We start from the raw sequence: 144,179 nt of genomic DNA on the forward strand, positions 1-144,179 counted from the left end.
CAGTGAGGACAGTGAGTCTACAATCTCAGGTCCAATGTGGTCTACAGGGTCTGTAAGGTCCACCTCTGCATGAACACTGAGTGGACCTGCTTTGTTTGGTACCATGAAGTAATGGTACTAATGTAAGGAATGATGTTCAAAGGGAGAATGTAGATGTGGACAGGGGTCTGGATCAGCACTGATGTTGGTCTAATGTTCTAAAAGTGAAGTTCTAATGTTCTAAAATACATGTTCCCTTCACCTTACATGTGTTTTTCTTGTATTTTTTAAATACACTTATTGGATTTTTTTTTTTTCTGTTATATTTTTGCCACTTATGGGTAAGGAACCAAATATGGTAATTTCATTCACTTTGAATTTCTACATAACAACAAAATAATAATAATTACAACATGATAATAACATTTTCACCATTACCTGTAATGCTAATGCAATCTGTGGATTAGAATCCACAGATTCGGACATTTTTGTTGGTGTTTTTTTTTTTCCATTTTGAAAAAGGACAAAAAATGACAAAGATATGGTCAGAAATATAATGCCCACCCACCTCATTTTCATACTTTTATTCATGTTTGGTTGCTCTGGTTTTAAAACATTATATCTCCAGTTTTTTTTTTGCTCTATCAACATCAAATGAAAAGTGGGAGAGTGTTTCAAGTCCCTTTTGAACACAATTGTCCCCAGTGGTCTACATGACCGACTTCCGACGCTACAATGTGTAGAAAATGTCATGTGATTCAGTCATGGGGCTGTGACCGTGGACCCCTAAGGGTTAAATAGAGGAAATTAGAGATAAAAACCTGACTCTTATCCAAACCTCATTCAAATAAAAGCCTACTACCATTTGCAGCCCAAAAAAATAAAGGTCTTAGACGCTGAAAGAGACGGCCACAGGATATCATCTTAAAATTTACTGGTGCTTCATTATAAAGCCAAAACTTTTAGCATAATTAAGCTATGTGAGCTAATGTCAGTATTAATTTGTAAAGGATTATATGGTCTATTAGCTAATCTAGTACCAATTACTGTTTTTGTACATTATGCAAAGTTTGCTGTTATCAAACACAACAAGATGTGTGAACATTTATCACACGGTTCAAATTATTTGGCGGTGTTCAACATGACACTGTAACTCATCGCGGTCAGTGTTTTCCGTAAGATGTTGTGGTGTGGTTGATGTTTTTCCAGTAAGTTCTCCAGCCCTCTTAACCACATATGGTCACTTGTGTTCCCAAAGAACAAAGACGGAGAAGGCCAAAATGTCAGAGACGGTTCAAGCTTCACAAATGTCAGTCCACAGACCAACGGGTGACGTAACAGAGGCTCCGGCTACTCTTTATACACAACAGATAGTTTATACACTGCAAAAAATGCCCGGCTTGAAATAAACCTTATATTCCTTAATCTGGTCAAATGGGCTTACGTATATTGAGCAATGGGGTAAGAAAAACGAAAATATAGACTAGAATTCTTATTTCTTATTTATTTATTTAACCCTTTCATGCATGAATTATGAGAACCTTAATCTAGATTTTTTTTCCCTTCGTGTTTTTATTCCTCTTTAGGCATGAAAATAAAACAATGTGATTGAAATTTTTTTATGAACTTATTTTTCATGGAGTTACAAAAAAGTCCACTCAGCTGGACACCATGTATTTTATTTTTATTTTTTTCAATTTAACCTTTATTTAACCAGGTAAGTTAGCTGAGAACTGATTTTTATTTACAATAATAACCTGGCCAAGACACAGCACACAAACAGAACGAGTAGCAGCACAGGCTGCATGTACAAACAAAAGAACAGATTAAAAAGGACATTTTTGAAGCAAAAAAACATGCATTTACTGATATACTGTGAGAAAACTATGAATTAAAAACATTTTGAATGCTGCTAATCTGATGTTTTCTCACATTTTAACATACTATAATACTAGTTATTACTCACGCAAAAAAAAAAAAAAAAAACCTTTTGGTTTAGCAAAAAAACTGTTAATTACAGTCTAATAACAATTAGCAATTGGTTTACACTCAAATATGTCACTGCAGATCTGGTTCATCAAGAACAGGGACGTTACAGTAATGGTATGAATTGCAGTGTATGGGATGATGCATAAACGTCCACTGTGTCGGTTGATATGCAAATGAAACAACAAAACCATGAATATACAAGAGAACACCTGTAGAATAGCTGTCCACTGTAGTGACCGCTATGCATGAAAGGGTTCATATTTATTCGTCTCAAACTTTGAAAGAAAAAAGAACTAAACAAAACAATAAAATCAAGAAGTTAGTAACATATGCACCCATCAATGGTCATTAATCACAGAAAAAGTAACGAAATACAATAAATTTAACGTAAGTGTGTATATGAATCAACTCATAAACACAGTTTGAGAAGGGAAATTCATAACCAAATATATTTCCTTCATTGGCTATTTATTGCATTAAATTGGAGAACAAGGAATAATTAGTCATAGCACCTTTATATTGGTTGTATCACCATTGTGCAACCATTCTGCCAGAAATCAACATAAACAAATAGAGACTAAACTATACAGGGTATAATATTTAATCCCCAAACTACATATAAACCCATCAATAATATCTCCCATTTCACATACCAAAACATGCAACCGGACTGATTACTCAATGCATTTGCATGAGTCGATTATCTTTTGTTTGTATTGTCTTGCTGAAAATGACCACTTCAGCCGGGAATTTTAGTCATTTTTCCAATTAGTCAAGGGTCATGTTAAACTGTGGTATCATTTCTGTCATGTTTTAAGCCTGTAAATAACAATAACTGGTTAAAAAAAAAAGTTAGTTGCTGTCTTTTCTGAAAATTCTTACATTTAGAAGTTGTGCAAGTGGTTTCAGTTTTAAGATAAGAAAAACAATCAGGATACTTTGCTGAGATAATTTTCTTTGTTCTAGTAAAATCTAACTTGACATTAGCTGGAAAATCTTATTAAGAAAAAGTCTGATATATGTTTTTAAAATAAGAATATTTTTCTCATGTAAAAATGTCTTGGTAAGCTTTTTTTTCTAGTTTTCTTTGAAAAATAAGACAAATGTTCTAGAAATAAGGCTTTTTTCACTTTCTTAGAAATCATTTTTTGCAGTGTAGATAGGGAGCCAAGAGCTGTCAGCTTTTTTTTTTTTTACCCACCCTTGTTTTATAGCTGGCTTTTGTTAAATTACTGTAAAAGGTGTGTACTCATAAATTAAGTGTGTTTAATCTAACCCACTACCAGACCAGGTGGTGTTCCAGCTTCGTGATAAGTTCGGATTTGAGGTGTTAGCTGATGTTGTGTGAGGTCTGATGCATGTTCTGCTCTTGATAGGAACATGGTAGCAATTAGACCAAAACCAGACCCGTGTTAAAACAACTGCATGGGTTTTTAGTGGGGGTGTATATGGCTTCATGTACCAGTGAGATGATGAAATACCATGTAGGAAGTCCATTTTGTGGCGTAGGTTCATGAAGCCAAGCTGAGGCGGTAACAGGTGCCAAAACACTCCATGGTATTTTACAAAGCCTTCGTTTTCAAGGGGCATGAATTTATCTTATATGACAACGAGGCATGGGATTCAGAATTCATTGGAATCACATGACTCTGATCAGTTCCACCTCATTAACCCACAAAGACCCAAATAAACGCCAGTGACCAAAAACATCTATGCTCTAAGAAATAAAATGTTGGAATTTGTTGGATTTAATGAAAAATGTTATGTAACTTGTTCAACGAAATATGGTTATTTAAATGTAAAAAGATGTTGCCGTTAATAGCAAAAATAACCTACTAATAAATCCAAAGTAATTGTGTCAATAAATCTAAAATAAGGTGTTGCTTTAATGCTACAACTTAAGAATTACATTTTCTGATCAACAGTTCTGGTTTGGATTTACACACATTTTATTGTAAATTTAGTGGTGGGAAGTCCGATTCTTTTTACTAAGTCAGTTCTTTCTTCTTTTGCCAATCGATTCCAAAACGATGCAGGATGTTTTTTTTAAATTAATGAATCAATTTGGGATTGATTCACAAGAAAGAATCGAGTTAGTTCAAAGAATTGGACTTCCCAGAAATGAACTGTTTCAGAGACTTCCACACAGGCTAAAAAACACCTGGAAATAAGAAAAAATATGAAGCCATAATATGGATATTGAATGTTCAAGACCAAAAAGCATGTTTGAGCAGATATAAAATAGTTAAAAGTTTATTTCTGCAATCTCAAAAAGTTTCATTATGGATATTTATAGTTGTTTCTCATAATAAATATGCTAAAAACTTCAAGTCCGTTTTCTTTTTTTCTACTAAAACACACTGTTTTAAACATTTATTAGTCATAATAATGATAATTAATGGCCAAATATTGAAAGTTAAGTTCTTCCTGAAAACAAAGATGGAAAAGAATGGTCAAAAAACACATTTTCTGACACTTTTATCGCACAGAAAACATGAGCACATCCAGGCGGCCTGTTATTATGGCAGTTTTAAAAGGGTTAATAAAACTACTGACAGAATTTGCCACTAGTATATTGATAAAATATCACAAGAGGATAGATTTATGTATCAATACTTTCTCACGCCTCCACTGCTGGAAATTTGCACCAAGTAACAGTTATGGTTGAGATGAAGAAACAGTCTAAAGTGTAGCTTCATTTCACAAGAAAAGATGACAGCAGTGCTGCATGTAATGTCTGTAAAAATGATCATTTCAAGTGGGAGCAGCACCAATGTGCACAAACATCCTTCTACTCTGCCTGTGCTTCAGTTCTGGGAATGCCATGTAACTGACACTTTACACTGGAGTACCACTACTTCCCCATCGAGCAACATGTCCGTTACAGAGTCGATATCCCACGTTATGATCTCCTACTCTTCTTTACACTTACTAAAACTTTTTTATCCCATTGAAACTGATCAGGCGTAAGTGAATAATCTAGTGCTGGGCAACAATTGAAATTCTTAATCGCAATTAATCGCGTGGATTTCTGTGATTAATCATGATTAATCGCATAGTTATATGCGGGGGGGGGTGCTGGCATCAACCGTGTGTATTGCCTTTAAGTGATATTTCAAACTTGAAGTACTCCGGTGATAAAAAAAAAAAAAAAAAAAAAATTCCACATTGCAGTGCCTGTGAGTATTTTATGTTCAGTTGTTGTAAGAATGAATAGTATAAAACAGTGGTTCTCAAATGGGGGTACACGTACGTGAGATTTTAAAACATATTTAAAAAGTAGCATCCATGCAAAAATCCTTTAAAAATAATTATTAAATTAATTAAATATTTCAGGAAAATATATAAGTTCATAAAAGGAATTTTATATTCAGTAGGCTACTCAATTTCATCATCCTAAAAACCCAGTCTCCCCCATACCAGAATGGTTCGACCCAATCTGTCATATGCCACCTAGCATCACCTGTCAATCACTTGAAAACTCAAACAATGTAGTCGGGGTTGAAGTGTAATTCTTTTTGAGAACAGATCTTTACTATGATCCCAGAGGAGGACACTTTATGTTGATAATTATTTTTATGTGCACAAATCTTTATTTATAATTAAGTTAATTCTTTCTTTCTTTTTTTAGTTAAATCTCTTTATTTCCAAATAGTTCAAGAGAGACCACTGCAAATGGAGTTCCAAAGTTTAATAAATCAGACACTGATGGCACAGCACTCTGTTTTAAGTCATTTTTTTCCAACCAAAAATGCTTTGCGCTGGTTAGGGGGTACTTGGCTGAAAAAATATTTCACAGGGGTACGCAACTGAAAAAAGGTTGAGAACCACTGGTTTAAAATATCTCTGATGTGAACCTTTGTTGCTGGATAAAAAAACATTGTAAATCTTAATTTAATCTGTAAATGCTAATCGTTAGCGTGTCTATGGATTGTCTCATTCAAGTTAGCGTCGAGCTTGCGATCTTTTTCCCATTCCATTAAATGTATAATGCCATGTAAATGTACTAAGGCAATGAACATAACTGAGACATATTTTGTATGTATGTTGTAGTTTTACAGTGAGTCTCAAGTAAAAGATTTGGAGAGAAGTTTGAAGTCCGACTTTTCTTGGGAAACCTGTTGTCTATGTGCCGAGCTAATCGCTACACGCACACAAGCAGGGGCAGAATAATATGAGTTATAATAAAACGGCATTAACGTGAGATTTAAAAAAATTGTCGGCGTTATTTAAAGAATGCGTTAACGCGGTAATAACACATTAACTTGCCCAGCCCTAGAATAATCATAATAACCATAATCTTCCATGACATTTGTGTTGATAAAATGGGATCTTTTATGTCCATCCATATCCCTAACTGTTGATACCATCATGGTGTCATCGTCAGCCTTGAAAAACTGCCAAAGTACACAAATAAGTACCGGCATATCCACAAAAAACGTTAGTTTTTTTGTTCTTTGTATGGTTCATCCCAAGCAGAGGTGCCAAAAGTACTCATTATTCAGGTAGAAGTATAGATACTAGGGTTTAAAAAGACTTCTGTAAAAGTACTGATTTCAAAACTACTTAACCCATAAAGACCCAATGGTAATTTTGCAGCACTTCCCGAATGATCCTTTTTCTCTAGACTTAACCTTTCTTAAATGATTTATCATCATTTATTACAATATTATCCCCTGTATTTTGCATTTTTTCAGTGAAAATCATGTATTTTCCTGTATTTAATTCACTGATCATGTAGATGTTCATTAAAGCACAAGAGTAAAATTGAGGGTTATTATATCAAAAACAGAAAAAACTGCAGAAAAGGTAACTTTTTCAGTATAATCTATCATTCCATCATTGTTTCCATCCACTGCCGTTGATTCAACTCCATGGGTTTTACTGGTGAATGAATGTTGTAGAAGGTGACGGTGTTTCCTTGTTCATTATGGAGCATCTGAACGTCCAAAAGGGTCGTATCTAAAAGAGGACTAACTGCATTTTACACCAATTATTTACATGGACTGATACAATTACTGGATCAACAGGTATTAAACGTTTTACTTCAGTAAGTGATTTTGGTCGCAGGTGGCTGTTTGGGTCTTTATGGGTTGACATATAAAAGTAAATGTAAGGGGAAAAAATGCCATTAGGACAAAAGCTTAGGCGGCACCACAGGGGCCTATAGTGCACTACCCCACCTCCCAAAGAAACATTTTTCTAAAGGTGATAATGACTATAATGTTATATTAAAGTGTTCATATTGAAACATTTGGGAAGCACTAGTCTACCTGTTTCAGCTGCATATATGCCCATTGGAAATTAACACATTTGAGTACAATGCAAATGTATTAAAGAACCATATATGTGCGCTACTGAGTATTAACATGTGTTTCATGGAGCAGATGATATGATGACTAGTTGAATATAAGTATTGGAACGGTGCAAACAGTCCAGTGTGATGGATCACGTACAAACCAATAGGGCAGTGATTCCCAACCTGTTTTGGCTCATGACCCCATTTTAACATCACAAATTTCTGGAGACCCCAGACATTCAAAACAGAGACTTTTGCTTTTTTTTTTTTTTTTTTTTTTTGATCATGTAATATTTTTCTATACTATGTTGCAAGTAAACGTTAATTTTACATGACATTTAGTCTATTTAAAGTATATTTTTATGGACGGAGGCAGAAAAGCCAGGCATACATTACTGCACAAAGTGAGGATTTTATTTTCCTTGGTCAGGATATGTGCAGTCAGTCCAGCTTGGATTTACAAGGCTGACAATTAATACTGAACAAACAAGAACTCAAACTATGAATTATGAAAGAGCTGCAGCATCTGAAACTGACCACAATGAACATTTGAAAGATAAACAGAACCCCAGTGCTTCAGTTTCAGCTTCAGTTTGTCATGTCTTTTATGGATTGGAATTGTCTCTCACAACTTGCCATATATTTTATATTAGTATGTTTTTTTTGTTTGTTTGTTTTTTATCAATTACTAGAAATTTCCAATGACCCTACTTGCATTCCAGGTGACCCCACATGGGGTCCCGACCCCAAGGTTGGAAAACACTGCAATAGGGTGTGGGAATGGTATATGTTTATACTTCTGATCCAACCACAATCAAATTCACTCTACACAGATGGAGCGATTTATCTGGATAGAAATAGGAGTAATGAGGCTATTTTTAAAATGTAAGGAGTAGAAGTAAAAAGACGGCTGAAAAATAATTACTCCAGTAAAGTATAGATAATCAAAATTTCTGCTTAAAGGTAGGGTAGGAGATCCTGGAAAAAACATTTGACCAAGCTACATTTTGAAAATACACAATTCAAAAGTCCAAACCCCTTTCTTCAGACTTCCCCCTGATGCCACACCTCCAGCGTACTGGATTGTACTCACAGAGGTGGGAGGGACAAATGGCAGTTGAGTTTGATAGACATATCCCCTTTCAATCATTTCAATGGGCCGGTTGAAATGATTGGATGGTGTTTTTTCAGTCCAGTGCGTTCCACAGGTGACTAAAAAATTTTTTATTTTTGTGTTAGAGCATTTAATTAATTGTTGGAATCAGGGTGTGAAGGGGATTTTAACCCTTTCATGCATGAATTATGAGAACCTTAGTCAAGATTTTTATCCTAAGTGTTTTTATTCCTTTTTAGGCATGAAAAAAACAATGTGATTGATTTTTTTTTTTAATGAATCTATTTTTCATAGAGTTACAAAAATGTCCACTCAGCTGGACACCATGCATTTAATTTTCGAAGCAAAGAAACACGCATTTACTGACATACTGTGTGAAAACTATGAAATAAAAGCATTTTTGACCTCCTGAGATCCAGCAATGCATTTTTGTCCTCTGTAGGGGACAAAAGTTTGACAGTTTTACTTTTTAAAAAATGCTGTCCATTGTAAAGGACATTGCATTTAAAATAAATAAATAAATAAAAATAATTTTAAAAAATGTCTTGGAAAAACAAACAAACAAACAAAAAAACTGTTGCATTATGCAGTTGCCAACTGTTTAATGGAAAAAAGCTAAAAATTTCACTTTCCTGGGTCTCAGGAGGTTAATGCTGGTAATCTGATGTTTTCTCACATTTTAACATACTATAATACTAGTTATTACTCACTCAGATAATATGCAAAAAAAAACCCTCTGTTAATTATAGTCTAATAACAATTAGCAATTGATTTAGATAAAAGAATAGGAAAGTTACAGTAATGGTATGAATGTCAGTGTATGGGATGATGCATAAGCGTCCACTGTGTTGGCTGATATGGAACTAAAACAAAAAAAAAAAAAAAAACATGAATATACAAGAGAACAGCTGGAGAATAACTGTCCACTGTCGTGACCAGTATGCATGAAAGGGTTAAGCAATATAGTTAAAAATGCTCCAGGAAAACATCTCCTACCCTACCTTTAAGTGAGGTAACAAAGTATTTGTACGTTGTTACTCGACACCTCTGATCCCAAGACTAGTTCGCAACCAAAGAGCCACCTCCGCTACTTCTGAGTCACTGGTTCATTTCTGAGGGTTACCACACCAGAAGACTTTTACTTTGACTAAGAAAATGTAAATGAAATCGACAGCTGTAAAAATATTGTCTCATTTCACCCATGTCATATGATGACAAACTGTTGCTTCAGCTAACTCTGTTCCTCTTTTTCCCCCTTTTTTTCCCCTACTTTTAGACTAAATGCAGCCTCAGATACAATGACATTGAATGTAGCTCTCGTCACGTCAGATACGGATCGGTTCCTTTACAACTGGCATTTATTTTGCTCTCATCTCGTCTTCCATGCCGTGAGAACTGATAGACGTACATACAGCAACAGAAACACATATGCTTAAATTAATAACTATACGTGACATAGTTGAGAGTATAAACGTGGAAATATAAACAAATTCAGGTGCAAATAAAAGAAAAAATACCTCGTTGGCCGCTTGTCATGAGCGAGAGTTCCTCCATACCTCTTAGCTATGCTTTTCAATGTAGCTGTTGCATTCAATTCTGCTGTAGCAGCGCAACGTAACAAACATTGGTTCCGGGCCGGGCACAGCACCGATATATTAACGATATAAACAGGATTATTGTGTTTCAATATAAACACATGAAATTACCTTTTAACATTTGTGTAAATTATTTAACAACATGGAATTATTAATTATGATTAAACAAATACAACAACATTTACATTGAAAATCTGAGAAACTGAATCAATATCAGCACCAGTATCAATAAAATCACATCAGTTCCCATCACTAATACAGTTAAAGTGCAGAAATATTGCATTCAGGTTCTGCAGAAATGTATGGAAATGCATGTTTTGCCACTGCAGCTTTTTATATAATGCATAAAAAAATGAGCCAGGTTAAACTTTGTTTGTGTAGCAGCAGTCCCATTGAGGAAAAAAACAAACAAAAAAAAAAAAACAAGTTAGCTGCAGTTTTTCACTCACTTTCCTGTTGCCTGTTAAGTGTTTTGTGACACATTATAGTTTACCTTTAAAATGTAACCGCTCCAGCTCTGCAGAGAGAGGGAAAAAAAAAACAAAAAAAACAGAGGAAGACAAGGGGAGTTTAGTGGGAAATATACTGCATAGTCAAGTGAGGAAAAACTCAGAGTGGTGAAGAAAAAAAGGGGGAAAAGCAAAAGAGTGGAGGAGAAGAGGGAGAGGGAAGGGTCAAATAAAGAGGTAGAGAAAGAGAGAGAGAGGGGGAAAAAAGAGATGTAAGTGGGCTCTGCGGAGGCCCCGGTCGGTGGCAGTCTGTCTCTGATTTCCATTCATTGTTAAGATGGATGAGATCCCAGCCGGACCGAGAGCAGACCGCCGCATTTCTTCTTCTTCTACTCTTTCTTTCTTTTTTTTTTTTTTTTTTTTTTTTCGGATAGGGGGGCATTATTCAAAACAGAGCTTATTTTTGGTGGCCATTATGCATGCACACCTGATCAGCATGTCAGCCTGGCCTCCCCGCATCGCATGATGGAACGGCCCAATTTACCTCTTTCACCTGCCTTGCATAAAGGCACACTGAGCATACCGGCAGGCACTCGCTGTACTGTACAACACACACACACACACACATATACATCTATATACACACTGGAGTGGAAGTGGGAGGATGGAGTCGAGCGTACGTGTGCGTGATCATACACTGACGCAGACACACAAACATTCATGCACACACACACTGCTGTTTATTTGCAAAGTGTGTATGAAAGTGTGTACTTATACTCTATACAGCTATTGGAAGTGTTGAATGCGACACACACACACACATATACACACATACATACACACACAGGTCTCCCACACAGTCTCCTAACTGTGTCAGTTGTTACCGAGTCAAAACTGAATTCATTAGCGAGTCAGGACACTCTCTCTCCCTCTCTCTCTCTCTGTATCTCTCTCTCTCTCTCTCTCTCTCTCTCTCTCTCTCTCTCTCTCTCTCTCTCTCTCTCTCTCTCTGTATCTCTTTCCTTCTCTCTTGCTTTCTTGCTCTGTATCTGTTGTCAGAGCAGATAGGGTCAGTCCGAACACATCTGCAACAACAAATGCAGAAAAATCACGCAACATTAAATCAATCATCATCTGCAAAATCCACCTTTTCAGGCTCGTTTTCATTTTTTGTGTTCCATGCCAAGGTTATTATCATAAATGAAAACTAACGAAATGACTAAAACTAAAATTGAAAAAAACATTTTCATTAACTGAAATAAATAAAAACTATAATTAAAAGAAAAAAACATACAACTAACTGAAACTGTATTGTGTGTTTACAAAACTAACTAAAACGTATAAAAATTATGGATAAAATTCCCTTTGTTTTCGTCTTTGTCAATGTCGGATTGATACAAAATCAGTTTATTTCACTCAAGCAATTTTTGCTAGCGGCACCGTACGGCACGTCACTGTCCGTCACTTGTGGCTTCCAGTCGTTTTCTGGTCCCCACTCTACCTGGAAACATGGAGACTAAAGTTGGGAGAAAGCAGCAGAGTCCTGTCTGGGATTTAATTGAATACAATGAAGAAGAAGATAAAAGATATGAAAAAAAAAACTAAAATTAATACTAAAACTAAACTAAAACTAAGCATTTAGAAAAAAAAGGAAAACTAATGAAAACTAGCAAACCTGCTCAAAAAATGAATTAAAACTAACTGAATTAGAGAAAAAAAGTCAAAACTAAATAAAACTAAACTATGATGAAAAATCCAAAACTGTTATAACCTTGTTCCATGTTTATAAGCAGGAGTGGAGGAGATCCTCCATGTACTGTAACATTTGAGCATTTACACTAAAAAGTGAATAATTGTTTACAGATTTACAAACAAAGAGCAGAAAAGTAGAGAAAACTCTAAACCCCACAGCTTCTACCAAACAACTAGAAAAGCTGAACTATTTGCTGAAGTTTTGACTTTTTTGTGGGAAAGGGAGGTTCGCACAGCTGCCTGACAGCAGCAGCGCCAGTACAACCATATGATATTATATGGATGGAACAAACACGACGCGGAAACGGCTGAAACGCAGAAACGGCTGAAGGAATATGCACAGAGGGAAGGGAGCTCCTGCCGTTTCTGCATCATGTCTGTAGCAGCTGCTGCTGTCAGGCGGCTGCACGGGCCTTCGCTTCTCACAGTGCACGTCGTAATAAAATTCCGAAGATGCCCAAGGTACCTCCCAGCTCTATTTGTAAACACATGGTTTGTTTATGGTGGATGGCACTTCGAAATTGTTCGCTGTAATGCAAGAGATTCAGGTGAGTAATCACAGAAAGGCATACAGACTCACGATACTGAGGATATGACTGAGGTTTGACAGATTTGATGAAAAATTGGCCATGAAAATCTCCCGCACCTTTAACCCTTTCATGCATGAATTTTGAGAACCTTAGTCAAGATTTTTTTCCTGAGTGTTTTTATTCCTCTTTAGGCATAAGAAAAACAAACTATGCAATTGAATTTTTTTATGAGGCTACCCAGATAACAAAGAGATACTGTGACGGATATGGAGCAGAATCGCACCCCGACTCGGCCCGAAACCGTTTGGCAGATCCGTCCCAGTGTCCAAACGCACATCGGGCCAAAACAGGTACTGCTCCACGAAACGGATCTTCTACAGAAACGGTCCAACTCTGGCCCAGCTCCATTCAATCACATCTAGAATATACACAAAAATCATGTTGGCCCAGATTTGTATTACGACTCTGGTCCAGATTCATATTACGATTCTGGTCCAGATCAGCATTACAACTTTGAAAGTCAGTCTTGGTTGTGTGATAGGAGATTGTTCTGGGCAGAATCTGTAAGCCAGCACAACTCCGGAACTGCTAGAGAGAGCTGAAAGACGGCTCAGATGCAGATTTGGTCCAAAATCAGAAAACGGATGTAAGCTATAAACAGATGTAAAGGCTTTAATGCAGATTTGGCCCAAAGGTAATTGCTATCTGGGTGTTTTTCATGAAGTTACAAAAATGTCCACTCACCTGGACACCATGCGTTTAATATTTGAAGCAAAGATTAAAACCAATCATCAAAAAGTGATACTATGAAATAAAACCATTTTTCATGCAGCTCACATTTTATCATACTCTAATATTAGTTATTACTCACTTCATGGAGATAATATGCAAAAAAAGCCCAACTTTTTGATTAGGAAAGTAGTTAATTACAGTCTTAACAACAATTAGCAATTGATTTACATTAAAACATGTTAGTGCAGATCAGGTTTATCAAGAACAGCAAAGTTACAGTAATGGTATGAATTCCAGTGTACGGGATGGTACATAAGTATCCACTGTGTTGGCTGATATGCAACTAAAACAACATAAAAAATGGATACACCAGAGAACAGCTGTAGAATAGCTGTACTCTGTGGTGACCAGTACACAAAAAAGGGTTAAAATTAGAGTAAAAAAGCAGCGAAACGTTTGCATCTTAGTTCTTTCTGGTGAGTTAATTCTGTAGTTAAACTTTCTCTGTGATTTTTGTAGACATCTGCACATCATTTAATCAAACAAAACAAAACAAAAAAAAGTATTAGGTTGGTTTTTTCTCTTGGAACCAAATCCATTTTCATGACGAGAAAATCAGCCTTGTCAGGTGAAACGTATCAGGCTGCAATTTTAAGCTGAAGCTGTCATTTTAAGAAAATCTTAGCAATGACATTTTATTATTGTATTAATCATTCAACATGAACTAACACTTGGAAAGGCTGACATTCATCAGTTATTTCCAAGTTAGCCAAAAATGACAGTGAAACTCCGGGTAAACTTTTCACATTTGGTGTTTTTTATTTTTAAAGTGGCTTTTTCCAGGAAAACTGTGGTCGGGGGCCGTTTGATTGGAAATGTCTGTTCCTGGTCAACATAAAGTAGACTCGTTCACTGTTATGGAATGATGGGCAATTAAAGATAGTATTAAAAAAAAAAAAAAAAGTGATTTATTTAGGTAAAAACAAGTGTTGATGTCTAGTTCTACATCTGCCAGTGTCCATGTGATGAGTAAGAACATAAATACAGGCTCAGAGCTTCAGTAAAGCTGGAGCTAATTTGGCCAAACCACACTGTGACCAAATTAAAAAGAAAAGTCATCGTGGGAAGGAATAACAAATCCCAGACTAATACTTAGGGGTGAAACTAAGGACGTGTTGCCAAAATCCACATTCCATCATATGCACTGGAAACGCCCTCCAAATACACACAAGCACATAATAAGTGTCCTGCTTTAAAGCATTTCTTGTGGTCAGTAAAGGAATGTATCTAAGTACTTATAACCGAGATACTTTACATTTTGTACAGCTTTATTCTTTTACTCAAATATCGTCTTCTTTACATTACTCTGACCACTTCAGATTACATTTTTCATCTCCTTCCTGCCCGATAAAAAACGATAAATTACATTCCTTTATGGGTTTAAAGCCCTCATCTTCTATAAGATAAATAAACTTGAATTAGATGGAAAATGTAAAACCATGAAGCTGAAACAGTCCTGTTTTTGTCAGTATCATGAAAAGTGGAGATATGTGGTTCTAACGCAGTGTTTTTCAACCTTGGGGTCGGGACCCCACGTGGGGTCGCCTGGAATTCAAACGGGGTCACCTGAAATTTCTAGGAATTCATTTAAAAAAACAAAATACGTAATAATAAAAAAATATATGGTGAGTTGAGAGAGACAATTCCAATCCATAAAAGACATGACAAACTGAAGCTGAAACTGAAGCACTGGGGTTCTGTTTATCTTTCAAATGTTCATTGTGGTCAGTTTCAGATGCTGCAGCTCTTTCATAATTCATAGTTTGAGTTCTTGTTTGTTCAGTATTAATTGTCAGCCTTGTAAATCCAAGCTGGACTGACTGCACATTTCCTGACCAAGGAAAATCAAATTCTCACTTTGTGCAGTAATCTACACCTGGCTTTTCTGCCTCCGTACATAATATTATATATTATATCGACTAAATGTCATCTAAAATTAAAGTTTATTTGCAACATAGTATGACAAACTATGACATGATCAAAAACAAATTAATTTTAGCCAAAAAAAAAAAAAGTCTCTGTTTTGAATGTCTGAGGTAGCTAGAAACTTGTGACGTTAAAATGGGGTCATGAGTCTAAAAAGGTTGGAAACCACTGTTCTACTGAGACAGGAAGGCTACAAACATATGGTGCATTAGATTAAACTACCTGGCATTATATGAAGTACTGGTTCATGTACTTAACTTTAAACATCTACAACAGTGAAATGCATTATACGCATGAACACAGAGGTAAAATGAATCATATATAATAGTAAAATCACTCTTACTTAAACAGTCATTACACAATGACTACTTCAGTTTTTAATAATTTTTGCTGATTACACTTAAATATACGAATATTTTAAAGGAGTGATATTTTGCTTTTTTTAAAATAGAATTGTGCATTTTAAACATTTCCCTGCGGTCTACATAGTGAAGAGAGGTGATCGACACACACATCCAAAAAATGAAAGGTGTGCAGGATCCCAAAAAAATTGATGAAAAAATAAAGGAAGGTCCGCACAACCTGTAAGCTCCCAAAAGGTTTATTAAACAAAGTAGTGATGTTTCGGGCTGAGGCCCTTCATCAGACTAAGGACAGATGGAAATGCACAGGTGTTTTATACAGAGGCTAATCACAGTATCACGTGACATGTGAATATACGTCATCTTAGATACAGCATGTAAATAAAAAATTTGAGCTTGTTGAACATGCAGTTAATCATAAAAAGTCGACAGTTAAATATTCACAAATACAGTAATCCAGCTACAAATATGAACAGATATTAATCAAGTTTCTTCACATTCATATAAGTCCATGTAACTATACTGTCCATCTGATTGTGGTGATAGAACCACAGCATGTGTGTACAGTTTTCTTATTTACAAATACACTAAAACAAATGTACAAAAACAGAAATACAAAAACAGAAATTGTGTTTAAGGCAACGTTCAAATAGATATCTAAACTACAGAGTTAGAGTGAAGATATATGTGAGAAGAGTGATATGAAGACAAATGAAGAGATGTGAAGAGTCTATAAAAAAGATCTGAGATCAAATTCTTCATTGAGGCCTTCAGGGCTAAGTGCATCTAGGGTATAAATCCAAAAAGCCATTAATTCAACTCCACAGGTCCATCTTCAACCCTATTTCTGAGTAATGACACCAGAAAGGTCGTTTTGAGCGCTGGCCCTTTAAATGCAAATTACCCCACCCCCTCCAGGTTGTTGACTGTCCTGTTCAGCCACTTGTGTTCATTAATTCAACCAACAACGGAGCATTTTAGGTAATCAGCTCGAAGTTTGGGCATATTTTCAGTTTTTACTACAGCTGCTGCTGCTGATAAACAATTATGGCGTACCTTAGAAATGTTCGTCGGAAGTCTTGACCTTATATGTGCAAATGTTATGATGTAACTAATTATAAAATGTAACAAATTAAGAAGGAATTAAAACAGGTTGTAGAAATCCAAAATGCCAAAATGAATATAAAGATAGCTTTGCAGCACCTGGAGGGTTCAAATTCAAGCTTTTGGAACAATTAGGGTCCAAATACACAAATAAATGAACCAAAGACTAATAAAAGTGGGTTTAGCAAAATATGACCCCTTTAAAATTTATACACAAATGCACTGAGAATAGTACATCATGAAATCCTTAGAACAACACACTTTCTATACAGTAAGAACACTGTCATGTTTGTGCTGTGGAAAATACTGTTGGGGCATTTATTGCAGAATTGTATATTTCTAAAGAGCACAAGGAAAGAATAATGGGAAAGTTGATTTCAACCCAGTTCAACACAACACAGTCTTTCCTGTCAAAGTAGACTGAGAGGAAAGAAGATGGTCTTTTGCTGATGACTCCCATCTTCCTCTACCATTTCTCCCGTCTTATGATTTGGCCTGGTTTTAAAACAGCAGCAGCATTAGCGGGGGAAAAAGCATAGGTAGAAAAGTTCCTCGTACTCGGCTGAAAACACAAAAACACATTTGCGAAGCATTTGCGAAACCTAAGTGCTCACCTAAAACACCTCAGTCCTGACCCTCCAGTTGAGCATCAAATGTTTTAAAAGTCCTACTCTGATTGGTCTGCGGTAGCCTTAGTAACCCCTGTAACCCAACATATAGTGGTTAGTCTTGAAATAATAAAAGTACATGCAAACAAAATATGAGTGCGGCGTATAACTCACTAGCTGTGAATCTTGGAGTTCTTCTGTACCCTTTGTATCAGTAAACAAAGGGTCTGGAATCCAACTTTTCTGTTTGCGGTCTTTACTTAAAACTTAGATACAAACAAAAGATGAATTTCTAAATTAACCCTTTCATGCATGAATTATGAGAACCTTAGTCAGTATTTTTTGTGGAGTGTTTGTATTCCTCTTTAGGCATTAAAAAAAACAATGCAATTGAATTTTGTTTTTATGAACCTATTTTTCGTGGTGTTACAAAAATGTCCACTCAACTGGACACCATGCGTTTAATTTTTGAAGCAAAGAAACATGTATTTAAAACTCATCATCAGAAAGTGATATACTGTGTGAAAACTATGAAATAAAACCATTTTTAATGCAGCTAATATGATGTTTTCTCACATTTTATCCAACGCAAATACTAGTTATTACTCATTTCATGGAGATAATATCCTCTGAGACCCAGGAAATTGACAATTTCAGCTTTTTTACATTAAAAAATTGTCTTGATTGGAAACCGCATAATGCAACACTTTTTTCAGATACATTTTTAAAATAATTTTTATTTATTGATTGATTTTTTTAATGGAATGTCCTTCGCAATGGACAGCATTTTAGTTAAACTGTCAAACTTTTGTCCCCTATAGAGGACACAATGCATTGCTGGGTCCCAGGATGATATGCAAAAACAAAACAAAAAAAAATTGTGTCAGAAAACTGTTAATTATAGTCTCATAACAATTAGCAATTGATTTCCACTGAAACATGTCACTGCAGATCAGGTTTATCAAGAACAGCAAAGTCACAGTAATCGTATGAATTGCAGTGTATGGGATGATGCATAAGCGTCCACTGTGTTGGCTGATATGGAACGAAAACAACAAAACCCATGAATATACAAGAGAACAGCTGTAGAATAGTTGTCCACTGTAGTGACCACTATACATGAAAGGGTTAAATGACATGACGGTCAAAAGACTGTGATGCTCCTGGGCTCCAGGCTGCCAGTGCCGCTTTTCTTTCTTTATGTTTTATAATCTTAGCAGCAAATAGGATTGCGTCACACAATGATGTCAAGGCCTATGGTATTATTACTTGATATTCATATAATATGCACAAATTATTAATAAGAAATCAAATATAAATATAAACATGAATTTTTAAGTGAAGCACAAAAAATGGCTCTAACACCTATGCCTATGTTCATTGGATTAGAGAGGTGATGTTGGGATTGGACCTGGAAAAAATTAGGTATACAGTCTGCGGGTTGGAGGATAAATATGATAGAACCTGGTCACAGTTTATAATTCATATCAAGAACTTGCTTTTTCCTGGTTCCTTGTTTTTACTTAATATATTTTTCTTTCTTCGTCACTCTTTTACTGCCATCTTAGTCTTCTCAGTGCCCACAGTCTGACTGCTGGGACTTTTTTTTTTTTTTTTACTAATGCAAGAGGTCCAGAATGTTGGCGATATGACCAAAATGATCAACATAAATTGGTTTGATTTTTTTTTTTTTTTTTTTTTTTCTGGTGTTCTGTTTGTCTGTGTGTCTATATGGATGTATTTGTGGGGATGCCACCTGGATGGGGGGGGGGGGGGGGGGGCAAGTTTAAGAACTGCATAAGATATGCCTTAAAGATGTAATTGTAATGGAAAAATGATAAATAAAATTGTTAAAAAAAAAAAAAAGGCTCTAACACAAAACATGCGAATGAATAATGGACTGCACCCCCATGTACATTATCCCCCCACCCCCCCGGTCCGATAGTCAGTGTCTGTAGGGTCCACAACGGGGACCACGATTGGTAACGGCGCCCCTGATTGTACTGTACTATATACTTGGTAATATATGACAAATAACTTTAGGAGTTTCAGATATTTTTGACAGTGTGCAAAGCGCGGAATCACTGCTTTTTTTTATTTATTTTTTTTTATTTCAAATTATACATTTACATAAACATGTACTTATACATAAGGAACCACACAGACACAAGAAACCTATTAAACCCAAAAAAAGAAGGAAAAAACCCAAAAACAAACAAAACAACACAACAACAAACAAACAAAAAACAACAAGATAAGTAATGTTATCAACTCTTTACAATATTCAGGGCTAATTAAGGGTTAATATAATGTATATTAACAACACATTTCTCTGTCAAAAGGACATAGGAGACAGTAGGACACTGTTGTTGACAGTAGAGAAAAAAGGATTCCATTATTGATAAAACAAATTCATATGTCCACGAATGGAAAACTTAATCTTTTCCAACTTTAAAAAAATAAATAAATCATGCACCCACTGCACAAAGGTGGGTGGCAGAGGTTCCTTCCACTTAAAGAGAATCATACAACCAAAGATCCAAAAAGCTTCACTATCATTACCACAGCCCTGTTGGAGGTTGTGCAGTGAACAGGATGTGGGTCATGTGCATGTTTTTTGGCAGTGCACAAAATTATCCCAATATTGGAATAATATCAGCAAAGAACTTGGAAAAATATTGGGATACAATATTATATTTGTTGTATTTGGGTCATGTAACAGGAAAAGACATACCAAGTAAGGATGTATATTTGATTAAAATTCTCTTGGCATCGTCTAAAAAAGCCATCACATGAAAAGGGTGCAAAGAGGACCCCCCACCCACCCTAAATAATTGGAGAGACATTGTGGAAGAAATTCACAACATGGAGAGACTTACGTATATCATAAGACTACAGCAAGCAACTTATGAAGATTGATGGAAAAAATAGACAATATAAAGGACGACAACTGACACTATGTTCTAATTGTTCGTGTTGTAAAATTTCTCAAATGTAACAATAACATATAAGTAAAAAAAAAAAAAAAGAGAATCAAACGACGGGCCAATAGTGTACAAAATGCTATTGAGCCACTTTGGGCTTTGGACAATCTTTGGAATCGCTGCTTTTAAAAGTCTCCCTTGTTTGTCAAAAGTAAAACATAATCTGATTTTGTCACTGAATAAATAACACTCCTCTTAAGCGTCTTGAAATTTGTTTTTACAATTTTAGCGCAAAGGAGAAGCTGATGTTCAGAGCAAACACACAGTTTCAGCTTAAATTTTCACTCTTGACTTGTTTTATAGCTGTTTGACACAAACTATCATTTCAATTTTCAGTTTATCGACCACTTTCTGGCGCCGTCAATAGATCTAGTTTCATCCAAATAGTCTGATTGTTATATTGTTTTTTTAAGAAAATGGTTTTTAAAAAAGGATGAAAAATAGCATGAGTAACTTTTTTCTTTTTTTTTTTAATGTGTCGAAGTGGCACACCAAATTGATCGGCATGTAAATAGTACACAGTATTCCATTTGGTGGCTCTAACGTTAGCCAGCAGCACACTTAAATTTGCATTTCTGTTTGAAGTTCATTCACTTCAGATGAGATCTGTTACTTCTGAATTATTCAGCTGCAGACGCATTGTGCTGCAGGTGCTGTTATTGTGTTTGCTTATGTGTTGATAATGCAAACGTGTTTAATATTTAGCCCCGCTTTTCAGATTTCTGAGCAGCAGTTAATAATAAGATTTGTACTTGGTGAGGGTTTTTGTGTTGGGAAACATTTCATTGTATATTTATCAGTGTCATGTCATTATAGCTGAGGATGGAAGAAAAGAGGGAAAGGGAGAGAGACAAAAAAAAAGAGGTGAAGGAGAAAATAAGAGGAGGAAGTGAGGACAATAGAGGAGAACGCATGAGTAAAAACAAAGGGATGAGATGAGAAAGAGGTCAGATGGAGGGATGAGGAGATAGGAGGTGACACAGCGGAGGTGGGCAGGAGGGGAGACGACAGAGGGAGGGAGGTGAGACGAGAAAAGGGGAGAGGGCAGGGATGGAGGGAGGGATGAGAGAGGTGGAGTAAAGCCCAGCGGAGCCTCCTCCAGATATTTACGGCATCTGACTCCATCTCAGCCCGGCCAGCTGGGGAGAGCAGGTGGACCAAACAGGTCAGCTCATTAACACACACACACACACACACACACACACACACACAGTCACCATTGTCCTGTTTTAGCTAATGTTTGAGTGTGACATTACTGTGGCCGCGAGGTTACTGCCGTCCTCCCAGGTGCCAAAAAAAAAAAAAAAACACCTTGGCAGTTACGCATGGGCCAGTCCAGGTGTGTGTCTGTGTGTGTCTGTGTATGTGTGTGTGTTAGCGTGTGTCATTGCATTACAGGGGTTAAAAAGACGTGACCTAAGTACGGGCAAGAGCGAAGCGATGATGGTGTATGTTTGTGTGTGTGCGCCCATTCATCATAGCTGTGCTCCAGGCCGAGCCCTCTGTCCCACCTTATCACACAGTGGACCACACTCACCTCTATATGAACAACACACACACACACACACACACACACATACACACAATAGTTACCACAGACCATCCTACCAAGGGAAGAAACACGTTAGCGTCACAGAAATAAGCTTTATCCGACTCATGAACACAGAAGTAAAAACACAAATGTTATCAGCTGAAGATGTAGATCTAGGTCAGGGGTGTTAAACTCATGTTAGTTCAAGGCCACATTCAGCTACATTTGATCTGAAATGGGCCGAACCAGTAAAATAATAACATAATAATATATAAATAATGTGAACTCCAAACTTTTCTCTATGTTTAGAGCAGAAAAAAAAAGTACATTTATATTATGAACAGGTTTACATCTACAAACTATCCTTTCAAACAATGTGAATAACACGAACAAACTAAAAAAAAAAAAAAAAAAGTGTAATTTTAACAAAATGATGCCTCAGTTTATCATTTACACATGTACAGGGTGGGGAAGCAAAATTTACAATGAACATTTAGTTGTTTTTTCTCAGCAGGCACTACGTCAGTTGTTTTGAAACCAAACATATATTGATGTCATAATCATACCTAACACTATTATCCATACCTTTTCAGAAACTTTTGCCCATATGAGTAATCAGGAAAGCAAATGTCAAAGAGTGTGTGATTTGCTGAATGCACTCGTCACACCAAAGGAGATTTCAAAAATAGTCGGAGTGTCCATAAAGACTGTTTATAATGGAAAGAAGAGAATGACTATGAGCAAAACTATTACGAGAAAGTCTGGAAGATACTATTAAAGAAGAATGGGAGAAGTTGTCACCTGAATATTTGAGGAACACTTGCGCAAGTTTCAGGAAGCGTGTGAAGGCAGTTATTGAGAAAGGAAGACACGTAGAATAAAAATATTTTCTATGATGTAAATTTTCTTGTGGCAAATAAATTCTCATGACTTTCAATAAACTAATTGGTCATACACTGTCTTTCAATCCCTGCCTCAAAATATTGTAAATTTTGCTTCCCCACCCTGTACATTATAACTTCCAGATTACAATGGATCTACAAATACACAAAACATTTAATAACAGGCAGAATCTTGTCAAAATTGCACTTTCTTCTCTTAAGACATTTCAGGTTGTTCATATTTGCTCAGGTTATTCACGTTTTTTTTGTGAAATTATACTTTGTTTTAGTGTAAATACATAAAAATATTTACAAAGACAAAAATTGGGAGTTGTCATTATTTATAGGTTATTATGATTGTATTTTACTGGTCCTGCCCACTTGAGATTGAATTGATCTGAATGTGGAATCTGAACTTAAAGGATTGTTAGTATCTTAGTGTAAGTTTTGTATTTCACAAATTCATCCCAGGGGCCGGACTGGACCCTTTGGCGGGCCGGATTTGGCCCCTGGGCCGCATGTTTGACACCTGTGATCTACGTTGTTACACACAAGGAGTAAAATGGGATGAATAAACGACACAGAAGTGCAAAATATTCACCTACAAATGTCTCACATCAATACTATTCATATGACCAGTGGAGCAACTTTGTGGTTGTTGCAACCCTCGTTCAATAAAAGATTTGGATGCATTTGCACCAGGTCATTTATCAGAAATACTTTGAGTGTCATTTTCTGCCTGTATGTCTCATCCAGTGTCCTCTAGGACTATGTCCAATGTCCAGGTACAGAAACACATGATGCAAACTGTATTTGGTTCATGTTCATGTTTCAAAAGTCCTACTCTGATTGGTCGAATTGAATGTGCAATAATCTGTTCTCCCTCCCACTACTTTTATTTATTTATTTATTTTTTCTGATACAATACTCTATTTCACAAGTGTGCATTTGTGTCTGTCTGTGCAGTAACTGTTTTTATATGTTTTAGCTGTTTGTTTCTGTTTTTGTTCATGTCTTTTTTTGGATTCCAAGACTCAAGGAAATGCACAAGAATTCCAATGTACCTATACTGCGATGTATCTGTGCAAAAAGCAAATAAAGTCTATTCTATTCTAATTCTAATTCTGTGGCAGGGCTGGACTGGACATATGGAGCACCGGTCGTTTTCTCGGTGGGTCGATCAATACTGGGGCTGAATGGACAGCCTTTTTTCTTTTTTTTTTTTCAATGATGTGAGCAGTGTTTTAATAGTTTTGGATTTTTCATTATAGTTTAGTTTTATTTAGTTTTGACTTTTTTTTGTCTAATTCAATTAGTTTTAATTAGTTTTTAGAGCAGGTTTGCTGGTTTTTATTCATTTTTGTTATTTTCTAAATGCTTAGTGTTAGTTTAGTGTTCTCATATCTTTTATCTTTTTCGCCGTCGTATTCACGTAAATCCCAGACAGGACTCTGCTGCTTTAACCCAACTTTAGTCTCCATGTTTTCAGGTAGAGTGGGGATGAGAAGACGACTCTAAACCACAAGTGACAAGAAGTGACCGTTAAGTGTCGTATGGTGCCACTAGCTAAAATTGCTCGAGGGAAATAAATCGATTTCATATCAATCCTACACTGACAAAGACGAAAACTAAGGGAATTTTATCCATGATTTTTATAAGTTTTTGTTAGTTTTGTAAGCACACAATACAGTTTCAGTTAGTTATCGTGTTTTCTTTTACTTATAGTTTTTATTTATTTCAGTCAACAAAAATGTTTTTACAATTCTAGTTTTCGTCATTTCGTTAGTTTTCGTTAACGATAATAACCTTGGTCCCAGTTCAGCCCTAGTCTGTGGTAGCCTTTGTGAGCAGTAACCCCTGTAACCCACCACACACTGGTTAGTTCGTAAATAATGAAACCTACACACAGCAAAACTACACATACAATATGCATGAATATGATGCATACTGTATTTGGTTCATGTCCACGTTACTCCTCACTATCTTGATAATGTTGTTGATGCAGATCCACACGTTTGCCTTCACTTCATTATCTTTTCATAGAGCGTGGCTAGAAGTTAACAAGTCTGGGTCCATCGTTGTTGTTGTCATTCATTGACATTCATTTCACACGTATGTTTGATCGGCTTGATGCTTTTATTCACACTGTGAAAACTCAGAAGCATCAACCTCATATGGACAAAATGGAATGCATCTTATCCATGATGAAATACTCCTGGACCTGTCTGAAGCTCAAGATATAAACATTGGTTCAGAAAAATATAATGACATACAAATTAATTACCCATTTAAAAAACTGTAGGGCTGTAGCCACACCAGCCCTGAGATGAACTGGCAACACATATGGTTGGTTGGTTGGTTGGTTGGTTGGTTGGTTGGTTGGTTGGTTGGTTGGTTGGTTGGTTGGTTGGTTGGTTGGATGGATGGATGGATGGATGGATGGAGGGTTGGTTGGATGGATGGATGGATGGATGGATGGATGGATGGATGGATGGATGGATGGATGGTTGGTTGGTTGGTTGTTTGGTTGGTTGGTTGGTTGGTTGGTTGGTTGGTTGGATGGATGGATGGATGGTTGGTTGGTTGGTTGGTTGGTTGGACGGACGCTTGGATGGCTGGCTGGCTGGATGGATGGCTGGATGGATGGATACTTTTGAGTGCTGCTTTCTCTTTTGGTTGTGTTGTAAAGCAAATGCACAAAAAGAGACTTTCGGAAACAATGACTCAGACACCAGTTGCTTTCTGATTCAATATTGTTCTTCAACTTATTAACCCTTTATCGGGCAAGTGACTATTTTTGGTAATTTCCACATACATTACAAGACAGTGACAGCCACAGTTACAGTGAGGACAGTGAGTCAACAATCTCAGGTCCAATGTGGTCTACAGGGTCTGTAAGGTCCACCTCTGCATGAACAGTGAGTGGACCTGCTTTGTTAGGTACCATGAAGTAATGGTACTAATGTAAGGAATGATGTTCAGAGGGAGAATGTGGATGTGGACAGGGGTCTGGATCAGCACTTGTTTTTGTAGTATTCTAAAAGTGATGTTCTTTTCACCTTACATGTGTTTTTCTTATATTTATTTTATATATACTTGGATTTGTTTATTTATTTTTGGCCATTTATGGGTAAGGAACCAAATATGCTAACTTCACTAATCTTGATTTTCTACATAGTAACTAAAAAAAAAAAAAAAAATCAAACGTTTCACAAAAGTAATAAAGTCCTATGTCCTCCAATAACGCACTAAGGTTGAAAATTTAAATTTCAGAGTATTTCTATGAATGAAATACAAATTCATTTGGGAATAAAGTAAGCTATAAGCAACAACAAGCTACTATTAAAGTCATTAGCGTTTTGTCATTCTACTACTTTCCACAGCAGGCAAGTTATAACATCAGGATTTTGTGACATTTTTCAGTTTGAGGTGTGTTACAACGGATAGAGATTGATTCTGAAACTTTACTAAAATGACCATGTGAACAGAGTTAGTTTTACTTGCATTCCTCTTAACACATTAGCGTGGATGTAGACTAATTCTTCCACACCCTCAATGCTACAGCGTTCACCTCTCCTGCCTCATCATAGCAGCTCTATTCTGTCTAAAACCAACACCACTAGTCAATACCAACCATTAACCTCATATAACGCCAATCCTTGTATCCTCTCACTGACCCCTCAAACAGCAAAGAAATAATTTCATGTCGACCGTTCATACATTCCTAAATTTTTCCATTTTTACCAACTTGATTTGTACCTTCTCTTACAAAAAATGTTATTTTAATTACTGGTAAAAGTAGGTTAGTCTCAGTTCTGATCAAATATGGTTCAAAACATGTTTCTCCACTGCATGGTCCTTTATACTGGCAGGAAATTAAATGAAACCTTTTTAAGATTACAAAATTTCCAAAATATCTGGTTCTTTGACAAAAGCATGTGCATAATACCTCAAGGTAAATGTTAACTAAGACTCACAGGGTGCATTTCAGAAAGAAACATCCAATTTCTGTGAGCTGTGAGTTATTCTCTGGATTGGTTTGGCCATGTTCAGTAAGATTCAGTAAATCATGTTCAATTTTAATGTCCTACATGACAGAAGCCTAATGGGCCTGAGGTTAAATCATTAGTTATTTTTCCACTGACCCTACAATTGTGTGAATATAATTTGCGCATAAAAATTTACCTAATGGAAAAATGTCAATTTTGCCAAAACTCTGATTTTTTCATTAAAAGCTTTTGCGCTGGCAAGAGGTGGTTTTTCGGGCGTATCACAATTGGTATATCATGCAAAACTGCAATGGAAAGACCTTTTTCCACAACTAGAGTCAGGTGAATTTAAAAAAAATGGATGTTGACGGACGTTACAACAAGCGAAGAAGAAGAATTTTAAAAGAAACATAAGACGGTATGTGTGGACACACCAGGAAACTGTGTGTGTTTTAATTTAGTACAGGATAGAGGGGTAATATGTAATAATAATGAATATATCTGTAAATCAACACCATATTTACATTCATCATCATGTTTATGGGATGACTTCTTGTGTCATTTTGCGATAATATATAAACAAAACATCGCATTTGTGATTTAATGGAAAAACTGACATAACGCACTTCTGTTTTTTAGTAAATATTGGTGAAGTTTTGCGCATATGTCCAACGGAAAAGCGACTAATGTTGCATTAACACATACAGCACTGTGAAAAAGTCCAACATTAGGTGTGTTGATTTAGTGAGGTTCACACATGTGCATTTCTCAGTCTCTATATTAAGATCCCATCTGGATATATGTGAAGTATGTATAGCAGTAAAAACTAAAGTTTCAGGGAAAAAACAGCTTCTATAAACCAAAGTGGTTGTATCTAGAATGAAATTCCTTTGCACTTTAACCCTTTTGTTCAAAGATGAGATTTATTGCATTAAAAATTCTGCTGTTTTATACCAGGTTTCATTCAACACTTGCCAGATGTTTCTAACTGTTTGTGCTGCTTCTTGTCATGGGGTCAGGGGTCACGGTACATAGTGACTTTAACCTTTACAACCAATTTAGTTCAGCTTTTGTATATTTTTTTAAGGCTGTGCACATAGTCTCTGTATTTCCTTGTTTGTTAAGAAAAGAGAATGAGAAATAAATATGTATGCTCATTTCAACACCGCAAAAACACCAAACCTAGAAGTGGACTAGGACTTATGCATAGTACCATATAGTGCATGGAAGGAGTGGATTAAGCTACAATGATGCTAACAGATGAGCTAACCGTAGTTTAGTGACATAAAACAGTAAAGTTATGGAATATTTGCAAATATCATCATTAAATCTGACTCTATTTTTAGTGTAACTTATTTACCATAAGTCAGTGGTTCCCAGCCTTGTTTTGGCTCTTGACCTCATTTTAACATCACAAATTTCTGGCGACCCCAGACATTCAAAACAGAGACTTTTTTTTTTTTTGCTAAAATTAATTTGTTTTTGATCATGTAATAGTTTACTGTACTATGTTGCAAATAAACATTAATTTTAGACAACATTTAGGCTATATAATGTATATAATGCACCTTTTTGGTGTCTGCTTCTCAGTTTCTCTTGGTGATGTCTTAGCGGGGCCAGGCAGGCGAAGAAATCTTTCCATTTTCTGTTCGGTTCGGTTTTCTGTATGTGACTGTGTCCGGGCAGGTTGAAGCGTAGTAACGCACACGGTCACATGATCAGGTCAATCAAGATATGCCCTCTCAGATATTATATCCTGCATTGTATTTGAACTTGATTTTTAGTTGGAAAAGTGTGTGGTGTTTTAATTATAATGAAATATATATTGACTCATTAAAAATATGTTTTATTAGTCTTTTGTTTTTCTTATCAGTTACTAGAAATTTCAGGCTTCCCCATTTGAATTTGTGACCCCAAGGTTGAAAAACACTGCCATGTGTAGTTGAAGTTGAAGGTTTACAAAAAAAATATTCAAATCAAACATTCCTACTAGGGATGGGAATCAATAAGAATTTAACGATTCCGATTCCATTATTGATTTTGCTTCTTGATCCGATTCCTTATTGAGTCTCTAACTGATTCTCATTGGGTGAGGGAATAAAAGAGTACAAGCGGGTGTGTTTGTATTAACTGTCTTTTATATTTCCATCTCTGCACAGAAAATACACCATATACAGTATGTACAAATAATAATAACAGATGACGCTGGGCCCAGTTCGGGGATTTGGGGGGGGGGTGCAGTGAAGCCATATGTCCACTATGTGGAACCAGTTCGACTCGGCTCGGCTCAGCTCATCTCCGTTGTCGTGCACCTCATTTCCTTTCTCTTACCTTTGGAAACTTGTATTCGAGGGGGTACGATGTTTGTTGCCTGCACCGGAAGCGGTACTGGGCCTAGCGTTCACTCTGCCGCTACATTCACAAGTGTCGCTAAGTAACGTATCAAATACGTGACATTCTTGTAAATGAATCACATGCTGTGGACAAATGTTTGAGCACATTCCACCCTTTTGAACACATGAGTGCTTTGCAAGTGTTACAAGTGGCCCTGGTGTCATCTTTTTAGACCATTTTTGCCCCAACGCCATGTTGGCTACAGTCTGACCAAAACAATGCAGCATACGCGTGATGTCATCGCGCATGTGCAACGAAGGCGAAATTGAAAAGCAGAATCGTTAAGCAGGCAGGCAAATGATTCCAAGGAATCGAGCTACTGGGATCCGGTTCTCAAAAAGAACCGGTTCTCGATTCCCATCCCTAATTACTACAATAAGAAAAATACTTGCAATTCATTACTTTCATCTCGATAAATTACACATGCTAACACTAACTCTGTTTCCCACCGGTCCATGAGGAATGAATTCATTCATCTGTCAAAATATGCCTCTAGAGCTATGTAACTGCACTCAGTACTGTCCAGTAAAACCCCCGTCTGTGTAATGTGTGTTTTTCATACCCTGCTTGTGTATTTGTTCACAGGTGAGGCTGTGACAGTGTGGCCAAAGGTGTGAATCTGCCCCTCCGCCTCCGCCCCACACCCACCGACTCCACCGCCCCCAAGGGGTGCCAGCCCAGGTGTCAAAGCCTGGTAATTGGTGCCAGTGTAAGGTGTAAACAGGGTGATGGTAGCGGGGCTATAATCGCCCTGCTGGTGGTGTGAGCGGAAGACAGGAAGGGGAGGAAGGAGGAGAGGATGAAGAGCTGCTATGACAGGGTGTGAGGCCGTCAAAATCACCTGCCTGAATTAGTCTGTAAGGAAACACACACATGCAAAACACAATTAGAAAAACATACAACCCTTTACTGCTTACATTTGTTTACAATTACAGAAAAAAAATAAAATAAAATAAAAATATATATATATATATATACATATATATATATATATATATATATATATATATATATATATATATACACAGGGTGGGGAAGCAAAATTTACAATATTTTGAGGCAGGGATTGAAAGACAGTGTATGACCAATTAGTTTATTGAAAGTCGTGAGAATTTATTTGCCACAAGAGAATTTACATAATAGAAAATATTTGTATTCTATGTGTCCTCCTTCTTTCTCAATAACTGCCTTCACACGCGTCCTGAAACTCCTGAAACGTCCTCAAATATTCGGGTGACAACTTCTCCCATTCTTCTTTAATAGTATCTTCCAGACTTTCTCGTAATAGTTTTGCTCATAGTCATTCTTGTATATGCAATATGCTATATCAGTGTTTTTCAACCTTGGGGTCGGGACTCCACGTGGGGTCGCCTGCAATTCAAATGGGGTCACCTGAAATTTCTTGTAAATGATAAAAAATTAAAACTTACTGATAAAAATTTACATTATATAGCCTAAATGTTGCCTAAAATTTTTTTTTTTTTTTTTTGCAACGTACTATAGCAACTATTACATGATCAAAAACAAATTAATTTTAGCACCAAAAAAAGTCTGTTTTGAATGTTGCCTGAAATTTCTAACGATTCATAAAAAAAAAAATTTAAATTAAAACTTACTAATAAAAATTTACATTATATAGCCTAAATGTCCAAAATTAATGTTTATTTGCAACATACTATAGCAACTATTACATGATCAAAAACAAATAAATTTTAGCAAAAAAAAAAAGTCTGTTTTGAATGTCTGGGGTCGCCTGAAATTTCTAATAATTTCTAAAAAAAAAAAAATTAAAACTTACTAATAAAAATTTACATTATATTCCCTAAATGTTGCCTAAAATTAATGTTTATTGGCAACATACTATAGAAAACTATTAAATGATCAAAAACAAATTAATTTTAGCAAAAAAAAAAAAAAAAGTCTCTGTTTTGAATGTCTGGGGTCGTCACACATTTGTGATGTTAAAATGGGGTCAGGAGCCAAAAAAGGTTGGAAACCACTATGCTATATAAATAAACCTGCCTTGCCTAGTGTTGCTAAATGACTCCTCAATAAATGTTGGAATGGCAATCAATTAAAGTTCACTCCGTAACGGGACATCACTGTGTTTTGACCCTTACATAAAAAAAATTAAAATAAATAAAATTGAAACTGATCTATGAATGTCATGGATCATAAATAACCAGGTAACATATATACATTCACACGAAGAGTGTCGGCACCTCATTACAAAAACAGTGGAACATCGAAGCTAATTCGCAACAATAGTCTACAAAGGGATACCACCTTGTAAATACAGGCAAACAGAAATTAACCGTGAACGCACCCACCTGAGATTACACACAAAAGCTGTCAAACACAAATACACCACGGTACGCACTAGAAGACACACTTTGTAATGTCAGTGTGCGGCTAATACATGACTAGCTCGAGCACACTCATCATGGAGAAAGCACTTGAGAGTGTGACGTACAACAGAGAATAACAGAGCTCCCACGAACCATCTTCTTCCATTTAGATAACAGTGAGAAAAAAAAAAAAAAAGTGTGTATGTGTGCATGTGAGCGGGAAAGAGGGATTTTTCTCACCCAGAGCATAGATCCTCGGCCCTGCATTAGTGCCAAACCAAATTACCCTTCTGCCTGTCTGGTGCCCTCAGTCCAAACCACATGCACACACATATGCACACACACACACACACACACACACACACACACACACACACACACACACACACACCACACTGCTGCAAGTTACATTTTATGTTGGCCAGTCTCTAATACACACCCACACACACACATACACACAGTTACATTGACTCTGACACAGTATGACAGGCAGCAGTAGCCTAGCCTGGCCTCCGTCCCCTCCAACGCTTCTCCTCCTTTTCCTATCTGCTGTAATTTTCTTCTTCGTCTCTTAACACGTTTAAGATCTCTCTTTGATTCGCTTTTCTCCTTCTCTACACCTAAAGTGACTTCAGATGTTCCGTTGTTGTTTCTTTTACCCGCGACTGTTTCGTAACAATGCGTTTATCGCTGTTTCCGTGGAGTTAAAGCTGAATGAAGTGCTGGTTTTAACCCAAATCATGATGGTACTTTGTGAGTCTACACTTACCCGAACTTTATTTTTACTTAGTTAGCAGCCGGCCTGGGAACCAGACGAATCTGGGAGCTCATGTTTTATTTGCTCTGGCAGATGTGTTCGGTCCTGCTCGTGTTCAAGTAGATTTCCAGTTCGTAGGATCGCAATTATGTAGCCTATCTGAGAACAGGGTTTATGTGTTGCTACATTTTTATTATTGTGTTGCCTTTAACCCTTGTGTGGTGTTCATATTTGTGTTATTCAGCCAGTGTTTGTGGGTCTGGTGGAACTGCTGCATTTGTGTTTTTTTTTTTTATTCAACATAATCAAACAATTTTGTGTTAAAATACTCAACAGATGTTTACTTCATCTCAATTACAAGCAACATGAAAAGCATATATGTTTCTGGGACTGCCCCAAGATGCACCAGTATTGGAGGGATATTCATGGGACTTTAATATTGGTCTTCAAGATTCATGTTCCTTATAACTTTGTAAATTTATATCTTGGTGATGTCTCAGTACTAGAACGGTGGGAGGATACAAAATTATTACAGGCGCTTTTAGCAGCCAGCAAGAAATGGATTACAAGAAAGTGGCTAAAGCCAACTCCACCAACATTAGAAGACTGGTACGAGACCATCTTGCAAATTTTCAAAATGGAAAAATTGACTTACTCTATCAGAATCCAGAGGGATAAATTTTACCATATTAGGGACAAATGGGTTAAATTTGTTACCTCTAGCCGCCCAGAATTTGTATCACTCCTCTAAGAATTTCTTGTTTACAATCTCCCTGTATTTACTCTTTGCGAATGTTTTACTTTTGCATAAAAGTGTAATGTTTAAAGAACCCAGAGGTATTGAAAACGGTGATTGTCTTTTTTTTTTTAGTGAGAAGTACCAAAACTGTAAGCACCCAGTTCAGTTTTTTTTTTTTTTTTTGATACTGTTGAGTGTATAAAATAAGAAAAACAAAAAGGACTCTAATAGATATCATATGTTTGAATGTTGATGCAAAGATATCTTGCTCCTTGTCCAATAAAAACAAAATTAAAAAAAAAAGAAAAGCATATGTGTTTAACCCTTTCATGCATGAATTATGAGAACCTTAATCAAGATTTTTCTCCTGAGTGTTTTCATTCCTCTGTAAGCATGAAAAAAACAATGCGATTGAATATTTTCTGATGAAAAATAAATAAATAATTTTTTTAAAAAGTAAAAACATAAAAAAAAAAAAATACTACAAATAATAAAAAAAAAATTCTTATGAACCTATTTTTCATGAAGTTGCAAAAATGTCCACTCAGCTGGACACCATGCGTTTAATTTTTGAAGCAAAGATAAAATAAATTGCGTGAAAACTATAACTATTACGCTCAGGGGAGATCTACACAATGTAACCAATTCATGTCAGAAAACATATATAATGTGTTAAAACTTTAATAAAGATATGTGCAAATAAACAAAACAACAAAATCCATGAATATACAAGAGAAGAGCTGTAGAATAGCTGTCCACTGTAGTGACCGGTATGCATGAAAGGGTTAATATTTGCTTTTTGCATTTGCTAGATCACATTCATGAATTAAAGTGCTACCCATTTTTAGTTCGTTTTTTTTTTTTTTTTTTTTTTTAAAGCAAATGTAATATAATAAAGATACGAGAGGAAAAAATTCATTAAAAAAAAAAAAAATAATAATCTCATTTTTCTTTTAATTAAAATTAAAATAGGTCCCACAGACCCAAACATCATACAGGGGTTAAGGCAATTTGTCTAATAAATAAGTTCATGGGAATAAATAATAACATTAAAATGTTTTCTACAGTGCTAAAAGTCAGTGTAAGTTGTTTAGACAAATAATTTATGTTTTTTTTTAAAGGTTTTGTTAAGAAAATATTACTGCTAAATTGTACTTCCGGTTTCGGACGTAGTATTTCCGGTTTCCGGTCTCGGAACTTTAACAGAGTTTATCACGGCTAAAGGTGAACATGGTATCGCAATCTGTCGCCATCCAGGGTGAATGAACAGGCAGGGAATGCCGTAAGTTCATTAATATTACTCTAAATGTGTTTAAGATAAGGTATCAATTATATTAAGCCAAAAATATTTTGTTTGTGTAAACCGTTTGCAGTTTGTTTTCTATGTCAAATGGCTCAAGGTATTGAAAGTGCTAGTATTGTGTTAGTTTTCACCATCGTTCTTGGAGAGAATTAAAGCAGTAAAACTCATCCAGGCTCTTCATTGATGGTTTAGCTCGGTGTTACAACACTTTTGATGAAAACACTACACAATTATAGTATGTTATGTGACTGAGGAGCACTGTTGAACAACTTTACTACACAGCTAAGATGGCTTCTACTGATGTGGAATTGACCCACCTATCCTAGTTACTGTGGAGGAGCTACCGTTACATGAAAGTGGCAGTTTGATCAATAAACCTATATGGTAAAATGCTAGTTAGCTTTAGCTTGATTAGCACGCAGTTGTTAGCGAATAGAAATGGTTGAAAATTCTAAGTTAGCTATGTTAACTTTAAAGTGGGTGGTTATATACTGTATATGATTTGAGGCTGTCAAAAATATTGTACATCCCATAAAAACACAACACAAGCACAGCTAAAACTGGTTTTAAATTTGATTTTCATTGGCCGTTTCTCAGTATGTGTACTTTTCTGTTCTTCCGTTCGCGTGAAATGTCATCAGTCACGGCCCAAGTACTGTTCCAATTGCAAGTTCGCATAAACTGAGAAAGCATGGAATATCCGGATTTTGTTCTTGTCAGCTAGCTTAAACCAAGGATGCACTGGTTGGTGACTCATGTAGACTACGTTGGGAAATAATTCCCAAGATGCAGTTCCTGCTGGTCTGACCAGTACCTCGGCGGCTGTACCTGGTTGAACCAACATGTATTACAGTTCTGACAAATATACTAAATGTACAAATGACATGTATATACTAGTATAAATGTATTGAAATCAAATCAAGTGACATTGTGGTGATTTGAGGGAAATACGTTAGAGAGCTAATGACAGAAATACAGCAGACACAGAGAGGAAAGTTCACAAGTACTCAGCCATTCCAATTACAGAGAGACTTGCACTCTTAGGAAGTATGTTCTCTGAGACTGCTCTTCTAACCAAGACCGTACTCGTTGAGTTTGCAAGACCGTTCTCTGCATTCTTGGTATTGAGAAATTGCAATTGTTTGCTAGCAATTGTGCTAAGCTAGCTAACATTAGCACATTTTTACAAATATTCATTAAGGCTAGGTTATGAAAGCAGTTCTCTAATACATATTTCTGCCCTTTGTGTGTCTCTCTGATAGTAGCTGTTGAAGAAAGATGTTGACGTCCACCATATCGGCTTTGGCTGACAGGTAAAAATGGAAGCTCACTCAGAAACTTCATGTTGTTTCTCAATGACTGATGCTGTCTCTGCACCTTTTTCCATATTTTGCTCTCTTTCCACCTTGAGGTCTGTAATCTGCTATATCTGCTTCAGCTCATTCCAGTTCCTGCTGAAGAGCTTTGGTTTTCCATATTTCAGCCTGAACTTCAGCTTCAACAGCTGTTAGTCTCTTCTTCACATCTCCACCAGATCGCTGTTGAGATTATGTTTCTATCCCATTTCTTTTTCCCACAAGTCATTTTAGTTGTGATAAATAGTCCTCCATCATATTTCCTGTAGATGTGAACAGTTTCAGGTAAACTGTTTCACTTTCTACAAGTGGTTGTGTCAAATTCCTCTTGAATTCAGTTCTGTGTCTCAAGTTAGTTTATAGTACATAAGACTGCGTGTGCTTAGCTCCGGAATGGAAACCTGGAATACAATTGTTCTGGAATTTAAATGTCTATATCACTGTTATAATATCTGTATGTTTCCAAATGTTGGGTTAGAATGCAAAATCTCAAAGTTTGTTTCTAAAAATACTTATGAAAATAAAAAGCAATGTTTACAAAGTGAAAATTACACAAAAGAAATGCCATAATAAATGTTCTTTAGATGTTTAAACAGTGGAAATGTCAATAAAAACTGTAGATCGATTCATAAATTTGAGGAGACAACAAGTTTTTCTATTGCATCTTGAGCGGCAAAATTTATTAGACCACCCTTTTTTCTTCAATTTCTTGTTCATTTTAATGCCTGGTACAAATAAAGGTCCATTTGTTTGGACAAATATAATGATAACAACAAAAATAGCTCATAAGAGTTTAATTTCAGAGCTGATATCAAGCCATTTTCCATGGTTTTCTTGCTAATAACCAAAATCACTTCAGTTCTTACATCAGTAGCTATGGCATTGTACTGACAAAAACAGTGCTTTTAGGCATTCCTTGTTTTCTTTTCTGTCTGTTTTAGTCACATGATACACACAGGAGTTAGGACTTGATTGAATAAGCATTGTTTTTGATGACTTTGGATGGTCTACTAATTTTTTCCGCAACTGTATGCAGTATATTGTAATGTAATGATGTATGATGTAATTCTGATCAATGTATTTTCCTTTTTGTGGTTCTGACATTTCTTTCATTTCATTAATTTTTCATTTATTTGTTTATTGCAGGGGTGGCCAGCCCTGGTCCTGGAGAGCCGCAGTCCTGCATGTATCCCTGTCGATGTATCCCTCTTCCAACACACCTGATTCACATGAGAAGCCTATCATTAAGCTCTGCAGAAGCCTGATAATGACTGTCAGGTGTGCTGGAAGAGGGAAACGTCTAAAACATGCAGGGTTTTGGCTCTCCAGGACCAGGGTTGGCCACCCCTGGTTTACTGTATCGTGGACAATCCTGATTAATTAACTGTATCAATAACAGTAAATGGGGGCAGCTTTAGCCCACATGGCTAGTATCCTGCTGTCGTCCCCGGCCTGATGACAATAGGCACCCTAAAACACATTTTAGTTAGTCTTAGTGTGGTTCTGATTGTGCTGCACACAGATCTACAGTATATAATTCTATTTTTATTCCAAGTGCATTGCCTCCAATGATGTAAACCGATTCTTCTCATGAGACTTAAATCCACTTCACTTTTAATTTATTGTCTCAAATGCTAACAAGCCTGGCATCCTTCTCTCCTTTCAGCATCCTTTTATCCTCTCCTCTCCTGTTTCTTTTCCCTCTTCCTCCCAACTCGTCGTCTTCTCTCCCTGCCCTCTTCTTTTTCCTTCTCACTTTCCCCTCTTTTCTTCCATTTCCTTCCTTGCTTATTAAATTTCTCTCCCAATTTCTGCTATTTCTCTAATTTCCCAGCTCTGCTCCTCTTTCTTCTCACTTTCCTCTCCCCTTTTCCTTCTCACATATATTTCTGGTTTATTTCCCTCTCTCTTCTTCCTGCCCCTCTTTGCTTCTATTCTTTCCTCTCACCCTCCCTCCCTCCCTCCTCCTTCCCTCTGTATTTCGTGTCAGGCCAGTGCTCGTGAACTCTTTGTGTCTTGTCCTGTCCTTGCAGAACGCCACGGTGCTCCTCGCTGGGACTGTACAGGGTGACTCTACAGCTAACCCAGATGGACTATCCCTGTTCTGCCAGAGACTAAAATAAAACACAAGCATGTAAGCATCATGGGAAGGAGCGTCATGTGCCCCCCCCCCCCCATAACATCATCTGCTGTATAATTCAACACATTGAGCCCTCCCTCTGTGTAACACCAGTCCCTGACCTTTTCATATGAGTCTCTTACAACCGAGTTAAGCCCTGTGATCCACATTAGAGAGACAGAGAGCTGGATTTATTCAAGTTTTCAAGAAATTATGCTCCTCGGCCGTGCCATTTTAGCGTTATTGGATGGTCAGTCAGTATCTTTACAGAACATTGAAGCATCTCAGTAGCATTTTGGATGGATTCCCTTATATTTTCTGCAGATATTGTGGTCTCCAGAGGTTTAAGGTTGTACATTTTGGCGATCCAGCACTGACGGACAGCGTTGTGCAATTACTTCCAAACTGTAATACATTACAGATTACTTATTACTGTTATTTAAAAGTAATTCCTTACCTTACAATATTAGATTGGAGGTTAGTCAAGATGTTTTGCATGAATTTTACACGGCTTTTGCTACAGGGCTAACGCGAATATCACTTAGATAAATAGAGCATATTGTTAACCCTAAGGGGTAATTAAAGCAGCGGCTAATTTACATAAAGGAAACAGAAAATGAGACATTAAAAAACAATATGGAAAAACTTTTAACATGTTAACCTAATGAAGTAATTGTAAACATAAACATGAAGACAAATATGATAAATATAACACCACAAATTGCTGCTGATTTTATGTTAGCCATTTAGTTTACGTTAATATGGAAATAAGACATTCAAGATTAAAGAATTTTAATTTGTTGTGTCCATTTAACTAAAATGACCTCCATGGGAAACGAACATGACAATGCATCGAAAACATTGTCCAGTATCAGGCAGATCAATAAGGTTTTATTGATTCCTGATTGATTAACTTGGTATGAAGTCAGTCTAATTAAAGAAAAATTGAAAATTCCCAAATTATCTTGAAATGTATCAAACTACTCACACGATGTTTGTGTAGCTTTGTTTGCTTTATTGTTTCTTAAAGATGCACAAGCTAAAATTAGGGGAAAACCCATCAGAATCTGAAAATACACGCCTTCTTCTGCAGCTCTCTCCTTTTAGTCTGAATCAGAAGACTAAATATAAAGATAGATGAAAAGATGCAGTTTTATGCTTCTGCAGAAAAGACGCAATTTTGACAAATTCCATTGAAAAGCTGCATCTGAGGAAATCACAACAGCGATCAGTAACTACATCTGTCCAGTGCAACAAATTTAACCCCCCTATGTGTGTAGAAACAGTCTCTTTTCTTCTCAGATCACTCAAGTTATAATATACTGACAATTATATATATATTTTTTTAGTCATTGACATCAAAACACTATCAACCTCTGCAGCTTTAAGTGCAGTGGAATCTGTTTTAATGCACAGTCACTAGTCTCTTTTCCATCGATCCTCAAATTGTGGGAATATAAATTGCGCATAAAAATTGACCTAATGGTAAAAATAACAATTTCGCCAAAGCTCTCGTGTTTTGTGCTGGCAAAAGGTGTTTTTTTTTTTGGGGGGGGGGGGGGGGGGGGGGGGGGGGTAACGCAAATGGTATATCACACAAAACTGCAATGGAAAGACATTTTTCCACAACTAGATGTTCATAAAAAAAAAAACAAACGCATGTTGAGGGACGTTACAAGCAAAGAAGAAGAGTTTTAAAAGAAACATGAAGCGGTATGTGTTGACACACCAGGAAACCGAATCATTTTTCAATTTAGTACGGGATAGAGTTGTAATATATAATAATAATAATGAATATATCTGTAAATTAACACCATATTTACATTCATCGCCATGTTTATGGAATGACCTCTTCTGTCATCTCGTGATAATAAATAAACAAATCATCCCATTTGTGATTTAAGGGAAAAACCGACATTACGCACTTCTGTTTTTGTGACATTTAGTAAATATTGGTAAAGTTTTGTGCATATGTCCAATGGAAAAGCCACTAGTGACAGTGTTAAAGTGTGCAAGTGCAGCGGTGAGTTTCAGCAGGAAACACCTAATTAATGCGACAAATCCTAAAACTATTTAAAAATCTTACTGAAAAACACCTCAATGCTATGCATCTTTTCTATGGAAACCAGTCCCAAATAGCTGCAAATAAAGCATATAAGTAAATATGGTTGTAGGCATAAGAACGATAATCATGTTAACACAATGTTGACATCGACATTTAGGAAATATCGGTAAAGTTTTGCGCAGATGTCCCATGACAAAGCGACTATTGAGAACTGGCTGAACTTGCGGAAAAGTTTCCCCGACACTGTCCTTTACACATCTTTCATCATTAAACAGAAAAACATTACTGACAAGTGATTTCTGCAAAGTAATCACCTGCATTAAAGCCAACCCCACAGATTATTATTCAAGATATGAACACAAACCATGAGCAGAAAAAATGTAGTTAGAAAGAGTGAGTTGCATAGAAAACAAGAGAGCTGCATAGATAAATGAGTGGCCCCCGGCCTGTATGAAGTTGTCCCTGACACCCAGAGGCCTCATCATCCACCATGATCCAGACTCTGATGCATCGACTCCAGCCTGGGCCTCGCGTCAATAAATCTATCCTTCCTCCTCCGACTCCAGTTCATTCTTCTTTTTTCTCTCACTCTCCTGTGACCGGGGAGGTGAGAGGTGTCCTGAAAAAGAGGAATGAATACAGCGACAGTCTATCACGGCAAGGTCGAACCATGTCCAAAACTCTGGGATGCATGGGCCGAGGGGGTGTGAAGGATGTGGACTGGAAGAAGGAGATGTGAAGAAAGAAATAAAGACAAAGAGGCTGAGACTCTGACAGACTAGATAGATAGATAGATAGATAGATAGATGGATCATAAAGAAACTAGCAGTGACACTTTTTCATCTTTGCATTTATCTCAAGATCCACATTTAGATTACATTACATTTTGGAGGTCTAATGGAGTTGTGCTACAATATCTACACTTAAATAATTTTTGCTTTTTTTTTTTTTTTTAACCCTTTCATGCATAGTGGTGACTACAGTGGACAGTTTTTCTACAGGTGTTCTCTTATTGTATTTTCAAGGATTTTATTGTTTTAGTTCCATATCAGCCAACACAGTGGATGTTTATGCATCATCCCATACACTGCAATTCATACCATTACTGTAACTTTGCTCTTCTTGCTAAATCTGATCTGCAGTAACATGTTTGAGTGTAAATCAGGTGTTTGTTATTGTTGTTAGACTGTCATTAACATAAAATTTTTATGTTTTGTTTTGTTTTTGTGCATATAATCTCCATAAAGTAAATAAGAACTAATATTAGAGTTTGTTAAAATGTGACAAAACATCAAATTAACAACATTTTCAAAATTATTTCATAGTTTTCACACAGTGTATCAGTAAATACATGTTGCTTTGCTTAAAAAAATTAAACACATGGTGTCCAGCTGAGTAGACATTTTTGCAACTCAATGAAAAATAGGTTCATAAAAAACAATTTAAATTTCTTTTTTTTTCATGCCTAAAGAGGAATAAAAACTCAGGAAAAAAAAAATCAATTAAGGTTCTCATAATTCATGCATGAAAGGGTTAAATGGAATTATGTATTTTAAAACATTTCCCTGTGGTCTACATAAACTGCAAAATCTATGCTTGGGTCTGAATTCTTCATTAATTCAACTCCACAGGTCCATCTTCAACCCTATTTCTGAGTAATGACACCAGAAAGGTCGTTTTGAGCTCTGGCCCTTTAAATGCACATGACCCCATCCCCTTCCAGGTTGTTGACTGTGCGCTCTGTCCCGTTCAGCCACTTGTGTTCGTTAATACAATGAACAACTGAACATTTTGGGTAATCGGCTCAAAGTTTGGACATATTTTCAGTTTGTACTACAACCGCTGCTGTTGACAAACAATTATGTCGTACTCGGAGAAATGTTCGTCGGAAGTCTTGACCTTATATGTGCAAATGTTGTGACATAAGTAGTTATAAAACATAACAAATTAACACTTTCAGTGCCATGGGCCGATTAAATCGGCTTTACGAAAACAACCTGTAAAGTGCCACGGGCCGATCAGATCGGCTTTGGAGAACACGCCACATTTGTGTACAAACAAACCATCCACCCCCATTTCTTTCTCACATTTCAATGACGTTCTTTCTGTGTCCCCCTTTTGAGACCAAGCAGACGGGAATTTGAGGTCACGCGACCGAATAATATTTTTATATCTTTTTAATGTTTCTTATTCTCCGGCGTTTCATCAGAGGGAGCCCTCCATGCCGGGGGGCGGCTGTGGACTCCGGGGGCTGTGGCACCTTCTCTCACTGGCGTCCGCTCCTTTCTGGTGGGTGGGGGTCCCAGTTGGCCCTCTCCCACTAGTTGGGATGCGGGGCTGTGTTGCTGGTGCCTGGTCGCCGGGGTCGGCGGCTGCCTCCTGGTGCGGATGGCTCCCTGAGACAGTGCCTCCTAAATTGATGTTTTACTTTTACTTGTACATTTTTGTTCTGGTCTACCCGTGCTCAGTCAGTCTTCTTAAGTATGTGTGAGCTTGTGGGTTTACATGTATATGTGGGTTTGCATGTATATGTGTGTGTGTGTGTGGGTGGGGGGCGGTACTGATTTTTAAACTGATATGTAAAGCACTTTGTGCTACAGTTTTTAATGTACGAAAAGTGCTATATAAATAAAGATTATTATTATTATTATTATTATTATTATTATAAATTATGCAAATTATGATCAATAATGAATCGGCTATGTCCGGTGTGTTTTGGATCTAATCAGCAATCGGTCGGATGTTACCGAGCGGTTTCCTGCAGGATTCTTCAAATATTATAAAAACGACGCGAAATACTGAAAAACGGCCAAATTCTGTGGCACTTTTAAGGCGTATTAGCCCCTTAACTGTCTGGCACTTAAAGAGTTAAGAAGGAATTGAAACCAGTTTTTGCCAGAATGAATATAAAGATAGCTTTGCAGCACCTGGACGGTTCAAATTTGAACTTTTTGAACCATTAGGGTCCAAATACACAAAGAAATGAACCAAAGACTAATGAAAGTGGGTTTAGCAAAAATATGACCCCTTCACAATAACTAAACTAAAACATGGACATGGGGTCAACATAAACAGTTAATGGCCTGTCCCCATAGACAGACAGCATTTTTAATACTTGTATGTATTTCTGTGATGACGAAATCAAACTGGTGGCTTTCATTTCTTTCATTTTCATCTAATTTGACTGTTTTTGCACATAGCTGCAAGTGTTAATAGAATAACTAGAGCGTTGACCTGTGGGGAACCACGGGCCGTAGGTGTGGTAGTTTTTATGCTGGGGACAGCTGACTTTTGGGAAAAGATGTTAGTCTATATTTTGTAAGTACTGACATAAAAATTGTTTGGTAAATCATTCCTTAAAATGTAGAAATTACAATTAAGATTTTAATGCAATATATGTAGGGACTGAAGTTAGTAAATGCATCGTTTCTGTTTTTAACTTCATTTCCCATCATGCAGCGTGGTACTACGCTTCCTGTCAACCATCATGGGCATGGCAACGTGATTGTAAGGCTATTGTATTCCAAAATTACTAATATCTCCCAAAATATTGGTCATATCAACAGCTGTTTTTGCTAGACATCCAGATCCCCCAGCATGGATATTTGTTGTGTATTCATGCATGATGTACTGCATTAGTCCAGCAGTCAACACCCAAGCATTCAGGTGATTCTGGACATAGCAACGTGTTTGTAAGGCTTTTGTATTCCAAAATTAATAATATCTCCCAAAATACTGGTCCTATCAATTTGCCATTTTTACTAGTCTCTTCCTTGACCAAAAATACATAAGTATACTAAACTGCAGCTGTCAGCTCTTTCCAGATTTTGTTTGATGCCCAAGACACACACACAAACAGAGTCCATTTCCCTTTTACAACATAGATAGAATTCTATGTTTCTTTTAACTTAGACACATATGTTAAAACTACACTTTATAGCTAAAATATAAGTATTATTGATGTTAAGTGTGCAGTGATACTGTCCGTATCAGTATTTTACTATTATACGTGATTTATGCAACATTTCAACAACTTTGTGAGTGACTCTCTCTAGTACAGAGTTGTCACTTTAAAGTTATACAAAAGTCATGAATTTTGATCTTGGTGTTCAGACTGAGGTCACACTGACAAAAATCAGATCTCATTCAAAACCACATGTGAGACTGGTTTGGATCTGAATAGAAGAGATCAGATTCCATGTGATTTGTGCTGTTCACACTGTTGTGAAAAAACAGATGAGTCACATATGAGTAAAAAGGTCAGATTTGTATTTGAATGTACATGACAAGCCTGCCTTAGATAAAGGCTGGGGGGTCGAACACTGGCTCCATGGACAAGCAGTGGTAGAAAACTATAGCTTCCTTTTCGTCAGTCAGTGTATGATTAACCCTGAAATCCCATCTGAATTCACAGACAACCCCAGCACAAAAAAATTAAAGCAAGTAATTAACTTTGTTTGGTCTGCATGTTTTGTGACAATGCATTAAAGTATGCAACTTCGCAAAACAAGTACAGAATTGGGGATTATTAGGCAGCCTGAGAGCTTTCACTCAGGGCATACATGGCACCATGAGCTCATAGCGGCCCATGAAGCTGTTAATGTGAGGACAATGTAATACTTTTTGTCAACTCGACACATTTTCTTATCTGGATTATGATGGCTGGGCAGCAAGAGTTGCCTACTCAGCATGATTTTAGTCATTTACCCAAAATCTAAATGTATGAAAGAAGGGGCACAGTGGACTTTACTTCCTAGAAGGAATTCCACGCTTGGCCTTGCACTGATTCTCCAGGGAATCCATGAATCCTTGAGGCAGTTTGAGGGATCCTTGAGGGTTCTAAAGGATTTTCGCCAAAATGAATAATAGTTTATTTTCACATTTAATTCACAGGAATGATCCCAGTCACAGTGTGTTTTAAAAAAGACGGTTTCTAATCACAGGCTTCGCTGGTGTCTCCACAAAATATGACATCAAAAATGTCTGGAGAGAAAGAAATCAAATGGTGTATCTGCTGCCTGACTTGTGTTGTGGCTCACTTATTTTTGGGTTTTACTGGAAAACATCGACAAAACCGCACAATGTAGTTCATTATCTCCCACGTAAACGGCAGCGTTCAAACCAAGAACCACACCTCAGAGATAAGAAAAGAGAAATAGTGTCTTGCAAAAATACACACATGCATTCTCTAAACACACACACTGGGCATAAGGATGGGGGCTTAGCCAACTTCTGCGAATCGTCCTGACTTAACTTGAGCTCCAGACCGGGTCTTAATATTCCAGCAGAGTGGCAGAGCCGTTCTTCTGCACGACCAATCCCATCGTCAAGTCAAATTTGCATTAGCAAATGGGAAAGCAGCGACGGCCTATTTGTTAATCTGATCTTTGTTTACCCAACACTCTTGTAATCCACTTTTAATTAAATAGCCGCCCAAATATGTGCGAGCAGCAGTTTGACTTTGTCTGTGCCCACATAGGCAGACTGAAGCAGACAGAAAAGAAAAAAGAAAAGAAAGGAGGAAAGACTGGGCTGTTTCACTCCCCGCTGAGCTTGCTTGAAAGATGCAGCCTTGCACACAGCACATGTCTTCTTTTTCATGCAAAGAAACTTAAATTACACAAATGCCGTATTTTCCAAAAGCACTTCCATCATACCACGTGCACGCTGTACCTCTACACAATCTATACGTACACCCAGGGTTTACGCGGGTCACTTCTGGAGATGCAGCTTATCCCATTGTCTGGTCAAATATCTAATTCTAACCTCACAATAGATTTGTATATCCTATCTGTCATAAACCATAGGCTACGTGGAATAAATCAACACACGCACATGCACATCCACACACACATCCACAGTGAGTCAGAAACACTCGCTGGCCCTATCACCCACCCACCAGCCCACATCCCTCCCACACATACACACACAGCACACAATATGGCTGCATAATGTCCTTTATCTATTTAAAGTTAATGCCATCCAAGGCCTGATAATGCAAGCAGATACCTGGTAGGCAATTACATCTTCCAGATTCCCTCTGCAATAAAAATGCACTGGTAATAGAAAAAAAGGGGTAAATAACACAGCAGCGTGAATGAAGCTGGCCCGGCCTGCACTATACATCCCCAATAAGTCAGCCAGCTCTGACACAAGCCGCATTGTCATTCATATGTGCCTCCTCTGCTGTTTTTACATGTAAAGGAAGGCACTGGCAGGGACATTGTGCCTCTATCTGAGTATTAGAGGTGACATCACATTATCCTCATCCCTAACACATATCTAAATAACTTACTTCTTGGATAGTTGTGTGCGTTTCTCCATGGGTTTGTGTTCATTTATATGTACGTATGAGTGTTAAAAAAAAAAAGGGAGTGTGACGCAGATTGTGTGTGAATGCGTGCACGCGTGTTTTGTGCTGTAATTCAATGCTAAAGAATTGTTAACATCGGACAAAAGGCAGTCCGCTGTCGCTGCAAGGTGCATGTGTGAATGATGGAGGGACAAATCCATTAACCGGAGTTTGTGTGTTTGTATGAGTTACATTCACCGAGTGTGAACAATGGACTGTGTTCGTGTGGTGCATGGTAGAAACACGTCAATGGAAGTGACATCCTTGGTTTCAACCAAAGGATCAGAAAAGGTTATTTGTGACTTTCAGCTAATATTTGAAACTTTTTGAGGCTGTAATGTTCGTTGTGTATGACTGTGGCTTCATTATTTGAATTTCAAATGAAACCAATGAAATCTTCATAGCGTGCACTATAGCTATAGACATTTGTCATTTGAAAACTTTTTAACACCATGGTTAAGTAAGTATAATAACTAGCAAGTGAAGAAGTTACAATTGTTATCTACATATACTGTAATATATAAGGCTACGTTCAGACTACAGGCAAATGTGGCCCAAATACGATTTCTTTGCCCATATGTGACCTGTATCCGATTTGTTAAAGACAGTTTGAACAGCACAAATCCAATTTTTTAAAATCCGACCCAGGCCACTTTCATATGTGGTCCTAAATCCAATACGCATCTGATATTTTGCAACACGACTTCATTTGGAACGGCCAGGTCGCATTTATCTGACCTTTATGTCATTGAAATGTGACAAACGTCACAATTCTGCATCCCTCCATATTTACTTCCGTAAACACAGTGCATGCCTGGGTGGTCACGTGTTATTCAGGACCTCTTTTGCGCATGCAGGTCGGATTTAGTTCATACTCAAAACTAATAGAAGTCACATTAAATGTTTAATAGGAACAAACACACAAAAAATCTGATTTCACAAAAAAAGTCCGTTTTTTTTTTTTTAATTAGTTTGCTTGAAATGCTTGAAATTTGCTTGAATTAATTAAGCAAAAAATCTTGAACTAAGCAAAAAAAAAAACTTCAATTAAAAAAAAGAAAAGTGAAGCCAAAATATCATGATCTTGGGAGCTACCGAGTTGCTTCTGTTACAAGTCATGAAGCCATAGAGTTTGTTTTTTTTTTTAACCTTTATTTAACCAGGAAAAAAAACCCATTGTGATTAAAGACCTCTTTTTCCTGTGTCCTGAGTGCTGGGGCACTGCTAGCAATTGTGGACCCCACGAAAGCTAAATGTGGGGGGGGGGGGGGGGGGGGGCAGCAGATATATACGTGGGGGTGTGGTCTGTAACTAACTTAACTAATGCTGGGGTGAAGCCAAAGTGAAATTTAACATGCTTTCAACGTCTAGTCATCTATTACACAGCGGACCTTACACGAAATTTTCACAACTTCTAACCTGTATCCACTGGACCCCCTCCACTGCTCTATGGGCCCCCCAGAGATGCTGGGCCCCATGAATTTGTCATGTTTACCCCCCTTTATCGGCACCCCAGTGTATATATATCAGGTGGAAAAGATTATTTCTTTTTTATGTGTTTCTGTATGATCTCTGAGGAGTCTGCATTTTCAGAATATGGTCTCGAATCTGTATGATAGGTACAGTAAGACAGAGAGGGAACGATAATAAGAACTGCTCAGGTGCACTATATGTTATTGCATTATAGGTATAGCTCATGTCTTTTCTATTGTTTCATTTCAGAATCTGCAGGTGGCGGTAGCTTTTACTCCTCACATAGACATCAGCGCAGCCGCCACTGTAAGTACTCTCTGTGGCTGAGGAACACCTTCAATTCTCACTGTAAACAGAAACTGTTTGTAAGAAGTATTTAGCTCTGGTAGACCATGAATATTCATTGATGGTTCACTTTTCTCATAAAGCTGCGGCCATAAAGGCGGAGCGGGCCCTAATACAGCCGTCGTTTCAGGGAGAGAGTATTAAGGGGAGATTTAATAGAGGCGTGAGTATGGACGGACTCATTATCTTTCTATTAGCCTTGTCGCTGTATGCTCTTCGCCAGCAGGGTTATACTGACTTCTATTGGGTTAGCGGTCAGATACACACACTCTCACACACACGAAAAAAAAAACTGCTAATATAGGCTAATTTACTAGCAGCCACTGCCCAACAGTGATGGTTCAAGCAAATGAGTCTCCTCCTTTGGACTTGATTTACGAGGCTAGTAAACCTGTTATTTGTGTGTGTGTGCGTGTGTGTGTGTGTGTGTTGTGTTAAAGGCTGTAGGACATAGCTGGAAAAACAATATCTGATACAAGAGCATGTGTTAACTCATAAAGCTGAAATCTGCAAAACTCACAAAACGGATTTTTGCAAAGCTGATTTCAACATATTTGTGGATTATTTCACTTAAAAATGCCTCTCTTTCTGCTGTTATGTAACGCTTATGCGTCTTTATTAATGCATAGCGCTCCTTGCTGTACAGTGCCATCAAATCTTCCATAGCAAGGCGAGATATCACCCAATACAGATACATTACCAAGCACTTAGATCTTCAAGCTTACACAGTAAATTCCCTCTTATAGATCCTGACTGCAGTTCTATCGCCGCCCTAATTGAATCATAAATACATGTATATGTATATTACCCATTAATAAATAAAGACACCATTTTTTATTAATGAAGTGGAAAATGTGGTATGGTGAGACATCAATCATTTAGCATAAAAACCGTGTGTATTAGTAGGGCGGGTGATATGGTGCAGGGGGATAAAATTAGACCCGTTAAATAGGGAGTGCTGTGTGCATTAGTGTGAGTTTTTACATAAGCAATTATGGAAGCCTTCAGTGTTAATTTATGTGTGATCAGTGAACAAGAAGAGGGGGGAAAAAAAAGAGGGGGGGGGGTCATGTAAGCGGGTGAAATAAATAGATGGAAATGGGGGAGAAAAGGGACAGTGGATTGAGAGATGCATAAAAAGCGAAGGTGAAGAGATGGAGAGGAAAGAAATGGTGCAGGACGTAAGGGATGCATTTAGTGAGGAGAGAGACATGTGGGAAGATTGTGTGAACAACAGGCATATTAATGAGGCAATATGAATCACACTGATTACAGCAACAATTAAGGAGCGGTCGCCTTGCAGCATGTGGCAGGAAGGATGAAGGAAGAGGGCAAAGCGAGGCGGGGGCTGGTCGAGAACAGGACCGGACAGAAAACCAGTGGGATTTTAAAATCAGCTGCTCTGTATCCATATTGGATGAACCAGAAAAGAGAAAAACAGCAACAGGAAGTTATTTGACTAAACTTAACCCTTTAAACCAGGGGTGTCAAACTCATTTTAGTTCAGGGGCCACATACAGCCTAATATGATCTAAAGTGGGCCGGACCAGTAAAATGATATAAATAATAGGATAAGAACTGATAAATAACGTCAACTCCAAAGTTTTCTCTGTTTTTGAGTGAAAACAGTAAAATTTCATGATGAAAGTGTTTACATCTACGAACTGTACTTGAACATAACATGAACAAATATGAACAACCTGAAACTTCTGTGCAACGTTAACAATATTACGCCCTAAGTTGATCTTTTATACATGTGCATCACAACTTAAAGATTTAGTAACAGGCAAAATTTTGTTAAAATTCCACATACTTCTCTTAAGACATTTCACATTGTTCATATTTGTTCAGGTTATTCAAATTTTTTGTGAAAGGATAGTCTGTATATGTAACTTTTTTTCTAATTTTACATTTTTTTTACACTAAAACAAAGAGGAAAATTTGCAGTTTTCATTATTTACAGGTTATTATGATAATATTTTACTAGTCTGACCCACTTTAGATTGAATTGACCTAAAATGTTTTCAACATCCTTGATTGTTAATATCTTCAGTGTAATTTTTGTATTTCACAAATTCATCCCAGGGGCCAGATTAGACCCTTTGGTGGGCTGGATTTGGCCCCTGGGCCGCATGTTTGACACCTGTGCTTTAAACCCTGAGCCTAAAATGCTCTGCCTGGACTTTTTTTCTTATTTTGACTTTAAAAAGGTTAGAAAATATGTTGTGAGTGAGTCCGTTCGCCCATTTTTCCAGAACACTTTTTTTTTTTTCCCAGATCTTTCAAAATCTAGCAATCACTTAGATTTACTGCATGTTATAATTCTGTTAAACGGCTTCTTCTCGAGCTTCGAGTACAAATATGACTGAAATTATCGTAATGACCCAATAAAGAATAAAAACTGCAATGTGTCAGGTTTCAGAAACTGTTGAAATGTTTCCAATTGCACAAACAGTGAAAGAGTTACAGCCATCCAAGCTGCATATGCACAGGGTGTGTCATGTTTTCTTGATAATCATCAAATCACTTAATTTCTTACATCAATAGCTATGGCATCACTTAATGAAGGTTAAATATCGAGAAAAAAAAATCATTTGGGAATCACCATAAAAGTAACACTAGGTCCTTATGGGTTAAAGTTGTGGGTTATTATATCAGAAACAAAGAAAACTGAAGAAAAAGTGATTCTTTCGGCAAATATCAATAACTGAACACATAAAGAAGTGTCTCCATCCACTGTCATTGATCCAACTCCATGGGTTTTACTGTTGGATCAATGTTGTACAACAGTGGTGTCAGAATCATTTTAGTTCAGGGGCCACATTCAGATAAATTTGATGTGAAGTGGGCCGAACCAGTAAAATAATAACATATAAATACTGTCAACTCCAAGCTTTTCTCTATATTTTACAGTGAAAAAAGTCAAATTAAAAAATGAAAATGTTTACATCTACGAACTGTCCTTTCAAGCAATGTGAATAACTTGAACAAACTGAAAAAATAAGTGTAATTTTAACAATATTCTGTCTCAGTTTATCATTTCCACATGTTCATTCTAACGTACAGATCACAGTGGATCTACAGATACACAAAACATTTAGTATCAGGCAGAATGTTTTAAAATTGCACTTACTTTTCTTAAGACATTTCAGGTTCTTCACATTTGTTCAGATTATTCACATTTTTTGTGAAATTATACTTTGTTTTAGTGTAAATACATGAAAATATTTACATTTGCAAAGAGAAAAATGTGGAGTTGTCATTATTTATATGTTATTATGATAGTATTTTACTGGTCTGACCCACTGGAGTTTGAATTGGTCTGTATGTGGAACCTGAACTAAAATGACTGTTAATTTCGTAATATTTATTTTTGCATTTCACAAATTCATCCCAAGGGCCAGACTGGACCCTTTGGTGAGCTGGATTTGGTCCCCGGGCTGCATGTTTGACACCTATGTTGTAGAGGATGGTGGTGTTTCCACGTCCTCTCTGAAACCTCTGAACGTCCAAATGGGTCAAACCTGATGAGCATAAAAAGATGACAAACTGTATTTTACACCAATTACACTGGTCTACAATTTTTTAGAAATGATTTGCTTCAGAGATTAAATGTGCTAAATGTTACGTATTTTAATAAGAGTAATTGGAAAATAAATGACAAAAGTGCCAGTTTGCTGATGTTTTCAAGTTATATGATTAAGTGTTATTACACATATATATTGGTTTATGTACATTTATATAATAGTTTTATAAATCTTCCACTAAATAGAACCTGTAAAGTGAATGTATTCTAATGTGCAGACAGTGTTTGGAAGTAGACCTTGTAGCTCTCAGACAAATATTCCTTTTGAGTCAAACCCATTCTCTTGTTAATTCTTGAATTTCACATTTTGACTCAAGGCTGTATCTTGGAAAGTTTAGCCAACCAGCATTTTTTACTTGATTTTTCTTTATCAGTGACTCTCATGTGGTAAAATTTCATTACTTTTATTCTGGAAGCATTTTCCTTGCAGACCAGTGTCATTTACATGTATTGATAGGATTAATGGATCAACAGGATTAGAGGATTTAGATTAGTAGATGGTTTTGGTCGGTGATGGATGTTTGGGTCTTTACGGGTTAATATTGTGAAAAAACGCGTATGAATCCTTTCATAATTAAAGCTTTGCTTGTTCGTTGTCGAAAAGACTGAAAAAAAAAAAGAGCTCAAGGCTTGTTTCGATCCAAAGTCCTTTGTAAAACCGACAGGAAACGGCATTCTGCGGTGCCAGTGTGTGACCTGCACATGTTCCTGAGCTCTACACACTGGTCAAGGCCTCTAAAGGGTCAGCTGCGACTCGGGCCACTTGCTTCCGGTTCGCACACACCCAAGTGGATAAAGAAGGATAGTGTATGCGTCTGTGTGTCTGTTTGTACCACTGACTGTGTGTACATGTGTGGGACTTGCCTGTGTGTGGTTCTGTGTGTGTGTTTGTGTAGCCTCTAAGCAGGATGTGTGCAGTAATCTAATTAGGCAGTAACTTGGCTTGCCATGACCTTACTAACCATAGCAAGACCCCGCCTGGCCCCAGATCACACAGAGAGTCCCCTGTCTGGACCAAACACACACTTCACACACACAGAGACACACAGTCACACAGAGACAGAAACACAGAAAGCAGAAGGAAAGAGATAAAGACACACAAACACAAACAGGTAATAAATCGCATGAATAGTGAGTGACAAACAGAGAATTCTGTCAATTACCAGAAATGCACACGCCACTGATTTATAGTTTATTTTGCATATATTATATCTGAAACAGAAGACAGCATTTAAATTGTGTTTACATGATTATCGTTCTTATGCCTACAACCATATTTATTTATATGCTTTTGTTACAGCTATTTGAGTCTGCTTTGCAAAAATCCAAATCTTACCAAGTGTATTTTTCTCATTTCTAGTCAAAAATATCTCATCACACTTGAAATAAGACATAATCACCTAAAGAGTAACTTTCAGTGAGATATGAGAGCTTATTTTTAGACTATAGATCTTGAAAATCTTATTTTTACCAAGATATTCTTACCAAGATCATTTTCACTTGTTCCATTGGCAGACTTTTTGCTTAATTTAAGATATTTTGTTTGGTTAATTCAAACAAAAAAAATCTGCCAATGGAACAAGTGAAAATTATCTTAGTAAGATTTCTTGAAATAAGATTTTCAAGATCTATTGTCTAAAAATAGTTTCTTATAAAAGTTACGCTTTAGGTCAGGGGTGTCAAACATGCGGCCCGGGGGCCAAAACCGGCCCACCAAAGGGTCCAATCTGGCCCGCGGGATGTATGAGTGAAATGCATAAATTTCACTGAAGATATTAACAATCAAGGATGTTAAAATAATTTTAGGTCAATTTGATCCAAAGTGGGTCAGACCAGTAAAATACTATCATAATAAACTATAAATAATGAAAACCCCAAATGTTTGTTTTTGTTTTAGTGTAAAAAAAAAAAAAAGTAAAGTTACACAAAAATTTTTACATTTACAGACTAGCCTTTTATAAAAAATGTGAACAACCTGAAATGTCTCCAGAGAATTAAGTGTAATTTTACTAATATTCTGCCTGTTATTAAATGTTTTGTGTAGTTGTAGATCCACTGGGATCTGTCCGTTATAATGAACGTGAAAATAAGAAGCTGAGGCCAAATAATGGCATAAATTGTTAAAATTGCACTTTTTTCTTTTAATAAATTTCATTTTTAGCTTACCGGCCAAGAGGCCGTAAGCTATTGTTGTCATGCAGCGTCCGTCGTCGTCGTCTGTCATCATCTGTCATCCATTACAAAAATTTCAATCATCTTCTTCTCCGAAACTACAATTCCGATTGACTTCAAACTTGGTATACAGCTTCTTTATGATCATGTCAACAAAAGTTAGTGAAATTATTTGGATCCGGATCTGATTCTGGATTTGGTGCAACTTTGAAAAATGTCCCCATTATAAGAGATAGGAAGTGGATCGATGCAGTTACTCAGTAAATGTAAATGATATCAAGTTAAAATTTCTACACTACAGACCTGATGGGGAGATGACCAAAACATAATGTCCACATGCTGATCAGGATCTTCTTCTGGATCTGGAACTGATGCAAAATTTAACATGGGCTGTTATGGGGGCAAAAATTTCAATTGTCTTTTTCTCCCAAACTCCAGTTCTGATTGACTTCAAACTTGGTATACAGCTTCTTTATGATGATGTCAACACAAGGTATTGAGATTATTTCAGTCCAGATCTGATTCTGGATTTGGTGCGACTTTGAAAAATTTTCCCATTATAACAGATAGGAAGTGGATTGATCCAATAAATCAGTATCAATGATATCAAGTTGGAATTTGAATTTTTTACAGATCTGATTGGAATATGACCAAAACATGGGCTATTTCTGTAATATAATAAATACACAGAACTGGGTGATAATAAATGGCATCCGGATACATTTCCCAAAGCTTTTAATTTGGCCGGTAAGCTACAGGGCCATTGGTCCTATTTTTTTCATAGTTGTTCATGTTTTTCACATTTTTTTAAAGGATAGTTTGTAGATGTAAACACTTTGATATTAGAATTTTACTTTTTTCACTCTAAAGCATAGAACTTAGACATACAGATTTTGGAACTGATACTATTTATATATTATATTCTGTTATTATTTTAATGATTCAGCCCATTTCGGGTCATATTGGGCTGTATGTGGCCCCTGAACTAACATGAGTTTGACACCCCTGCTTTAGGTTATTATGTCTTATTTACAGTGTGATGAGATATTTTGACTAGAAATGAGAAAAATACACTTAGTAAGATTTCGATTTTTTCCAGTGTACAGACACCTGTCAACACACACATTATCACTTCATTCCTTATGTTGCTAAAATAATGTCATGGTACCTAACAAAGCAGGTACACTCACTGTTCATGCAGAGGTGGACCTTACAGACCCTGTAGACCACATTGGACCTGGGATTGTTGCTTCTGTAACTGTTGCTGTCACTGTCTTGTAACGCATGCGGAAATTACCAAAAACAGTCACTTGCCCCAAAAGGCTTAAATTCGCTGATTGCACAATAAATGGAAAAATACAAATAAATGTACGTGATATGAAGTAACTGGCCTGTGGTAAAACATGTTGTGTAGCCTCATTGCACAGGAAACGTCCAGGAAAGACGTAGTCACTAATGATGCTTTCTGGGCTAATTACAGTACAGCCAGTTAAAGAACGAATGTAACAATTATTAATATTAGTCAATTATTCAATAAACAGGCGACCACCTTTCTGAAACATTAGAGCCAGTAAATGGAGCAGTTAACATTTACCAGTTAGTAAACCCCCATCCACTCACATGTGGGACAGTCCGGGATTCTTTCCACTAAAATGATTAGGAAAGCGCCCTTACACCACTCATTATCGGAGGTGAGGTAGTTAACCTGATCAGCATTTGACAAACCAACCACTTAACCTTCAACCTTTTAAGTTTTCTCCCATGCATAACTGAGATACACATCGGGCCATTACGACTCGATACACATTTGGTATAAGGTGAAGACAATGCACTTGAACTCTGCGTGGTCAAGCTAAGTTATGCATTATTGATCAACATTGATTTTTTTTTTCTTTTCTTTTCTTTTAGGTGGACATTTTATTCACTAGTAGAGCATAGAACCAAAGCTGGCATGTCTAAGTTAAGCATACGTCATCTAATCAATTGCTCATATTTTAACAATGTGTTTTAACTACATTGTGCAGGAAATTTCACACTGTAAAAAGTGGAGACAAAAAATAACACCAAAACAAAATTCTTCTTGGTACAGAGCCCGGAAAGGGACATGGAGAAAATAAAAAAAATTGCGTTCCAACACAAAAGTATTACATTCTAACCAGTATATTAGTATTTATACCCCACCCCTTGAAAGAGAGGCAAGGGTATTGTTTTTGGTTCAGTTTGTTTGTTTGTTTAACACTCTAGTAGCAAAACTATTGGTTGAATTCATACCAAACTGGGTTTATAGATTGCCAGTGACCTAGAATAGATTTCATTACATTTTGGGAAAAGTAAGTCAAAGTTCAAATTTTTAATGAATTTTTAAAATCTTTTTTTTTTTTTTTTTTTCCCATTTACTTATAATGGGTGAGATTTCAAATGTCTGTAGCAGCAAAACTACTAGTTGAATTCATACAAAATTTGGTCTATAGATTGAAAGTGACCCAAAACAGATGTCAGTACATTTTGGGAAAAATAGGTCAAAGTTTAAATTTTTAATGAATTTTTGAAATGTTTTTTTTCTCCTACCTACTTATAATGGGCGAAATGTCCAATGTCTATAAAAACATTAATTTTGTTTCAATTTACTTCAAACTTGGCACATATACAGGAGCAATTAATATGCTGACATCAGCGCACGCATAGACATGATGACATCAGCTGGATCGATGACAAAATGAGCTACAATATGTGGGAGGGGCGGGGTTTGTTGTGCCTGGCACCACTTATTATTGAGATAGCGTCAATAATAGGTTGTTTAACAAAACACACTGTAGTATTTTAATTTTCAACAAGGTTTTCTTCACATTATTATTGTTATTGTTGTTGTTATTATTATTAGTTCATTTTATGCTATAAAACTTAAAGGGATAATTTTCATCTGTCCCTGATCTAAATGTTAAACAATTAAATGAAAAATAGTGTGGAATACATGTGAATAAGGCCTTTTAACACAAGAATACCATTAAATCAGTAATATAGATCACTGTATATTCGGCTTTTTATTCCTCTTTTTCCGTTTTTTTCCCCCAGACATAAATCTGTGGTGAATATATTTGTTATAAAGTGTTGTATATAATAGGGGAAAATCATTACAAACAACAAAAAGAGTCTTCTGAGGTGAGGAAAAGCTCGGAGATGTAATAATCTGGTCATGTCACCCAGGTGAGAATTCATGCCTGTCATTTAGTTTTTAATGTGTGTGTGTTTACATGTGTGTTGTGTGTGTGTGTGTCTCCAGGGCAGAGGAAGTAAGGGACACAGCTGTCTAAAGTCACCATTGGGACGTAGAATAACCCGGGGTCTGCCTGGCCTTCACACAATCGCACACATACAAAAACACACGTTCACACGCGTGTACAGGCTCGGTGTACAGCGCAGCCTTGGGGTCAGAACTCGCTGGCCTTAAATTACATTTCTCAACATGACAGAAACAGAAGTAGAGTGGAATTATTGTTTCACTTTGGATTTGGCCTGGGTGTTAAGGTGCCCCGTGGCACTACACAACACTACTTTGCTATGTTCTCCTTCTATCATGTAGACACACGCAAAGACCCTGCCAAAAATACGAAAACTGTACCACTGCGAAAATAAGGAAAGTGCTTTTTTTTTTCTTTTTCTTTTTTTTTAATAGAAAATAAAGTCAACATTTTTGCAACATACAAACAGGGATGGGAAATAACGGAATAAACTTTGAACTTTATTAATAGAACTTTTCAACATTTGGAGAACGTTTCATTTAACAAATATAACATTTATAATTTCATGTTATATTCATGAGACAGAGATTGACGCCGGAAATGATAAATAAACAGAACCCAAGGAGAAAAAAAAAAGGCAATACAAACAAGGCACGCATAAAAAGACACAATAAAAAAAACACAATTAAGCACACATAAATCACAAGTGATTTTACAACAGCGGTCATTTTTGTGAAACACTCTGCCTTGCATAATTAGTTCGATTCCCAAAATTCACCTGTGGAAGAATAAAGAGATATTCAAAAAACAGTAGTGCGAAATTTTCGTGTGCTTTTTACCGCGTTACATGCGGAAAATGTGTTATAGCTGAAAAATAGTTTCTCTTTTATCTCAGTAAATATTATTTTTAAAATAGACCCAAAGTGCTTCCAAACTTGCTTCATAACATTTGTTTACATCTTGTTTGAATTTTTAGCCTCCATGTCCTCTTTTTAGGGACCAGTTTCATTGACTCACCTAAATATAAAGTTATTGTGCAAGATAATTATCAAATTAATGCCCACTGACACCAAATAGTAATGCACACTGAATCTGCATGTTTCACACTAACATGTACCTGTGAGAGAATAGAGATATTCAAAAAAACAGTAGTGCGTAATTTTCGCGTCCTTTTTTCCTTGTTACATGCAGATTTTTGCATGCACTCGTCAAATATAAATGTGTTATATCTGAAAAATCGTTTCTCTTTTATCTTGGTAAATGTTTATTTTTAAAATGGACCCAAAGTGCTTCCAAACTTGCTCCATAACATTTATCTACATCTTGTTTGAAGTTTTAGCCTCCATGTCCTGTTTTTAGGGACCAGTTTCAAAGACGCAGCCAAATATAAATTTATTGTGTAAGATAATTATCAAATTAATGCCCATTGACACCAAAATAGTATTGCACACTGAATCTACATATTTCACACTGAAATGTACCTGTGAGAGAATAAACAAATATTTGAAAAAAATAGTAGCGCATAATTTTCGTGTCCTTTTTTTTTTTTTTTTTTACCATGTTACATGCGGATTTTTGCATATACGCATCAAATACAAATGTGTTTTATCTGAAAAACAGTTTCTCTTTTATCTCAGTAAATATTTTTTCTTAAAATAGACCCAAAGTGCTTCTAAACTTGCTTCATAACATTAGTCTACATCTTGTTTAGGGACCAGTTTCATAGACTTACCCAAATGTGATGTTATTGTGTAACTGAATTATCAAATTAATGCCCATTGACACTAAAATAGTATTGCACACTGAATCTACATGTTTCACACTTAATTTCACACTAAAATGTACCTGTGAGAGAAAAAAAAAGATATTTGAAAAAACTGTAGCACATAATTTTATAATCTTAGTGTCCTTTTTACCATGTTACATGCGGATTTTTGCATGCACGTGTCAAATATAAATGTGTTATATCTGAAAAATAGTAGCTCTTTTATCTCGGTAAATATTTATTTTTGAAATAGGCCCAAAGTGCTTCCAAACTTGCTTCATAACATTCGTCTACATCTTGTTTGGATTTTTAGCCTCCATGTCCTGTTTTTAGGGACCAGTTTCAAAGACGCACCCAAATATAAAGTTATCATGTAAGATAATCATCAAATTAATGCCCACTGACACTAAATTAGTATTTCACATGGAATCTACGTGTTTCACTCTGAATTTCACACTGAAATGTACCAAAGAGAATAAAAAGATATTCGAAAAAATAGTACTGCGTAATTTCGTGTCCTTTTTTTTAACCATGTTACATGTGGATTTTTGCATGCACGCATCAAATATAAATGTGTTATATCTAAAAAAATAGTTTCTCTTTTATCTTGGTAAATATTTCTTTTTAAAATAGACCCAAAGTGCTTCCAAACTTGCCTCATAACATTCGTCTACATCTTGTTTGGATTTTTAGCCCCTCTGTCCTGTTTCATAGAAGCCCCCATATTCCATCCTGATAAGAACCTCCTAAATCCCCAACTCTTACACACTGTGGACCTCTCCTCATAAATTCCAGGATAAACACACGAATGATGAAATTGTTTAGCATTTGGTCCAGCCCTAACTGCTGGAAATCCAACTCTTGAAATAATATACTGCTTATTAATTGCTGTCTTACTGCACCATTTCTGCTCGTATTCGGAGTTTCTTACTTGGGTAGTTTTCATTACAGTGTCCTCAAGGCTTATGGCTCCAAATATATTTTTACAGCCATCTGCGCCAGTTGGCTATTCTTAATCGCTGCGCTGCGTGTGTGTATGTGTGTGTGTGTTTGCGTCTGTATGTGTATGTGTGATTTTTTACCATCCCTACATACTGCAATGGATAAAGAGAGTCATCAGCAACACTTGGCTCAGGCGCTGTGCCTCTGTGGTATACACTGTGATGCCAACATAAATGGCAATGGAGAGTCTAAATGTCACTCATACACAGACACACACACACACACACATGCAGAGCTTGGAGGGATAAGTCTTAATGCAGTAGCATGGGCTCCTTGGCACAGACTGGCAGCCAGACTGGTATGTGGTCTGGGGTAAGTGGGGAGGCGTTGGCTGGGCTGACACACTACCAGACGTGACATACTGCTCTCTATTCTCTCCTTTTCTTGACTGTTGTTCTGTCTGTGAGCTGTGTAATCATCTCTGTCCACAGACTGGTTTAGAATAATCATAATAAGTGCTTTACAACATGAGAAAAAAAAAAAGAAGAGAAGAAGAGATTCCACCAGAAAGATTGAGAAATGCACATATCCGGAGAAAGATCCGCAACTTTTGGCTTAAACGGTTAAACGCTGAATTTTATCCACGTGTAGAAGAGCTTAAAAGTAGAAATGCCAGTACAAATGCACTGGTGTTTTAATTGTGTCACTGTGCAGGTTTGGAGACACAACTGACACGACAGACAGACAGCAGACGCACAACTAAAAACTGACACACTGCTGAAAACAGGCACACAGCAGAAACACAACTGATAACAGACACACAACAGACAGCAGACACACCACTGACAACTGACGCACAGCTGAAAACAGACGCAAAACTGACACACAACAGACGCACAACAGATGCACAACTGACACACAACAGATACAAAACTGACACACAACAGAAACACAACTGACAACAGACACACAACAGATACAAAACTGGCACACAACAGACGGACAACTGACACACAAAAGGCACACAACTGACAACAGACACACAACAGGCACACAGCTGACAACAGGCACACAACACACAACTAACGCATACACACAACAGACTCACAACAGGTACACAAGTGACAGCAGACACACAACTGACAAGACACACAACAGACACACAACTGACAACAGACACACAACACACAACTAATGCAGACACACAACTGACACAGACATACAACAGGCACACAACTGACAACAGGCACACAACAGACACACAGCTTACTCAGACACACAGCAGACACAACAGTCATACAACTGACACATGACTGACAAACAGCAGACTCACAACAGGCACACAGCTGACAACAGACACACAACAGACACACAACGGACAACAGACACACCACACACAACTAACACAGACATGCAACAGACACACAACTGACACACAACTGACACAGACATACAACAGACACACAACTGATTCACAACTGACAACAGACGCAACAGACACACAACTGATACACAGCTGACAACAGACACAACTGACACAGACACACAACTGATGCACAACAGACACAACTGACACAGACACACAACTGATACACAACTGACAACAGACACAACTGACACACAACAGACACACAACAGTCAGATGTGTTCAGTATGTGCTGGTGTTCTGCAGTTTGACCTTTGACCTCTGTTTCCTTCTGTTTAACACATGTAAATATAATGAACCAATGGTTGAATCTGATAAATCCAACTCCAGAGGAAGATGATGCATTTGTACGTTTCTCCAAATTCAGACATTTAATCTGTACATTTTTGAACATACGGGTCCAGAGTTGAGGTTTGGAGGTTCTGCAACATTCGGAGGTTCTTATTTAATTTTATTTATTATTTATTATTTTTTTGTTAGTTTAAAATAAATGTGACATAAAACCTACAAATACAAATCACACATAAACACAAAGTCACATTGAAACTGACCAAACACATAAACCTCAAAAACCATTTATCATCACAACAAATACCAGCAGTTCCAACACCCAAATAAGAGTTTAAATTCAAACAAAACACATATTCCTTCTGATATTTTAATACACATTTTGCAATAATATATATTCACACAATCTTAGTCAGTGGAATTAAAAATATGTAGTTTGAGACCTTTCGCTATTGATGTTTCGACACTAAATCTAGTCCCTTTTTGTTAATATTTCTGCCAAATCAGAAAAAAAAAAGAAAAAATCTGTCAAGGTGCCCTGATATATTGTGTTTGCGAAAATAGATGGAAATAATGTCACAGCGACCCGTACCTTTGGCCACCGAAATCTTTTCATTCTTTTATTCAAGGGATTTTTTGCATCAAGTTTTGCGAGAATATTCTGTCAAAATATTTCTGAAATATTGCATTTTATGTGTAAACTGACTGACAGACACATGTTCTTCCAGAGATGTGTTGTTAACACATCTAACAGAGAACTGCACTGATTTGAGTACTGTTAAAATGACTGTAGAATGAATGCATTAAACAGACACTGCAGTGCAATACACGAGATATCATCCCATATTCTCCCAAATTCTGGCTTGTTTGTTGCAGATGATTTTTTGCAAATGAAGTGCAAAAGGTTACATTTCCAGAGAAGACTCCTGTTGCAGTCACAATATATGCAAGAATACTCACAGGATGATTTATTTGCACATTGGTCATTTCTTTCTTAAACAGTCTGGTTTGAATTAACCCATATAGACACAGTGCTACTTGTATGGTAGTTCCCAAATGATTCTTCCTCTCTATTTAACCTTTCTTAAGTGATTTATCACCATTTATTATAATATTATCCTTTATATTTAGTATTTTTTTCAGTGAAAATCATGTATTTTCCTATATTTAATTTACTGATCATAGATGTTCATAAAAACACAGATAAAAGTTGAGTGTTATTGTATCAGAAACAGAGAAAAGTGAAGAAAAAGTGACTTTTTCAGCAAAATATATCAATAACTGAACATAAAGCAAGTGTGTCCATCCACTGTCGTTGATCCAACTCCATGGGTTTTACTGGTGAATCAATGTTGTCCAGGTTCACATTCGTCATCTTTTCACGGTCATATCTGATGACCATAAAAAGATGAAAACTGTATTTAAACCAATTATTTACATGTATTGATAGGATTAGTGGATCAACAGGTATTAAACATTTTAGATCAGTAGATGGTTTTATTCGATGGTGGATGTTTTTTTTTAAAATAACTTTATTAACAACATTTGAATATACAATACAGAAATTTTAACAAACAAGATGTCAAAAGGGGACAAGCATTTGAACATATAATTTGAACATATAAGTTTAAGAAAATGGATGTTTGGGTTTTATGGGTTAATATTTGTGGACATTACAGCATAAGGACCCAGTTTGACATTTGTGGCAGTTCCCAAATGAATTTTTCTCTTTATTTAACCATCCTTAAGTGCTTTATCACCATTTATTGTTCAGTGAAAATCAGGTATTTTTCAACATTTAATTTACTAATCATGTAGATGTTCATAAAAGCTCAGAGTAAAGTTGAAGATTATTATATCACAAATATAGAAAACTGAAGAAAAAGTGACTTTTTCAGTCAAATCTATCATTAACTGAACATAAACCAACTGTTTCCATCCACTGTCATTTATTAAACTCCATGGGTTTTATTGGTGAATCAAAGTTGTAGAAGATGAGTGTTTCCACGTTCACAACGGAGCCTCTGAACGTCCAGATGGGTCATATCTGATGACCATGAAAAGATGACAAACTGTATTTTACACCAATTATTTACATGGATTAGTGGATCAACAGGGATTAAACAGTTTATATCAGTAGATGATTTTGGCAAACGGTGGATGTTTGTGTCTTTATGGGTTAAAATGTTATCAAATGTAATTACATCAAAGAAAAATTCATTAAAATAGTTATTTTAACCAGGTAACTAGTAATCTGTAACCTGTTGCATTTCAGCAATAACCTTCAAAACACTGCACAGTAAAAGGTTTAATAGAAAATGATCTGAACTGGCATCGTGGGAAATGTAGGACAGATTGTTGTTGGAGTTTTACCTTAAAGGACATAAAGTCAGAATCTCAGCAGCTTTGACTTTCACAAATCTTAGCCTTTTTCAGGGAATTACCCCTTAAATATTAAAATAAAACTGGGTTAGCCAAGAACAATGTCCTACTTTCATCCCTGGATTCCTCATAAATAAGCGCCACCTCCTCCTTCTAAATCGGCTGGAATGAGAAACGACAGGAAAGTTGACTTTCTCCGCGAAGAAGTATTAAGGGGCCATTGGAAACCAACAGCGTTTGGTGCCCTGATCAAATGTTGAGAGAACAGACTCTTGGTTTCTGAAAGGAACACACACTCTGATGGCCAATTTGGGGGGCATAACAGAGAATAAATCTCAGAGGATATAAATAATTTACTAAGCCCACCACATGCCCAACACGGCTCTCCTTGGTTGGAACAAAGAAAGAACAACATTCAGGGGTCCAGTCATTGCTGATCTGAAAGCCACCCTCTTCTCTCAGATGAATTAGTTATATTAGAGGGATATAGTGTTTGGCATAAGGGAACCATTACCCACGTCCTGTGATGCCGGTGCCAGTTTAGCCAAGGTCCGTTCTGCCTCTCCATTCATGCCCAGCCCAGCGGGCCTTTCAGGATGCCAAGCTCAGCCAGCCTGGCATCCCTCCCAGCTTGGCCAGTGGATGACAGAGGGCTACCAGGGATGACTGGAGACAGATAGAGGCAGGAAGAGGGGAGCTGAAAATGTGCAGAACAGGGGGAGGAAAAGGAAGAGGAAGCCAGGGGAAGACCTAAGGAGACATGAATACAGAGGGAGAAAGTACAAAGAAAACATTTAAGCAGAATTTCAAGCAAATTAAGATTAGTTTTTGTGTCTTTGGGTCTGGAGGACTACTGACTCTAAAGGTCTGAGCCAAACTCAAGCAAACTTCAGCTCAGCGTCTGTTTCTATGAACCCATAAAGACCCAAACATCCCCAAACCATCTACTGATCTAAAATGTTCAATACCTGTTGATCCACTAATCCTATTAATACATGTAAATAATTGTTGTAAAATACATTTACTATTTACTATTACTACATTGACTATTTACAATTACTAGTTACCTTGTTAAAATAACTATTTTAATGACTTTTTCTTTGATGTAATTATATTTGATAATGCAGTATTTTAACCCATGAAGTCCCAAACATCCACCAGATCATTTTCTATTAAACCTTTTGCAGTGCAGTGTTTTTTTGCCGGAATGCAATAGGTTACAGATTACTAGTTACCTTGTTACAATAACTAGTTTAATGGCTTTTTCTTTGATGTCATTACATTTGCTTACGTTTTAATTTCCAAGAATATACTGTAATGTCCACAAATATTAACCCATAAAGACCCAAATGTCCACCATCAAACAAAATCCTCTACTGATCAAAGCTGTTCAATACCTGTTGATCCACTAATCCTATCAATACATGTAAGTAATTGTTGTAAAATGCAGTTTGTCATCTTTTCATGGTCATCAATCAATCAATCAATCAATCAATCAAAAACCCATAAAGACCCAAACATCCACCGTCAACAAAAAGCATCTACTGATCTTAAATGTTTAATACCTGTTGATCCACTAATCCTGTTGATACATGTAAATAATTGTTGTAAAATACATTTACTCTTTACTATTACTACATTTACTATTTACAGTTACTAGTTACCTTGTTAAAATAATTATTTTAATGACTTTTTCTTTGATGTAATTACATTTGATAATATTTTAACCCATAAAGACACAAACATCCACCATCTACCAAAATCATCTACTGATATAAACTGTTTAATCCCTGTTGATCCACTAATCCATGTAAATAATTGGTGTAAAATGCAGTTTGTCATCTTTTCATGGTCATCAGATATGACCTATTTGGACGTTCAGAGGCTCTGTAGTGAACATGGAAACACCGTTATCTTCTACAAGTAGTTTATTTATTTTTCTTCTTTTTTGACATTCATATTTGAAATAAATACATCAATCAATCAAAAACCCATAATGACCCAAACTTCCACTGTCAACCAAAAGTATCTGCTGATCTTAAATGTTTAATACCTGTTGATCCACTAATCATATCAATATGTGTGAATAATTGGTGTAAAATGCAGTTTGTCATCTTTTCATGGTCATCAGATATGATCCATTTGGACATTCAGAGGCTCCATAGTGAAAACACTGTGGTGGAAACACCATCATCTTCTACAATATTGATTCACCAGTAAAACCCATGGAGTTGGATCAATGACAGTGGATGGAGATTGGGGTGCCTTTAAGGGGTGGGGGGGGGGGGGGGACATGACAAATTTATGGGGCCCATAGAGAGGTGGAGGGGGCCCAGCGGTTATAGAAGTTGTGGAAATTTCGTGTAAGATCAGCTGCGTAAGAGAGGTGTAGAAGTTGGGAGGCAAACGTTGAAATAAGGTTAAATTTAGGTTTTGTTTTCATGTTGTGTATAGACCGCACCCCCTTGTACACACCCCCCCCCCCCCCCCCCCCCCCAATGGAAACATGTGTTTTACATTTAGTTATTGATATATTTGCTGAAAAAGTCACTTTTTCTTCAGTTTTCTTTTTGTTCCATACAATTACTCTCAACTTTAATCTGAGCTTTAATGAATATCTACACGATCAGTGAATTAAATATAGGAAAATACATGATTTTCGCTGAAAAAAAACATAAAACACGGAGGGTAATATTATAAATAAATGGTGATAAATCACGTATTAAAAGTTAAATATAGAGGAAAAAAATATTTTGGAACTGCCATAAAAGTAACACTGGGTCTTTATGGGTTAAAGCAGTAATATTTTATTAGTGTATTTTATTTCGCGTGTACCTCAAAACTAAATGGCGTTAACTGCCAGATTATGTACCTCTAACTAACTAACTAACTAACTAACTAACTAACTAACTAACTTATCAACGTATTACTTCAAACTTTTTCTTCAGACTACCTTTAGTTTATATTAATCTGTATGAAAAACAGTTCAAACCTGCTTATGTTTTATTTTCATCCTGACCTTTTCTTTTGTAAGGGTGATCATTTGTATCCCGGTATGCCTTCTTTGCTTGCAGGTGTTTCAAAATGAACTATAACAATACAGTTGCTGAAATAAAGTTTTGCTGTTCTGCTGCACATATGTGTTCATGTAGAAGTTTTCTTTCAAATAAAATGGACCTACAGTTTCAATGTATGCATTATTTTTCTATGTTGGAACAATTTGGTTTATTTTCAATATTTAAGGTAAAGAAAAACAGGGAAGTAGGAGGAAATAAAGAGTTCAGCAACCATAATGATCCAAGCAAATGGGGAGGAAAAAAAAGTGTATTGAAGGGCTGCAACAAACAGCTTTGTTCATTGTAGATGTCAGGTATTTTCTTGATTCATCAAATAATTGGTCTGTTTTATGACAGAAAAACCCAAGATGACATCCTCTAATGTCTGGTTTCGACCACAATCCAACAACACTGACAATAAACATCCAAGTTTTAGAGGCTGGAATCAGATAATATGAAAAAAAAAATCTGATTATCAAAATATTTGTCAATGAATTTTATGAAAGACGAACATGTAGATTAATTTTAACAATTTTCAGACTGATCTCTTGAAATCGCGCTGTACAAGTTCTTATGGCATTTGGCGTGCTATACGTACTCATTTTCATCCTTTTCAACACCTTTTCATCACATGTCAATTTATGCCAAGATCTCTGGTTTACATATCTGTAACCCCTAACCCTAACCGCTAATTGCATGGTATTTGATGCAGCTTGTTCCAGGTCCTTGTTGAGTGGCATGTATATTTACGCAATTCATGATATCACGTTGCAATTTCTATGAATTGATTATGATATAATTGCTGGTGATGATGATGGGAACATTTGCATAAGCATAAAACATTAAGTTACTGAGATTCCAACCCTTGGCAGAGCCTAAGTTTTACACATTTACATGAATAAACCTATATATGTATGTGTAATATATGTGTAATTACACCTATATGGCCTAGAAGTTTTCACAGATGTTCAGGCAAAAGGGATGGTATGGTGTGGATAGTAGAGCTTTTATTGGATGAATGAACTCCCACAATAATTGGACTGGGACAGACTGAAGTCATGAACAATTGAATGAAAAGGGTTCGTGACCACTTCTGAATTCCGTGCCTTCTGAACTACCATGAAGCTGGATTTGTCAACAACTGTTCAATGAATCGCTGAAGCTCTATTGGACTGTGGATGTGATGTACATACAGACTGGTGACAACTTAGAGAAAATCCTGATGGAGTGGTCTCCTCCAGGATGAGAGTGGAACATGAAGACTAACCCTTTATAGATCACTCAGAAATACTCTGGAATTGAAAATTTCAACTTTAGTGTGTTATTGGAGGACATAACAAAACGTCATTACTTTTGGGAAGTTTTTCGATTTTTTTTTTTTAATTTTTATGTAGAAAATCAAGGTTAATGAAGTTACAATATTCGGTTCCTTACCTGTAAGTGGCAAAAAAAAAAAAAAAAAGAAATACAAGAAGTAAATATAATAAAATACAAGAAAAACACATGCAAGGTGAAAGGAACATGTATTTTAGAACATCACTTTTAGAACATTACATCATCAGTGCTGAGGTAATAATCGTTAACGAAAACTAACGAAATGACGAAAACTAGAATTGTAAAAACATTTTCGTTAACTGAAACAAATAAAAACTATAATTAAAAGAAGAAAACGATAACTAACTGAAACTGTATTGTGTGTTTACAAAACTAACTAAAACGTATAAAAATTCTGGATAAAATTCCCTTCGTTTTCGTCTTTGTCAGTGTCAGATTGACGTAAAATCGATTTATTTCCTTCAAGCAATTTTAGCTGCTGGCACCATATGATATTGAACGGTCCGTCACTTCTTGTCACTTGTGGTTTACAGTCGTCTTCTGGTCCCCACTCTACCTGGAAACAGGAGACTAAAGTTGGGAGAAAGCAGCAGAGTCCTGTCTGGGATTTATTTGAATTCGACGGTGAAGAAGGTAAAAGATATAAAGAAACTAAAACTAAACTAAAACTAAGCATTTAGAAAATAACAAAAACTAATGAAAACTAGCAAACCTGCGCTAAAAAATAATTAAAACTAACTGAATTAGAGAAAAAAAAGTCAAAACTAAATACAACTAAACTATAATGTAAAATCCGAAACTATTATAACCTTGATCCAGACCCCTGTCCACATCCACATGATCCCTTTGAACATCATTCCTTACATTAGTACCAGTACTTCATGGTACCTAACAAAGCAGGTACACTCAGTGTTCATGCAGAGGTGGACCTTACAGACCCTGGAGACCACGTTGGACCTCAAATTGTTGACTCACTGTCCTCCGTGTAACTGTTGCTGTCACTCTTTTGTTATGAATGCAGAAATTACCAAAAACAGTCACTTGCCCGATAAAAGATTATGGGAAAATAATGCTCTTATAGACACAAACAGTTCACCACTTTCCTAGGACACTTGCATGACACGTGTATGTTATTCCCAGTCCATATGAAATAAAATCTGTTGTGATCATACATGGTAATATAATCAAATATGGCACCCACATCTTTCAGTCCTCCTCAAACAACACATATGTCATCATGTCATATGTCATTACATGTCTGATTTTGATTATAATCTTACTATAAGAAGACCAGTGTTTAACCCTATAATGCCAAACAAATCATATTTGATACATGAGTTTTAAAGCCCTTTCCATGATCAGTGTGATTTTTTTTTTTTTCTTGAAAAACCTGATGTATATAATTAGATACATGCAATACATGGACAGTCCACCAGGGGGGAGGAATTCGTTCACCAGAGGCCTTTCCAGTGACACTACAAGACTGTCATTAATGAGGAAGGAGACAGAACTTTGTCAATTTTGAAAAGGAATTACCACTTTGTTAGACATGTTTGTGTTGTGTTATATTATGTTTTTGTTTGTCCAAAAATAATATTTGAGCATTGAGGTCCGATGTATCAAATATGACACAAAATTTAAACTCACACATGGAAATGGATATTTGAAAAAAAAAAAAATTGGGGGTTGTTCAGAAGGACCAATAAAGGCTCCAGTTTCAAAGAACTGGAATTTTCTGTCAGTGATTTAAATGTTCAGACTTAACAGGGTTAAGGTCATCTACAAAGAACATGAGGATAAAATATATCACTTTTACATTGCTATACAATCCATGCTACGGTAACTTATTTTGAAATAAGGCATTTTGGTAGTGTTTTTCAGTGCTGTGTTGGGTTTAAGGTTAAACAGCAGTTTTTCTTTTTGCATGGAGACAAATATTCTTGCACTGTCACAGCTCAAACCCGTCAAAGAGCAGCCATATGCATTCTGCCATTGTTGAGAAATCAGAGTGATTTGGCCACTTGTGTTGGAGGGCATAATATTTCAACAAGCTGCAAAAGGAAAAAGGGGCTAACATGTTCTGACACCCAGGAAGCGATGGGTTAGACTTCACCCTGATGACGTCAGAGGCTTCAGACCCCCTGGCACAAACAGGCATTAATGCCACTGCCTTCAACTTTCACCTCTCGCCTGACTGACCATGTGGATCAGCGCCATGACAAGACAGCCGAACAGAACTCCGGCCAGGAATATAAACATTTCCGCGTTCCAAATAAAAGAATATTCCTTATTGTTTGGTATAACCCAGTTCAGGAGTGTTTGGGTTTTAAGTAGAAGCCGTAACGCAGGGATTACCAGAGGGATTTTATGTTTGTTTGTCTGTTTTTGTTGCTCCAAATGGTCAGCATCTGCCAGTCTGGGAAAGCAAAAAAGTTGTTGGAGACTTCTGACCATATTTTCAGAGAGTGGTTCATCCAAGAGTTAGAAAGACAAACAGTGTTAGTGATTAATGAGAGAGGGAGGGGGCACTGCGACTGAGAAAGATTCCAAGTTAATTATCATGCCATAAGTGCTGCCTTCAACTTTACACACAAATGTACAAATACTGTTTGTGTGTGTATTTCTGCTGTAATGTCATGCGAGTGTGTGTGTGTGTGTGTGCTTGTATGGAAGCCGGAGTGTGTTACTTCTCTGGCAGTGGGTAATACCAGGCCGGGGTCTGGGAAAAACACTGTAAAAAATATCATATGGTGTCAGTATTAGTGTGGAATGAGGATGTGATTTATCAAATGTATTTCTTTTCTAAATAACAGGTTAATTAAAATGCGACATAAATGCTTAACCCTTAACAATATTAAACTCGAACAATAAATGATTAAATTATGTAACTGAAACTAGAAAACGTTGAAATTATGTTAAATTGAGACAAGGAAGTACAATGAGTGTGTTTTATTTACAGTGCAAGAAATGAATTTCGTAGTGGATTCTCTCTCGATTTCACAGCAGAATGCGCAACGGTATTAAACTGAACTCTGTCAAGTGAAGGAGTAGATCTCAAAATAGCTGTCAATCAAACGGGATTCAGCCTTTCAACTGATCCTCCAATCAGCACGTGGAAGCCTGGTGTCCAGCTCAGCCGAGCTCCGCCCATAGCTCCATTCACCCCTAGAGACGCCGAGCGTCCGGGGGCGGGACAACATCGTGGCATTTATCCAATTACCGTCCAGTTTTGAGGCAGTGACAAAAAACTGTTCCACTCAGTCCCATTGAAGTGCATGGACGCCGGGCTTCTACGGGCAAATGCACTGAGCAGAGATCGTATGAGAAAACAGCGCAATGGGAATGTATGAGAAGTGAACAACATCGAGTCCGTTGATTTGTGATAAAGCTGATTCTGAACGAACTTGTCTGTGAGATGAACGTGTTCTAACACATTTGTAGTTAATCAAATGTCAACACAACCGTACATACTTGACCATTTAATTTTCGTAATTTTAGCGGAAGCCGAGCTTCCCTTGCAGTCTATGAGAAATCGCCTCTGGTATCCACCTTAATTATTGAAACGTATCAGTATCGGTATCAATATCGGTGATACTGGCCCTTTATTTACTTATTTACTATCAACTCGATACCAAAATATGCAGTATCGCGCACTGCTACTTCAGTGGTTAAGTACCACATGCATTAACATAGGAAAGACACGAGTAAATAGATTATAATTGTGGTCGACTGCAGACGTTTTATGTGATACTTAAACGTAGGAGGTATTTTGATGGTATGTTTATAGTCCACTTGTCCCCTTGGAGAGAAGAATCATCACCAATAAATAACCTTTCATTCTAAGTGATCACCTTGTTTCTACAGTGCAACATTTCTCTTATTAATGAATGCATTGAATTTCCTGTCTTTACAAATCATGGTTAATTAGATTGACCAATAGCAAAAGCTCACATTGTGTCCATATCAAAGAGTTGTACAGCATCTTGATCTCCATCCAAAGTGAAAAGGCTTAGTATCCAACCCTGAAAACACACTCTGAATGAAAGTAAGAAGGTCAAGGATGTGTCTTAGAGTTAATCAACGGTTAATGAACACTTTTTGTTTAAGCACGGACACAAGCTTTTCATACCCTTTAACCAAGTATTCCACTATCATACCTCTAACTCGAGCTGTGTTTTCTGTGCAGATATTTTACAGAGACATTCTTTAATACATGTAGCCCTTGGAGGTTACAAAAATATTCCCTCAATGCAGTCTGAAGTTAAGTAAAATTATTCAATAGCAACCTTCTTTTTCAGATAGAGTTATGAAAAGACCACACAAGTGCTCTCTATACCAATACTTCTTACTGTGTTCTTTTTTTTCTCCTGACCTAAATAGATGAATGATTTGCCATTTTTGACTACCACAACTAGGCAGGAAATTTTCTCGCCCGAGCCTCTGAGGCAGAGAACAAATTTGCTTTCTTTATAGTGAGGTTTCTCTGTAGTATCTAAATCCACATTACACTTTCTGTCCTGCAAATATACGCTGTGTTCCCATTCACTTAACGTTGAGCCTGAGTGTTGGATTACTTCTTTCATTATGATCTCCTGTCAGCTTCACTAGTATCACCATCCGGAACACTGAACATGCATGTTTGGAATCAGGAAAGTTCATTATCAGAGTCTTTCCCAACATTTTTGTAACAATGCATCATGTAAAAATGCTCTACTATGTAACAAAATTCAATAAGCATTCATTTCATTATGTAACTATACCCACGTTTGTGATGATAATCAGTGTTTTGTAACAACAAACAGTGTGATTACAATACAAAAACACATTGTCTTCCATTTTAGAGTAAAATATTGCAAATTGCTGTGGTTATAATGGAGTACAAGCACCTTCAGCAGCTTTGACTCCTCTAACATCTCTTAACCCATAAAGATTCAGTGCTACTTTTGTGCCAGTTCCCACATGATTTTTTCTCTCTATTTAACTTTTTTTAAGTGATTTATCACCATTTATTATAACATTATCCTCTGTATGTTGCATTTTTCACTGTAAATCATGTATTTCCCTATATTTCATTTAGATATTCACAAAAATTCAGAGTTAATTCAAAGGCAAAACAAAGAAAACTCAAGAAAAAGTGACTTTTTCAGCAAAGATATCAAGAACTGAATGTAAAAATAAGTGTCTCCATCCACTGCCATTGATCCAATTCCGTGGGTTTTACTGGTGAATCAATGTTGTAGAAAAGGGTGTCTCAACCTTTTTTGAACCACGCCTCATTAATGGCATCATGAGCCTACTGGTACCCCCCCATGCCTGAAAAATGCCCCAATTAATCTAACAGTAACGCAATGGTCCTATATGATGAGGACGTGGTGGGTTATATAGCTCTGTAGATAAAGCTGAGAGAAAGTGGAAGTGACATGGTCACTGGACGACCCGCTCTCCCAACTGAGCCACAGCCACCCACCCTTCTCTGGAAAAATAAATCTGGTACCTGCTGAACTGAAGAAAAGGGAGGGTACCAGATGGGTAACCTAGGTTAAAATGTTCTCCAGTGAAAGCCCTGAGTGCATATCTTTGAAATAAGACAAGGCAATAAAGAAATCAGCAAAAACGTGTGATTTTACCCATTTTTCAGTGTCAAATGACCTTGACCTTGTCTAAAATCATGTGACCTTGACCTGTACATGATTTGAGACCTTCATAAAGGACAGTAGCATCTCCCAAAACCTCTAATATGACATTTGCATGAGCAAATATAGCATAACTAACCGACAAATGCATGATTTTCCATTGAAAAATGGGTTTTCTGCACTCAGCTGATGGGCACCCTAAAGATGACGGTAGGGGGGGGTCTAAAACTTTATGGATTGGGCTGAAATTTTTTTGGGGAGTTACTAATATATAAGAGATCAACTGGTCAAATTAAGAGCCTGATCGGAAAAGAATGCCCCATTTCCACTGCGTGGTATCAGCTCGACTCGCCTCGGCCTTTTTGTGTTTCTATTACGAAAAAGGACCTGGAATCTGGTACCCGGTACTACTTTTTTGGTATCACCTCCGCTGAGGTTCCAGGACTGGGGACCAGATACTAAAACGTGACATGTAAACCCTGCAGAACACTGATTGATCAGAGAGTTGTCTCTGTGACCCGCCATTTTGCAAAAAACAGATGTGGAAGTGGACAGTAAATATAGCGGTACATTAATCCACATGATGACAGCCCAAAACTACACCATGGTCGGTCGAGGAGATTCAGTCTTTGGTGGCCGACTTAAAAATTCAGATGAGACAACAAGCGAGTTCTCAGCAACTGTCTGAACAGACGACACAGAAGTATTGCGCCCCATCGCTATGACGTCCAGGTACTGTAAAGTCAGTAGTATCTTGTAATGGAAACGGTCTCTGGGAATACCGAGTCGAGCCGAGCCGAGTCGAGCTGGTTCCACATAGTGAAAACACGGCAGAAGTCCCAAAAATGGGACACCCTAGCGCACGATGATGTCACTCATGACCACCCCCATGTGTTCGCACCCCCCTGGGAGAGTGTCCATACCCCCTGGTTGAGAACCACTGTTGTAGAAGATGATGTTTCCACGTTCACTATGGAGCCTCTGAACGTCCAAATGGGTCATATCTGATGACCAAGAAAAGACGGCAAACTGTATTTTACACCAATTATTTACATGTATTGATAGGATTAGAGGATCAACATGTATTAAACATTTTACCTCAGTAGGTGCTTTTGGTTGCCAGTGGAGGTTTGGGTCTTCATGGGTTAACCATTAAAGACCTTGTGCCTTCCAAATGATTTTTATTCTTATTTAATCTGTACAAAACCTGAAGCAAAAGTCACTTTTTCAACAAAATATATCATTAACTGAATGTAAGACAAGCATTTATAACCACTGCAATTGACTGAACTCCATGGATTTTGCGAGTGAATCAATGTTACAGAACATGATGGTGTTTCCATGTTCACTACAGAGCCTCTGAACGTCCAAATGGATCATATCTGATGCTGCTGAAAATCTGAGAAACTGCATTTTACCTGAATTATTTACATGTATTGATGGGATTAGTATTTCATAAGTTGTCAAACATTTTATATCAGTAGATGCTTTGGGTCGCCAATGGCTGTTGAGGTCTTTTGTGGGTTAAATAAATTCAAGCTTTTTTTAAAAAATCTTTTAAGAGAATCTTATCATAAGACTACTACAGTTATCAGAACGAAAAGCATGAATGAGTTTTACATGTGAATTGTTAATACAACGCCCTTGAGTTTGGCTGTATTTGTAATATTAAAAGCCAATCGTAGTGCTGCTTATATCCTCCTGAGACCCAGGAAAGTGAAAAGTTTAGCTTTTTTTTTTTTAAACTTTAAATAATTGTCTTAATTGGAAACTGTGTAATACAACAGTTTTTCAGATAATTTTTTAGCTTACCGGCTGGCAGGCTGTAAGCTATTGTCGTCATGTGGCATCCGGCGTTGGCTGTCGTTCGTTACAAAGATTTCAGTCATCATCTTCTCTGAAACTACAAGTCCAATTGACTTCAACCTTGGTATACAGCTTCTTTATGATGATGTCAATAAAAGTTAGTGAATTTATTTGGATCCGGATCTGATTCTGGATTTGGTGCCACTTTGAAAAATTTCCCCATTATAAGAGATAGGAAGTGGATCGATGCAATAACTCAGTAAATATAAATGATATCCAGTGTAAATTTCTACAGTCCAGGCCTGATGGGGAGATGACCAAAATATAATGTCCACATGCTGATCAGGATCTTCTTCTGGATCCGGGAACTTATGGAAAATTTAACATGGGCTCTTATGGGGAAAAAATTTCACTCGTCGTCTTCTCCCAAACTACAGTTCTGATTGACTTCAAACTTGGTATACAGCTTCTTTATGATGATGTCAACACAAGGTATTGAAATTATTTCGATCCGCATCTGATTCTGGATTTGGTGCGACTTTGAAAAATTTTCCCATTATAACAGATAGGAAGTGGATTGATCCAATAAATAAGTATCAATGATATCAAGTTGGAATTTGAATTTTTTTTACAGATCTGATTGGAATATGACCAAAACATGGGCTATTTCTGTAACATAATAAATGCACATAACTGGGTGAGAATAAATGGCATCTGGATACATTTCCCAAAGCTTTTAATTTGGCCGGTAAGCTACAGGGCCATTGGTCCTATTTTTTTTTTTATTATTTTTATTTTTTAATGGAATGTCCTTTGCAATGGACAGCATTTTTCAACTCAAACTGTCAAACTTTTGTCCCCTACAGAGGACAAAAATGCATTGCTGGGTCTCAGGAGGATATGTGGTACTAAGATCACCTTTTTTATATAACTGAAAAAAAGGGTCTAGTCTAGTGCTGAAGTAACGCACCATAGTGTTATCTTTTTATCATAAAATTTGCTCAATCTGTGTTTTTCAACAGTGATAAATTAGTACAAATTATAACAAAATGTGTTATGTTACATTTAGTTACTTTTTAACATATAATGTTGTGTTTATTGCCTATATACAAACTGTGATTCTACAAGTCAATAGTAGTGTCACATTATGTTCTGTTACACATTCAGATTTTTTATTATATTGTATTATTATAACCTTTATTTAACCAAGAAGAAAGCTCATTGACATTAAAAATCTCCTTTTCAAGAGTGTCCTGGCCAATACAGCAGCGACAGCAGCAGCAGAAGTTACACAAAATGGAAATCACAGCCATACATCCACACTAAAAAACATACATAAACACAATAAAAGTCCTTTTTGAATGTTTTCCTTTCTTTTATATAAATCTTTTTGTTGTTTGGTTTTAATGTGATATTCGAAATAAATAAAGAAACAAGGCACTAAAAACAAACTTAACTGATAAGAACATACATATAAAATGTCAGCATTTTTTTGCATTCTGTATAAATACTGTGTATCTAGTTTTTTCTTCCTCCTTTTGACAATACCAGTCTTCTTTTTTTCTTGCGTTCTCCCAATGTCCTTAACTTTTTCTTTTTCTTCCACTTGTTATTTCACTCCATATCCTTTGCTACTCTCATGCTTATCTCCTAATGAGCTTACATGTATTTGCAAAAAGATTAATACCGTCAAGTATCATCTGAAACATCTAATCTTTGCTGGTTTTATCTGGATACTTCACACATGACCCTTGATTTACGGTGGGAACAAGAAATATCTGGGTTTGCATTATTCCATGTGGTATCGTTCGCACAATGCTGGCTTTGATACCATTACTTTGAGTGGCCTCTTAAGGAGGTGTACCATGCTTAGAGTGTGTGTATATGTCTGTGCATGCATCCGCAATCTTTATTTAATTCTCTCCTCACTTCATTGAAGATAAATGTCTTGATTTGGTGTGTGTGAGTGCGCTGGAGATGTCCTCAGTACTCAGCAGGGATCCATTCCATTAAAGTTGGTGCGAGGCTTTCACGGGGCTCTTGTTCACCCTGCGCTCGTTTGGCTCTTGATCTCACCGTGCGACGAACACTCGCGCCACATTAAACGAACGGCCCGGGTCCCCACTGCCTACGGAGCGTACAGAGATGACTAGGTTAAAATAAATTTAAAACACAGACTCCCCAGGCTGCTGCATAAAGAAGACTTCAGAGGGGAAAGTTTTTTAACTGCGTGGTGTAAAATTAGAGCGATGATGAAAGAAAGATGTTGGGTTTTGTTTAAAGGAGTGTGTGAGGTGTATGCAAAAGGAAGTTTGGTAAGGTGTTGGACTGATATTGGGTTGATATCTAAAGACTAAGGTAAAATGACCTACTTGAATAATATACAGTCGCGGAAAAAATTATTAGACCACCCCTTGTTTTCTTCAATTTCTTGTTCATTTTAATGCCTGGTGCAACTAAATGTACATTTGTTTGGACAAATATAATGAAAACAACAAAAATAGCTCATAAGAGTTTAATTTCAGAGCTGGTATCTATCCATTTTCCATGGTTTTCTTGATAATCAAAATCGCTTCAGTTTTTACATTAATAAATATGGCATTGTACTGACAAAAACAGTGCTTTTAGGCATTCCATATTTTCTTTTCTGTCTGTTTTGTCACATGATACAAACAGGAGCGAGTACTTGATTGCATAACTATTGCTTTTGATGACTTTTCATGGTCTAATAGTTTTTTCCGCAGCTGTCCATGTTCTAACCTGAAGAAAAAAAAAAAAACACCCAGGAATGATCCCATGCCTTTGCCACAAGACTTTAACACTCTAGCAGCAAAACTACTGGTATAGATTGCAAGTGACCCAGAATAGATCTCATTACATTTTGGTAAAAATAGGTCAAAGTTCAAATTTTTTCAGAACTTTTAAAATCTTTTTTTTGCGCATTTACTTATAATGTGCTAAATTTCAAATATCTGTAGCCGCAACACTATTGGTTGAATTCATACCAAATTTGGTTTATAGATTGCCCAAGATGCAAATAGGTGTCAGTACATTATGGTAAAAATAGGTAAAAGTTTCAAATTTTTATGAATTTTTAAAAAAAAAAAAAAATTCCTCTCCCATTGACATATAGTGGGTGAAATTTCACATGTCTTTAAAAACATCAATTTTGTTTCAATTTACTTAAAACTTGCCACATATATATAGAGGCAATTGATATGCTGACATCAGCCCACACATAGACATGATGACATCAGCTTGATTGATGCCACAATAAGCTACAATACATGCGAGGGGCGGGGTATGTTGTGCCTGGCACCAAGATTATTATCATTAACGAAAACTAACAAAATGACGAAAACTAGAATTGAAAAAAACATTTTCGTTAACTGAAATAATTAAAAGAAAAAAACGATAACTAACTGAAACTGTATTGTGTGTTTACAAAACTAACTAAAACGGATTAAAATTATGGATAAAATTCCCTTCGTTTTCATCTTTGTCAATGTCTGATTGATATGAAAGCGATTTATTTCACTCTAGCAATTTTATCTAGCGGCACCATATGATATTTAACGGTCGGTCACTTGTGTTCACTTGTAGTTTACAGTTGTCCTCTGGTCCCCACTCTACCTGGAAACATAGAGACAAAAGTTGGGAGAGAGCAGCAGAGTCCTGTCTGGGATTTATTTGAATACGATGGAGAAGAAGAGAAAAGATACGACAAAACTAAAATTAATACTAAAACTAAACTAAAACTAAGCGTTTAGAAAAAAATGAAAGCTAATAAAAACTAGCAAACCTGCTCTAAAAACTAATTAAAACTAACTGAATTAGAGAAAAAAAGGCAAAACTAAATAAAACTAAACTATAATGAAAAATCCCAAACTGTCAGAACCTTGCCTGGCACCACTATGAGTTGGACACTCCATTTAGGATAGTTTAATGTGCATCCGTGTCCTTCGACCTTTCCCTTTTTGTAACAGTTTTAAACTATTGTACTATTCTAAGTCATTTTGGAACATAGGATGCGATGTTGTGCACAATTAATAGCTGATGTAGTATTCATTTCAAAGCTGAAGGGCCATTTTTACGTTTTACCAAGGGTGGTGTCACTTTACTCACTTGCTCTGTGATGAGCATCTTTGGGATCGGTCTACGCTCTGGGCTGTGTTTTTAGTCTTTGCAGAGGTGCAGGAGGTCAGTTACCAAATAGGCGCCACGAGCATCTTGTCTGTCTGTGTTTTCTGCAAATGATCCATGTGTATTTGCATGTGAGATGACAGTCGTGTCTTCAAGGTGATGTCAGCTCACCTCTGCTCAAACAGGTAAAAGGAAGTTGAGCTGATCACGGTGTATGTGTGTGTGTTTTCTGTTTATTCTTTCATTTTAGGTTTACCTCATGCTTAACCACATGTCCTGACAGTGCAGCGGTAGGAATTGCGTATGTTTCCGAATACATGCGGATCAGTGTACTTAGTGGCTGTCTGTGTGTGTGTGTGTGTGTGTGTGTGTGTGTTGTAGGTGTGTTGACACTACTCCCTGTCAAAGGCGATTTGAGGCCAGTTCAGTCACTGTCAGGGCCGAGGCCAACCGGGTTGTGGGGCGTCTGTGTTTATCGGCTCTGTTAGATCCTGTCATCCACCGGGCTCAGAGCACAGCACAGGGGACCGATCATCATCTTCTCCAGCAGGTAAAGAACATTGAAGTGACAGGAAAGGACCTCCAACCACACACACACACAAACACACATAGGGAAAAACATCTCAATTGTTGTCCATTTGCAGTGCAGGTTGAACATTCAGGTGTGGAGGGAAGGGAAATGTGTGGATTTTAGCAAAAAATGATCAATACGATATATCTCTAAAAACCATGGACTTAATTTCAAGTATGTGTTTTAACCCTTTAACCCCTGATGTGTCTGTGGTGATCGTTCTGAATGTATGATTCATTTTAAATGTTCAGAAAAATTCAACAGTTTGCTCAAGAGGAAAAATTTCCATAGGTGCTGATAGAATAGACCTTGTTCTTTCCATAGACTTCTGAGCGTGCTCAGAGCACCCGCCGCCATGTGTGTAATGGGGGGTAAAACACAGAACAGTGAGTGAGACCCACTCACTATAAAAATAGACAGTTTTTTTGTGTTTTGTTTTGACGTTTGTTTACAGTGTTGCGATGATTTTACTTTTTTTTTTTTTTTAACTGTATTTTTACTTGGTTTTAACCATGTAACTGCTTTTTGGAGTTCGACCAGGTGTCAAAAAGCAGGCAGACTGATTTAGAAAAAAAAAAAAAAAAAACGCCCAAAACAAAAACTACTTAACCAAAATTTAAATGCTTTTTTTTTTTTTTACACTGTTTTCCTTGTGTTTTTTTTGTTTTGTTTTACTGTTGTTTACAGTGTTGTGGTCATTCTCCTCCGCAGGGTATTGTCATCAGTTGGTCGTCTGTCCGTCCGTCTGTCCAAAAACTTTGGCATGCACTAAGTCAGGCCAAGGGTTTTGAAGTGCACGCATATTATGACTTTTTTTTTTTTTTTTTTTTTTTTTTTTTTTTTTTTTTAACTGTGTTTTTACTGAGTTTTCACCGTGTAACTGCTTTTGGGAGTTCCACCAGGTGCCAAAAAGCAGCTGGACTGATTTAGAAAAAATGAGCCCCAAAACCAAAACTACTGGACCAAAATTCAAATACTTGTTGTTCAGTGCGTTCCAGTTTACAATTCATGTTCAACATCCTAAATCTCTTATTGACGTACAATCTGAGTTTCTTATTTTGTAAAAACCTGTCAAACTTCAGTTCCTCTTTTTGTCTTTTTCTGTCATTCCACCCTGTTTTAACCCTAAAACACACAGTAAAACAAAACCACTGAAGAAAAGGAACACAAGTACATACTCACAGCAGCTTTTATGACACTGAAACGGACACAAATTCACAGCAGCACATTTACCTGGAATAATATCTCAGGGGTTAGATCATGCAATACTAATCATCTTTAACTTAACCCATAAAGACCCAGACATCCACTGTCTACCAAAACCATCCACTGATGTGAACTGTTTAATATCTGTGGAGCCACTAATCCTATCAATCCATGTAAATAATTGGTGTAAAATACAGTTACCGTGGAAACACCGTCATCTTCTACAGCATTGATTCACCAGTAAAACCCATGGAGTTGGATCAGTGACAGTGGATGGAGACACTAGGTTTATATTCAGTTAATGATATACTTGACTGAAAGAGTCACTTTTTCTTCAGTTTACTTTGTTTATGATGTAATAACCATCAAGTTTAATCTGAGCTTTTATGAAGATCTACATCAGGGGTGTCAAACTCATTTTAGTTCAGGGTCCACATTCAGCCCAATTTGATCTCAAGTGGGCCGGACCAGTAAAATAATAACAGTGAAAAAAGTAAAATTATATTATGATCAGGTTCACATCTACAAAGTTTCCTTAAAAATCTGAATAACATGAACAACTTGAATTGTCTTAAGAAAAACAAGTGCAATTTTAACAATATTATGCTTCGGTTTAACAGTTTATCATTTACACATGTGCACTACAATTGCACAAAACATTTAGTAACAGGCAGAATATTGGTAAAATTGTATTTACTTTTCTTAAGACATTTCTGTTTGTTCATTTATGTTCAGGTTATTCATGTTTTTTGTAAAAGTATAGTTTGGTAATGTAAACATTTTTATGTAATTGTACTTTTTTATGCCAAAAAACACAGCGAGAATTTGGGGTTGTCATTATTTATAGGTTATTATGATAATATTCTACTGGTCCGACCCACTTGAAATCTAATTGGACTGTATGTGTCTGTATGTGGAACCTGAATTAAAATGATTTTGACACCACTGATCATTAATATCTTCAGTGTAATTTTTGCATTTCACAAATTCATCCTGCGGGCCGGATTGGACCCCTTGGCGGCCCAGATTTGGCCCCCGGGCCACATGTTTGACACCTGTGAGCTACATGATCAGTGGATGAAATGTAGGAAAATACCTGATTTTCACAAAAAAACAAAAAACACGAAATACAGAAGATAATATTACAATAAATGGTGATAAATCACTTCAGGATGGTTAATCTAGAGAAAAAAATCATTTGGGAACTGACACAAAAGTAACACTGGTCCTTATGGATTAAATGTGCATCTTGCCATTTTTTGTTCATTTTATTTAAATTACACTGTGTTAACACTATCTTCATATTCAAGCTGATTTAATGGAGTGATGTGTGGTTTCTGACGGCTAAGTTTGTTTCAAATCGGAAGTATAATTTTTTTAGGCCAGAAAATATAGAGAAATACCACCCATCACCTGCATATCTTCATTTTTTTTCCCATACCCTCTCTGTCTAGTTGTAATGGCTTTGCACAGTTGGTTCTTCCTGCAAATGCACAGGTTCTTCCCCGTGTGTCGGTGGCTGAGATATGGAGTTTAATGAGTCTCACAATGGTCACAAATGAGCAGAGATGCATCGGCACATCCGTGTAATACAGACCTTTTTCGTGGTTCAAGCAGGTTGTGCTTCCATTCACTTACACCCTTTGCTAGAAGATGGTCTGGTAATTTTCAGACAGTGTGCAGAGTTCTTGGTACTTGTTCATCAACACAGTATTTTTGTCATTCGGGGTGTGCATTATGTGTCATGTTGCAAGCAGTGATGAATGGTGATGAGGAGGGACTTAGGAGTGGGTGGATGGGTGGGGGGTCTTCTTCTTCCCCTGCTACTTATGTAGCTTAACAACCAAGTGGTATTTGGACTTAACCCTTTACAGTCCACTCATAGAAATACTCTGAAATTTAAATTTTCAACCTTAGTGTTACTGGAGGACATCAGACTTTATTACTTTGGTAAAATTTTTCAAAATGTTTTATTGTCTTGTAAAAAATCGAGTTACCATATTTGGTTCCTTATCCGTAAGTGGCTAAAAAAAAATAAAAATCCAAGAGGTAAATATATAAATATAAAAAAACACAAGAAAAGCATGCGTAAGGTGAAAAAAGCATCACTTTTATAACATTACAACAACATAAGTGCTGATCCAGACACCTGTCAACATCCACATTATATATTATATATTATATGGTGAATGAATTCTTCCCCCCCGGTGAATTATCCATGTATTGCATGTATCTAATTGTATACATCAGGATTTTCAAGAGAAAAAAATATCACACTGATCATGATGAGGGCTTCAAAACTCATGTATCAAATATGATACATTTGGTGTTATAGGGTCAAAGTTTGGAGACAACAACGCACTGAAAATGATCCAATCACATACATACAAGAAAATTAAAACGGTTCTGATCGGCTACAGTGACCAAAGGATGAGTATTAGTTTTAGAATAATTGACACCTATAGTTTATTTTTGAGGCATTTTTGCTAAAATAGCTCTTCTTCCACAAGGGTTTTGTTTTTGCTGTGTTGTGTTTTGGGTTTTGTTTTGTGTTTGTTTTGTTTTATTTTGTTTTGTTTTGGGTTGGGTTTTGGTTTTGGTTTGTTTTGGTTTTGTTACCTATTGTGATCACTTTGCTTTGTGTGTTTGCGTGCGTGTTTGTTTGTTTTGCGTGGGTTTTTTTTGTTTGTTTGTTAGCAAGATAACTCAAAAAGTTATGGACGGATTTTCATGAAATTTTCAGGAAATGTTGATATTGGCACAAGGAAGAAATTATTAAACTTTAGTGGTGATGGGGGGGATCTGTCTTGGTGGAGGTCTGCTTTTCTTGTTTTGTTTTTGTTTTTTGTTTTGTTTTGTTTTGTTTTGGTTACCTCCACCAGGAGGTATTGTGATCAATTTGCTTTGTGTGTTTGCGTGCGTGTTTGTTTGTTTGTTTTGCGTGTTTTTTTGTTTGTATGTGAGCAAGATAACTCAAAAAGTTATGGACGGATTTTCACGAAATTTTCAGGAAATGTTGATATTGGCACAAGTAAGAAATGATTCAATTTTGGTGGTGATCTGGGGAGGGCAGAACTGTCTTGGCGGAGGTCTGCTTTTCTTGTTTGTTTTTTTTCTGTTTTGTTTTGTTTGTTTTGGTTTGGTGTGTTTTTTTTTGTTTTTTTTTTACTTGTCTTGTCCAGTATCATAACAGCAGAATGGTAGTCTGGCTGCCTTTTTGTGCTGAACAAATTTGCCTCGCCAAGAGAAACTTCACAAATTTGCCTCGCCAAGAGAAACTTCATAAAGTGTATTAGGCTCCCCACTTTCCACTGTCATTATTTTGAGTTTTGTTGAACCACATTTCAATGCCAGACCTGACATGAAGGAACTGGGGGAAGGAGAAGAGAGAGGGACCCTCACAAGAGCATATCAACAATACTAACAATAACAACCATGGCGATAATTATAATGATAACAATAACCAGAACCAGACCTGAGTAAACTAGGCAGAAAAAAAAAAAAAAACAAGTGGTTCCACAAGTGGTTTTAAGTGGGGTGGTATTCCCTTCTCCCCCTATAGACCAGTTGATTGTGAATGATGCAAAAGCCACTTTGAAATGTGATTTGAGTGGATGGAGCATTCGTATCAAGACATATTATAGAAAACCAGTTGGAATAACATTTCAAATAACTAAAAAAGGGTTTGGATCCAATTTACTGACAAAAAAAAAATAAATTTTGCTATCAAGACTCTCTAAATCAATGTGCATACTATCTGAATATGCCAAAAAAAAAAAAAAAAAAAGGATTTGGGGCTGGCAGTCTGAACAAGGCCTAATTTCTCTCCATACTGAGGGACTTGGGGATTTGAGCCATTCCACAAGTGAGTGTTTTCTGTTAAAACAAACATCTGTTCACTGTTTTCTCTTAGTGAGCTCACCCACCGGACAAAATTACCCAGGAAAAACATGCCCATCAAAGAAAAACATGTTCTTTTATTCCTCAGAATTAGCCTGCAAACCTTGACTTAAGAAAAAATAAATGCACGGTTTCATTGATAGGGTATTGTACTGTGAGCCGTGGAAGTTCAGACAACACAAGAAAGAAAAAAAAAAAAAAAGATGTGGAAACAGAGGAGGAGGCTGGGTGGATTTAGAAATGGAGAGGGATGGAGATGCTGTGGAGCGGAGGTCAGGATAATAACTGTGGACAGGTCCAGAGGAGTAGACCGCCAAACCGTGAGTTCCACCGCTAATAGGATTAAGAGGGATGGGATTCCCCCGGAGGACTGGACACACTCACACCCGAGAGATGGAAGCACCGACATCTCTGCCTGTTAATACACCCGGAGGACTGGGTTTAAAGTGTGCACGAGTCCACATGTACTCTGTGTGTTCTTTGAAAATAAGGATGAGGTTTAGAAAAATAATAGACTTCCTCACAATTGTGGAAAGATAAAAGAAATACAACATGAATGCAAAGGTTAGTATGGGGTTTGTGTAGTTATGTTATGTTCTCATATCAGTATATTTGGCCTAAATAGAGGAATATTTAGCGACTCTGGGAGTGATAATGTTAATATGTTGGTCATTCAGTTGGTAAAACATCCCCATTTTTTAACCCATGAAGACCCAGTGTTTCTTATGTGGCATTTCTGACATTAATTTTAACCTTTAAGTGATTTATTACCACTTACTATAATATTATCTGCTATATTTTGCATTTTTAAGTGAAAATAAAGAATTTTCCTATATTTAATTTACTGATCATGTAGATGTTCATAAAAACTCTAATGAAAAGTTGAAGGTGATTATATCAAAAACAGAGAAAACTAAAGAAAATATTACTTTTTCAGTGAAATATATCATTAACCTAACATAAAATATGCATCTCCATGCTTTGTCATGTATTAAACTCCATGGGTTTTACTGGTCAATCAGTGTTGTATAAGATGACGGTGTTTCCATGTTCACTACGGAGCCTCTGAACATCCAAATGGGTCATATCTGATGACCATGAAAAGATAAACTGCATTTTACACCACAACTACATTATTTCCATGTATTGATAGGATTAGTGGATCAACAGGTATCAAACATTTTGGATCAGTTGATGGTTTCAGCCAGTGGTGGATGTTTGGGTCTTTATGGGTTAATATATGTGTAGCTCACTGAAACAGTTACACCAATAATTAGAAGTAGAAATAAATAAGTTAGTTTGTTGTCAAAATTTGGTTATTTTGCATGCATGTTTTGTTCATTCATATTTTCAGAATACGAATGAACACGTGTGCTATGTGCTAATGCTAGTCGCTAATGCTAATGCTAGGTACTATGTGTATTAGGATGGGTAATGCAGACCAGATTTTCCTATAGGAATAATGAATGAGTTAAACTTTAAATGTTAACAAAGAGATGGACAGATGTTGTTTTTATTAATATTTATATTTATATTTATCATATTTATTTTTGTGTGTTTTTTGTTTTAAACTAGTCACAGTAATGATATCAGTGCTGATTGAAATAATATAAACATGCACCATACACACATTTACAAAAGACTTTCTGCATAAAAAAGAATAAGATTATTCATTTTATTTACATATTTCCGTAACCCTGTCTCAACTTAAACAGAAAAAGTTGAATAATGCTCCAGTTGTAATGAGCACATATTCAGCAGATCTTGTTAGAGTAAATCACACCACCAGATATTTATCTTTTTTTTTTTTTAATATATAATATCCAAATTCATGTAGAACAATGCATTTCAACGGGGTAGTTTTTTTGGGGGTTTTTTTCCATAAAAATTGGAATTCAAGACGTCTAAAACATTTTATTGACTATATCCATTTATCTACAAAGTGAGTTGAGTTTGTCCCACATTTAAATCTCAGGTTTCCACTAAAGATGGAACATTGTACAGCCTCTAGTCTCGCCTCATTAATTGTTTATTTCAGTCTGCCTCCCGTCCCTCTTATGTATTAGTGCTGGTTTGGTCTTTGGCCCAGCTCCCCTGTTGTTTACACGCTTCATGGTTGCTTGGCCTCAACTTATCCAAATAGTGTCTGTGTGACAACAACGCTATCATGCATGCAAGCCTTTTTTTTCTATACTCTCCACTTGTTGTTCGCCTCTGTAAACCAGAAGGAACTGAGGAGGAGGAGGAGGAGGAGGAGGAAGAAAGACATTCAGTTTATGTGATGGCGAGTGATGGTGACACTGAGTTCTGCCTGGCAGCGTCTTTGTCCACAACATCACAACCAGCAAAGATGGAGCCTGTAACACGTCTGTCCCCTCCATCACAAATACAAACATGTATTCAGCTTCACCAAAGACTCTTCAGTTGACCATTGAACTGACAACCTAACTTTGGTATTATAATTATTATTAGATTAGATTAGATTAGAAATATTACAAAAAAAAAAAAGGAATTCAATAACTAAAAATAAAAGTGAAAAAACAGGCAATTGCACTTAGAAAGTACTAGTATAAACAACAAAGTAGTAATAATAGTAATAATATAGTAATAATAATAGTAATTATATATATGTTACAATATAGTGATAACAGTAATAATAGTGGTAACAATGATATGTAAGTAATATAAATATGTAAGTACACAGAAAAAAATTACTGAGCATTTTTTCCAGAGTCAAAAGTATTTTCCTCAAAAAGAATAAATTTGGCTCTATATTGAATTTGGAGAGCTCTACCCAAGAGTAACTTTTACTGTTTTTGGATAGGGACTAAGAGTAAAATTTTCTTCAATTTCAGTAAATTTTACTCAGGCAAATTTCCTGTGGTGTCTAATGCATCCTAATATAGTATTTGGTCTCTTTCAGAATCTATCTTTGTAAGAATTAATATAAAATGTTGCTATTCTAGTTACATTTGGCTGCAGATAAACTGTAAAATTTCATCTGTCCATGGCTGACTAATAGCAATAATGATAATAATAGTAATATTGAGCAATAAGAAGACTACATCGAAATTAAAACAACAACAAATAAACATTGCACCGTGGATACACTAAACAACATTGCGCAACATTGCACAGTCCCACTGGTTGATCAGTAAACATTCGCTTAGCCTCCTCTTGTCATATTATTTGTCTATTTTTGAGACTTCTGACCATATAATAATTACTTTTTATTTTGATGGTCAAGTTCTATTTGTTAAAAAAAAAAATTATAATAATTTCTACTGTCAACTTCCACCACTTTCAGTCTCTTGATTTGCTAATAACATGGTCAAGATACAATAACTAATTGAATATTTAACGTCAATGAATCCAATGTTATATGTTTAATTAGAGCCCATAGTGTCACATTTCTGTTGTAAATGACATGGATAAACCATTGGGGGATGGGTCATAGCCTCAGGTCTCAGCAATTAACTTGATGTATGAAACGTGACCATAACCAGTTGTGACAATACGTTTGATAGCAATGATGAGTGATAGTTTGTATATGGAGTAGATTTCATCAAGTCCTGTTTGAACACAGACAACAAAACGACATTTAGAATAAAAACCAATCAGAACTTGTAAAAGTGGTTGAAATGACATAAAAACTGATACTGAATTTGTATATCTATAGTAGAGACAGGAATCCTGGACTGGGTTAATACTCATCAGATTCCAAAACGGTACATAATGATTCATAAAATAAAAGCAACAACAGACAGAACGAATCTCTTCATCTTAAATCACAATTACAAATAGAACTCAGGTTCCACATTATCTGATCCATCGAGGTTGTGTGTCATATGTTGCACATCATTAGCCTTGTCGCATAATTGAGTCATGTTTTTTTTTTCAGATCATAGACAATGATGCAAAATGAAACAGCAATGTTAGGAGAGTAAAGTTACACCGATAACACAATTTAGCAAAAAAGTCGACTTCTGTAATTATGCTACAAAGCTAACGATGTGTACTCTGATGGACACTGACTAAAGCAGTGTTTCTCAACTGGGGCATCGGGACACTGTCAGGGGGCATTCAGGCCTCTTGTTCACATGTAAACAGCATTTTAGGTCACAACGTCACTAAAGAAATGTTCAATATTCCCAATCACCACCGAAATGTAATCATTTGTTCCTTGTGCCAGTATCAACATTTCCTGAAAATTTCATTGAAATCCATGCATAACGTTTTGAGTTATCTTGCTAATGGACAAACAAACAAACTAGAAAAGCACTCGGAGAGTGCAGACCTCTGCCAAGGCAGATCAGTCTCTCCCACCCCGCCCTGATCACCACTAAAATTTAATCATTTGATCCTTGCTGAAAATTTCATCAAAATCCGTCCATAACTTTTTGAGTTATCTTGCTAACAGACAAACAAACTGGCAAACCCCTGTGAAAACATAACCTCCTTGGCGGAGGTAAAAAAAATATTGGAAAATGATGGCAGATGACAGACCAGACTGGTGTTATGGACACATCCACTTCATGTAAGGAATACACTTCCACAACCAACAGTTAAGGTAATGCTAGTTTATAACTGACCTTGTTGCTGCTTCACCTTCATGACAGATTAACCCATAAAGACCCAAACATTCACCAGCATCCAAAGTCATCAACTGATCTGAACTGTTTAATACCTGTTGATCTGCTAGTCCTATCAATACATGTAAATAATTGGTGTAAAATACAGTTTGTTTTCTTTTCATGGTCATCTGATATGACCCATTTGGACGTTCAGAGGCTCCGTAGTTACCGTGGAAATACCATCATCTTCTACAACATTGATTCACCAGTAAAACCCATGGAGTTGGATCAATGATAGAGGATGGAGACACTTGTTTTCTGTTCAGTTAATATTAGATTTTGTTGGAAAAGTCACTTTTTTGTTAAGTTTCCCCTGCTTCCGATCTAATAACCTCAACTTCAGTCTGAACTTTTATAAACATCTGCATGGTCAGTAAATTAAATACAGGAAAATACATGACTTTCACTGAAACAATGCAAAACACAGATGATAATATTACAATAAATGGTGATAAATCACTTCAGAAGAGGTAAATTTAGGAGAAAAAAATAATATCTGAACTGCTACAAAAGTAGCACTGGGTCTTTATGGGTTAAAACCTTTGCATCAGCTCCATCCAATATTATCCACAGTGTTTTACATTATGTGGACAGAGGAGGATGAAAATCTGTTTAGAATATATCCATGTTGGTGTGGACAGGGTATTCATTTCAGGGATGTCATGAATGTTTTTGGTTTTTTTTTGTTGTTTTTTTTTTTCTTTTTCAGTAAGAGAATCAATAAAGGTTCAGACCAATAGGCAGAATCGGTATTGATTAAATCTTACCAGTTCTCATGGTCAACCAGTCTGTCACTGTCAAACTCCATTTGACTACCATGAAATAGCAATAAACAGACAAAGAAGATTAACCTTGAGAGGGAAGAGGTCTTTCAAAATATAAATAAGAAAATAATTTTGAATAGAGCTAATTAAAAAAAAATAAATAAAAATGTTTGAATGGTACATAAATGTGCTTTTCAGCCTCCACATGGTTACAGCCTTGATTTTTAAGTGAGAATTGTTTTATGTCTCTCATAAAGTGGAAGGTGCTTTCTAAATGTACTTATTTTGCAGACTGTGCACACTATTAATTGATCTATAACTGGAAATGTTTCAATATCACAAAATAAAGGCCATGAGATTAAGTCAATATTCTGTAACATAATCAGAGTAATTATAGTTAACAAAAACTAATAAAAGAGAAGAAATGTTGATTAAAATGAAAATAAAAACTAGGGATGCACTGATACCACTTTTATCTACACCGAGTACGAGTACAAGTATTTACATTTGAGTACTTGCCGATACCGAGTACCGATACGAGTACTTAATAATCCCATTCCAGTTCTTAGTTCCTTTTGTAAATGTGCTTTATTGTCGTTGTCGTTAGTCTGACTGGAACAATGTGGTGCTACTGACATTTAATGTGTTGGAATGAGCGTTTCTCAATTAATCCACCAGGGGGCGCCGGTCTTAATTAACCATACTGGACAAATACCACGAAGAAGAGTAAAGTTTTTTGAGAAGAAGAAAGTCAGTAATAAAAAAAAAACATGGAGACGACAGAGGCAACACTAATATGATACTAATATTGCAGCGTTTTTGCTGGTAAGGTTTAAAAGCGAAGCTTCAGCAGGAAGAGAAAAGAGAAATGAGCGATAAGTTTGGTTTTCATTTCCACTGGTGGTGGTCTGCACTGCTCCATACCCCCATAGTATTATAAGTAGGATGGAAACCGACCCAGCCCTGGGTAGTTGTCATAAAACTGTCAGTAGTATTTCTCTAACTCACACAGTGGCTCTTTGAACAGATCTTCTACCTCGACGGTTCCTGGTGGTACTCTCCGTCTGGGTACGCATCCCCCGGCACCTGGAAAACAGATGGAATGTACGCAGAGGACGGACAGAACGCTGCGTCCGTATCTGTCTGTGTCTTTAACGTTACTTGCAGTCAGCATTACTTTTATCACCGTCATTTATTTAGAAAAATCTCCACACTCCCCACACATTATTCCACCGCTGCGTACCTGCTGCACTGAACTGTGAATGTCACATGGCCATAAGTGGTATCAGTGCAGTTGTATCAGATTACTTTTACGAGTACAAGTACACACACTGAGTATCGGAGCCGATGCCCGATACTGGTATCAGATTGGTGCATCCCGAATAAAAACAGCAGGAAAAATATATTAAAAAAAAAAAAAAAACACAGGGAGTATAATTAAAAACACTGTCCTAACTTTAACTGTGACTGTCACTGTCTTTTAATGTATGCAGAAATTACCAAAAATAGTCACTTGCCTGAAAAAGGGTTAAAACTAATCAGATACTTTAACAAATTCACTGTGGATAGAAGCGAACACCTGAAAACTGTGTCCTCGTCCGTGCGCTGCCTTTAGACCCTCAGAAGGATAGCACTACAGGAAGACACACACATTTGGTCGCACACATTCCCATGGGTGCCCTGTTTTGAACACTCCCCCCACCCACCCTTCGGCTCTCAGTACTTAGGGAGCATATGCTGGGTGCTGTGTCTCTGTGTCCTCGGGGGCCCATGGGACCGAGGCCCCTGCCGCCTGCCTCGTCTGCCTATTTGTGACCAGAGCCAACTGGACAGGGCTGACGGATGGGCCCCTCAAGCTGGGGACAAGTAAGGGAGAGGAGGGGTGGGTGGGTGTAGGAGGAGGGGGGGGGGGGTCGCACTCAGTCCTGGGCAATTAAAGTAAGCAGTGTGTGTGTGTGTGTCGGGGGGGCAGACAGAGTGTGAGTTGGACTTTCCTAATCCATTATCGCCAGGCCTCGCTCCAGGTGGCGTTGTGTCGACACACTGAACGGCGAGCGTGTCGTGATGTGACAGGTCGGGTATGTGCGCGCCGTGTTATTTGCACGTGTGTGTGTTGCGGAGTTGTCCACAGACGCATCTGATGTGCGGTAATTGCTGCCCTTTCAGTTAACTGTTACAGATTGTCTTGAGAAGGGAAACTGAGTTCAGTCGGGCCACACTTTGTCTCCGCCGCTGCCAAACTTCACTTGTTTCTTCGGGGGAGATTCAGACTCAAGAGGAGGATTCAGAGTTCAGTGAGAAAAAAAAAAAAGAAAAAAAAAACACTCCTGCTTTGTTTTTGGGGCGCAAAATTGATGTCTGACTTGTTCGACTTCCTGCAGCGAACACACTTGTTGTTGTGTGTCAGTAATCAACACCTTCACACCAACTATTTGTCTCCATTAAAAGCTGTGGTGTGCAGGAGTTTGTGTGACTTCTCTGATATCACCATGTGCACCATTTCTTCATTAATGCATTAACCCTTTAACTCCTGACGTGTCTGTGGTGAGCGTTCTGAATGTATGATTTATTTCAAATATTCGTAAAAAATCAACCATTTGCTCAATAGGAAAAATTTCAATACGTGTTGATAGAATACACCTTCTTCTTTCCTTATACATCTGAGCATGCTCAGTGCGGCCCCATCACCTGTGGAATGGGGGGCAAAGCACAGAGCAGGGAGCGAGACTGACTTGCTATAAAAATAGACAGTTTGGGCTTTTTTTACACCGTTTTCTTTCAAATCAAATCAAATTTTATTTATGTAGCGCCAAATCATAACAAAAGTTATCTCATGACACTTTACATGTAGAGTTGGTCAAAACCAGACTCTAAGCTAATTTACAGAAACCCAACAGAATCCTCCAGGAGCAAACACTTGTGACTGGTGACAGTGACGAGGAAAAACTCCCCTTTAACAGCAGAAACCTGGAGCAGACCCAGACTCCTGAAGGATGGACGTCTGCCTTGACCAGTTGGGGTTAAAGAGAAAGATTAAAGGAAGAGAAAAATAGAGAGCGATAGACATAGAGAGAGACTGAGGGAGAAAGTAGGGGGAGACACATGGATGCAGTTGGTGCACAGATAAATGAACTAGAACATCTATGGAACTATATAATAAACACTATCAGAACTATATGGATAAGTGAGCGATGACGATGGAGGAGAGAGGCAGGACCACAGCAGCAGGTCCAGAGATGATCCAGAGAAAACCTGTGACGATCCTGGGAAAACCTGTGAGGCGGTAAAGCACAGAGACTCCAGGGAAGAAGTCAAGTCAGTAACATGGCATAAATAGGCATAAATAGTGTGTTTTTTTGTTTGCAGTACTGCAAAGAATAAATAAATGAATAAATAAATAAATAAAATAAAAATAAGGAAAATCACAACAATACTTATTGTTGTGATTTTCCTTTATTTATTACTACTACTGGGCCAAAATACAAATACTTGTCGTTCAATGCGTTCCAGTTCGCAGTTCATGTTCAACATCCTAAATCTCTTATTGACGTCCATTCTGAGTGTCTTATTTTGTAAAAACCTTCAAGTTCTCTCTGTATTTTCTGTTATTCCACCCTGTTTTTATTGTTATTCCAAACAAGCCGTTTCATTGAAACAATGTCTCCGGGGTCAAAGTGTTAAAGCCAAATTAAACGTGACACTTGAATTTGTGTAAAACGAATCTCCACTGTGGAAATGGTTACCTCCGACTCATGCAGCTGACCACTGACCACAGACTTTTACTGTCTTCTTAAAAATACTGTGGAGAAAAAAAGCCCTGATGATTTGGAAATTAACCCTTTGCATCTTTGTTTAAGGTTTTTAAGAATTAAGAATTTACATAAATTGTTCTCCAGTTATAATGTCAAGATTCACCCCTAATAGATATCTGTTGAACCATAAAAAATGTTCCTTACTGTAACTGTCAAAATGATTAAAGTTTGCACTCAGCGAATATCCGTGTTATATCACAACATAAGCCAAAACACTTCTAAAACTCTCCAAATCACAAAGATATTGGTTTGCCTAATAGAATATATTAATAATAAATTATCTCAGATCAGATTGCAGATGACCTTTGCTGTATGTAACAATTACCAGAGGTCCACAGGTTGTTCTAATCAAATGCAAACAAGATTTTTCTTGTATTTACTCTCTGTACATACATATTTTCTGTAAAAAAAAAAAAAGAAAAAGTTCCATATGTTCAGATATTTCGCTATGAGGCCAAAAGTACATTCTGTTGCATATGCATCTGCAGTATACTTCTAATCAATTCTTCAAACTTAACATCTTTCTGCCTTAAAATTAATTCATGCAGAGACCAATGTAAACGTCAATTCACAGACTCAATGTAAATGTGACTTGTAGTGTATTTAATTATTCAATTATTTAGCTTATATACCTGATTAGCATTAGGTTGCTGGAGGCAAAACGTCAAGAAGAATGTCAAACATACACTCAGTAGAACTGAATCTGTCTGTTAATACACAGTCTTATAAATAAAATGGAGAATTAAACATGTTTATGCATTTTAGATACATGTGTACTGAATGATGAGGACTATTTTAAACTTACATATACATTTTTCCCCCTCTTTACATGTGTTAAACATGAATTTCCTTGCTCATAAGTAAAAAAAATAAAAATAAAAAATTCCGAAACTGAAATGAGGATTTAATTATTTTTAAACCACGATTTAAAGATAATGTGCCTCATAAAAGTGACATTTGAGAAAATACTTTGCTTTTTGGTGTGTATGTGTGTGCCTTTTTATAGGTGTAGCCTTGTAAAGGAAGTGTAGTAATTACATGTTTATGTAATTAGGTCAGTAATTCAAAAGAATAAGCTAGTGTGTTTCCCATTAGTAATAAAGTAGCCCTTTGTGGCCTATATCTGTCGCAAGGAGGGTTGCTCTTTCATTAGTTAACACACAAATAGACATATCTCTTTACCAGTAGCCACAGCACTTAACACACATACCTAACACACTTTCATACACACTAATCACTTGTATCTCGGGACACCTGCACTTATGGAAGGTACCTTTTTAGTGACTGTACATAAGGGCGCAGCAACACAACAGCACAAATATAGTACCATTGTGTTTTGGGCCTAAATTATAATAAAATGCACATATGTTTCAATGCAAATACAGCTCAGGTGGATGCTTACATATATGTACATTGGCTAAATGTGCTCGTTGTATTCCTGCTTTGTTAGTTCAGGTCAGATAAATGTCACAATTGTGATAATATTTATTTTAACCCTTGTGTGGTGTGCAGATTTTTTGTTATTCAGCCAGTGTTCGTGGGTGTGGTGGACCCGCTGCATTTGTGGGTTTTTAATTCAACATAATCAAACAATTTTATGTTAAAATACTTAACAGATGTTTACTTCATCCCAGTTACAAGCAACATAAAAAACATGTATGTTTAATATTTGCCTTTTGCCTTTGCGAGATCACATTTATGAATTGAAGCGCTACTCATTTTAAGTTTGTTTTTTTAATAAAATGCAATTTAATCAAGATATGAGAGGAAAAAAGTAATAAAAAAAAATAATTATTCATAATTTTTCTTTTAATAAAAAATGAAAACGGGTCCCACAGACCCAAACACCATACAAGGGTTAACACATTCTCAGAGGTAAAAGCTTGCATGTGCTTTGATAATATCTGGTAGGCTGGTGTCATCAGACCAATTGTTGGACCTTTTGGTTTATTTTTGATTTCAACAGGGCATTATTAACTGATCAGATAATCTGCAGGAAAGGCAAGCAACAGATATGTGGTCTTATGTAAGCAAAAGGAAATGAGGTTTATTCAGAACACTAGAGTCGTAAGTTTCATACATGTTCTTCACGAAGCTTAATTTTGTGTGATTTGACGTACTTTTCAAAGATGTCATACAGATCTTAACACGACATTATTTAAAAGTTTGTACTTTGCTAGCACTGATTTTAACTGCCCTGTCCATTGCAGAAACTTTGGGTTTGCAGGATTACCTTCACTAGGTCATTTCAGTCCATTGTTCATGAAGAAAGAATCTCAAAGGAATACCTCAAGTACACAGATGATAGAGTAAAGCTGATGTGTAAAAAAAAAAACAAAAACAAAACATGGTTGTCGCAGTCTCCACAATTAAAGGAAATACCGCGGGAGACTGTGGACTCATGTTTACATCATCTATATATTATTAATATAATAATTCAGTTCATCTCAGACTGAGTTTTGAGGAACCAGAGAAAACTACAAGATATGACGTAAATGTTTAGTTGTGACATGCCTGTATTTAATAACAAGTGAAAAAAAATTGTGATTCAGATTGTGGTTCATGATTTTACCTCATATGATCTTTTGTCCTGATCGTCCAGGTCTAATCAAGGTGTAGACAATCCACACTATTAACCTACCCAATGACATTACCTAGTTCTACAAACACTAAACAACACTCTGTAGGAATTTTGGTCCATCCCTCCAACAGGACTCATAACACTGAGTTAGACTTATGGGCCTCCAAGTAGTTCCAACTCTGGATTTTCTGAACATTTCCACTTCAGAAGTTGTGAATATGATGATTGATGTATGTTTTAAAAGTCTTCACATGATCTCAGTAACATTTCAAGGCACCATTGTCCTGTTAAATCTTGCATTCTTGGATCAAAGTTTCGACATAGGCATAATTTTCCTTAGACAGTCCTCCCTCCAACAGACCAACAATTAAACATGAGGTTCAGTTCCTGTTGTTCTGTTAGTTACAGTCCTCAGCCTTCCCGAATACATGACATTGATCATTATGACCAAAAAGATATGAATTCTCTTACCGGACCACAAAACTATCTAAATTACAATATTCTAGACACCTGTTCTGTTTTTGGAGTAGTTGTGTCCTCTTTGAAGAACATCCTTTATGAGCTTCTTGAACATTGTCCTGAGATGTTTTTGAGCCTGTCACACCAGAACATGTAATGATGGGAGTCTGTCCTGATTTCCTTCTTGAACAGTTCACTGCTTGTGTAGTCTTATGCTGTTTAGTTTTCTGAACTATCTGAATGTGGTGCTCGCTTCTCCTAAGGAAAACCCAGACTTGTGGTTGTCTATAATTGCAGTTTTGGAACTCTTGGCTGATTTATTTACATATTCCCATGATGACTACCTAAAATGACTTTAGGTTTGAAAGGATGTCACATGTATGCCCACAATTTCTCCCAAGGATGATATTTATCCAATGTGAAGTTTCTTAATACTTTGCCAGCCTGTTAGGAAATACACTGAACTTGGTGTACAGGGTGGGGAAGTAAAATTTACAATATTTTGAGGCAGGGATTGAAAGACAGTGTATGACCAATTAGTTTATTGAAAGTCATGAGAATTTATTTGCCACAAGAAAATGTATGTAATAGAAAATGTTTTTATTCTATGTGTCCTCCTTCTTTCTCAATAACTGCCTTCACACGCTTCCTGAAACTTGCGCAAGTGTTCCTCAAATATTCGGGTGACAACTTCTCCCATTCTTCTTTAATAGTATCTTCCAGACTTTCTCATAATAGTTTTGCTCATAGTCATTCTCTTCTTTTCATTATAAACAGTCTTTATGGACACTCCAACTATTTTTGAAATCTCCTTTGATGTGACGAGTGCATTCAGCAAATCACACACTGTTTGACGTTTGCTTTCCTGATTACTCATATGGGCAAAAGTTTCTGAAAAGGTATGGATAATAGTGTTAGGTATGATTATGACATCAATATATGTTTGGTTTCAAAACAATTGACATAGTGCCTGCTGAGAAAAAACAACTAAATGTTCATTGTAAATTTTGCTTCCCCACCCTGTATGTAAACTTTTGACCCACTGAGAATGGGGGGAAAAACAAATAGAAGTTGAAAAAAATTAATTTCCAACTTCACAAAATCAAAACAAGTGGTGTCAGGCACAACAAACTCCGCCCCTCGCATGTATTGTAGCTTATTTTGGCATCGATCCAGCTGATGTCATCATGCCTATGCCTGTGGTGATGTCAGCATATCAATTGCCACTATATACGTGCCAAGTTTGAAGTAAATCGAAACATACTTTATGTTTTTATAGACATTTGAAATTTCCCCCATTATAAGTTAATGGGAGGAAAAAAGGATTAAGAAATCCATAAAAAATTTGAATTTTGACCTACTTTTTCCAAAATGTAGTTACATCTATTCTGGGTCACTGGCAATCTATAAACTAAATTTGGTATGAATTCAACTAATAGTTTTGCTGCTACAGACATGTGAAATTTTGCCCATTATATAAGTAAATGGGGAAAAACAAGATTTAAAAAATTAATTAAAAAATTTGAACTTTGACCTACTTTTCCCAAAATGTAACCACATCTATTTTGGGTCACTGGCAATCTATACACCTAATTTGGTGTGTATTCAACCAATAATTTTGCTGCTACAGACATGTGAAATTTTGCCCATTGTATAAGTAAATGGGGGGAAAAAAAGGTTTGAAAAATTCATTAAAAATTTGAACTTTGATCTACTTTTCCCAAAATGCTATAACATCTATTCTGGGTCACTGGCAATCTATAAACCCAATTTGGTATGAATCCAACCAATAGTTTTACTGCTAAAATGTTAACAAACAAACCGAACCAAAAACAATACCGCTTACCTCCCCATTCGGGGTGGGGGTGGGGGTAATAAAATGTTGAGGCTGATTGAAGTAACAGAGTGTAATATGTACACATTCACCATCTCTAAAAACATACATAAATATATGTTGCAAAGCTCACATGCAGGTAAATTACACACAAAATTGAACACACTTATTTAGAATTTGTAGGAAAAAGCCACTTGCATACACATAAAAACTACTTCCACTTACTACTGCCAGATTCACACATGCCCACAACATACTCACACTTTCGCCCTCCAACGGCGAACTACAAAATGCACAAACACAATCACCCAGCCTCAGCTCCCTCCACTTTCAGGCCTTCAGAAGGTATTTTCTCTCTTTCTCTGCCTCATCAGGCCCTGTAGCAGAGGGCAGGCAGTAGCTAATAATAGGTATTGACTGGTTCAACGTGGGATGAGCAAGGTTCAACCATTGGATCTCCAAATGCGCCCGGGGGTCACTCGCACAGCGAACACGTCTCACCGGACCCGGCTGAAAGAGAAGGCATTTTAAACTTTCATGACTTCTCTGAAATCGCGGCTGTTTCGCCTTTCAGGCCTTAACTCTTTGTACTCAAAGCGCTGGGCCCGATCAATATCCGAGAAGGAGAGAGAGAGAGGATAGAGAGAGGAGGGGATGAAATCCAGACGTCTTTATCTCAGTGGCTAAAACTGGTGCGCTCAACACACACAGGCCTGGGTTTGTTCGGTCACTGCTACTGTGAACTCTATGTGCGCACATTGTATGTACACACATGCTCCAGCTGTGCAGTCGGAGCCCATGTGAGTAGCACATGCACGCAAATACATGCAGAAACACAAGTATTAAACACTTTGAAAGAAGAAAAACACTATCAGTTTGTAATGAAACTGTTAACGGATGTATCTGGATGATCTCCAAGTCTATTTTAATATTACACTCACATATGCAAGTTAAAAGACTTGATGTTTTTTTGTTCTATGTCTCCATGTGGGCTGTGAATCTGTTCTTTTGTAAAGCGACTACACACTGTAAAGATGTTCTCATTCTGGGCATTTATGAAGTACATCCCAATGTAAAACAAGGCATCAATACTCGTAGTTACTTTGTCTATTTAGCATGAAATGGAGTTGTTTTCTTGGACATTTCCAGAAGGTGGTAGATGGGATTCTGCTATCAAGACCATATGATTTTGTTGTCATACTACATTAACCCATAAAGACCCAAACGTCCACCTTTAACCCATTCAGACCCAAATGTCCACCTTTAACCCATAAAGACCCAATTGTTCACCTTTAACCCTTAAAAACCCAAATATTTACCTTTAACCCATAAAAACCCAAACGTCCACCTTTAACCCATTCAGACCCAAATGTCCACCTTTAACCCATTCAGACCCAAACATCCACCTTTAACCCTTAAAGACCCAAACGTCCACCTTTAACCATAAAGACCCAAATGTCCACCTTTAACCCGTAAAGACCCAAACATTTACCTTTAACCCATAAAGACCCAAACATCCACCTTTAGCCCACAAAGACCCAAACGTTCACCTTTAACCCATAAAGACCCAAACGTCCACCTTTAGCCCATAAAGACCCAAATGTCCGCCTTTAGCCCACAAAGACCCAAACGTTCACCTTTAACCCATACAGACCCAAACATCCACCTTTAACCCATAAAGACCCAAACATCCACCTTTAACCCATAAAGACCCAAACGTCCACCTTTAACCCATAAAGACCCAAACGTCCACCTTTAACCCATAAAGACCCAAACGTCCACCTTTAACCCATAAAGACCCAAACGTCCACCTTTAACCCATAAAGACCCAAACGTCCACCTTTAACCCATAAAGACCCAAACGTCCACCTTTAACCCATAAAGACCCAAACGTCCACCTTTAACCCATAAAGACCCAAACGTCCACCTTTAACCCATGAAGACCCAAACGTCCACTTTTAACCCATTCAGACCCAAACGTCCACCTTTAACCTGTAAAGACCCAAATGTCCACTTTTAACCCGTAAAGACCCAAATATTTACCTTTAACCCATTCAGACCCAAACCTCCACCATTAATCCATAAAGACCCAAACGTCCACCTTTAACCAATAAAGACCCAAACGTCCACCAGAGACCCAAACCATCTACTGATCTAAACTGTTTATTACCTGTTGATTAGAGCTGCACAATGTATCGTTTGAGCATCGCCATCGTGATGTACGTGTGCGCAATAGTCTCATCGCAGGTCCTGCGATGTAGGAGGCAAGTGATCTCAACGTATTCTTATTTAATTTCAGCCTGAGTACCTGACACATACTACACGCAGCCATCCACCAATCACAGTCAGTTTGCCAAATTAGACCCCCCCCCTGCACATGGAGTGAGACGATGGTAACAACATTGAAAAATGAGCAACGAACAAGAGAAAATCACCAAAAACAAAGACTTGGTGTCAAAAAGAAAAGCAATGTCAGTTATCTGGAATTATTTTGGCTACAAGAAGGATGATATTGGAACACATATTCACAACGAGACATAACACAACTAAATTGTTTGATCATTTACGTCAGCACCACACAGTTATTATATCCCCTGAGTATTTTTTCATATCGCAATATATATCGTAGGGTTAAAAAAAATCGCAATGTCAGTTTTTTCCAATATCGTGCAGCCCTATTGTTGATCCACTAAAACTATCAATACATGTAAATAATTGGAGTTTGTCATCTTTTTTATGTTCACCACATACTATATGACCCATTTGGATGTTCAGAGGCTCTGTAGTTACCATGGAAACACACCATCTTCTACAACATTGATTCACCAGTAAAACCCATAGAGTTGGATCAGTGACAGTGGATGGAAACACTGGGTTTATATTCAGTTAATGATAGATTTGACTAAAATTTGTCACTTTTTCTTCAGTTTTCTCTGTTCTTAATATGATAACCTTCAACTTTAATCTGAGCTTTTACGAACACCTATATGATCAGGGAATTGAATACAGAAAAATACAGGATTTCGCTGAGAAAAAGCAAAATACAGAGGATAATATTGTAATAAATGGTGATAAATCACTTAAAGGTTAAATATAGCGGAAAATTCATTTGGAAAGTAGTGCTGGGTCTTTATGGGTTAAAAGTGTACGTGTGCATGCAAGGACAAAGGCAGCTCAGGTGGTAAAGATACTGAAACTACACAAAAGCAAAGAAAACTATAGAATGAATTTTGAAAGGGTTGGCATTCTTTGGGTTTTCTCACATACTGTATATTTTACAATGTAATTGCAGCATAAAGGCATTGCTTCAAGGTCAGTATTGACAGGAGGGACGGTTTGCATTGACCAGTGACTCTTTCAGCAGATACAGTATCAGAGTATTGGATTAGGAAAGAATTGAAAAACAGGGAGAATGAGAGCTACTCATACACTTTTCAATATAAAAGCTGAACAGTAAAAAATAAATAAAATAAGAATAATAGCATCAAATTTAAATGTACTTTTCATTCAAACTTTTTTTTATTGCTATGGTTTATGTTACTGGGTTATATTTGACTTGCATATGCATTATTTTAGTGCTTTTGTGCATCAGTTAGCAATTATTTCTTTTGAATTATTTTTTTTTAAATTTTATTTTATTGGTTTATTTAATAGGGACACATTTATGAGCATTGCTGTATAAAAAAATACACCCGTGTAAATATGCCAGAAGACATAAAACAGCCAACATTAGTACATCAGTCATTTGTTATAAATTAAAACAAAAAAAAAAAGATGACATATGCATCATCAAAACAAACAAACAAACAAACAAACAAAAAAATAGACATCGTATGATCACAGGAGTTAAATGTTTGGTCTATTTAGTATCACAAAATAGTTTTATAGAATGCTAACTATTATTTATAGAGATAAATAATAAAAAGAAGCATTAACATATGTACATTTGTGACGCCGCTACAGAAAATGTCATAGTTTTTGATTAAAAATGCTTAAAACATTTGATTAATTGTCAAAATTATTCTTAATTTTCATTCATCTTATGCATTGTACATAAAGATAAGGACCAAACAATGTTATGAGGTTGAACACACCATCGTGTCCTCAAAAATAACTGGATTATTCATAGACTTCAAGTAAAATATTTTCCTCTACCGATAAAATGCGACTTAACAAAGTATATCAAAAAAGGGCAGTTTTTTGAAGACATGCTTAACAAAACACACGCTGTAAAAAAAAAACACACATAAAGTGCAAACAGTAATAATTTGCCCTCAAGTGCACACGCGCAGAATAATAATAATAAAAAAAAAAACGCACACAACACACATTATGCTAAAGTGTATAAATGTTAAAAGGACACACTTTCAGAGATATACAAATGCAGCAGGCAGAGAAATAGCAGACTCAGAACGTGTACAAACCAGCAGAGCCCTTGTGATTGGCCTCAGGCTGTAATGGACATGAACAACCTCTGTGTTAACAGCAAAGAGGCCTGTTTTGATTTCTGACACATTTAGTGCAGTGAAGGCTTTTCTATTTTAAAGCTTTTTTTCCAGTACGAGCTGACTCAGACGGGTGCTGTAACCATTTCTCTAACGTTCTAAAATATCAAACCGTACGAATTTGATGAAATTTAAGACAAACATACACAATGCATGGAGCTGTGTGTATATATGTGTGCATGTATGTGTGTGTGTGTGTGTGATGCCTTCAGGTACAGAGAGGTTTCACCACAATGTGACTCCAGCTGCTACAGAGAGGGAAGTTAATACCCAGGGCAGGGGGACGCGGGGGATAAAGGGGAGTGTATGTGTGTGATATGTGTGTGTCGTGTGTGTATAAAGGGCACTACAGCTGCGGCCCCTGTAGATCTACAGAATGGAGGTGAATGACAGAGAAGAGACCAAGAAGCTACACAGTAGACCCTGACAATCGCAACTATTACAGAAAACATGTAGTCATTACAACAATAATGAGCTACATGTATACAAACCACATTTCCGGAAAAGTTGGTGCAGTTTCAACAATGTAATAAAAACTAAAATGCATGATTTGTTAATTCATTTGAACTTGTATTTAATTGTATAAAGTACAAAGTTCATTTTAATCAACTAGCGTCATCATATTTAATTAAAGATAAATATACAGTCGCGGAAAAAATGATTAGACCATCCTTGTTTTCTTCAGTTTCTTGTTCATTTTAATGCCTGGTACAACTAAAGGTACATTTGTCTGAACAAATATAATGATAACAACAAAAATAGCTCATAACAGTTTAATTTCAGAACTGATATCTAATATTTTTCATTTTGATTTAACTTATATTTTAGTCACATTTTTCAAAGTAAATCGACTTCTCTAGTCATATCTGAGAGGAAAGTATGAAATGAAAATACTTCTTATCATGCAGAAAATATATATTGGTAACGATTTGCTGAATTTACGACAAAATAGTACAAAAGTCTTAGCTTGCGTTGTATTTGGTTGTTTATATGAGATTGTAAATTGCATATATATTTATACTTATTTACCAGTATCTTTAATAAGTGATGAGAAAATACAGTGAATATGTCAACAAATCTGTGCACTAAGGTAAAAGTCAGTCTTTAGAATAGCCGCTGTCAGTGAAATACAGTCACGGAAAAAATTTTTAGACCACCCCTTGTTTTCCTCAGTTTCTTCATTTTAATGCCTGGTACAACTAAAGGTACATTTGTTTGGACAAATATAATGATAACAACAAAAATAGCTCATAATAGTTTAATTTCAGAGCTGATATTTAACCGTTTTCCATGTTTTCTTGATAATAACCAAAATCACTTCAGTTCTTACATCAATATCTATGGCATTGTACTGACAAAAACAGTGCTTTTAGGCATTCTATGTTTTCTTTTCGGTCTGTTTTAGTCACATGATACACACAGGAGTTAATACTCGATTGCATAACAATTGTTTTTGATGACTTTTGATGGTCTAATAATTTTTTCTGCAACTGTATGTATGGGGCGGCGCAGCGGTACTGTGGTTAGCACTGATGCCTCAAAGCAAGATGGTCATGGGTTCGACTGATGTGGGCGTTTCTGTTCCCACCATGTCTGCAGAGGTTCTGTGCAGGTCCTCCCACCATCCATAGACATGCACCTTAAGGTTACTTGGTCTAAATCTCCCATAGGTGTGAATGTGAGACTGAACGGCTGTTTATCTATGTATCTAAGGCTACATTTAGACCAGTGTTTCTCAACGGGGGCACTGGGACACCATTGGGGGGTGTTTGGAACGAGAAAGCTGAGAAAGCAAGACCGAAATGGGGGCATTAATTTGTGTAAGTATGAATATCAAGCTGCATGTTATGTCAATGGCGTATCACCTTGCCCCCTCCCCCTAGAAAAAAAATTGCGATGGGAGCAAAGCCATCTGATTCATGAAAAAAGAAACTGATTGAATTAAGTTATATATTCTTTATAACAGGGGTGTCAAACTCATGTTAGTTCCGGGGCCACATCAAGCCAAATTTGATCCGCAGTGGGTCGGACCAGTAAAATAATAATATAATAATATATAAATAATGTCAACTCCAAGTTTTCCTCTATGTTTTAGAGTGACAAAAGTTAAATTATGCTATCAAAATGTTTACATCTATCAACTATCCTTTAAAATAATGTGAATAACATGAACAAACTCAAATTTCTTAAGAAAACTAAGTGCAATTTTAACGATATTATGTCTCAGTTTATCATTTACACATATAAATTACAACTTACAGATCACAGTGGATCAACAAATACACCAAACATTTAATAACAGGCAGAATATGGGAAAACTTGCACTTCAGACATTTCAAAATGTTCATATTTGTTCAAGTTATTCGTGTTTTTTGTGAAATGATAGTTTGTTTTAGTGTAAATACAGTAAAATGACGTGAAAATTTTTACATTTACAAAGACAAAAATTTGGAGTTGTGAGTACTTATAGGTTATTCTGATAATATTTTACTGATCCGACCCACTTGAGATTAAATGTGGAACCTGAACTAAAATGATTAATATCTTCAGTGTAATTTTTGCATTTCACAAATTCATCCCAGGGGCCAGACTGGACCCTTTAGCAGGCCAGATTTGGCCCCCGGGCTGCATGTTTGACACCTGTGCTTTAGAAGATACTGAGAATATTACATTGTAGATGATAGGGGGTTGATATAAAGAGTTTAACTACTTTTGCATGTGCTTTAAAGCCGTGTTAATTTGTGTTATTGTATTTTTTTTATAACCCTGTTACAATTAACTCCAATTACTGCTACTGTAACGTGTTAGTGATAAACCCACAAACAGAATTAACACCCAACCTTACTTTTACATTCAACTCTACAACTTATTTACCCACTTTATTAACTCTCTCAGTAGGTTTGTTTTTTTTTAATGTCTAAAAAAAGTCTGCTTTGTGTCAAAACATCTAAAAGAGAAGCTCTACATTCGCCACCACATCAGTTTGAAGTAGTCAGGAAAAGTCCCAATAAAAACACAACAAACTGAGAACACATGGCGTAGTGAACGAGATGAAATAAGAACAAGAAAACAGAATCAGATGAGAAAACACTGTATTTGCGATCCGAGCTGGGTGGGCCGGCCCCGGCTGTGAAGACAGTGTCATGTGTTGTGTGATGGTGGCGGCTGGCTTCACTATGTGTGTGTTTGCCATTAGTCTCCCAGTGCACCACTGTAAATTAGACCCTGCTTGTCTTGGATCCAGTCCATCCAGATACACCACTATATCCCCCTGCCAGCTGTGCCACAGACAGTTGAACATTTGTGAAAAGTTACTCAAGGAGAAGAAAAATGCCCAGACGCTGAAAAATACATCTTAGTAACAAAATTAAGTGCATTTCTGGGGTGGTTTTAATAAGCTGGTTTGAGTTTTGTCTGTGAGAGGGAAAAGACAAGAACACTCAGAGAAGAAACAGATTGTGAAGAGATTTAGGCCAAAGGTTTGTTTTGCTGATGCTAGAACGTCTACTGGCTTTTTAATGAACAGGTTATTGGAGCATTTTATGAACAATAGTTACATCCTAATGTGTGCAACATAAGTGACAAGATCGACCTGTTTGTGTTCCGTTCAAACCAGACGTAAACTTGGCCTTTACACACTGGAAACATACGTAATAAATGGCACATATACAGTCACGGAAAAAATTATTAGACCATCAAAAGTCATCAGAAACGATGGCTACACGATCAAGTACTAACCTTTAACTCTTTCAGTGCCATGGGCCGATTAAATCGGCTTTACGAATACAACGTTTAAAGTGCCACGGGCCGATCAGATCGGCTTTGGAGAACACGCCATATTTGTGTACAAACAAACCATCCACCCCCATTTCTTTCTCACATTTCGATGACGTTCTTTCAAATCTTCTTGCAAATTACGATCAATAATGAATCGGCTGCGTCCGGTGCGTTTTGAATCTAAGTAGCAATCGGTCGGATGTTACCGAGCGGTTTTTGACCAAGGAAGAGCTCGCGTTTCGTTTTCTGCTTGGGAAATTTTATGAATGAATTTATGAATGAAATCATATGCAAATTAGATGGCCATTTTGTAGTAATATCGTAAACACAACGATCTGTCAAAACAGTCCCATCTGCTAGAAAATGAGTTCTGATGACGATTCAGACTTCGATTATAAAAACGACGCGAAATACTGAAAAACGGCCAAATTCTGTGGCACTTTTAAGGCTTATTAGCCCCTTAACTGTCTGGCACCGAAAGAGTTAAAGACCTAGAAGTATTTTTGAGGCAGCTTTTGAATGAATTCTCTTTATCTTTAACCTTTGCTAAATAATGCATCATCAAACCGTACAGCTGCGGAAAAAAAATATTAGACCATCAAAAGTCATCAAAAACAATGGTTATGCAATGGAGTGCTAACTCCTGTGTGTATCATGTGACTAAAACAGACAGAAAAGAAAACATGGAATGTCTAAAAGCACTGTTTTTGTCAGTACAATGCCATGGATAGTGATGTAAGAACTGAAGTGATTTTAGTTATTATCAAGAAAACCATGGAAAATGGATAGATATCAGCTCTGATATTAAACTCTTATGAGCTATTTTTGTTGTTATCATTATATTTGTCCAAACAAATGTATCTTTAGTTGTACCAGGCATTAAAATGAACAAGAAATTGAGGAAAACAAGGGTGGTCTAATAATTTTTTCCGCGACTGTATTTTGCTGAAAAAGTCACTTTTTTCTTCAGTTTTCTCCATTGTTGATATAATAACCCTCAGCTATTATATCATAAAGACCCAAACATCCACTGGCAACCAAAGCATCTATTGATCTAAACTGTTTCATAACTTCTGAACCAGTAAACGAATCAACACATGTAAACAACTGGTGTTAAATGCAGTTTGTCGCCTTTTCATGGTCATCAGACATGACCCATTTGAAAGTTCAGAGGTGCCGTAGTTACCATGGAAACATTGTCATCTTCTACAACATTGATTCACCAGTAAAACCCATGGAGTTGGATCAATGACAGTGCATAGAGACACTTGTTTTATGTTCAGTTAATGATACATATAGTCATGGAAAAAATTATTAGACAATGAAAGATCATCAAAAACAGTGGTTATGCAATCCAGTACTAACTCCTGTGTGTATCATGTGACTAAAACAGACAGAAAAGAAAACACGGAATGCCTAAAAGCACTGTTTTTGTCAGTACAATGCCATAGCTTTTGATGTAGGAACTGAAGTGATTTTGGTTATTATCAAGACAACATGGAAAATGGATAGATATCAGCTCTGAAATTAAACTCTTATGAGATGTTTTTGTTGTTATCATTATATTTGTCCAAACAAATGTACCTTTAGTTGTACCAGGCATTAAAATGAACAAGAAATGGAAGAAAACAAGAGGTGGTCTAATAATTTTTTCAGCGACTGTGTGTGAAAAATCATTCATATTAATGGTGATGTGATGACATTTGCAACACTGGTTTAACACAAGGTCTGAATAGATTTTAACCAGGCCAATTTTAAGTTATGTATCATTCTGCCGAGCCTTTTTTGTGCTCAAATATGCTTCAGTATGTTTATGTAGACCACAGGTATCAAACATACAGACAACTGGCATGCCAAAGGATCCAGTCTGGCCCCTGGGATAAATTTGTGAAATGTAAAAATGAAGATATTAACAATCAAAGATGTCAAAATCTTTATAGTTCAGGTTCCACATACATACACATATGATCTAAAGTTGATCAGATCAGTAAAATACATCATAATAACCTATAAACAGTGACAGTTCCAACTTTTTCTCTTTGTTTTAGTTTTAAAAAGTATAATTACATGAAAATGTTTGCATTTACAAACTATCCTTTCACACAAAATGTGAATAATACGAAGTCTTAATAAAAGTAAATGTAATTTTACCAATATTCTGCCTGTTATTAAATGTTTGTGTATTTGTAGATCCACTGTGATCTGTAAGTTGTAATTTACATGTGCAAATGATAAATAAAGGCAGAATATTGTTACAAATTGCACTTATATTTTTAAGACATTTCAGGTTGTTCATGTTATTCACATTTTGAATGAAACTTTGTAAATATTAATATAATGCAATTGTACTTTTTTCCATTGTTATTATTTTACTGGTCTGAATGGGACCCCTGAACTAACATGAGTTTGACACCCCTGATGTAACAATAACACGAGGAGCTTCTATAGTGGAGTCAGAGCCAGATTAGCTTCACTACCATGTCAAGAAAGAAGAATCCTTATCTTGTCAGTATATATTGTACACATCCACAGCCCACACATGGATTAAACAGCTCAGAAAATGAATGAATGGATGGATGATGTGAATGTGGACATGCAACACACACTGACACTGACCCTCTGCCTTTAACCCATTACAAACTCAACATGCAGGAACACACCACACTCTGGGTTACAATGTCAAGCACCTAGGGAGCGGAAAGGGGGTTTGGTGCCTTGCTCAAGGGCACATCAGCCAATCATTTCTCTGCTGCTGAAATTGAACCGGTAACCCTTTGGTCATAGCCTGCTTCTCCAACCTTCTAGGCCACAGCTATAAGGTTGTATAGTACAAGTATACATATATATTTTTACTATTTTTCGTGTTGTGTCAAAGTAGTAAGTATGATGTTATTTCAGAGTGTGTGAAAGCCTTAACCCATAAACCATAACAGTTGTTCAGGGTTCCCAAAAAAAGTCTTAAATGTCCTGAATTTACAAATCTGCTTTTAATATTTTAAAAATGTCTTTAAAAGGTATTACATTTGATACAGTAGGTCTTAAGTTACTGTATGTTTCCATAAACATGTGGGCTGTACTGTGTTTAAATGTCTGTTAAATGTCCAAGCTGCAAAGAAAGTGACATTAGTTGACTCATTGGAATGGATAAGAATTTAACGTTTCCGATTCCATTATTGATTTTGCTTATCGATCCGATTCCTTATCGATTCTCATTGGGTGAAGGAATAAAAAAGTACAAACGGGTGTGTTTGCATTAACTGTCTTTTATATTTCCATCTCTGCACAGAAAATATACCATATACAGTATGTACAAATAATAATAACAGATGGGCCCGGGTTGGGGTGTGGGGGGGTGGGGGGGGCAGTGAAAGCGAAACTTCAGATGCTTTACTAATTCCTCTATTGCCGCATGTCCACTACGTTGAACCAGTTCGGCTCGGCTCCCATTATTGTGCACCTCATTTCCTTTCTCCTACCTTCGAAATTTGAGGGAGTACGATGTTTGTTGCCCGTACTGGAACTGGGCCCGGCGTTCACTCTGCCGCTACATTCACAAGCGTCACTAAGTAGCGAATCAAATACATGACATTCCTGTAAATGAATCACAAACTGTGGACAAATGTTTGAGCATCTACCACCCTTTTGAAGACACGGGAGCTTTGCAAATGTTACAAGTGGCCCTGGTGTCGTCGTTTTAGACCGATTCTGCCTCAACGCCATGTTGGCTACGTTCTGACCAAAACAATGCAGCGTGACATCATCACGCATGTGCAACGAAGGCAGAATCGATAAGCAGACTCGTTAAGCAGGCAGACAAACGATTCCACTGGGATCCAGTTCTCAAAAAGAACCGGTTCTTGATTCCCATCCCTAGTACCAAACCGTTCCAACCCAACAATTTATATCAAAATTAGGAACCAATTACCATTAATTTGGCAGCCCCTGGTGAGAACAGTGGGAATAATTTGTTGGAGTACATAAATACATTTTCCTAAATATATATATATATATATATATATATATATATATATATATATATATATATATATATAAAATGTATATGTGTGTGTAATTTTAATTTATTTTAATTAATCTTATTTTATGTATTCATTTTGGATGTGTGCGTTTATATATTTTTGTTAGAGTATGAGGCGCATGTGGATTGGGACTCTGTTAGAGTGAGGGTATGTAACTATATTGTTATACTTCATGTACATTTAATTGTACAGTTATTATTGTTACAATAAAATAAATAAATAAAATCAATAAAAAAACTTTAGAGAAAAAAAAATCTTAAATGTAACTTGTAGAAACTTGTAGGAACCCTGGTTGTTATGCAGCATGTTTGATCTGACCCAATACCAGGACCTTTTTCCTAATGCAACAAAGATACTCTGTCTGCATAAACTTACGTTAACTCTCTAATCAAGTTCTCATCAGTATATACAGTATAATGCTCAGCTCCACTGATCATTATATACCATAAAACATATGCAAAATTGTCTGTTATTTTGCTAGTGTGTATTCTTTCCTTGCTCTGATATTTGCTTTTATACCAATTTATTAAAACCAGCCATTTTATGACTTATGTATTTTATTGTGACACCTTTATGAAGTGCATTTTAATGGATTTTGAAAAGTGCTCCAGAGATGAAGGTCTTAGCCTTGGTCTTTGCATGAGTGTGCTTCATCCTACTCTTTTACACAAGTACACATACAGTACACCTTTTAGCCTTTTATTTGTTCATCTTTGACCCAAATAATGCCCTAATTATTGCATATTTGCCTTAATAGTATAATGTGGTCAGCTGTAACCAAAACTGTGAATTATACACATTATTTCATTTATTTAGAATCATGTTTATTGCCATGCAAGTAAACAAGGTTCACAGTACTAGGATTTGGCTTCAGTGGTTTGGTTCATACATAGAACATGGAGTAGGTAAGAAGCATGCAGTAAAAAATAGAATAAATTAAAATAAAATAAATTAGTAAGATAGAGTTATAGTGGACTATCAAATTTTCAAAATATACAATATACAATGTGGACGAAAGTAATGGTGACAGTGGAGGAGTGGATTGACGTCATTTATGACAGTTTTAAGATGGAAAGAATTACTTTTGCAGTAAGTCTACAACAAGGTCTGTTTGGGAGAAGATGGGAAAGATGGATTAGGTATGTCATACCAGTTTGACCATTGTTTATCTAATACCATGTTTGATGTCGTATGTTATATTTCACCCCCTTTTTTCCTTTTAAACCCTTTTTTTTAATCAAATTTTTTATTTATTTTCATCGTGCATCTCCAGAAGTACAATACAAAAAACGAAAGAAATCCACATTTTATGATATAAGATTTTGTAAAACAAAAAGTATAAGGCACCCCCCCCCCCCAGAACCAATACCAACCCAACCTGGATCTCAAAATACGAAAACCACTAAAAAAAAACAAATACACGTATATAGATGAAAGAGAATATAATTTACAGATATAAACAAATAGATGATCAGGATAGTCATAGACAATTATGTTGCACTCTTTCTTTAATAAACCCTTTTGTATCGATGTTTTCTATTTTATTTTATTGTATTTTTTTTTTTTTTTTAATATCACAAATTTGCACCCCAGCATTCCTGTTCTAGGGAGTTTAATTTTTAATTTTGTATTGTAAAAATGACATCTGTGGTATTGCTGAGAGAAGACCAATCCTCCTTATTTGTGTTGTCGGTGGAGTCACAGAAGTAATGCGGTGAGATTCAATTGTAATTTTCAGATGAATGGATGAGAATGGTGAAATTGCTATGTGAATAAATATGTGTACCATGGAAAATACCAATAAAAAGAGAATTAAAATAATAATAATAATAATAATAATAATAATAATAATAATAATAATAATGGGTTTGTGTGAGCTGGTATACCAGTACCGGTTATGGTTCTGTGCAAATAGTGCATGTAATTAACAGTGTTATTATTGCTATTATTCAGCTAAAAACAGTCTTAAACTAGTCTTTTAAAGCAGTCTAGGGTTTAGGTTAAGTGTTTAATTTAAGTTCCAGTATGTACTTAATATAAGCAATAAATATACTGATTCATCCTGGTTAATATTGATAATTAACCTGTCACTACCTGCTAGAACACACTTGTTTAATTACAATAACTGCAAATCCCATTACGGCTATTATTCAGCTAAGATCAACTAAACTGTCCTAAATTAGTCTTTTAAAGCAGTCTAAGGTTTAGGTTAAGTACTTCATTTAAGTTCCAATGTGTACTTAATATAAACAATAAATACTGTATATTGATTCATCCTGATTAATATTGATAATTAACCTGTCACTACCTGCTAGTACACACTTGTTTAATTACAATAACCACAAATCCCATTTTGTTTTCTCACAGCTCCTGACATCAGATTTTTTGCAATCCTTTCACATTTCAGATCTCCCCCTGTTTTTCTGTTCTTTGCTCTGCTCGCTTCATGTCCCAAACCACTAACCCCCTCCAGACACGCTCTCTTTCGCTCTCGCTCTCTCGCTCTCTCCGTCTAACACACATATACACAGTGTGGGCGCTGACAGTCCCTTGAACTGTTGACAATAAGTTGATGGGCTAAAGCCTCCAGTAAACATCTCTGGTGCCACCTCTACCCAGATGGAGCTACTTAGAGAACACACACACACACACACACACACACACACAGTCTTTCCAGGCCTGAGTTTCATTAGTCTGTGTGTTTATGTCTGCGATCGTGCGGCCTGGTGGAGAAATCTACCCTTTTTCGCTGCCCTCTTTGGTTGCCCGTGTCAGAGTTTAACCCTTTATCAGGCAAGTGACTATTTTTGGTAATTTCCTCAGACATTAAATATCGAGCCAATCCCATGCCTCCATGAGGTCCAGCACCGTGTTGGTTTTTATAACATTATCCTCCTGAGACCCAGCAATACATTTTTGTCCTCTGTAGGGGACAAAAGTTTGACAGTTTTACTTAAAAAATCTTGTCCATTGCAAAGGACATTCCATTAGAAAATAAATAAATACATAAATGAAAATAATTTTAAAATGTATCTGAAAAAAACTGTTGAATTTTGCAGTTTCCAATCAAGACAGTTGTTTAATGTAAAAAAATAAAAGCTAAAATTTTCACTTCCCTGGGTCTCAGGAGGTTATACAGTCATTCAGAGAGATTTTATAGACATTCTGAAGCTGTCAATAGTGAATATGAGTGATTTTTGACAGTTTATAACAATATAATGCCGCTTTTCCACTTACGTAGTACCAGCTCAACTCGACTTGACTCGACCTTTTTGCATTTCCATTTTGAAAAAGGACCTGGAATATGGTTCCCAGTGCTAGTTTTTTGGTATCACCTCTGCTGAGGTTCCAAGACTGTGGAATAGATACTAAAACGTGGCATGTAAACACTGCAGACCACTGATTGGTCAGAGAGTTGTCTCTGTGACCCGCTGTTCTACAAAAAACACATGTGGAAGTTGACAGTAAATATAGCGGTAGGTTAATCCACACGATGACAGCCTGAAAACAACACCATGGTCGGTTGAGGAGATTCAGTCTTTGGTGGCCGACGTAAAAATTCAGCATGAGCTTGACGAGGCAACACGCAACGAGCGAGTTTATCAGCAACTCACTGAGCAGACGACACAGAAGTAACGCACCGCATCGCTATGACGTCCAGGTACTGTAAAGTAGGTAGTATCCTGTAATGGAAACGGTCTCCAGGAATAGTACCTGATACCCGAATCGAGTCGAGCCGGTTCCATGTAGTGGAAACGTGGCAAAACAGTTATTTTATTGCATGTGTTTACTTTTTAGCCAGTGCTGCTCAGATGTTTTATGGCAAGAGGAGGGAGATGATGTCCAATAACACACTAAGGTTGAAATTTAGAGTTTCAGAGTATTTCAATGAGGGTCCTATAAAGGGTTAATATATAGACAGAGAGTGACCACAGTCGCTGTTTTAGTTTCATGTGTGGACAGCTTGCGTGTGTGTGTGTGTGTGTGCGTGATACAGAGAAAGCGTACCCAGTCACCTTTTGATGTTAAAACACACAGTACATGCTGTTCTCATTCCTGATCCCACCCTTCTTACCACTCTGACATCGCCGGTCGGCCGCCGCGGGGCAGATGGCACCGCGATCTGTGTGTGTGTGTGTATGTGTTTCAGCAGAACGAGGAAACGGTTGACCCACAGGTCACCGGCCCTAGACAGGCTTAATTTTTTAACAATTAATCTCCTTCAGCCAGGAGAGAGGCACAATGAGTCTAAAAACTCTTTCACACACAAACACAGTGACAGTGGCTGATGATGACAGGCATCAAACCGCTGTGTGTGTGTGTGTATGTTAATCTGAGATGTGAATATGAGGAGATTAGATGGACCCAGGGATTAAAATCTGGCCTTTACCTCAGAGGATCCTTTCCGGCAGGGACAGCCTGTGATGGACACACACATCCATGAACACACACAAACACACATGAACTCACACCACTCCAAAGGTCCAAAAACAGAACCGTTCAGATCAAAGCATCAAAGAGAAGGAGACGCCAGAGCAAGCACATTAGATGTGTTTCTAACATACAAGGAGAGAATGAAAGACAGATGGAGGTGTAGGAATGATGGAAAGAGAAGACAAACACGACGGTTCAGCAGTTTTACACACACACATACACACACACACACACTCAGTGGAGAGGGGTTCCCTTCGATACTGAAAAACCTTCTCACATGGTCGGAAAATGAGCCCTGATCCTCTGTTTAACATTTATCACCAAAGTCTGCTGCTCCTTTATGCATTAGGTTTGAAGCCTTTTCTTAACCCTTTATCGGGCAAGTGACTATTTTTGGTAATTTCCTTATACATTACAAAACAGTGACAACAACAGTTACAATTTCAGGTCCAATGTGGTCTACAAGGTCTGTAAGGTAAACAGCACTGAACAGCATTTTCCTACCATGTACCACGGTCATGGAATAATCTTCAAAAAACTTTAGAACTACATGCATTCATTTCTATTAATGATTTTAAAAGTATCATGGAGAATGCAGTGAAGGAAGCGTGGTCACGGTTTTTATTGATGCCATTATAGTTGAAAAGTTGTTATTGTGTTTTATTGTTAATTTTGTATCATGTATGTGTTTTCTGTTGTTTGGACTTTGTATGGCTGCTACCTTGGCCAGGTCTCCCTTGCAAAAGAGATTCCTAATCTCAATGGAACTTCCTGGTTAAATAAAGGTAAAATAAAAAATAAATAAAGGTCCACCTGTGCATGAACAGTGAGTGTACCTGCTTTGTTAGGTACCATGAAGTAATGGTACTAATGTAAGGAATGATATTCAAAGGGATAATGTGGATGTGGACAGGTGTCTGGATCAGCATTTATGTTGTTAATGTTCTAAAAGTCATGTTCTTTTCACCTTACATGTGTTTGTCTTGTATTTTTTATATTTACTTCTTGGATTTTTTCAATTATATTTTTTCCATTGGACATCTGCACAAAACTTTACAGATATTTACTAAATGTTGAAAAAACAGAAGTGCGTAATGTCGGGTTTTTCATTAAATCACAAATGTAATGATTTGTTTATTTATTATCGTGAGATGACATGAGAAGTCATTCCATAAACATGGTGAAGAATGTAAATATGGTGTTGATTTACAGATATATTCATTATTACTATATGTTACCCGTCTATCTCGTACTAAATTGAAAAATGATTGGGTTTCCTGGTGTGTCCACACATATTGCGACATGTTTCTTCTTCTTCTTCGCTTGTTGTAATGTACGTCAACATCTGTTTTTTTTAATTCACCTGACTCTAGTTGCAAAAATGGTCTTTCCATTGCAGTTTTGCGTGATATACCAGTTGCGCTATGCCCGTAAAACCATCTCTTGCCAGCTCAAAAACTTTTAATTGAAAAATGAGACTTTTGGCGAAATTGTCGTTTTTCCATTAGGTAAATTTTTATGCACAAGTTATATTTGTGCAATTTGAGGATCAATGGAAAAGTGACTAGTGTTATATGTAAATTTAGATTATTTCCTTCCCTTATAATCCTTATTTCCCTGGAAAATAAACAGGCGTGTGATCTGTGTCACACACAAATGGTTTATTAACTTGCAAAAGAACAATAAATCAAGTGAAAAATGCTTTTAATTAACAATAAATATATATATATATATATATATATATATTTTATTTTTTTATTTTTTTATTATTATTTAAATGCCATTAACCTAATGGTAGATGACAACACAAACAAAACTTATAAGAACAAATGTATGAAGCAGAAAAACAAAAATCTGCGAATGTTGTAGAGAATGAAAATGAGTGTTAATCCTTTCTAAGCGTGGCGTTTGCTCGTGTGTGTATGTGTGTGTTTATATGTGTGTGTCCACTCAGTGTCGTGTAGGGCTACATGAGGAGACAGGGAGCATGTTGGAGCTGACAAGGCCTGTAGGGTCAACATCAAGCCAAATCAACTGCACTGGGGATCAACCACTGCTCCGGCTCTGTCAAATTAGGGCACCGCGCCAACACACACACACACACACACACACACACATACGGACACATGGACATGCACACAAACAGCTGTCAGGCACACACACACACTCGTGACTGCCCACTGCCCCGGAAACATCAGAGCACATCTCTGCCCTGAGGTGAGAATTGCAGTTTGTGTATGTGTGTGTGTTGTGTGTGGGTGTGTGTGGGCAGTCACAGGGTCTGTGTGGTGATTGCTGGAACATACTGGCTGAGCAGCATGAGATTAGTGTTGGTTTGTGCATGTGTGTGTGTATGTGTATGTGAGCTGGGACATATTTTAGTGGAAATTATGTGTTTAGCAATGTTTGGACTTGAGTGAGTCATTCCTTTAGAATATGTGTGTGTATGTGTGTGTTTTCGCTGAAAGAGTGTTGCATCTGTGAGAATATTAAAAGGCCACAGCTGTGTGTATGTGTGCTTCTGCTAAATATTGTTCAGGTGTGTGTCTTTTGCATGTCTGTGTAGTTGTGTGTTTTCTGTGTGTGTCTTTGGAAATGCGTGTGTGTTATGCCCCAGGGGTGTCATCAGCGGGGCAGTAAATGGGCATCTGTGCGTGGTCCAGTGGAAGCCAGCCGGCTAACTGGGCTAACTGGGCCACCTCTGCAAGCCCGATGCCAGCTGTGCCACTGGATGCCCGCTCTGCACTTTATCAGCATCATCATTATTTCAGCTTCACACACTCTGCCCAGACCGGCCACCATCATCACTCTGCCTCCGCCCATCCATCTATCCACAACACACATCCTGTCTTTGTCTTAACAACATGATACGGATGTTTTCTTAGATATCTGAGGATCAGAGATAGGGGCAGGTAGAGGTATTTAGGCGACAACACCCCAACAACAACAACAACAACAACAATATGGACATTACATGAACAGAAAAAACTCCTTTTCCCATAGACATCTACACTGTACTATAGGTTCACATGTCCACTTTTTTGTGATGATGACCTGGGGACATCCCATGAAAGGTTAACATTGTGGGCTCTTCATAAAATAAAAGTATCTGGAAGTTTGTTGCTTGTGGCGCCTCATGAATTTGTCATGTTTAACACCTGCCCCCCCCCCCCCTTTTTTTTTACTGTGCCCCAGCCTTTAGGGGTCCCACACCCTACACCGTGATCACTGCACTACATGCAAAAAGAAAAATAAGTGCTTTAACTAAAAATAAAAAACATATACAGCACACAAATCCAAACTAGGGGACCGGTGCCCCCCCCCCCCCCAAGACTCCCCAAGCACTGTAAGTGCAAGGAAATGCATATGCAAATTGGCAACGGAAAAAATAAAAACCATAAAAAAGACTTGGGGGGGGGGGGGGGGGTGTATTCATGGGGAAAAAAAAGCCAGGAAAAAAAATGTAATGGGGAAAAAAAACAGTAAAAAAAAATAAATTTAGTGGGGAAAAAAAAAACAAGGACAAAAATTTAGTGGGGGGAAAAAAACGGAAAAAAAATTTAGTGGGGAAAAAAAAACCCGGAAAAGAATTTAGTGGGGGGGGGGGACCTGGAAAAAATTTAGTGGGGAAAAAAAAATGAAAAAAAATTTAGTGGGGGAAAAAAACCCAGGAAAAAAATTTAGTGGAAAAAAAATACAGGAAAAAAGTTTTGTGGGGGAAAAACATGGAAAAAAAATTTAGTGGAGGAAAAAAACAGGAAAAAAATTTATTCATTCATTCATTTTCTGAACCCGCTTTATCCTCACTAGGGTCACGGGGGTCGCATGGAGCCTATCCCAGCTACATAGGGGCGAAGGCGGGGTACACCCTGGACAAGTCACCAGTTCATCGCAGGGCTGAACACATAGAGACAAACAATCACTCTCACATTCACACCTATGGGAATTTTTAGATTAACCAATTAACCTAAAAAAAAAAAAATTTAGTGGGGAAAAAAACAAGAAAAAAATTTAATTGGAAAAAAATAAACAGTCTGTCCTAAATATCTCACATATCACTGACTGATGCCTTTGGAATTATTTCGAACTGTCTTCTTCCCTGGAGTCTCTGTGTTTTATTGCCTCACAGGTTTTCCCTGGATCAACTTCTAACCTATATCCACTGGGCACCTTGAATTTGTCACATTTATACACCCCCACCCCCCCCCCCCCCCCTCACAGTTCCCCAGCCTATGACCCTGCTCGCACCTGCATTAAAAAAAAAAAAGAAAAAAAACTTTGGAGATAATTAATAGACCACCTGTGATTTTCTGAAGAAATTCAATCTAACAGCCCTTCAACATGACCTTTTGATAGTCTAGTCTTGGATATTAATTGTTTTTAGATTGTTTTTCACTTTCAGATGTACTTAATTTATCGTACTTGTTATTGAGAAAATTGGTATTTTGTTGACATTCGTTTAAATTCAACCAATTTCTTAATTAAATTTGCAAAGAAACATTTCACGTGTGTTTTGCAAGGTTTTTGACACACATTTGCAGACATAGAACAGGTTTAGTCTTAGATTTCTTTAATAAGCCAAGCCCATATTGAAGGTGTAAGTGGTACTCATTTGAATGCCACTGGCATCATATTAAATTCATTCAAGGTCTGAGGATTTCACTGAGCCCATGGCGATATATTCAGAGTGTGTTATACATCGCGGATGGTTTTCCAAGAACACGACAAGGAATAGACCCATTCTGTAGTGTTTTGATTTGTTCTCCTCGCTGTTAGTTTAATTTCTAAGTGACAAGGTAGAAAAGATATATCACTACCTCTTGTTTATTTGCAAACAGAAACTATGTACATTTTTATTTGCATATAGAGGAGTGACTATCAATGCCCTCTAATGTAAAGTACGAACCGCTTCATCAAAGTTGTAAAGCTTGTCTATTAGGCCTCTTGGTTTGTGCATGGATCTGTAACCCTTATTACATTCTGACATTATATGTGGTGTACCGCAAGGTTCTATTTTAGGTCTGATTTTATTTTCCATTCATATCCTAGGTCACATTATTTAACACCATGATGCGTCCAGTCATTGCTATGCAGACTACACACAGACATGCCTCCCCCTTAGACCCCCCCTCCCAAGGAAGTCTAGTTGCTGTTTTTAACTAAATGTCTGAATTAGGGTTTTTCAACGGGGTCAACATTGGGGAGTGTTTTGAACAAGAAAGCTGAGATGGGGGCGTTAGTCGCTGTTATTTATCACAATGTATAAGTATCTCTATCAGAACAAACTTTGTTCATTTGAATATGAAATAAGAGAAATCTATGTATTTTGGGCGTGATTAGAAATGCAAAGGCTGCTGGTGGTCTCGTTTTGCTACTACTGGCATGTTATCTCCATAGCAACGCCCCTAAACACATTCCTACGCAGCACTGATTGAGCTCTAGAATCTTTGGGCAGAGAGGGGTTGACGGCTCCTGACGGCTGACAGCAGCCAAACCTGGCTTCATAGGTTGAAATTACAGATCCAATCAAAATGTACACAAGCACAATTGCACGTAAGAAGTTTAATATTGGAACTTTATCAAACAACATGGCTGGGGGGGGGGCTCATAATGAGGCGAGGGGGCGTTTGTTCAAAAAAGGTTAAGAACCACTGATCTAGCCATCTAACATCTAATCTTTTTTAAGTTTTTCTATAGCATTTGATGCATATTGTCTTGTGTTGCAGTACACTTGAATATCCCCCTTAGGGATCAGTAAAGTATATCTTTTCTTACCTTTTCTTATCTTAAATGATATCAGCTGTTGGATGGTACAACATTTTCTCCAGCTCAACATCTCAAAATCAGGGGTAATACTCTACTTTGATCCACCAAACTCCATCAATCACATTGCTAATAACTTTGGTTCACTTTCTTCCAACATAATGATACTGATCTGACACTAATCTTTCCTTCAACCAACACATCAATCAATCAATCAAATTTCATTTATATAGCACCAAATCATAACACAAGTTACCTCATGACACTTTACATGTAGAGCCGGTCGAAACCAGACTCTTAAGCCAATTTACAGAAACCCAACAGAATCAAAAAAGTTGTCCGATCCTGCTTTCTTTATGTAAGATCCATTTCCAAAGTCAAATTTATAACACAATTCCAGCCTTGAAATAGTCATCCATGCACTCATCTAGACTACTGTAACTCACTTCCACCTGGTCCACGATGCAGCAACCAGCCTTAGAACTGGTTTTATCAGACAACGTCACCTCACCTCTTACGTAGCATCCTTGCAGGGGCTTTCGGTTCATTTTAGAATAGATTTTACAATTGTACTAGCTACTTTTAAATCATGTATGGGTTTGGCTCCTAGTTATATAACCGTTGACCCTCTATGAACCAGCTAATACCCTCAGATCCTCAGGCTGGACCCTCTTAGCTGTTCAACAGTCAAAGCTCAAATGTAAAGATGCCCTTACCTTTGCTGTCCGAATGCCTTGACTCCAGAATGACCTACCGAGTAGATAAGAGGTCTTTGTGACTCTTACTAAACCACTGGTAAAACTTACTGTAGACCACAGGTGTCATGTGGCCCGGGGGCCAAATCTGGCCCGCCAAAGGGTCCAGTCCAGCCCTTGAGATGAATTTGTGAAATGCAAAAATTACACTGAAGATATTAACAATCATTTTAGTTAAGGTTCCACATTCAGACCAATTCAATCTCAAGTGAGCCGGACCAGTAAAATACGATCATAAACGCCACATTTCTCGTTTTGTAAATGTAAATATTTTCATGTATTTACACTAAAACAAAGTATAATTTCGCAAAAAATGTAAATAACCTGAACAAATATGAACCTGAAATGCAGTAAGTACAATTTCAACAAGATTCTGTCTGTTACTAAATGTTTTGTGTATTTGTAGATCCATTGTGATCTGTAAGTTATAATGTACATGTGTAACTGACACATAATATTGTTAAAATTACACTTATTTTTTCAGTTTGTTCATGTTATTCACATCTTTTGAAAGGATAGTTTGTAGATGTAAACCTTTTCATAATGTAAATTAACTTTTTTTCGCTCTAAAACATAGAGGAAAGTTTGGAGTTGATATTATTTATATATTATTATGTTATTATTTTACTGGTTCGGCCCACTTCAGATGAAATTTAGCTGAATGTGGCCCCTGAACTAAAATGAGTTTGACCATCAATGACTCATCTGTCTGTTCAGTCATTTGGACAAACTGCCATACACCATACCCCAAACTCCCAAGGTCTTAAATACAAGGTCGCATAGATACTTAGCCATTTACAGGAAACAGATTAAACCTTGAACTTATTAAACAAACTGCTCCTTTGAGTTCATTGTGATTACAGAATGTGTGTTGTCCTTCATTGTAAAGAAAGGGTAGCATCTAGTGCAAGAAATAACACAAAGACCATCTAAAGACAGCAGTATAATGATGTCTTCAAACTACTCTAACTGTACTTGATACTGCCTTCAAACTCTTTTCTCTTTGCTATAATTCAAGGCTGATTTGTTTAGATGGTGAATGGATCATTGGTAGGTGATGATCTGTTTTTTGTTGCCTCCTTTTGGAATTAAGGTATATCCCCTCTGGGTGTTTAGATATTGCACCATATACAAGAGAATACAAATATTACCATCACATAAATGCTATATGGATATTTTGCTATTCAGATGACTAATTCTCAAACATATATAGCTGCCTGGGGACAAAAATCCATCTTTATAATTATCATTTGCACTTATTGTACATTTTCCATTTGATTTGATTTGATTTTTTAACTTAGTCTTTATTGACTTTGCATTCATTTGCCAACTTCTTTACTATTACTATAGACAGTATGTGTCTGTGCACTCTGTTTTAACCCTTTAACAACGCCAATCTCTCCGATGCTACATTTTGCACTTTGCAGCATTTAAATTACTGTAACTCCTGAACCGTTTGTGCTATCCACATTATTCGGTTGCATCGGAAAGCTGAGATCCTGAGCTTTCCGACACTACATAACACTTTACGGCAGCAATGTGGGACTATTACAAGTAGAAAGGAACTGTTAAAAAATAAATAAATTTTTAAGAAAAACAAAACATTAAGAAAGGAACTGTTTCAGAAACTTCCGAACAGGCTAAAAATGCCTAGAAATAACAAAAAATTTGAAGCCATAATATGAACACTGAATGTTCAAGACCAAAAAGCATGTTTGAGCAGATGTAAAATAGTTGAACATTTATTTCTGCAATCTCAAAAAGTTTTGTTATGGACATTTACAGGTGTTTCTAATAATAAATATGCTAAAAACTTCAAGTCAGTTTTTTTCCTTTTTGCTAAAGCATACTGTTTTAAGAATTTATTATTTATAATAATGATAATTAGCAGCCAGATACTGAGTCATAGTTAATATTTATATTAACAGGGTTCCCACGGGATCTTGAATTAAGATCTGCATTTAATACCTTAAAAACTCTTTAAAGGGTATTAAATTTGATATGGTAGGTCTTAAGTTATGTTGCCATAAACTTTTTAGCTGTAATGTGTTTGAATGTGTCTGGGAAATGTCCAAGCTGCAAAGAAAGTAACATTAGTCGACCATTCCAACCTGACAATTTATACTGAAATTAGAAACGAATTATTGCTAAATTTGGAGCCCGCTGTGAGAATTGAATTGTGGATATCAAGGCAATCAATACAAGTAAATCAATACATTTTCCGAACTTCCAGGAGTCACAAATTTTTAGCCTCAATGGCTGCAAAACAGGCTGTGAAATGGGCATTAAATTCTGTTCTAAGTAGTCTTAAAAAGATCTTAAAAAGTCTTAAATTCAACTTGTAGAAACCTGTAGGAACCCAGAATTAAGTTAAGTTCTTCCTGAAAACAAAGGTGCAAAACAATTGGCCAAAAAGACATTTTCGGACACTTTTATTGCAAAGAAAACATGAAGAAACCAAGGTGGCCTGTTATAATGGCAGTCTTAAAAGGGTTAATTCCTTGTTTTTACCAAAACTTTGTCTAAAAAAAAAAAGATATAAGATGATTTTAAGGCAGTGCATTGATCTATAGATTTATGCTTTATGGATCTGACATAATTCAGTCATTCTTACTGAGTTTCCAGAATATTCAAGGACTCTTTAACCACACTCATGGAAATTAAACCTGCAATTCTGCAATAGCTGCATTTATGCTGCATTCCAGGCCTGTTTTTGAGCCCGTAAGTCACAACTTCAAACCATGACTCATGACTTTGTAACCTTCCAGGCAAGTCACGTCAAACTGCCTGAGCGCAAGGAATTGTGGTAGCTAGATGTAAACAGACTAGCATGGTGGACCGTACATTATGCTAATTTACAATCATTTCTATCACCGAAGGTGCTCGTTCTTTGTTTATTTGAGGGAAACGGAGTAAAAACGGCGCATAAGGCAAGAGTAGCTCTTATACCTTTTATGTTATGTTATTTGTATATTTGGACACGTATTTAGTATTAATTTATTCTTGCACTCAATGGACTGAAAACTAGCTACTACTAGAGTAGCTGCTGATTATGCAGAACATTTGCAAATAAATAATGTCGGAGCAATACCTTGTTTTAATAAACCATTTGCATAACAACCACATCCATGGGGGCCGTCATTGCTACGTGACGTCAGAGCTCGGAACTGGGAGTCCATTGATCTCGTATGAGTTCACAGGTGGGAAGTCAGGGGTTTGACTGCCATTCCAGTGCATTTTCACCGGTAGAAGGTTGGAAAAACACAGGTTACGGGTTGCCTGGAACGCAGCATTACATTGGCCCTAATATTCTGCCAACAACTGGAAAACAGTCTGACCAAAAACACATCATGTAACCAACTCAATCAGAAGAGACCAGCCCAGTCCAAGCAAATTGGAAGGGATTTTCAATCATGTTGAGAGAAGTTATATAAACCTTCGATGATCCATTCAATAGGGGAAATATTAGTGAATAATAACCATGTAAACACTTGAGAATGTTTCTGTTCTTTCTGCTCATGTTAACCCCACAAAACAAGGTTCAGAAACTTGGAAATAAACTGGTCTGTTATTTATCGGAGACATGGAGTAATTAAGGACCGAAATGCTTGAAAAGACAAACAAACCCAAAACAAAGTTGGAAAGGAAGGTAGATGAGACGCTTTACTTTGCACATGTCAAAAATACTGGTATTTTGATTAGACCGGCACTGCTTGATGGTTTTTGAGCGTCACTGGGCAACAATTCCATTATTACTTTCCAGTGTATTGTGATTCAAGAGGTCTGAGAGGTTGCAGACAGTCTTGCCCGTGATGCAGATTTCAGATAATAACAGGTGTTCTCAGGCAGATAGGGGCTTAAATACAGAACAGGAGATGATTCCACTGCTTTTGTCCATGTCTCTGAATGGAAGTTTGGAAAAGTGCCTTCTTTCTTCATCATCTTTATCTTTAGTCTTTTGAATTGGAAACTTTTTTTTTAATTCTTGGGTTTGTGTGCGTCTGTATGGACAAGAAAAATGGAAAGATTGGACTTTGGGTGTATCTGCTTTTGCTTTGTGTAATGAAGCTACACCTGAAACATCCAATCCAGGTCAGTAAGTGAGTGTATGACCTGCAGTAGATCCAGGTCCGCACAGATACCTTTGGAACATGAACTGGACTAGTGTTCTGGTCAAATCCACATCATGTAAAGAATACACTTCCACAACCCCAAGCTTTTATAACTGAAGTTGTTGTTGCTGTTTCACCTTCATGACATATTAAATCTTCTACATCTGCTACATCCAGTTTTATCCACAGTGTCCATCATTTGAAGTTCAACAGAAACAAGGCTTTTTCAGAGAGTTTATACTAGTTTGTAGTCATTTTTGCGTGTTGCCCTTTGGACAGAGACATTTTGTAAAATAATTGTTGTATAGACGGATTAAAAAAAAAAAAAATAGAAAATGTCTGTTTAGAAAAATATCTCATTTAGTGAGGATGGGGCATAAGTCACAAGGACAATCCCCTAGGTCAGTAGTTCTCACAGCGGAGCCCTAGGGGGGGTCGCGGACACTCTCCCGGGGGGGCGCGAGCGCATGGGAGGAGTCACAAGTTACATCGTTGTGTGTGTGGGTGCATTAGCAACGTGATATCATGAATCGCATACAGATAACACGCCATTTTTCTTTGGCGTGTTATCTGTACACATTATAAGCTTTTGGTGTGTATGTTCACGCTGCGTAAAATAACACGATTAGTGCGATTAGCGCCTAACGCGATTAGCAGTTAGGGTTAGCGGTTAGCAACTAGCGCAATTAATGGTAAAGGTTAGGTTTAGGGTTAGGGGTTAGGGTATGGCATTGAATAACGTGAAATGATGAAAATGCGTATGTACAGCACACCAAATGCAATTAGAACTGGCATGACATACAACGCGATTTCATCACAAAGGTCTGTGTGTTAGCGACTACTGTTGTACATCGCAACATTATAAATCACTCAGCTTTTTCAGAGAGTTTATACTAGTTTGTAGTCATTTTTGCATTGCCCTTTGGACAGAGACATTTTGTAAAATAATTGTTGTATAGACAAATTAAAAAAAAAACAAACAAACAAGAAAATAACTGTTTAGAAAAATATCTGATTTAGTGAGGATGAGGCATAAGTTGCAAGCACAATCCCCTAGGTCAGTGGTTCTCTCAGTGGAGCCTTAGGGTCTCCCAACAGGGTGCGAGCACATGGGAGGGGTCACGAGTTACATCGCTGTGTGTGCGTGTGGGTGCATTAGCAACGTGATATCATGAATCGCATACAGATAACACGCCATTTTTTATTGGCATGTTATCTGTACGCATTATAAGCTTTTGGTGTGTATGTTCACGCTGCGTAAAATAATGCAATTAGTACAAATAGTGGCTAGTGCAATTAGCAGTTAGGGTTAGCGGTTAGTGGCTAGCGCGATTAGCGGCATGGGTTAGGTTTAGAGTTAGAGGTTAGGGTTAGCAGTTACGGATATGTAAATCGGAGATCTTACTGCACATGAAATGCCATTGAATAACATGCGAAAGGATGAAAATGCATACATAGAGAACGCCAAATGCAATAATGTAACGGGATTTCATGAGATCAGTCTGTGCGTCTGCAACTACTGTTGTACATCCGGCACATCACCGTCTCCACCTGGGCAGGTCATTAGTGATAAGGTGAAAGGAGCTCACTTTCACTTTCTCACAGCTTTATCTACAAAGGTATATAACCCACCATGTCCTCCACATACAGGTCTGTTGCATTACTTGTACTTGTAGAATTAAGTCCCCCCACCCGCGGTCCCACATATTTGAACTATTTACTCTGTGCTGTTGTTTTACTTCTACTCTGTGGACCTCCTACAACTTTGACATCTGACCATCTCCAGTTAAAACCTCTTAGATTTCCCCCTCCATGGCACTTCAGATTGCTATCCATCCCTCACACACTTGATTTCATAACTTTCCCAGCTACTTCATAAGGTCAGTGTTCTACTTAAAGCCTAATTCAGAGATTCAATTAAAGGTTGAGAATTTTCAGATTTACCCAAGAATAACTGAGCTATTGCAAATCCCATAGTGACATCATCTAGACGTTTGTTTTTCCTTTGTTTGTTGTGGAGCTGTTTTTTGTTTTTTTGTTTCCGTTTTTTTTGGGTTTATTTATTCTTTTTTTCCTGTTGTTGTTGTTGGTATTATTATTGTTATTGTTTGTTGTGTGCTGTTGTTGATTTTTGGTTTTTGTGTTGTTGTGTTGAGTGTATGTACATCCTGTTTGTCGAGTGAGTTGTGGGAAATTGTGGTGCTTTGTTTTTGTGTTGTTAATGACCCCAGGAAGAGTAGCTGCTGTGGTGTGCAGCAGCTAATGGGGGTCAAACTAACTAATAAACTAATACACTAATAACTATAGGTGAAAGTGGTAACGTCTCTTCCTCCTGTTGACAGTAAATGTAGTTTAACTGTAAATTCTATCATTCTCTTTCATTCAGATAAAAGCCTCTCTAAAATTAAACTGCATGGACGTTGTGTGAAAGTGTTTTGCTCTAGCAATCTCAGTAACTTTACGGATGCCAATAAATAAGGAGAAGGTTTAAGTGTTTTGTATACTAGACCTGGTCTTTTTATATTACTTCACTTTATTTTTCCATTTATGTATATTTCGTTTCTTGTTAATCACTTGCTTTGTGAATAAATAGAAGTAACTGTCACACTCAGAAGCCTCATTTAGTAGAAGTTTTGGCCAAAATTTGTCATGTTCCCCTCAATATTGAGTAAGGGTTATATCTGATGATGATGAAATTCTTTATTCAGTCGTCACATGACATAATAACCAGTGTCAACAACAGCACTTCAAACATTACAAATATTACCAACAGGTTAATGACTGAAAAGGCACAGGCAGAAGCAAAATACTTATATTAATGCCTGTCCTACATAACAAATTCAGCTACTCAGCATCCAATATAGGAAAAAGAAAAAAAGAAAAAAACAATGTATCCAAGCAAACAAACAAGCGAAACATAAAAAGATGAAAATAAACCAGAGAAATAGAAAACTTAACCACCAAATTAATGGTAATTTAATGTAGAATCAAAAATAAATAATTTACCTATTACTTGTTAGAGCTTAACAATTGTATCCGTCAAAAATTGCCTTACATACCATTTTTTTTAAATATCAAAAATGGGCTACACATTCTTAAATCCATGCTGGCCTCATTCCATAGTTTAACTCCAACAACAGATATACATCTTCTTTTAGTCTCTTTTTTAGCTTTTTGTAGGACAAATTTACAAACATCTCGCAAATCATTTTTAGACTCGTGTTGAGAAGAACCTTTGTACACAGACAGGGAGTAACTTTAATTTGGCTTTATACATTATTTGCATTATTTAATAGTAAACCAAATCATTAAATTTCATAATATGGGATTTCATAAACAATTCATTTGTATGTTCATAGTAACCGGCCTTATTAATAATGTGAATGGCTCGTTTTTGTAGGAGGACTATAGTATTTACAGTTGTTTTATATGTCGAGCCCCACACTCCCACACAAAAGGACAAATAAGGGAGTATAAGTGAACAGTAAATTATATGTAGTGCCTTGTGGTTGAGTATATTTCTAGACTTATACAAGATTGCCATTGATTTTGCAATCTTTCCTTTTATATATCTAATATGTGGTTTCCATGTTAATTTGTGATCAATAACGACCCCTAAAAATTTTGTATCAAACACACTTTCAATTTCAGCATCGCGTATTTTTAATGTAATATCCCCATCAATTTCTTTTCGATTCCCAAAAACCATAAATTTAGTTTTTTTAATGTTAAGTGACAATCTATTAACATCAAGCCAAGTTTTAAGAATTTCTAAATCCCTTTCAACTGTGGACAAAAGTTCCTTTAAATTTTTCCCAGAACAGTACATATTTGTATCATCCGCAAAAATAATAAATTTTAATGATTCAGCTCACTTTACAGTATTTTACTTCATAAACAAATAATTTAGACTCTAATTAGGCTGATTTGAGTCGAGTTCAGGAAATATTGCCCGTATAATGTCTCAGTGATATCCGATTGCCTTTCTAAGTCAACAGACCACTCCGGATACCTACAGTATATGTGTGTATCTGTGTATGTGTCACTGTGTATAGAGTGGTCTGGCAGCCAGGGCCTCATGACAGATCAGGGCATTCAGGCCAGTGACATTCCTCCAGAGTCACAGATGCATCATGGACCGGCGGTGTGAAAAATGCTGGTCGGCCTGATCCACTCAGCCGCAGATGAATGGAGCGCTCGGTGCACTCACCCGTAGATGAATGGAGCGATCTGTCTTGTCAGCGGAGGTCGACCGAGAGGTTACAGTATCCAGCGTATACCTGTGTGTCTGTGTGTGTGTCCATCCATGTGTTTGCTGACTCTGGAAACTAGCCACAGTACACCACGCACACAAACGGAGAAGTAAAGACAAAGATATTTGATGGTAGAGGAAATGTGCATCCTCTATGTAGTACAATCATGGAAACACTTATGTCATATTATCACCATTAATGTCAGGAAATCTGACCTGGTAAATTTTATAGAAACAAAATAACAGGTATTGCACAAGATGCTTGACTTTTTATTCTATTAAAGATATTGTGGAATTGATAATATTATTTATTTTGTTGTTGTTTTTTTGAGGAGTTTTTTTTTTCTCTTTTTTTGTGTTTAACCCTTTCATGTATGAATTATGAAAACCTTAATCAAGATTTTTTTCCTGAGTGCTTTTATTCCTCTTTAGGCATGAAAAAAAACAATGCGAGTGACATCTTTTTATTAACCTGTTTTTCCCAGTTGCAAAAATGCCCACTCAGCTGGACACCGTGTGTTTAAAAAATATTTTTAATGTTGTTAATCTGATGTTTTCTCACATGTTAACATACTCTAATACTAGTTATTACTCAATTCATGGAGATAATATGCAAAAAGAAAAAAAATGTTTAAAAAACTCCTGTAAATTACAGTCTAATAACAATTAGCAATTGATTTACACATAAGTATGTTACTGCAGATCAGGTTCATCAAGAACAGCAAAGTTACAGGAATGATATGAATTGCAGTGTATGAGATGATGCATAACCATCCACCGTGTTGTCTGATATGGAACTAAAAGAACAAAATCCATGAATATACAAGAGAACAGCTGGAGAATAACTGTCCACTGGAGTGACCAGTATGCATGAAAGGGTTAATAGGTCTGTAGGTTTGTTGTATAATTTGTTTTTTTGTTTTTTGTTTTTTTTTCATCATTTTAAGTTATACATTTACATAAACATGTAGACATAAGAAACTACACACACAATAAAAAAAAAAAATATATATATATATATATATATATATATATATATATACACAACCAATCTACAAACCTATTAAACCCCACCAAATAAGAAAAACAAAACAAAACACAACAACAAAACAACAACAAGATAAATGACATTATCAACTCCTCTTTACAATGCTCAGGGCTGATTAAGATTTAATATAATGTATACTAACAACAAATTTCAAAAGGACATAGGAGACAGCAGGACACTCTTGTTGACAGCAGAGAAAAAAAGATTCCATTGTTGATTTAAAAAAAAAAAATAAAAAATTTGCCCATGAACAGAAAACTTAATCTTTTCCAACTTTAAAAAGAAAAGTAAATCATGCACCCATTGCACAAAGAAAGGTGGCAGAGGTTCCTTCCACTTAAAGAGAATCATACGACGGGCCAATAGTGTACAAAAAGCTATCGAGTCACTTTGTGTTTTTTGGGGTTTTTTTGTATTGTGTCTGTGTGGTTCCTTATGTCTAAATACATGTTTATGTAAATGTAAAAAAAACTATTGTGGCATTTGCTGTTAGAAAGCAAAAAAAAGAACACCACACATATTGGTAACATTCTTCCAGTTGTGTGCTGTATGTAAAGATAAGAGATAAGTTTTGGTATTATTACCAACAGTTTATATCATCAAACAGTTTCTGCATTATTAAAATGTAAAAATAGTCTTGTGGAAACTTAAAAGAACATTGGGTTTTTGGTCTGGCTAATTCACCAGGATTCAATGGAAACAGCGACTGAATTTATCTGTAATTTAGTTTTTATTTTGTAAGAACTGGTGTTGATGGTTGAAAATGAGATTTTCTAATCTGTCATTCATTATAGTGTAGTTCCTTAAAGACTGCCATTATAACAGGCTGCCTAGGGTTTCTTCATGTTTTCTTTGCAATAAAAGTGTCAGAAATTTTCTTTTTTTGGCAATTTATTTATTTATTTCGAACATGCAAAGAAACAAAATTTTAAAAAAAAACAACATTTAAATGAACAGAATCTGTCTTCAAGTACAAACAAGTCTAAATTTGCATGGTTGAAAAGGGGTAGGAAGAAGTTTAAACTTATTTAATCCTACCCCTCAATTATATTTACATGAAATATTTCAGTATCGGGAACTTAATTCATGAACAAGTTTTTCTTAATTTAGCATTCAACCCACAACTAATAATACAGTAATTGAATTTTGCACAACAATATTATCAATTCTTTTGCACATTTTTTTTCAGGAAGAACTTAACTTTCAGTGTCTGGCTATTAATTATCATTATGTAATTAAGAAATGCTTAAAACAGTGTGTTTAAGTAAAAAAACAAAAACAAACGGACATGAAGTTTTTAGCACATTTATCATCAGAAACAACTGTACATGTCCATAATGAAACTTTTTGAGATTGGAGAAATAAACTTTTATCATTTTTTTATCTGCTCAAACATGCTTTTTGGTCTTGAACATTTAGTATCCATATTATGGCTTCATATTTTTTGTTATTTTCAAGTGTTTTTTTAGCCTGTGTGGAAGTCTATGAAACAGTTCCTTTCTACTTGTAATAGAGTCCTACATTGCTGCTGTAAAGTGTTACATAATGTTGGAATGCTCAGGATCTCAGCTTTCTGATGCCATTTGAATTTTGTGGATAAAGCAAACGGCTCTAGAGTTACAGTAATTTGAATGATGTAAAGTGGAAAATGTAGCGCCGGAGAGATTACCGTTGTTAAAGGGTTAAAGAAAATGGTAAGATCGTCGTTAGATTTTCTTATTTTACCCACTTTCCACTGGTTATAATACACAGCTCACATGTGCGTCAACCTGCCTACTTCATTAAAAACCTGCTGCCCAGTGGGAAATGCTAGTTTGTTTGTTCTGGTCCAAATCAATGGATGAATTTGTGAATTCCATTCAGAAAAGTTAATTCTTGCACAAATTTGCTTTTCTCACAGTTTATATCTAAGGCCTATTGTGAATTGGGTCAGATGATTTGTTATTTTGAAAAAGTGGAGCCGTAGGCAACAAAAAAGCTGGGAACGCTGCCCGTAAAGCAGTGGTTCCCAACCTTTTTTGGCTCATGACCCCATTTGAATATCACAAATTTCTGGTGACCCCAGACATTCAAAACAGAGACATTTTTCTCTTGTAGATGTCTTAGCGGGGACAGATGGGCGAAGAAATCTTTCTCTTCTCTGTTCAGTCCGGTTTCAACTGTGTCCTGGTAGGTTGAAGCGTAGTAACACATGCGGTCCCAGATAGCAATTACCTTTGGGCCGGATCCACATTAAAGCCTTTACATCCGTTTATAGCTCACATACGTTTTCTGACTTTGGACCAAATCTGCATCTGATCCGTCTTTCAGCTCTCTCTAGCAATTCCAGAGTTGTGCTGGCTTCCGGATTCGGCCCAGAACAGTCTCCTATCACACAACCAAGACTGATTTTCAAAGTTGTAATGCTGATCTGGACCAGAATCGTACGATGAATCTTGGCCAGAGTCGTAATAGAAATCTGGGCCAACGTGATTGTGTATTTTCTAGATGTGATTGAACAATCACAATAAAGGTTTAAACCCCATGTTAGTTCAATATCTAAAGTGTGCCGATGCAAATCTGTGGCCACTGCGCCTATTTTTGTCTGTGATTGTCGGACGGGGGGGTGGAGGTCCGACAAGATAACAAAGGGACACTGGGACGGATCTGGAGCAGAATCGCTGACCGACTCGTCCCAAAACCATTTGGCAGATCCATCCCAGTATCCAAACGCACATTGGGCCAAAACAGGTACTGCTCTGCAAAACGGATCTTCTACAGAAGCGGTCCAACTCTGGCCCAGCTCCGTTGTGCCGGAGTCTCCCGCATTCCAGATGCATTTCAGATCTGTTTGCCAGATTGGTGCCAGACCCGTTAGCCTAATTTTTGAAGGCTCTGCGGGCTATTCAGATTAAATATTTTAATAAGACGAAAAGCACAAAGGCTATAGAAAAGTAGTATATTTTCCTTTGCGTGTATCGTGGGGGCGTGGTCAGGCTGGTGGGTGGGGGGGGGCAAGCAGGGAGTGATTTCAGCCTGAGTCGGGGTGCGATTCTGGGATGGAGCTGGACCAGAGCTGGACCGTTTCTGTAGAAGATCCGTTTCTCGGAGCCGTATCTGTTTTGGCCCGATGTGCGTTTAGAGACCGGGCCGGATCCGCCAAGCGGTTTCGGGCCGAATCGGTCAGCGATTCTGTTCGAGATCCATCCCAGTGTCTCTTTGCTATCTGGGGTCACATCCTGCATTTTATTTGAACTGGATTTTTATAGGAAAAGTATGTGGTGTTTTAAATATAATGAAATATACATTGAATCATTAAAAAATATTTTTTATTAATAATTTATTTACATTTTTTATCAATTACTAAAAATTTCAGGTGACCCTATATGAATTCCAGGCAAGCCCACATGGGGTCCCGACCCCAAGGTTTAAAAACACTGGTCTATGCCTTAAAAAATGTATTCAGGGGGAAGAAAGTGATTTTACTGGATTAAAAATGCAGGTGTTTGTGGTCTAAGTTTGTTAGACAATGAACTGTTAGGATGGACTAGACAACTGGATTATTAGTGGTGAGATATTCCTATTAAAAAACTATTTACCCAATAGAATCTCAGCTATAAATTGTGCTTTGGATGCTTTTTACCAAGTATTACTGTCATTGTGAGGACATTTAACAGTGCAGAAATACAGTCACACATGCATACATTTGGTCCCGTCAAAACCTGCCCCCGTGTCCCTGAATATGTCATATACACACATTCATGCACTTACATTCTCACACACACACATACACACACACAAACAGCCAGCCCATCTCCTCAGCCATCAGCCCAGAGCTCCGGCGCCCCGAGCAGTGGCTCTGACACGTCTATATGTTTTTCCACCTGACCTTTTGCCGTCCTTTCTGCCACAGCCCGTAAACCATAAGCTGATATATGAAGGCAATTTTTAGCGGTGCCACTTGTATCTGAGTGATTGCGTACGCTTTACATTTGGGGCGCCTGCCACCTTGCCACCCCACCTCCTCCAGATCTCTCTATTTGGACAGAGGGTGGTGTGGGGCGGCGGGGCAAAGAAAAGGAGGGGGACGGAAAGGATGAAAGGATGGGTGGATGTGTTTCCAAATACACACATCTATCTACTCCCAGGGCAGGGAGGCTGCTGCGTGATAGCCTTTCATTTGGCCTGGCAGAACAGCTTCGAGTCCAGATATGCTTCAGCAACATTTTATTTAACTCCATGTTGTTGTTTTCTTTAAATGTTAACCAGATGTGAGATATTTTAACCCATAAAGACCCAAACAGCCACTGATGACTAATACCATCTACTGATCTAAAATAATGGATACCTGTTGATCCATTAATCCTGTCAATACATGTAAATAACTGATGTAAAAAAACAGTTTGTCATCTTTTCATGGTCATCAGATATGACCCATTTGAACGTCATCTTCTACAACATTGATTCACTAGTAAAACCCATGAAGTTTGATAAATAACAGTGGATCAACACACTAGGTTTATGTTCAGTTATTGATGTATTTTGCTGAAAAAGTAAATTTTTCTTTGGATGGACTAGACAACTGGATTATCAGTGGTGAAATATTCCAGTTAAAAAACTATTTACCCAATAGAATCTCAGCTATAAATTGTAGTTTGGATGCTTTTTACCACATATTACTGTCATTGTGAGGACATTTAACTGTGCAGAAATACTTTCAGACATGCATACATTTGTAAACCAGTAAAACCAATGGAGTTTGATAAGTAACATTGGATGGACACACTAGGTTTATGTTCAGTTCTTGATATATTTTGCTGAAAAAGTAATTTTTTCTTCAGTTTTCTCTGTTTCTGATATAATAACCTTTGAAATTACTCTGAGCTTTTATGAACATCTACATGATCAGTGAATTAAATTTAGGAAAATACATGATTTACACTGGAAAAAAAATCTAAATAAAAAGGATAATATTACAATAAATTGTGATAAAACACCTGAGATAGCCACAAAAGTAGTACTGGGTCTTTATTGGTTAAAGATGCAAAGTGGAATAATATTTGATATAATAACCCTCAACTTTAATTTAAGCTTTTTATGAACATCTACAGGGTGGGTGAAAAGTAACAAGGCATTAAAAATTGGTAATAAAATCCATATTCCTATTACAAATTTATTGAAACAAATGATACAGGTTCTTTATTACATGGGAAAATGAAAGTAAATCATATTTATATTGTACCCTGCTTGTAGTACTTTGAGGTTTTTAGCTAAAAATTGAAAGTGCATTATAAATTATTATTATTACCATTATTATTATTATTATTATTATTATTATTATTATTATTATTATTAAATCTTCATATTTCAATACAAGCACTGGTGGCATCAACTGGTTTCCTCAAATGGCCAGGGATGGAATGAAATCTGGGATATCCTCCTGAATCTGTGAAATAAGACAATAAGAAAGTAAGAAATTCTCATTAGTGTTGAATGTTTAAAAAAAAAAAATGTGATGACTTCCGCTGTAATACTAAAAATTCTAGAAGCAATTTCTAATACCTAGTTACTTTTCACCCATGAACAGTGAATTAAATATAGTAAAATACCTGATTTTCACTGAAAAAAAAGCTAAATACAGAGGATAATATTAGAATAAATGGTGATAAATTGTTTAAGAGAGATTAAATATAGAGAAAAATACATTTAGGAACTGACACGAAAGTAGCAGTGAGTCTTTATGGGTTTAGAACCAACACCACTTGTTGGTCTATTATCTGGTGCATACTGTATAAGAGTGTGACACTGCAGATCTCACTACCTATAACAGATGGTAAAAACACACATATATGTAAACACTTTCCTCAAAAAGTACTTTGTTTTCCTTTAAAGACTTCAATTCAAAGCCTTTCACAAGCTATGTCATGCACGTCCTTCAAATTAAATGACAACATTTCACATCGATTGCTTTCAAGAACAAGAACTATGAAGGTATTCAGTTGTATAGCCAGGACCCATACTCTTTTTTTTTTTTGAGGCTTCATCTGTTGGTTTTTCAGCAGAATAGTACAAATCTATGCACTCTTGTCTACTTCAACCAAGGCCCTACACTCTAAAACGCTATACCTCTAGAAGAAGTGATGGAAAACTCCTGCCTGTTCGTATGGATCTGCATCATCCTTGGCCTGTGTGCATGAAATTTTATCTTAGTGCTGTACAAAGAAATTGCATAACCTTCTTGGCAGAATCTTAACAGAATGGTGTATCTTTTCCCATATGATTTCTACCTGAAGTTCTGCTATATATTCTAAAAAGTGTGTATTTTATAGAAAACAGGGGCTTATTATTTCTTATTAACCCTTTCATGCATGAATTATGAGAACCTTAATGGGTCAAAACACAGTAACGTCCAGTCAGAGAGCGAACTTTAATTGATTGCCATTCCAGCGTTTATTTCACTATAAAGTAGCTCCTTGTTTTGCATAATCCCTTATGGTCTAACTAAAGCAAAAAGGAATTTAACCCTTTCATGCATTAATTATGAGAACCTTAGTTAAGATTTTTTTCCTTGAGTGTTTTTATTCCTCCATAGGCATGAAAAAAATAATGTGATCAAGTTTTTTTGTTTTTTTCATGGAGTTACAAAAATGTCCATGCATTTAATTTTTAAACGAAAGAAACATGTTTAAAACCCAATATCAGAAAGTGATGTGAAAACAATGAAATAAAATCTGATGTTTTCTCACATTTTAACATATTCTAATGCTAGTTATTACTCTTTTCATGGAGATAATATGTAAAAAAAAAAAAAAAAAAAAAATTTCTAACAAATAACAATTGATTTACATTCAAACATGTTACTGCAGATTAGGTGTATGAAGAACAGCAAAGTTACTGTAATGGTATGAATTGCAGTTTATGGGATGTTGCATAAGCGTCCACTGTGTTGGCTGATATGGAACTAAAACAACAAAATCCATGAATATACAAGGAAACAGCTATAGAATAACTGTCCACTGTAGTGACCACTATGCATGAAAGGGTTAAAAGTAAAAATGTGGGTCAAATTGTCTCTAAAATGTCCCATCAAAGAGATTTTGAATACTGTGTTTTGACCCTAATCAAGATTCTTTTTCCTGAGTGATTTTTATTCCTCTTTAGGCCTGAAAAAAAAAAAAAAAACATACAATTGAAGAATTTTTTTATGAACCTATTTTTCATGGAGTTGCAAAAATATCCACTCAGCTGGACACCATGCATTTAATTTTTGAAGCAAAGAAACATATTTACTGATACACTGTGTGAAAACTATGAAATGAAATTTTTTAATGCTGCTAATCTGATGTTTTGTCACATTTTAACATAATGTAATATTAGTTATTACTCACTTTATGGAGATAATATGCAAAAAAACCAACCTACAGTTTAATAACAATAACAACCAATTGACATGTCAGTGCAGATCAGGTTTATCAAGAACAGGCAAAGTTACAGTACTGGTATGAATTATAGCGTATGGGATGATGCATAAGCGTCCACTGTGTTGTGTCTTGAATGTTATGTTGTCGTTTTTCAATTCATACATTTTCCAAACGGTTTCGTCCTTGAGAGGGTCATGGGGATGTCGAAGCCACCTCATTGCAGTGTATTTTTGTTTTGTTTTGCATCGTTAAAATCATTTAACATATAGAAATAGGATTTTGAATAATGTCAACTTCAACAAAGGGCAGAATGGTGGCCTTGAAACCGCTGTATTTATTGTTCCTTGGATGAAAGGGCTTGTGATAGAGTCGGTTTGATTAGCATTAGTTCTAGTTCATGTTTCAGTAATGGACTGAGGCGCTAGCTCATTAACATTTTAACTCATGTTTGAATAGGCTGCATGTGCCCCTTTAGGCCCTCATCACAGGAGCAGATTGAGCTGGTTAGCTTGTTAGCATGAACTTATGCTATGGGAGCTATATGGCATTAGGCCATGTTACATTACCACGACGCAATGACACTTGTTAGCTTATTAGCATAACCCCCTATTAGACGGACAAGGGGCTGTGCAGTGCATTAGCCCATGTTACAGTAATGGGAAGGCTTTGTTAGCTTGTTAGCATGCTAAACAGGTAGGGGTCTGTGAGTGGCATTATTGCCTGTTTAAGAGCACTGGAATGAGCTGCCAGTGTTAGCTAGTTAGCATAATCTCAAGGAGGGGTTTCTGTGTATGTGTGTGAAAGAGAGAAAATGCGTGTGTGCCTTTTTCCTCCAACACTTTTCAATTACGGCTGCTCATTGTCAGGTTGTAAATGGCTGGGTCAGCTGGCTGGAGATCTGCTTTGAACGTGGTGCTGACATCCCTACAAAGGCATCATTAGAGAGGCTGAGCCCAGCAAGAGACACCCTCACTCCTCTGTAGCCCTTAGGAAACAACTCAATAATGTGACAAAGATGGAAAAAATTAACAATGTATAAAAAAAAGAAAGGAAAAAAAAATCACCTATAAAAGGAAATAAACTTCAATCTAATTCTTTCCTTTTATTTTTTTTCCTGGCATGTTCTCTGGCCTTGCATAATCCCTCATTTGATATTTTTATCTTTTACTCATTCATTTTGAAACACATAAATATGCTGAAGCAACTTTGTTAAAGCATTTCTCATTTTCTCTTCGTATAAATATTCAGTGACACCCCCCACCCCACCCCCCCACCTGCGCCCTAAGAAATGGAATGAAAGATCTTTTCTACGAGGTTAGACGACACATATAAACACTACTACTGTTGCTAATTACAATGGGAGATTGAGAAATTGAAAAAAAAAAAAGAACACCCATGCACTTCAATGTAATTTAGACTTGAATTCAAAGCTGTATTTTATGCAACATGAATGTCTTCTCTCCTTTTTCTTTGGTCCTAACTAATATCTTCCAGGATCAAAGGCTTCCGTTGGGTTTTTCTCATCTCGTTTTCCCGCTCCAAGCCTCCAAGCATTGTTTGCCTCCCAGGACCACAGCAGCACAAGTTTTGCACTTGTGCCAGATTTGTGGGGATGGGAGAATTAGCTATTCCAGGACTCATTTGACATCAAAAGGGAACAATTCACAAAAGGCAAAGATAAAAGAAGTGGCCCGTTCGGACCAGCAGTTACCTATGTGTGTGGTTTTTCTAGTGTAAAAACCGGCAGCTGGTATCGCCCTAACACAGTTGGGTATAATAAGTTATATTTTCCTTCCACAATTTATCACTTTACACTCTACAAAGTTTATAAAACACAAAATCATCTACCCTTCAATCCTTAGTTTGAGAAAAAACTACTCAAAAAATGAAAAATTATACCTTTTTCAAGATGTATGAACATGCAATAGATGTGGTTGCCACAGAAATGTACACATTAAATACATCAATTCATGCACAGAACTTAATGTGGACACAGACTACAGTTAGACCAATGAAAACTATACTAAAACTGTGAAGAGCTCTCATATTCACCTCAAAGAATTATAGTCCCATACACAGAGGAGATCAAAATTATTAGAACATGTTTATTTTTTCTTAATTGGCCTAATTCTTAATTGAAATATCCGTGAAATATCTAACAAGTCATCATTTTGCTCTATAAACGATACAAGAGAGCCATTATAACAGTGATTCCCATCCTTTTTTGGCTTGTGATCCCATTTTAACATCACAACTTTCTGGTGACCCCAGACATTCAAAAGTGAGACTTTTTTTTGCTAAGATTAATTTGTTTTGATTATGTAATAGTTTGCTATACTATGTTGCAAATAAATGTTAATTTTAGAGGACGTTTAGTCTGTATAATGTATATTATTATGGACGGAGGCAGAAAAGCCAGGTGTAGATTACTGCACAAGTGAGAATTTTATTTTTATTTTATCCTTTTTTCAGGATATGTACTGTCAGTCCAGATTGGATTTACAAGGCTGACAAACTGAACAAACAATAACTCAAACTATGAATTATGAAAGAGCTGCAGCATCTGAAACCGACCACAATGAACATTTGAAAGATAAACAGTACCACAGTGCTTCAGTTTCAGCTTCAGAGTTTGTTATGTCTTTTATAGATTGGGATTGTCTCTTTCAACCTGCCATATATTATGTATTTTTTATTAGTAAGTTGGTGTTTGTTTTTTGTTTTTTTATCAATTACTAGACATTTCAGGTGACCCCATTTGAATTCCAGGCGACCCCACGTGGGGTCCCAACCCAAGGATGAAAAACACTGCATTATAAGGAGATTTAGGTCATGTTTCTACAATGAACAAGCTAAGCCTGTTTCACTGTCACTAGCTGGGTTTCCATTACCCTCAGAAATGCGCAAAATGTAAATTGCACAATAGAAAACTGGTAATGGAAACACCGAAATGTTACAAAAACTGTCAAAGATCGCCAAAAAGTAAGGTGGTTTTTTGAGACGTTTCAGTGTAGAAGTCTAGTGCAAAAGTGTAAAGGAAACACATTTTGCACATTTTCACACATCTGTGCACCGAGACATTTGCTCGGGCCAAATGTCTCACCTATGACCCTGTGCTCAGAACAGGTGGTTCTAGTTTGTACAGGGCAATAGACACTTGCTTTTGCGTAAGAACTGCTTCTTGAGAGCATGACAAGTCCAGTGCCACGAGAGGTTCAATAATATCACACTGTTCATTAAACGTCATTCGGAAATTCTGGATCCACAACTTGTTGGTGAATTCCTGATGTACAATTCTCTCCCAGAAATCCATTCTGTGTGGCCACTGCCATGAATAAGGACTTTGCCTTGGGATGATTATACATTCCCTTCTTCTTTTGTTGAAGACAGTCTCTACAATAGCAGTCGATGCAACCGACACTACAGTGCCAACACCGTGGAGGTTTGGCATCAAACTCAGTGCGTCCATCTTCCTTGAACGAGCATCTTGCGAGAACTGTACAGTATTTTACGAGAATTATAACATGTCACGAGACAGTACCTTATTGGAATCATGCATCAGAAGCCAAACACTCTTCAGTGGAAACACCTACAAGTACTTTGTCAAAATTGTAGAACTATTGCTTTTATTTTGCAGAAAACTGTAAAGTAAACCCAGCTACTGTCACATAATCATTGTCCTTTATCGAAGAGGTTGAATTCCATTGTATGATTATTGTCAGGTGTGATTGCGGTTAAATTGATGTTGACTCTTAGGCCTCAGCTGTGTGTTTCTGTTGAATGTATAAGGCCTACCCTGCTCATGAAAGGAAATATTAAAGTTAAAAGTGGATGAAAACCAGTAGGACTCTTTTCATCAGAGCAACCATCTGCATGTTTTATGAACATTATGAAACGAAATCATGTTTTGAATGGGGAAAAAAAAGTGAATATTGTCAGATATGTCAGCTGTTCCTCTAATCTTTTAGACATTTATGGACGTTCTTGGGGTCTTCTGATCTAGAACTTTGTCACAGGGAGAAAACACTCTTCTAGGTTTAACACTTGAACAGATTTTTGATGTTCACATCTGTCGAAACCAGTACAACCTGAAATAAAAGGTGCAGACCAAAGAAGACGTAAGTTTATTGCAGAAAACTAAATGAATTATTGCATCAGTTCATCAGTAAGAGAGAAAAAAAGGATAAATCAACCAAGGTCTAGATCCCAAAAACCCACAGAACACAAACTGAACTTTAGGCCTGGGGTCATCACATAAAAATATGCAAGACCAGCCTGTCCATGTGTAATGGACTTTAAACTCATTTCATTTCCCAGTTTTTGACCTGGCAGCAAAGTTCAAGCTTTTCAAAGTCAGTTCCAACTCTTCTGGATGTCAAACGTCAATAGGAAATTAAAAGGATAAGTCTGTAAGATTCAACAATGTCA

This window comes from Sphaeramia orbicularis, chromosome 15, assembly GCF_902148855.1.
Source record: "Sphaeramia orbicularis chromosome 15, fSphaOr1.1, whole genome shotgun sequence".
In the NCBI taxonomy this organism is placed as follows: Eukaryota; Metazoa; Chordata; class Actinopteri; order Kurtiformes; family Apogonidae; genus Sphaeramia; species Sphaeramia orbicularis.